The sequence below is a fragment of the Trifolium pratense genome, linkage group LG1 (assembly GCF_020283565.1).
Source record: "Trifolium pratense cultivar HEN17-A07 linkage group LG1, ARS_RC_1.1, whole genome shotgun sequence".
Taxonomy (NCBI): Eukaryota; Viridiplantae; Streptophyta; class Magnoliopsida; order Fabales; family Fabaceae; genus Trifolium; species Trifolium pratense.
In genome coordinates this window covers 38,535,399-38,657,294 of record NC_060059.1, presented here as the reverse complement: position 1 = coordinate 38,657,294, position 121,896 = coordinate 38,535,399, and the positions used below count along the sequence as shown (strand labels likewise).

Genomic DNA, 121,896 nt, shown 5'->3' with positions numbered 1-121,896 from the left:
AATGAGCTGTGTGTTGGTATTCTGAATGGATTATTTGTGTTTATGATTTTTCATAAGTTGTTTTTATTTTGTTTTGTGAGAATATTGTAGCTTGTTTCGAGTAGAACCGTTAATTTTGCTTGAGAAATGATGAATGAAATTTGTTTGAAATGAAAATTTGATACTGTACTTGGTTTGGATTAGTTTCTAATCCGTGGTGATCATTAGCAGAACATGAGTAGCTTGGTTGAGAGGCTTCGTGTAAAACCTGATCGCAAGCGATTTAATACTATAGACGAGTCAGATGATGAAGCTGATTTAATGCCCAGAACAAGACCGAAAACTCAGGAAAATTTCGAGAGGATTGTTAGAATCGATGCAGTAAGTTACATCCTTCCTTTTTGCTTTTACCATTTTGTGCGCGGTTCATTTTATCCGGTGTTATGATGTTTTTATCCTTCTCCAATAGAAAGAGAATTCATGCCAAGCATGTGGAGAGAGCGGAAATCTTCTAAGCTGTGAAACATGCACTTATTCTTTCCACACCGGGTGTTTACTCGCGCCACTTAAAAGGCTCCGTTTGAACAACTGGATGTGTCCCGAATGTGTAAGTCTAATACTTTTAACAAGTTTTCTTCTTAGGAGTAATGTCTTTATCATACTTAGTTACTTACATTCTCTTTGTGAGTGTGCAGGTTAGCCCACTTAATGATATTGATAGGATATTAGATTATGAGATGCGTCCCATTGTAGCTGGCGAAACCGGTGCCATTGTAGCTGGCGAAAGTGATGCAAAAGATTTGGAGTCAAAACAAAGTTTTGTCAAACAATATCTTGTTAAGTGGAAGGGACTATCGTATATGCACTGCAAATGGTAAATTTATTGAGTTTTGTTCCATTTTCACTTTCACAAAGCTTTTTAAGTTTTTATTTGTCGAGTCTTTTTATCGCTGTGGCCTACGGGAATTGTCCATTTACTAGCTATATAAATTTTCTGTTTAGGGTGCTAGAGGAAGAGTTTCTGAAGGCTTTCAAGTATAATCCTGGTTTAAAGACCAAAGTAAACAACTTTCATCGTCAAGTGACAGCAGTCCGAAAATTGAATGAAGATTTTGTTGCTATAAGACCTGAATGGACTACAGTTGATCGAATAATTGCTTGCAGGTTCAGCTATTAGAATTTTATTTTCTCATTGCTTATATGAAAATAAATTTGAGATGATTATTCCATCTTTTCTATGAAAATGTCGTCAAATGCCCAATTCATGGAGTATTTCGTTTAAATGGTACAGAGGCAATGATGATGAGAAGGAATATCTGGTGAAGTGGAAAGAGCTTTCTTATGATGAAAGCAATTGGGAACTTGAGTCAGATATCTCTATGTTTCAGGCAGAAATAGAGAGATTCAATTTATTTCAGTCTAGGTCTAGAAAATTTTCTTATAGCAAGCAAAAAAGAAGTGTTAACAATGATGCTAAATTGATAAAGCAGAAGAAAGAATTTCAACAGTATGAACATAGCCCCGAGTTTCTTTCAGGAGGTATGTGTTTCGACTGATCTATTATTTTGGCAATATCACACACCTTTTGTCTTTGTTTTATTAGATTCGGATGATATTGATTTTATACATGTAAATGAAGGCACACTACATCCGTATCAACTTGAAGGGTTGAACTTTCTACGATTTTCCTGGTCCAAGCAAACTCATGTTATACTTGCCGATGAAATGGGACTTGGTAATTAGTCTTTGGACTTTCCCTCTCCCTAATATTTGTTTTCCCTACTTTTATTCTAAATTTGGAATTTCTAGCTGAAGCGTCACCTTGACGGCTTGGTTTTGTCGTCTTCAGGAAAAACCATACAAAGTATTGCTTTCTTAGCATCCCTTTTCAAAGAGAATGTTTCTCCACATCTGGTGGTTGCTCCACTTTCTACACTACGAAATTGGGAGCGCGAATTTGCAACTTGGGCACCTGAAATGAATGTTGTATGTATACTCGACTTATTAGTTTCATTTTTATTTATGTATTTATGCTTTTAATGTATGTTAATTTCCGTAGATTATGTATGTTGGATCTTCCCAAGCTCGTAGCATTGTTAGAGAATATGAATTTTACTTTCCAGAGAAGAACAAGAAAAGTAAAAGCATCAAGTTCGATGTCCTTTTGACATCGTACGAGATGATAAATGTTGATGCTGCAGCATTGAATCCGATAAAGTGGGAGTGCATGGTAAAATTCTACTCACTGTTCTAGTGCTATTTTCCGTAAAATTCTATATACAATTTTATTACATCTCTTTTGTGTTCAGTGCATTATTCTTTGATGCTAACAACTTAACATCTGTATATACATAACACATGCAGATAGTTGATGAAGGTCATCGTCTCAAAAACAAGGATTCAAAATTGTTTTCTTCGTTGAAGCTTTTCTCTAGCAGACATCGCGTGCTTTTGACAGGAACTCCTCTTCAGGTTTATTTAAAATGAAAATTTAGTAATTAAATTCCTTTTTAATATGATTTATGGATTGAATGAATTTCTTTTGAAATGGATTGTGGATGGATTTGAGTTTTTAATGGATTATAAATGGATAAATTGATTGTTTTAATCCATGCATTTTAATCCAAACAAAATTGTGTCTAATTCATCCATTTTCCAATCTTAGCATTAACACTTTTTTTATAGATACAATATCTTTCTCAACTAGATTATGAAATTAATACAGTATCACACAACAAAAAATTTATTAAGTCAATGTAGAACATCTTTGTTACTCAGGATATTTGAATTCTGTATTAGTTTTGAGTAGCTACTTTTCTTAGCTAAAGTGTATTGCTAGCTCTGTCAAGTAGATGTTACATCTTCTAGCATATATTATTGATTTTTACATCGTGGTGCATGCGTTGAGTTTTATGTTGGAAGTCGGAACCTACTTGACAACATGTCTGATGCATTTCAGAACAATCTGGATGAACTCTTTATGCTTATGCACTTCCTTGATGCTGGGAAGGTTAGTATGAGAACTATATTATAAAAAAAAAAGTATGATTATTATGTTATCTAATATACTCATAAAGGTTTAACATATCTTATGGACTTTCATTTTCCTTCTGGTAGTTTGGAATTTTAGAGGAGTTCCAAGAAGAGTTTAAGGATATCAATCAAGAACAACAGATTTCAAGGCTTCATAAACTGTTGGCTCCACATCTACTGCGAAGTATGCATCTATTTCTTGAATAAGTTACATATTTTTGTCTGATTTTCTTGTTAGCATTTCTGTTTATGCTCAATTTCTTGAATAAGTTACATCTATTTCTTGAATAAGTTACATATTTTTGTCTGATTTTCTTGCTAGCATTTCTGTTTATGCTCAATTTTTTGAATAAGTTACATCTATTTCTTGAATAAGTTACATATTTTTGTCTGATTTTCTTTCTAAAATTTCTGTTTATGCTCAATTTCTTGAATAAGTTACATCTATTTCTTGAATAAGTTACACATTTTTGTCTGGTTTTCTTGTCAGCATTTCTGTTTATGCTCAATTTCTTAAATAAGTTACATCTATTTCTTGAATAAGTTACATATTTTTGTCTGATTTTCTTGCTAGAATTTCTGTTTATGCTCAATTTCTTGAATAAGTTACATCTATTTCTTGAATAAGTTACATATTTTTGTCTGATTTTCTTGTCAGCATTTCTGTTTATGCTCAATTTTTTGAATAAGTTACATCTATTTCTTGAATAAGTTGCATATTTCTGGAATAAGTTACATATTCTGTCAAGATTTGTTTACTAAATAGTTTATGACAAATAGGAATACCATATGCACTATTTTCCATAAGCAAGTTTAAGGCACTCATCAATGAAGAATGGCATTACTAGAGAGCAGCAAGGTGGCCATGTCTCTAAAGAGGATGGAGGGACCCTGGAGGGCTGAGCTGATATCCTCCATCATCTTTAGAAGTTGTTCCTGAGTAGGCATGCTCAGCACTCCTTGCTGCTTTCTAGTAATGCCATTCTTCATTGGTGACTGTTAATTGGCAACGAAAGAACTAAATTAAAAAGTGGCAAAACAATAACGAAAAGGGAAAAAATAAAAGAAATTAGACAGATTCAGAGACCAAACCCTAACTCCTAAATCAGTAAATCAGTAAACTCTTGCATATTATTGATGGAAAATATATAGTGCATATGATCAACTGGTCCGAAAGAAAAACAAAGGGATACTGCCTAGTGCCTACTAATAGTTTATGACATATATACTCAATAGTTTATGACAAATATATCTGAAATGCTGATTCAAATGTTTTATACCCTTGCAGGAGTGAAGAAAGATGTCCTAACTAAGCTACCTCCTAAAAAGGAGCTTATTATACGTGTTGAATTGAGCAGCAAACAAAGAGAATATTATAAGGCGATTTTGACTCGTAATTATAATGTATTAACCGGCCATGGTGGAGCACAAGTAAGATTCTTGCTTTATCAAACTGAGATTTTTGGTGTTCTTAAATGTAGCTTCATATGGAAAGAAGCAAAATTTGTTAACAGTATCTTAAGTGTTTCATATGTTTCATGAATCAGATTTCTCTTATGAATGTTGTTATGGAACTGCGTAAGCTATGTTGTCATCCGTACATGTTGGAAGGAGTTGAACCAGTTCTGACCGAAGAAAAAGAAGCATATAAGTAAGCTTCGATTCCTATTATTTTCAAAAGCTAACAGTGGCGTTGTCCTTGGCAGCCATCCTGCCATAGCTTTTATAGGACGTCCACTACGCACTACTATTCGGGATTGATAACATTGATCGGATCACTATGTTCCGTTTTTATGTTTCTATGTATACAGACAACTGCTGGAATCATCAGGGAAGTTGCAATTGTTGGACAAGCTAATGGTGAAGCTTAAAGAGCAAGGGCATAGAGTCCTTATATATTCCCAATTTCAGAAAATGCTGGACAGGCTTGAAGATTATTGTGTTTACAAGGTATTCAAATCACAATATTCCTCGTTACCGTGGCCTTTTGGTTTTTGCGCATTTGAAGTTTTCTGTATTTTATTGAATTTGCTTTTCTTTTTTAAAAAATACCAGCATTGGCAGTATGAAAGGATAGATGGCAAGGTTGGTGGAGCTGAAAGACAAGTACGGATAGATCGATTTAATGCTAAAGATTCTTCAAAATTTTGTTTTCTTCTTTCTACTAGAGCTGCTGGAGTTGGGATAAACCTCGCAACGGCTGACACAGTTATTTTATATGACAGGTGACCCTTCATATTATGAAACTTCTTATTTATTTAAGGACTCATTTTAGTTTATGTAGTCTAATTTGGTTTATTCTTTTCCACTCGATTTGCTGATCAAACCGTTATTCTATAGTGATTGGAATCCTCATGCTGATCTACAAGCGATGGCAAGAGCTCATCGGCTTGGACAAACTAACAAGGTTGGAGCTTCTTTTCACTAATATGTAGTGGTTTGGTTTTTGTTTGGCGGGAATATCACAGAAGTTCTTGTGTTCTAGGTGTTGATTTATAGGCTTATAACACGAGGAACAATTGAAGAAAGGATGATGGAAATAACAAAGAGAAAAATGGTTTTAGAACACTTAGTTGTAGGTGGCATGAAGGGTCAAAATATTAACCAGGTAATAGTTTGTTGAAAAATTTAAGTTGATGGTAACTTCTGATTATTATCATAGTCATAGTACTCTTGAATATTTAATTTGATGGTAACTTCTGATTATTTATCATGCTTAGGAAGAGTTGGATGATATCATAAGATATGGCTCAAAGGAGTTGTTTGCTGATGATAATGATGCAGTGGGAAAATCTCGTCAAATTCATTACGACGATGCTGCTATAGACAGGTAACAAAGACTGTTATACCTTGAGCATAACATATGATATATTATGCTTGAGAATTTCCTTTCACATATATTTCTTTGTAATAGACTATTGGATCGCGATCAAGTTGGAGATGACGAGGCCACTTTGGATGATGAAGATGAAAATGGACTTCTGAAAGCCTTTAAGGTTGACTCTCATATGATCTATCATATACATTATTGTCACTTTCTTTGTGATTTTGTTCTTTTCACTTACCAGATATTATATATAATATGTTCTAGGTGGCTAATTTTGAATACATAGATGAAGCTGAGGCTGAAGAAAAAATAGAGAATAATTTTTCTGTAAGCAGTTCCGGAGCACAAAATTACTGGGAGGAACTGTTAAAAGGCAGATATGAAAAGAACCAAGTTGAAGAGCTTGATGCCTTGGGCAAAGGGAAGCGAAGCCGCAGAAAGTTGCTGGTATGTCACCACAAGCGTATAATTTTTTTCTACTTTTGATTGTATTTTTGTTGAGGTTGTATACATGGTTCACTGACTTTTCAGATGGTTTCTTTTAAGGTGAGAGGTTTTTCTCATTTAGATGATGTAAGCTCCGACGAAGAAGATGAAGATTACGAAGTGAATCTATCTGCGAAAAGTCATTCGAAAAAGAAAGCTCATAGTAATAGTAAGCATCAATATTTTTTCAATATATAATTGACTTCATTTATGTCTTTGACTGTGACATTAATTTATATATATTAGTTGCAGATAACACAGATCCACTTCCTTTAATGGAAGGCGAAGGAAACTCACTTAAAGTACTTGGTTTTAATCAAAGTCAGAGGAACACTTTCCTTCAAATTTTAATGAGGTTACATTCTAGTTATTGGTTTATGATTAGGCCTAGTCTTTCCCTTAACCCTTATGTATTAAAGAGGGTTTTTTGATAGAAATATTTGCTGTTAATCTCATTTGGTTAATCAATAACAGGTTTGGCGTCGGTGATTTTGATTGGAAGGAGTTTGCTCCACGCATAAAGCAGAAGACTTGGCACGAAATCGAAGCGTAATAATCTGATTTTCCATTAACATGTCACATATTCTAAATCATTATGTGCTAGCAAATTTGATCTATCTATTTTCAACAGGTATGGAAACCTTTTCATGTCTCATATTGCTGAAGATATAAATGATTCCCCTACATTCTCAGGTTATAGATCCCTTATTCTTGTCATATTTCTCATTATCATCTCTCCTATACTTTCAGCTAACTTCTTTTCCCTCTCTGTGAAACGTATCTGTAGATGGTGTTCCGAAAGAAGGACTTCAAATACAAGATGTACTTGTTAGAATTGCGGTTCTGCTATCGATAAGGGAAAAAGTAAGTTCTTGGAAATATATTTCACTGTATATTAGTTGCTTGTTTTTTGTATATTATTGTGTCATTTTGCTTTCTTATGCACCAAGCTATCCTATTTACATTACTTCTTACTGTTATTATTTCCTCTAGTTGATGAATATGTTTCCCTTATCTTTAAATATGGAATGACAGGTGAAGTTTGCATCAGAAAATCCCGGCACTCCACTTTTTTCGGATGACATCTTGTTACGCCATGCAGGAGGCTTCAAAGTAAGAAAGACATGGAAGGAGGAGCATGATTTAGTCTTACTGCGCGCAGTTTTGAAGTATGTCTTTTAATAGATAATTCTCTATCATCATAGCCATAGGCAATTACATTGCATTTCCACAATTTGTGTGTGTGTGCGCGCGCGTCTACTTATGTTATCCTCCATTTATCCTCTAACATAGTTCTTTTCTGTTAAGGCATGGATATGGAAAGTGGGCAGCTATAGTTGATGATAAGGATCTGAATATTCAGACGCTCATCTGTCAGGAGTTAAATATGCCCTTTATAAATTTACCGGTGTGCGGACAAGTTGGCAATCAAGTGAAAAATGGTGCAAATATGACAAATATGGAATCCACAAGCAACCAGTCTACGGAGAATAGCGTCAGTGTCATGGAAGTTAATGGAGAACAAGGTTCTTGTGTTGCTGGTAACCAAGAAAAGTTGGATCAAGAGTCCTCTATGATGATCAGTCAATTTAGAAACATGCATAGGAGACAAAATGAGTTTATAAAAAAGAGAATTCTCCTTTTGGAGAAACTTCTCAGTTTAGAAACATGCACAGAGGACTAGTAATTGTACTCATTTTAACTCAATCAATGAGTAAAGATTTACATTGCTAGTTTCACAATATATTCTCTCAATTCCTCTATATGGTACTCCATGCCAGATGAATATTTTCAGAATTCCGCATTAATCACATTGAGTGTATCTTCATTGGCAAGTTACCCATGCCAGATGATGCAAATTGCCATACTTTCTTCTAGTATTAGAATTTGAGAGACCTATACTCAACCACAAAAGCTAGCTTGAGAGTTGAGGTTTACACTACGCTTATAAAGGCTATCTTTACCATATCTCTAGCCAATGTGGGACTTCTAACAGTATGACCTTAGTCCAAATATTTGTGTGGTCATCAGGTTATTTTCAGCGAATATTCGTCCGACCATGAAAGTTATCCGGCTTTCTAAAGGTAATTTTTCGCAGCTTTGGAGACGCGTGTGTTGATGACTATAATCTTCAGGAAGGAGTCGTTTGTCATCAATATTGGAAAATATGTAACGGGTGCGGTACATCATAATATGCTAGTCCCCAAGTCTTTAATAATTGTACATCTTGAAATGAACTAAGTTGGTTTTTGTCATAAAAAACTTCATTCAACTAATGTAGTCACGAAATAAATTCACATAGGGATTTTTTTTTATTTACAAAATTCACATAGTAAATTTAATAAAGAGAAACAATAGTTTAAAAAATACAATATATATATATATATATATATATATATATATATATATATATATATATATATATATTTTGGTCTAGTAGCCTAATGGCTAGAAATTCCACCTTAAAGGTGAATAAGTGAAGTGTTCGGGTTCGAACCCCGACTTCTGTACATATAGTGGGATGTCCCTATCAACTGAGCAAAACTCACGGGGACTAAATACAATATTTTTTAAATACTATTCTTTTTTACCATTTATAATGACTTTTTATGACTATTTTCGTTTATATTTTAATCTGGGGCCTGGGGGGATGAATCCAAATTTTAAAATTTATGGTAATAACTATTTAAAATTAGGAAAAAAAATCCCTCTGATTCCCTCTTAAAAAATTATAATAAAAAAGAGCAGTTTCTTTTTGTGTTCTCCATTTGACTTATACACAATAAAGAGTTTCATAACTGGTTTAGCCATGACAATGCGACGGGGATAGGTTGTACCACCCTCGTCTTTCTCCACCTCCCTGTACCACCGTCGCCCCCGCACCAAAATCTCGTTGAGGATAACAATTGACCATCCACCCCATGCCCCCATATATAAGTGAAATATAATTTGTTACACCATATTAATTATAACATTTTTAAAAATACCTGTAATCCTGATAAATGAATTCACACGTAAAATAGAAAATTTATTAAAGAGAATAATAATTTTAAAAAATATAATTATGTTTAAAATCATATCAAGAAAAGTTAATTTATTTTAAATATTTTTAAACACTGTTTTTTGGTCTCCATTTTAATAATTTTATTTTTGGGTTACCAAAGTTTGCCTAAACAAACGGCCTCTTCCTAATTTTAATGAATGAGAGTTTAACTTAGTTGATAAAGACATCACACTATATATGTTTAGGCTGAAACTTGAACCATAATAAAAAAAATTAAAAAAAATACAATCATTTTCAAAATCATATGAAGAAACAATCTTTTTTTAAATAATTTTTTAATTTCCGTTTATATTTCAATTAAAGGGTTGAGTACCCCTTGTACTCCTTATAATTTAATTGTAAGGGTTGAGTACCCTTTGTACTCCTTATAATTTAATTTTAATACGTGGTTCCTATTAATTAAGATAAAAATGCACCTCGACTTTCTTTTTCTTTTTTTGGTGAAGAGACTTTCTTTTTCTTTTGTACCAAAAAAATAAAAATCATTTTGAGCAATATAAGCCCAGTTTGTTACAATTTTTTTTTTTAATTCTCTTTTTGTATAACTTATTTAAAAAAATGATTGAAATGAATAATTGATTTATGCCCATTTGAATTGGCTTATGTTAAATTTATGTGGGTTTATTTAGTGATGTAAGTCGTTGTTATATTGGTGTTTGGGTAAATTAGTAAAAAGTGATTATCATAATTTCATAAGTTATTTATGCATTGTTTTAATAAGTTCTCACAATAACTATAAAAAAGGTAAATAAATAAGTTATCACGATATGATTATTATTGGACTTAACAAAAAGCTTATGAAAAAGTATCTCACTTTCAATCCCGTCTGTTCCATTCTACACAATATTAGTATATTTTTAAAAATTTATTTTTTAAGTCAAATCTTAAATTTATCTTCTTATTTTTATATGGTTATATTTTTCTTCTTCACACTTATCTTTTTAGAAGTATCTCACTTATCTTTTTTAAAATTTATAATTGCTTATGTAATGACAGATCTAAATACTTCAATTTATAAAATTTACGTTTTGTGTACATATTCAAAACGTAAAGAGATTATTGAATATAATAGCTTGTCATGTAAACTCTGATGTTATAAGCTCTAATATTATACACATTTATACAAGCTGTTTATCTAAACGGGGCTTTAAATAGTTACTCATAAAAAAATAGAGTATTATTTCTTTTTTTTGCTACAACTTTTTTTAGGTGATAAAAATTCAAAAAATGTTTAAAAAGAGAAGCTATTTTGAGTAGCTTCTCATAAAAATCACTTTTAAGAGTTTTTTTTTTTTCAAACAATGTGATTTTTGTTATGTTAAAATCTTTAGCAATAAATCATCTTTAGAAATATAAAGTTAAAATCACTCTCTTGTATAGTATAGCACACACTTCACGATCCTTGAATAGACCCAATTGAAGCATTGTTGTGAATTAACCCGCATTGGCTGAGTTACTTGATTGACAAGTAATTCATGTGTTAGTTAGTTGATGTTGAGATTAGTTAGATAATTTGTGTTAGGGATCTGCCGCAAATACTTGAACAAGAAGAAGATGAACATGAAGATGAAAATCGCACATATAAATTTCAAAGTGTGTGTCAACACGTTAAGCTTTAACCGGCGAATCCCCTTCAGATACTTTAGAATCCTTAATATGGATTGCATACTCGTATCAAGCATATCAATCAACGATAGTTTACAGAATAGAATTTCTTCAACGACTCTCGTGTACTAGAGAAGTGTTTAGTGTGTTACTCGGTTGAATTACTTGCTTATATAAGTCATCATTCAATGTAAAATTGGTGGTGGTGGGGGGTGGATTCGGTCAACTGGTTTGAGTTAAGTAGTAAAATGACTAGAGTTCAAGTCCGGATGAAGGAGAAAAATACTAATATTAAAAACTCACGAAAGATCAGTAGCACAAACCAATACAACAAAGAGAAGTAGCAATAACACAATAAAAATACTAAGGTCGTGAATGTGCAAGGAGGTGAACAAAGATAACAATAACAGTGGGCACGAAAACGATGAACAAAGGTGATGGAGGCCGGTAATCAAAGAAGTGAGACGAGGGAGAAAGTGCGACGAGGAGAATGTGGAATATGAAAACATCAGAAGCAAAAATATTGACATTCCATAAGCTACCTTGCAACAATTGCTAAAACAAAACAATATAGAAATGATGTTCAATCATAGGCCAATATTTATTTCAATTGTAGCAACTATTAAACTAGCAAGAAAAAAAGTCTACACAAAATAAAAAATTGTATTAAATCCATAAAGTACTATTGAGCAAAGTGAACAACGATGTGTTTTCACAGATTTTAAGAAAAAGCCCTATGCTGAAAACAAATAATTTAAGAAAATCTGCAACCCTTAACTTAAGGACAAAATTTTGGATTCAATTGATGCATATATGTATACTTCAAATCTTGCTGTCACATTGTGCCACCAGATAAATTAGCATATAATTGTTTCTGCATAAAAAGGAATTAACTATCAGCAAGCAATAGAGAAAAAATCTCAGAAAAGAACTTTTTCACATTGTATAAATTTCATTACCTGCTTGATCATGTCACGGACAGCGTCTTCGAGTGAACCAGGATTATTAGAGATTCCACTGTTTTGAAACTTCATCTGGTTGTTCATCATATATGCCTGATGTGGATTGAATGACGACCCTTCTGTTAGCTCCGTGGTACGATCACGCTTCATTTGTAGCGAATCACAATAACTATAATCCAAGTTTTCTTCTGGTTCAACAGCATTGACAGCAGGAATCATGGAGCCTATTGAACTTCCAACCACATGAGAAGAATGGTAACTTGCATCATGATTATTATGGTTATTGTCCCAACCTTGAAATGGCACATTATTGCAGAATTCATGTGCGTCTGTATGAGGCATAGCAGCATTTCTGTTATCCTTATGAGACGCAGAACCATGGCCGAAACCTTCTCTTGGAAGATAAGAGTTTGTTCCAGGTAATTGCATAGTGTTTGACCAAATATCGTTGCACCTTCGGTTTTCAAGTGAAGGAAGATACTGTGAATTCTGAGAGGCTAAGTTTTTGTATCCTTCAGCTACTTGTTTCTCTTGAGGATTCGATTCTAAAATAAAGGCATTGTTTGTGCAACTCATTGTTACTTTTGGTTTATAATAATCTGGAAATTTATTCGTCATGGTTTGAATATTAGTACTAACAGTAATACCTTTACTGTGTAGCAATTGATCAAGTCCTGCAGAAGAAATCGGCATTTTTAGAACATCGTTCAGATTGTCGCGAGTCATTGCCGATTGGAACTTTAGCTGATTATTATGTGTGTGATTCAGCAGAGGAGTTCCAGAAGAAGAGAATCCATGCATATTCACATTAGCAGGAGTGTTGAATATACTACTCATACTACCGTTAGATGCAAAGGATTTGTAATGATTGTTATGAAACTGTGTAGAGCCACCGAGAGAAGTCATTCCTGAATAGGATGTATCCGAAGAACTACCTAACAATGCTGCCATATTAGCTTGTTGGTTTTCCCCTTCACTAATCCTTTTCAGATAGAGTCTATATTTCTACAGAAAATTCAAAAATCAGTAAGTTTTCCCGAATTAAAAGGCATGATTGAATGTGTGTCCGGGGTCCGACACCGACACAACACCAACATGTAGTTACATTCAACTTTTCAAATCATTAGTTGTGTCAATGTGTCAGTCTCATGTCTGGTGTTTGTGTCTATGTCAGTGTTTCATAACTTATAAAGCTAAAGCATTAAAAGGCATGATTGAATGTGTGTCACTGTCCGGTGTCTGACACTGACACAGCACCAACATTTGGTTACATTCAACTTTTCAAATCATTAGTTGTGTTGATGTGTCAGTCTCAAGTCTAGTGTCCGCGTCTATGTCAGTTTTTCGTAACTTATAAAGCTAAAGCATAAGAGATACGAATAAATACCTGAAGATGGCTAGCCACATTCTCCCTTGTAAGCTTTTCAACATTCATCAAGTCAAGAATCTTTTTCGGCACAGCTTCTGGAAGAAATATTATAACAACTATCATTAGAAACACAGTTTCGTTTAGGAAAATTTCATAGCATGACTAAACATATATAATGATCATAGCATGAGAGTTGTTTTTGCATTGAAGAAAGAAGGAAGAACTTACTGTCGATGCCTAATTGATTAACAGCAGCAACAAACTTGCGGTGTAAGGCAGGTGTCCAAACAACACGAGCCTTCTTTTGCGCGGTTGGATCATCATTGTCATGATCATCCTCATTCTCTTCATCATCATCTTCATTCTTTTCCTTCCTTTTTCTAGAACTAGAAGGCCTTTCATTTTGATCAGAACTTCCTGTCACTGCAGAATCTATTCCATTTCCGCTATCAGAATTTGCCGCGTCGTGGTTGCTTCTTTTGCTAGTCTTCTTCTTTCTGATTACATGCTGCCAAATGGTTTGTACCTCTTTCAGTATAACAGGTTTCAGCAGATAATCACAAGCACCATGATTAATTCCTTTAAGCACCATCTTTGGATCATCGTTTGCCGAAAACACTGAAATTAAAACACATTGTAATGTTAATGTCAATTGTTGACGGTTATTGTCGCACTTTATTAGCACATTTCCGCACTTTAGAGGAGACAGATCCGAATAACTTACTTATGACAGGTAAGTCCATCTCAAGTCCAACAAGCTCAAGCAGCTTGAATCCATCCATATCAGGCATATGAACATTGCTGATTACTAAGTCAAAATTGTTCTTGTTTTCTCTCAACAAGTTCAGCGCTGTTATCGCGTTTTGAGCAGTGGTAACTGCAACAAATTATACATTGCAGATAAATCAGAACATAAAATCTATGAAATGTTAAATTAAAATAAAATAAATCTAAATTCTAAAATCATTGGAAATTGGAAAAGAATTATACTACATTGCATCCTATAGCATCTAATGAATTAATCCAATGATTTGGATGTGATCATATCTTTGAAATCAAAAGATTAGACACCCTTAAAGATTTTTTTAAAAAAATTTGAACTTTAAAAACCAAATCATGTCTAATATCTCTAAAAGAATCAAGAATGTTATCAATCAAATATAATTTAGTCAAACCTAAAAAAATACAAGAAAATAAAAAACTAATCTAATTGATTCATACAAGCAATGGCTAGATAATAATCTATAATCTAATCTAACATATATACATAAATATACGTATCTCAAAAACTTAGAACATACCCTATGATCAAGATTTATCACATCAAAAACCAAAATAAATTACATATATACCATGGTATTGACACTTTAGGAGAAGTTTTTCCAAAATCTTGAGACAAGTTCTATCATCATCAACAGCAAGAACACGCATTCCTATCGGAAATTTATCTCTAAGATCATTCATCATGATCTTCCAAAACCCAGAACAGAATCTATAAAAAAAACGATTTTTATGAGAGAAAAAAAAGATTTTGAATGAGAAAGTTTCACAGAATCTTGAACTCTATATGTAGAAAAAAAAGGTAGTGTGAAACAAAGTGTGACACAAGATGGATTTTGGTATTGGTGAGGTGATTATGAACATTCCATATTTGTTAGATAACAATAATCATGAATTCAGAATTTGATGTGATGAAAAAAGAGAGAATTTTTTTTTGATAGTGTGATTGACTGTGGTATTATGATGAGAACAAAATATTAAGAATGTTTTTATGGTTGTTTGAGAAAGAGTATCTTTGTAATTAGTTTCTTGATTGGTTTCTTGATTCTTGCCATAAATGTTTGAAAGCTGTAATTAACAAAGTATTTGTCTTGGTCTAGCCGTAATTCACTCTTTTTTTTTTTTGGCAGCTCATGGAATTTTACTCTTTTTTTTTAAGCACATGGAATTTTTTTTTTACTTAAGCACATGGAATTTCACTCTTAAGTGTTAACATCATCTAAAAATAATATTTATTTTATTTATATATTTATTTATTTTGTCAAGAACAAAAAATAGCGAAATAACGAAAAGAGAAAAAAGACAATAGTATGCGCAACTAAATTTTCGCATAGTTAGTAATGAGAAGGTTCGGTAAATTTGACGGGTATACAAAACCAAATTTTTGCATTGTTAGTAAAGAGAAAGTATGGTAAATTTGGCGGGTTTGCGAAACTAAATTTTCACATAGTTAGTAAAAGTTCGGTAAAGTTGGCAGGTATGTGAAACCAAATTTCCGTATTGTTGGTTTAAAGAAAGTCAGGTAAAGTTGGCGGGTATGCGAAACCAAAATTCCGCATTGTTGGTTTATAGATAGTCTGGTAGAGTTGGCGGGTATGCGAAACCAAATTTTGGCATAGTTGGTAAAGATAAGGTCCGGTCAATGTGGCGGATATGCGAAACCAAATTTTCACATGTTAGTAAAGAGAAGGTTTGGTATATTTGGCGGGTCTGCGAAACCAAATTTCTGCATAGTTAATAAAGAGACAGTCTGATAAATTTGGCGTTTGGTTCGGGATATTCATGTTAGAAGAAACACCAAACTTTGCTAATTAAGAAGTAACACAATTTATTTTTTTAATCGGTCAACACACTTAATTGTATTTTCTTCTTTTAAAAAATTAAAAATAGATAATATGTAAAAATAAATAATAATAAAAAAAAAATTAAAGATGTTTCATCATAGAAATTTTTGATTTATCAGTTTTAAATATTCTATCACCAAAAAAAAAAATCTTTAAATTTGTTTACTTAAGTTTTTTCTAATTTTCCGTCAAAAAAAAAAGTTTTTTCTAATTTATCTTTTGTATTTTTTTTATTAAGTAGCCTAGTGATTAGATTCTCACACATTTAAATGTAGAGAAATGTGAATTTCGGGGTTCGAATCCCGACTACCCCAATAATGTCCTTGGAGATCGAATCTCTTATGCACTTAAAAATTCCACCATCTAAGCTTTGCCTGTATTTGTGTAGTTTTTAGACTGCAAGTGCCAACTACTACTAGTAGCCAATTTTTTATTTTGTTTAGACGATGAAATGCACACACACAGAGAATTTATTTATGGAAATTTTTGTAATTTTTATTATTACTTTGTTACTTACTATATACTCAATGATAATTTTCAATTTTTGTAATATTTCTAACAAAAAAAAACCTTAAATTACGTATTTAATTATTTGAGATAGTAAGGAAATCTATCATCTTGTAGAAGAAAGTAAATATTCTTTTACCTTAATTAAAAGGATTTTCTTTTTTTTTTTTGGTAAAATTAATGCTTTTTTTTTTGTCTACTGGTTATAATTTCTTCACGTGAAAAACACTTTTGTTAACATGAATTGTAAAAAGTCAATTAACAATGACCTGTAGGACATTGAAACGACTTAGAGAAATACACTTAATTAGGGTGATGACAAATAATAAAACAATGAATGACAAGTTGTTAGTGTTTGATTATCCAAACCAAGTAACCAACAACAACTTTTAGTTAACTAATCATCTATTAGTTGAATGTCCATTATACGTTGACTCCTGTCTGTGCCCTTTGGAGTGGAGAAAATTAACTTTATCTTATTGTTGCAAAAGTTTGTATCATGGAGATTTTCATGTTTTCCTTTGTTTATTTAACGTTTCTATTATATTGGCCCAATGGCCAATAATTAATTGGAGGTGCTTAATTAATCCATCTAGAATCCTATTACCTTTAGGGTGCCATCATCCTAGAGAGAACAACTTCAGTTGTATTATGTTTGATTTTAAAATTGTCCTATTAACTTAACTAAGTTAAGCTCACGAGATGAGTTTAGACTTCTTAAATAGGTATATGGAAATTAATCACTATAAGAAGAAAACGAGCTTAATAACTTAAAATTTCTCTTTTTCATACAATATTAATTACTTTTTTTTTTGAAATTGACTTCAAGTTGCAAATTTTGATTCACTTTACCGTTTAAAATAACTTATCATTTGAGATAAAATAAAAGTCAAAGGTACAAAATATAGCAAGTCTCGATGCAAATATCCAAGACAAAAGTCAAACAAAAACAATCTAACAACAAATCAACACAATGTCAACTCCGATACAATAAGTCAAAAAAAAAAAAAACTCCGATACAAATAATGCAAAACACAATTCTAGGATCTCGAGTACATAATAAGACCCGTCCGCCCATTATGTAAATATAATTTGAATATTTAACATTTGATTTGAACCGCACCTCTATGAAATCAATTTAATATATTCTAAAACATTATCCATGAAAAATAGATTATGATGAAAAATATTGACATTTCGAGATTTCTAAATACACCACACGCAAGTCATCTGAAATGCGTGTAATAATTCATTGTATATATTTTACGATTAAAGCATAAACCACCAAATTGAACATGTTCCACCGTGTATTTTAGTCTAATACAACTAATATCGAATCAGGCCAACACTAACTTTCAACGGACCTGAATCTAACGATAAAATAATAAAGGCAGTGTTAAAAGAATCACATTGTAACAATTTCAAAACAACAAATCTTAACACTGAAAGCGGAGCCAAACAGTGGCAGCGCTGCCTCTGGTTTTGGCGATGGTTACATACATCACTGCGGCAGATGGCATCGCTACAATGTTGGCGGCGACCAAATATTACCGGTTAGTCAAACAAGAAGCCACACCCTTTTCTATAAAATGAACTATTATTGTACATGCTTTAGTGTTTAATTTCAATGTTCATATGCAAGTTCCCAAATCAATTAAAAAGATATAGAAAATGAAGGAAAAGACATAATTTTGGGCATTTTTTTTTTGGGTGCTAAATTTATTTTCCAACATTTTGTTATGGTGTATATCTTTTAATAATTAGGCTTTGATCTTTTAAGTTTTAACCGTTAGATTAATTTGAAAGTTCTAATTTAAAGTTGAGAGAGATTGTGGTAAAATTTGATTGAGAGGATACAATCTCAATTTCAACACTTTCCAAAACAATGAACATCCACAAATAATTATTGAAATTATTCAAAGGACCCACATCAACACAATGTAAAACCACATTAGTTCAACGACATGCAATATTATCCATCGTGAGAAGTCTATTTTGCACTAACCCTTTACATATTTCTAATATGGTATCAGAGTCTTCTCCATGATCTACTAGGCCGCATGCTACCATTCATATCTGCGCCCATGTTGAATAAGGCACAACTCTCTATTCTAAAATTTCAACGAAACAATTTTACACATCATACAAAGAATACCTTTTAATGTTAGGATATGCTATCAACATCAAGATGACTATTTGATTGAAAAAATGTAACCAAGAATATTTGTCCGGGTCAACCAAGATATTAGACTCAGGTGATTAATGGGTTCTTCTATAGTATCAATCGTTCGAGAGAACTTAAGTTCCAATTTTAGTAGAAATATTTTTTCGTCAAACATTACTTGCCTCACGTCACGTCTGAATTCTGAATTATCCCCTTTTCTTGAGAATCAATGAGTTAATAAAAAAAGGACAAATGCTAACATGTACCCTAAAAATTTGTCCAAGTCCTCCTATCATTGTGCTTTTCTGTAAAACAAAGTTAATTAACCAATTTATATATCCTCTACATATCTCACACATCAATCTCTCTTAAAATTTCACAAATCACATATTTAGTTGTTTTATACCAACAATATATATATCATCTATGGTCTAATATATATTTTGATTTTATTCAGCTTTATTATAGTCACAAATTTGAATCTAGTCGTAAAACCATGTATAGTATATCCCTACTCTATTTGAGGAATTAATATCTACAATTACATAGAGATACCCACTAGGATATAATAATTTGTACCCAAAAATACATGAGTTTCATAATCTTAATGCATATAATAATTTATCATGACAACATGCTAGGATATTATATTATCTATATTAAAAGGAAAATATTCACTAGTAACACATTATATTTAGCTTACTCTAAATATCTCCATTGCTATTGCTTATTGATATGAAGAATATATTTGAGATTTCCTAGCTGCAATTGGCAAACATATGTTAAAGAAATCAAGACAAAAAAAAAAATTAATTAAATAAAAGATATGAGAAAGTTACTTGGTTGGAATTAGCTCATCAAATCACATGTTGGAAGATCCTCACGCATTGGATATATCCAAACAAAATCCTATGAGCTCATTTATGATTTGTTGTCGCGGATGGCTGGAAACAATTTAACCGGAGGCGTGTGATCACTGAACTAAGGAATTATCCGCAAATATTGCGCAACTCCCCCAGAATACAACCGGTTCTTCTCGACGATAAACATGCCGAGGCTATCAAGACACGAGAATATCAACAAGGTTGGTAACTCAGACACACTTTAGAAAATAACTTATGTGTATATAAGTATGTATTTTTCAAAGAAAAACTTATATCTCCAAAGCAACCACTCTCATGGTAGTTTTTATATCTGCGTCTCTAAAAAAAAACATTACACGAATGACTTATATAGATTTTAATAGCCATGTTGCCTAGAAGCCGTTCCACACTTTATGGCCACATATTTTCATTATAGAAAATAATAATGATTATTGAAGAGAGTTTAAAGGGCGGTTACTACAATAAAGAACATGTTTTAAAAACGTTTCAATACTTAAATAATATGGAATCCCATGTAAAAAGACCAAGTCAATTTAGATCAAAATATTAAGTAAATATAGAAAATGATTATTAAATTTTAATTAAAAAGAATAACAATTAACTTTTGAAATATCCCAAAATTATCCAACAATCCCCCACATATTTCAAAAGTTTAAATTAAAGAATAATAAATTAGAATTGTTTTAAAACATTGTCTGAGTTGCTTTTGAGTGTGATGCATCAAACTGGTGTAGCAAGCTATATGAACCAGTGCTAGGATGATAAACTTAACACACAGTGAAATTGGTGTAGCAAGCTATATGAACCAAAGACACTTGACGTGTGTTAGCGGTCTACCACCCGCATCACACCCCCACAATTCTCGTGTTACGCGGTGTTGCGCATTTAGGCCGTGCGCGTGTCTGGTTTTCATGAGTGCTCTAGAGACCCGCCACAGTCTCATGCAAGCGGCCCCACCTGACACTCATATAGGTGATTCCATCTAGTGTATGCTACAACCATACACCACCCACAAAGGCTTATGGTAATCATTAAAAGCCTTAAGCTTACCCCTCAAATTAATTTTAATTTAACACTTCTCATAGCCATTATCATAACACATAGGAAATGAACAAAATTTTAGTGCTAACATAACTAACAAGTAACTTGTTTTTACCCATATGAACCTTCTTCATGGGATCTCCAATCACAAAGGTTGGGTTCCCATTACTTGTCGTTTTTCAGTGGCATAGTTCATTCCTATCGATTTTCTTCCCAGGGGTTAAGTCAACGGATCCGATCAATTCACTAATATTGACTAAGACGTCTCAAAGTCAATCAATCTCATATTTTCACAAGTTTATAAAATAAACTTGGTTTTCACAATAAGTTTATACTAGTCTACTTAGATGGCTTCTAAGCGACAACTTATTCATCAATAAAATAAATCTACTTATAGGTTTATCTCATTGGCTCATATCCAATTAACATCATCATTGTATTATACAATGGATCATTACTCTAAATAATATCTCACATATTCGTATAACATACTTCAACAAATATGCCTAGATATATTCTAAGCGTACATCTTCTCAAAAGAGAAAGTTATACCCAATTATAAATTTGTTATTCAAGTCTACTTAGAATATTATTATCTAAGCGACACCCCCACATTGGATAAATGTGACTTCATTTGAATAATTTTCAAGTGATAACACTCTCACAGTAGAGAAATAAATCTCAAGTATATATTTTTACACAAATAAATATCATGATACATCATTGTATTGTTCTAATACAATGGCTAATCCACTATATCATTTATGATATATCTCGAATATCTTTACTCAAATAACATTAGGATCACCAGGGATGCTCAATATTTTAATTCCAATATAGTTGAACTTCCTAAAAAATTTCTCAACATATGATATTTATGATAGAATTATATCTGTCGCACATCCTTATAATATTGCGCTACAATTCATACACTTGATCCTCTTATGCTTTAATTCACATCAGTTTGAATATATCTTCTAGCATCATAGGAAATGCTCAACAATTTAGCCTCAAATTTCATACTAAATAATCATAAAATTCTCTTAAAGTTAGCCACTACTGCAACTAAAATCACCAACCAAACTTTTTGAAGATAATAATGTCACACCAATTACATTACCGCAAACGTGACTACAACTGCAATCACTACCATATAGAAGCTACTAGACAAAAGACTATCCAAATTTTAAAACTGAACTAGTATAAAACTTCAAGTGAATATATATTAAAATTATCATCTTTTTCCCAAAATAAAACTGCCATATCTTGTAACAATTCACTGTACTTCTTGAAATTAAAACGAGAGTTAGATTCAATCACTTTTAACATGTCCTTTCTCATCTCAACAAATTCAATTTCATATTAAGATTAATTCTCGTAACACATCTGCTTATATATATATATATATATATATATATATGCACTTTGAGCAACTTTAAATTTCATATGAGCAAATCACTATATAAGGCCCAAATATAACGTATACACGTCAAAGTAAATTCTCACAGCAAAATCTGATTCACACAAACTAAAGTGACCATGCCAATTTAATTTATACTCACAAAATTTTCAGCTTTACTATAGAAGGCATATCTCAATTCTACACATTGAACACAACATTATATTCTTATACAAATTTTAAATTAATCCACACAAAAATTTTCAATTCCTCATTTAATTCACATAGTACAGAAAATCAGTTAAATATATAGATATAGTCGGCAACCGAAAATATTCTAAAATACATGGATAAATTAATTCAATCACTATATCTAATCGCAAAAATATTCCACTACGATAGAACAAATTAGCTTATCATTGTTAAATAAACTACTCATTAATGTTAATTTCTAGACAAGTTCAACACATTCACAGAATCAATATAAAATTCAAAACTTTGAAGGTTAGAATATGTACCTGACCCCTTGTGGATGATTTCAAAGGGAGAAAAATGTTACACTTACATAGAAGGTCTATCACACCATGCTCCCGTTCTTTTATCAGGCTAACCCCCACATTTTGGTGTCATAAAATAATATTAGAGAGACTTACCTGGCTCCTAGCAAGCAAACAAAGACATACCCTCACATTAGCCGATAGTATTCCCTCCCAACATTGGTTCTGAGCGCTTCATCCGAGAGACATGAGAGCGAAATCAGCAACAAGTTCTTTAACCATGAATTGGAGTTGCCGTAGCTACAAAAGAAGTAAAACCATCAACCATGTTGTCATCGTCAGAATCATCAGCCATAATTCCTTAGATTGTTGTCGCGGATGGCTGGAAACAATTTAACCGGAGGCGTGTGATCACTGAACTAAGGAATTATCCGCAAATATTGCGCAACTCCCCCAGAATACAACCGGTTCTTCTCGACGATAAACATGCCGAGGCTATCAAGACACGAGAATATCAACAAGGTTGGTAACTCAGACACACTTTAGAAAATAACTTATGTGTATATAAGTATGTATTTTTCAAAGAAAAACTTATATCTCCAAAGCAACCACTCTCATGGTAGTTTTTATATCTGCGTCTCTAAAAAAAAAACATTACACGAATGACTTATATAGATTTTAATAGCCATGTTGCCTAGAAGCCGTTCCACACTTTATGGCCACATATTTTCATTATAGAAAATAATAATGATTATTGAAGAGAGTTTAAAGGGCGGTTACTACAATAAAGAACATGTTTTAAAAACGTTTCAATACTTAAATAATATGGAATCCCATGTAAAAAGACCAAGTCAATTTAGATCAAAATATTAAGTAAATATAGAAAATGATTATTAAATTTTAATTAAAAAGAATAACAATTAACTTTTGAAATATCCCAAAATTATCCAACATTGGCCCTCCACTAATTTTCAAAGAAGCTTATAACCTCTGGCTTATATGATAAGCATATCTTAAAGATTCATTTTGCCACAAAATCTTCATATTCCTTGCTTTTTGAAGCCACATGACTTCCTCTTTGTCATTTTAATTATTTCATATTAATTATTAAATTATTTTCTTCTTTCCGTTTTTGAAGCCACATGTAGGAAATGTTTATACATGCTCAAGCTTTGTGTTGGCAATACAAAATGGACTCTCAACTTGTAACCATATAAAAGATTAAAAGTTTATGATGTGTATGTGCCATTAGTGTTAAATAAATGAAGAGTTATGCTATATACAGCGAACCAATACCTCGCGAAACACATCACGAATGGCTTATTAAATGTTTTCAATTGTTTGCCTTTTTTCATTTCGCTTCTTACTTTTGGCAAATCATTCACAATTGATAAACTCCATTTATTTAATTGTTTTGCCCAACTACTATGCTAAACTCCAGAAAAAGCAAAATGCATAAATGTTTTTTGTTTGAACATAAATGGTATTATTCCCTTTGATTATTATTATTATTATAAGTAAATTTGATTTTTTTGATACATTTAAAAAATATGTATGTGGTCTATATTATAAACAAAATATCTCATTTTTCTAATACACCAAAAAATCAAATTTGGAGATGAACATTTTAGTGCACATATTATATTATGTGGATATGTACTGGTACACGGCTTATGTGTTTGATTGTGATTGTTCACAAATAATATTTAATATAAAAAAATTAATAAATATTATTTATAAACCCGTCAAAATCATTTACTTCAACAAATATATCGGTGTATATCCATATAACATGTCTACTAAAGAATTCGCCTATAATACTAACCGGAAAGACTAATATTTATTGGAAGAGGATAGGGAAAAGGAAAACAATCACTTCTTGAGATTACACAGGAGAGATGAGACATGTGTTATTTGGAGAGAGGAAGAAAAACCAATTTAAATGCATGTGTTGTTGTATAATGCACTGAAGATTTATTGAAAATACACTCATTCGTGAAAGCTTCGTGAAACCGTCTTTCGCGATATATATCATTTTCCATAAATGAATGATAAAAATTAGAAGAATAATTAAATGATTAAAATTAGGCTTAATTAGTAAAATGGTCCCTTAAAGATAATTTTGGTTTTACATTGGTCCCTTAAAGAAAAAAAGACCGAATAGGTCCCTTAAAGAAAAAAAGGTTCGAATAAGTCCCTTAAAGACATCTCCGTTAATCAGTTTGGTCCCTTAAAGATATCTCCGTTAATCAGTTTGGTCCTCGAAAAAATGGACGGAAAGGACCAAACTGATTAACAGAGATGTCTTTAAGGGACCTATTCATACATTTTTTTTCTTTAAGGGACCTATTCAGACCTTTTTTTTCTTTAAGGGACCGATGTGAAACCAAAAATGTCTTTAAGGGACTATTTTACTAATTAAGCCTTAAAATTATTATTATCTTACCTGACCAGAGTCGACTTTTGTTCGGTGGTGCTCCTCTTCATCCCCGAAAATGGAAAGAATTTTGTACTTGCAAGTGCTCCGACGTTCAAATCATTAAGAGGTGAAGTTAAGATTTTAAGAGTGAGATAAATCTGTATGAGAATAGTATATATAGTCTCGAGCATTGGGCCAAGACTAATGATGAGCGTATCAAAACCATCAATGGCTGAGGAGCCTTGATGAACAGTAAATACACATTATTTTGATGTCGAACGTTAGTGTAACTAAACAATGTAACCGTTGAAGAGGAGACACATTCATGAGCCTACTATGTTTGAGCCGTGCTTGACGGTTGAAGAGGATGATTTCTCCAGCTGTTGGGCTTAAGGCCCAGTCCAAAACAATTGCCAATTTATTTTTGTTTGTAGGTCTTGAACAAGATAAAATGGACTCAAATTCAAAAATAAGAAAGAAAATAAAAACAATATTTTCTTCTTCATTTTATACATGCACCAATGAACAACATTTTGCTATTTAGTAAAAAAAAAATCCTATATTTATGATTTGTATAGTAAATTAATTATAAATTGCTTATTATAATTTCTGTAGTAAATACACCATTAGCAAATCTTTGAACTTAATTCGACTAAGAACTTTTTTTGTCAAGAAAGCAAGAACTTTTTTATTTTGTTGTCTAATAAGAAATACACTATTTTTTTTTTTTGTGTAATAAGTATATCTTCGTAGATTCGAACAAAAATGTCTCATTTTACGAATCAATGGCATTTGATTTTGTTTATAATTTGCATAAAGTATAATTAGTTTATCACAAATTTTCAAGAAAAGGCTCCAACTTATTGTAGTGCTTATATATATGGCCCCCTTAGATATGTTTATTTTCTGACTTATAAAAAATAACTTATGCAAATAAATAAAATTTTATATTAATTTATAAGTTCTCACTAAATCCCACATTAAAAACTAAATCTCACATTAAAGATAAGGTTTGACTATAGTTTATAAAGAGTGTAACGATGAGTTATGTCAAATCTAAAAATCCAATAACACTTTGTTTTTTATAAATTACATTGACAAATTTATAATAATACTACAAAAAAACTTATTTATTTGCATAAGTTGTTTTGCATGCATAAGCTAAAAAATAAGTCAAAAACTTTTTTTTTATCAATACAATTATTTCCTACAAAATATTGTAATCACTATTTTGTATGTATTTTAATTAGGTTCTAAACAAAAATTAAGATTGAACGTCTCATGACAATCAAACCCAACAATTTTTTTTAAGTGTAAGTCTTTCGCATCCTATACTTGATTCAAACACAAAATTTAATTCAATACAAAATAAAAAGAGAGTACGTAATATAATAAAGGCACGATCAAAACCAGTTGTCTAGATCATTATAATTTTTACAGTAATGTCACCCAAACTGTGAAAGCATCATCGTATCTATTGTGTTTTTATGCAAAACAAAGTTAATTACTAACAAATTTATATATGCTCCTCTCCACAAACATATCTCACACACTATGAAGCACGGTCTCCGACACGGACACCGCGACACGACACGGACACGGACACCACGACACCGCTAATGTAAAAAATATAGGACACCGACACCGCTACATATTTATAAAACATATAAATTGAGAATCAAAATATATACATGTAAATCTAATTTGAGCAAGTTATTTTTAAAAAAAAGTTTTAAAACAAGATATGATAGTATTTTACCTTTATTTATCCATCTATGATCGAAGAAACTAAAAATATCGTAATCAAAATGTAATGTCTTCAATCCCTAATTGATCAATATTGTTGTTTCTACACATCTTTAACTCTTGTAGATATGTCTAATACGTGCCTAAGGAGAGTATAAGCAAAGAAAAATAATTTTTTTTGGGACACTTGTCCGACACGTGTCATACGAGTGTCTTACAGGTGTCGGACACCGATCAAAGGAGTGTCAAACTAAAGGAAAAATTGAATTTTTTCCGACACCGATATGAGCTATCCGACACGTGTCGAACGAGTGTCATAAGAGTGTCAGACACCGACACGTGTCGGACACCGCGACACACCTAATCATAGAAGTGTCGGTGCTTCTTAGCTCACACATCAATCTCTTTTTTCTTTTTTTGACAAATCACACATCAATCACATAAAATTAAGGCTTATCGTAGGTTGTTTCTGTTTTTTAGGAGTTGTTAGGTGTTGGCGGGATGTATTTCTGGTACCCTTATTCTGAATTTTCTTTTGTTCTTTCTATTTATTTATCCTTTTCAGCTTAATTATAGATCTCAAATTTGAATCTCTTCGTAAAATCATGTATAAAAAGGAAAATACTGTATTCGCTAGTAACACATTATATTTAGCTTACTCTAAATATCTCCATTGCTATTGCCTATAGATATGAAGAATATACTTGAGAATCAAATCACATGTTGGAAGATCCTCACGCATCGGAATCATCCAAACAAAATCCTATGAGCTCATTTATGATTATGATTATCCTATAAAGCACCATCATTGGCCCTCTATTATGACGGATTCTAGGATGGGAGATCATGATAGGTCTCTCACTAATGCACCACAAGTTTTGTGGATTGGATTGAATGTGTATATGATATTATGGTGTACTATCAGTATTATATTATTGTTATTATTTTTTGGAAAAAAAGTTTTTGATTTTTCCGGAAAAAAGTTTTCGATATTTTCTCGGGAAAAATTTTCGATTTTTTTTTCAGAATAAAAGTTTCCGAATTTTGGGGGGAAAAGTTTTGATTTCAGATAAAAACAATTCCGGAGTTTTTCTGGAAAAAAAAGTTTCCGTTCTTTTTTCGGGAAAAAAGTTTCAGATATTTCCCGGAAAAAGTTTTCGATTTTTTTTATGGTAAAAGTTCCGATGTTTTCTGAAAAAAGTTTCCGATTTTTTTGGGAAAATAGTTTCAAAATGATCACCTGAAAAAATATTGCTGCTACAAAAAAGAGTGAAAAAACATAAAATATTTGAAACTTTTTTCCCGAATAAAATATTGGAACTTTTCCAAAAAAATATTGGAAACTTTTTTTTCCGGAAAATATCCGAAACATTTTTCCGAATAAAATATCGGAACTTTTTTCCCGAAAAAAGAACGGAAGCTTTTTTATTCGGACAAAATCTCCAGAATTGTTTTTATCTAAAATCGAAACGTTTCCCCCAAAAATCGGGAACCTGTTTTCCGATCCGAAAAATTATCGAAAACTTTTTTCCGAAAAAATCGGGAATTTTTTTCAAAATAAATAAATGAAAAATAATATAATACTGACAGCACACAATAATATCAAGTACACATTCAATCTAATCCACAAAACACGTGATGCATTGGTGAGAGACCTATCATGGTCTCCCACCCTAGAATCCGCCCTCTATTATAATATTCAAAGAAGCTTATAAGTTATAACCTCCGGCTTCTATGAAGCTCTGATACGTGACACGATACCGATACGGCAATACGGGAAAATTTTCAAAATTCCCGATACGATACGTCCAGGATACGTTATTTAAAAATTAAATTTAAAATTAAATATATAAATGCACAATATATAAACATAACAAAAATCGATAATGATAAAAATTAACATTCAAATTACTCAATATAAGAAAACAAGTGATAATTATATATATTAAGTTAAGTACTATCCAAAAAGGGAATGAGATGGGTAGCTCAACTTATTAAGCTAGTTGAGTTAAGGGTTAAGGAGTTGGAGGTTCAGAGTTCAAGTCATGACAAGGAGAAAAACTAATAAAGACATAGTTGCATTGGTAATATCATACTCTAACATTCAATACTTAAGAAAAAATATGAATTGTATCAGTCTCATCTCCTACGTTTCCATCATCAAAAAACATTAATTGCCCGATACGCATATCAGAGAAGTATCCGACAAGTATTGGTTATATTTTATTTTAAAAAAATAATATTAGTTGCTGATACTTCTTCGATACGACACTTCAACAAACGAGTGTCGGTATCGAGTACGTATCTGACACGATACTTTGCCATTTTTGGAGTACCGGGGCTTCACAATCTGGCTTATATGATATTCCTCTTTTTCATTCGTGCAGTAATTAGCTTATCACAATTTTTCCAAAAAAGGCTCAACTTATTGTACTGTTTATTTTACACGTTGAATCAATTTTCACTACCAATTGAGGCTTAGGTGATGAAATCGAATGAATTGAACATGTACTTGAACTCATTGTATGTGGTTAGATTCCCACGAAAGATAAAAACTCGACAAAAAAAGAGAGTAAACAAAATATTAAAGTGTAGTATCGGATCGCCTACTATGTAAGAAGAGATGAGACCCAAACTGTTACAACACTACTAATGTATAGAACACCATCCTCCAATAGTCAGGGTTCTCTTGTAGTTGCCTCCGCTGGATGTGGTAACGTATCACTGTCACAATGGTCGCCTCTATGTGTTGACGCTAGTAGTAGTCATCTCAATCCATTTTTTATTTATTTGAAACCGTTTCTATAAATAAATGTTGTCTAAAGTACGCTGTCTATTCCTTATTTGTAGTAGTGATATATCAAAGTCTTTGTTAAAGGTTAAGGAGTTAAAGGTCTAAAGTTCAAGTCTAACAAAGACAAAAACTAACATAACATTGTAATATACTAACAAATATCAAATATCAAATGATGATCACCTAATGGTGAAAACCAAAAGAGAGAACCTCAACAAATATCTTATGTAGTTTTGTATTCACTCCAACTATTGGTTCATGACATTGAGAAGAGTCCTAAACATCATTACATATTTACATTAAACAACCACACGAGTGAAATTAAACATCATATCAATTATAATTTAAATTCAAGAATATGCAACTAATAGTAATACTATTTAAATTCATGAATATGATCATACCTGCATAAATTCAATTATAATTTTATAATAAAGCACTAGAAGACTAGAATTACATGAAACTTTTTATCACAAAAAAGAATTACACGAAATTAAACTCGATATAGCCGTCAGTGTCCCCATGTATTTGAAGCTGCAAAAGTTATGAGTGACATTTCATATCAATAAGCATCATTAAAAAGAGACATGTTTAAGTATTTTATGATCCTTAAAATATGATTTTATGTAATTGGTCCCTATTTGAAAATATTCATTTTAAATTTACTTAATAAATAAATAATATATTTACTTATCAAGAACTATTTTCAAAGTACTCATACTTAATAAATATTCAAATATATTTAAGTTAAGAAAAAAATGCATTTTTATTTGGAGTAAAAATAAAAATTCAAAGTAGAAAAGAGAACAATGTGAAGTACCTTGTCTTGAGATGGTCCAATCCTTGTCCTTCCCAAGAGCCCAAAAGAAATAGCCCTTTAAGCCCAATGACTTAGCAAACCTAACCTTAGTAGTTATAGATGGAACATCATCATACCCAATCCAAGTAGTACCCGCATAAGAATAAAAAGACACAGCAACCTTATCATACACAACATTAGCACCACTATCTTTATTAAACTTCAAGATTTCATTATAATTCATACTACCATCTGTGTCGGTTGCGGGTCCCACCGCATCGGCTCCGACCCGGTGAACACTCGGATCCTTCAGCTCCCACGTCCTCCCGTATAAAGCCAAGCCCATAACCAACTTTTCGGGTCGTACACCTGATTTGATCCATGACCTAATTCCAAAATTTGTACTAATTTCGGACTCTGGGTCATATAAAGCAGCATTAAAGCCTGTATTATTAGCCCACGAGCCGTGATAATCGAAACACATTGGACTGGCCCAATCCAAGTATTTATTGATAGCATGGGCCGGATAAGATCGCGACCCTTTACCAGTCAACCTTATTGTGGAATTATAATAAACCGCAGAAGTCAAAAGCAAACGTGGTTTTCTCCCAACTATAGCTTCGGCAAACAAAGCATTATACCATTCCTCATATAGCAATCCGAGGTTAAACATATCCTTTTCAGTTTGAGGAAATTCCCAATCCAAGTCAACACCATCAAACCCATATTTTCGTGCCACGTGAATTGTCGAATTTATGAAGATTTCTCTGTTTTGTTTTGTGCTAGCGATTTCAGAGAAGAGTGTTGAATTGCTGGTACCACCTCCGATGGAAAAAAGAGTTTTCACCGGCGGATAACGGTGTCTGAGCTCATTGGTGAAATTGTGGGCCCATTTTTGGTCAGATTTTGTGATTATAAGGTTGAACGAAATTGGGTCGGGTTGAATGAAGGCATAGAAAATGTGAGTGAAGTAGTTTGTATTAATTGAAGAAGGTAAAAAATCACCACCTGCAGGCCAATAAGCTGATCTAACACCATGGTTTAAAAATGGATATTGTGAATTCTTTGAAGAGGATGAAGATGATGCATTGAAGAAAATGGTCATTAGAAAAACCAAAATTGGTGTGATTATGATTTTTTGGACGGCCATGGTTGGTGATCATATAAGAGGTGAATGAATTTAAATGTGAATATATATAGTGAACAAGTGGATACTAGTATTTATTAATTTATTATTTGATTGGTGGTGTTGAAAATTAGAATAGTATAATTGAAGTGTTGTGAATTGAACGTTTCAACTATATGATGAGGGATAAGTAATGGAGAGAAAAAACCAAAGACAAAGGAACAAAAGTTGAACAAGGAAACCAATAAAAGAAAAGTCAAAGTGGTCTAGATTCTTAAATTTGATAATGATGCAAACACTTTGAGTTTGAGGTTGTTTGTTTTATGGATGGACTTTTCAAGTGGTGTTAAAGTCGAAGTTGATGTTGTATTCATGGGTTTTTTTTTATTGAAATTATTTTTATTCATGAAACATGATGTTAATTTGACATTTATACAAGAAAATGCCTCCTCCATATGTCAAAAGGGGAAGAACATTATTACGGTTGGTAAATAGTAGTCTCACAATTATTATTAATTAATCCAATGTTGTTTGTAGTTAGTGCATTTGTTATGTGACCACTACACTTACTAGTAGTTCTAGTATACGTTGCAATCAATTAATGGATTCATTAATGGTGTCTAAAATGCACCGCATTTACTTGATCAATAATTTCTAGTACTAGTACATATCACTATGGTCGGCCAATTGAAGTTGCTATATAGATATTAGATACTCATACTCCCTTGTCATTTCTATAAGAGATAATTCGTCGTTATATATTAATTATTCATTATTCAATGAATCTATAAAGATGAATTATCTCTTATAAAAATATTGGCGAAAATATTAATTAATGTTCTTAGCTCTTAATATCAAGTCCATAAAAAAGTCTATGATTGAGATAAGTGAACAATGTTGTGTTTAAGTGACACACCAGACAAATTCTCTTGGTGGGTGGATGTCATTTAAAGCATTGTAATTATTGGTTAATTTTTCCTCAAATTCTAATCAAACTCTAAACTATTAAAGATATTTCTCCGAGCATTTAAATAAGATGATGCGAGTAGTTTTTTCTACCTTAACCAATGTCCTAGGATTTATCTCTAGTTTGGGCATGCAGCAGTGTTAAAATTCTTAGAAAGAGTTTGTCATCCATTTGAGTCCATAAACTCGAGAGATTAATTTTTGTAGTTGCATGCAGACGATATCCAATTTATGAAAAAAATATATATATATTTCTCCTAAAAATCAGAGGGTTCGTTAAAACAAACAAAACAAAAATTTTATTGAATGGAAACAAAAGATTCAAATCGTAGGAAACATATATCTCTAAAAAACTGAGTATGACATAAGAAAATTTACAAAGAGATTGAAACAAACAAGAATCGACAATGGGAAAAACAAAGTAAACAGAAATTAAAATACTCCAATATTACAACATGATAAAGACATGCTACGAAGAAAATATTTGAAAACCTTTGAATATTGATTCTTTTACAGGTTTTTCTGTCAGTATTAGAAATGTCACTAAACATGAGCCGAATCTTTGTGGGCTTAGGTTTCTTTTTTAATACTTTTATCTGTTTTTGTTCACTGGTCCGCTTCTGAAACAAACTTTATTTTTTGTTGAAAAATACAAGGAAACAAAAGTTAAAAGAGCATATTGGACTAATTTTTTTCACATAAAATTGGAAGTTGTGAATAAGAATCATTTGGTCATTGTTGTTCTTTCCATCCCATTGCTTACAAAAAAAAAATGTTATTAGAAGATATTTTCTGATAAGATTTATACTATTAAAAAAATATTTTGATAAGAATTATTGTTGAGGATTGCCTTTGAATTGGATGAAAAAAAAAGCAAGAAAAATAGGTTTTTTGGGGCTGGCCTGCGCTAGGCGCAGCCCTGCTGCTACTTATTCGTTCTACTGTGTTTTGCAGCTGATAGGGAGAGAAAATGTGAGGTTTTTTCGGGTTCTTCATCCAACATCAATCTATGATCAAAAGGGGTTTCTTTTGGGTATATTCTAGGGTTGGGGAAGTGTTTCTAACACCTTGTAATCACTTATCATTTAAATCTCTTGGTCACAGGAAAAGATTTGGGAAAAGGGTAGATTTAGGAAAACTCTAAATCTTGTAACTCTTTGTATTGAATCTTTGTAATCAAGAAGGAAGTTTGATAGTGGATTGGAGAGTCTCTCTCTCCCCTAGACTAGGTTGTTATAACCGAACTGGGTATACAATTTATTCGTGTTATTTTATCGCTTTATGTAGTTTTAGCTTTTGTGATTATTGATGCCTATGCACGCTAATGTTTTATATAAAATAAAAAAAAAGCTTTTGTGATTATTGCTCATCTATTTTGATTTGGTTGCTTCAATTCATTTGTCCCACACATCAAAAGTTTTTTATTAGTGTGATTTTCAGTTCGGATTCGCAATTATATAATCAAAAAATATCTTCCAATAAAATTTGTCTATAAAAAAAATCTTCCGATGAATGGAGAAATTATGAACAATTCATGGAGATAGTTGCAATTAACAAATCATTACATTTGGGCCTGCACATTGGTGGGCTTAAGAAAAATGGTAGCTGAGTTGATACAGGTGTGTATTAGTAACAGTACTATTGAGCTTGATTGAAGAGCTGAATTATTAAATTTTAAAAAAATATTTCTAATCAAACTTTTAAGAATTTTTTGAGTAAATGATCAAACTGATCCCTAAAATTGAATACATTAGTAATTTTAGTTTGTGAATTTTACAAATAGGCAAATATTTCACTGAATTTGTAACATGTTGTCGTGTAAAATTTGGTGTTTAGACGATTACATGTGTGATTAGTTGATTAGTTGTTGCTTGCTCCATTCTTTGTTTGCTTAACTAATAAGATGATATGTAGGTTAATTTGCACTTTAGACAATGATTCCCTTTTAATCAAGCAATTACGATGAGAAAGAGACTTTGTTTCTCAACCGTGGCTTCCGAAACTACTCCATAGAGTGTCTAGTATTGAAGGATGAACCAATGAAATAAAGAAGACATGCGGCTAATTAACAACACTAACCCGCATATTAAATCATATAAACATGCTGCTAATTAACAACACTAATGTAAATAACCACGTGCAAGCCGAGTTATAACTCAAAATCTCCTTTTCTGCTAAGTTATTTCCTTCCATATCAGCTATATCCACGTCATTTACCATCCTATTTACATATAGATCGTCATGCACGTTATGGATTTAATTAACAAATATCTTGCTCACACAGCCGAATTGAGGGTAAAATTGTACTTGCACAACTTATTGCTTGACCGTTGACTATCTATGTTCTCGACATTTTTTCTAAGAGAGTAGATGTTTGACTATGTTTTTTTGTCTTCTAAACCGACCTAAGATGTCATTCTTATCTTCTTTTATCTTTCTGTAACCATTTCATTTATCATGTCAGATATGTAGGATAATAGTTATATAACATTATGACTTAGTCAAATCTATATTGTAGCTTCTTGAGAAGCTCTCATTAAACATTTACACTTTCGAATAAAATTCCCTTCGATTGAGAGACCACTTTCGAATAAACATTTGCTAAAAAACAGGGGACTGGACAGAACAACTTTTGTTGTACTCTGTTTGATTTGAAATTGGTTATGGGACTGGACAAATTAGGTAGCAAGAGACAGGACAAAAACCAGATTTTTTGTCCATCACTAAACCACGGGACAACTTTTTGTCCACAGTACAACTATAAAAAATACGAAAATACCTATTTTATTTTCGAATATAAAAATATTATTGTCATATATCTTTCCGGTACATGTTTGTCCTGTCCTGTATTATCTTGTTCTGTCCTGTACTGTTTTGTCCAGTCCTTATTATTTTACAAATCAAACGTAGCCGTGAAATATAAAAAATGAAAACATTTTGTTTAAGTTTGATTGAAGCAGTTGAACCTATAATTGTGAAAGGGATGGATATATCATAATAAGTTAAATAAAAGCAAGTTGAGTGGCACTGATTGTAATGAAACTGAACTTATATTGTGGTATGTTTGAGGATGCCAAGCCAACACCTTAATTCATGATTGACATCATCAACCAGCAAAACTAACTTGTCGCTTCTAGTTTCCACCAATTAAACTATATCATTTCGCTTTCATATACTCAAAATCAAAGGCTGTGATGTGATCATACCCTTGAAAATGCAATGCAAACAATTAGACGGAAAAAAGTTATAGACTGTTCAGCCAGGGTGTAAATGGTTGTCATGCATGGTCCAAGGTTTTTAGCAATTTATCAATTACTATGATAATAAATAAAAAAATTCAGAAGACTTAGCTCAGCTGAGGATATCAATATTGTTAAGCCGAATATTTTCTCAAATTTTTCTATTTTCTCGAACTCTCTTAAATATATATTTTTTTTTTTATAACTTCTCTTTTGAACCAAACACGCCGTAAAAATATCATCTCCGTCACATGCAACTACAAGCAAAATTGTTAAAAGAGTGAAAATAAAATGTATTTTTTAAAGATGAGTTGGCAAGAAAGCAGGGACGGACATAAGGGGGGGCAAGTAGGGGCTGAGGCCCCCCCTCTTGTCATATTTTTTTTTTCATATATATACTTGTTCTTAATACATACACCCACAACATAATAATTGTAACAATTTACTTCAAATATTTTGATAATATATATTATACACTACTAAAGTCCAAATTCAATTAAGTTAGTTCCGATTGTTTGCTACAAGTGAGATATAAGGTTGAGAAACAAGATTGAAAATGAATTTCAAACTAATTATGTGATTACTTATACCGAGAGAAGAATTGCTGAAAAATTTAATACAGATTCAGTTGTTGATCAATTTTATGATATAGAGCAATGTCGTGTATAATTTAGATAAACAATGTGATGTATTTTTTATTTTTTTTAGTGAGTATATTTAAGTACTATTATAATTATGATTTATTTAATATTTATTATTTAATTATTCTGGCCCCCCGTTTTACAGATTCCTGGATCCGTCCCTGCAAGAAAGGAACCCACACTAAAAATAGGTTAAGTAAAAATAGGTTAAGTAACTAACGACATCTCCAACGCTCTGTTCCAAAAACTAAGGACATGCATAAACTGTTCTTGTTGTTTTAAAGAGTTAGAGAAATTGACGTGTCAACCGTAGAATGGTTGCACAACATAATTCAGTTCGACAGATAAAAATTCGAAAGAGTAAAACTAGAACATTTTCGATGATAATAATTTTTTTTTTCACCGGTGATATATATCCGGCCAACTGGACCATTTAATTTGGTTTGGAAGTCTAACATCAAGTGGTTCTAGTACCTTGCAATTGCGAGAGATTTAATCGGGGTTCTCCATACTAAATTCAATACTAATCACTCTTGGATCAACTAACGATTTGATATTTCAATTAGAAGTACTACCATTTAAAGCCAAAACAAATTTGGTAGAGATGCTCAAATAAGCATCCTCTTTTTCTTTTAGCGGCACACACTTTTTAATATTAAAAAATTGAAATACAATGAAATGGGTTTATTCGATGGAAAGCTGTAAGGTCAGGTATGTTAGAAGATAAGCTAATAAGGTAGCTCTTGAGTTAGCTCAAGTAGCCCGTTATTATGCTAGTCCCCAAGTTTTTAACTATTGTCCACCTTGTATTGAAATTATATTGATGAATGAAATGCACTAGATTTATTCATGTAAAAAAAAAAATGAAATGGGTTTATTGATATGTATAAAATTGTTAGTGAGTCTCATTTCGTAAATTTTTTTAGTTACCGTTTGAGAGATTGAGTTTTTATTAGGTACTATTATTAAAAAATTATAAATAAGTATCATCTACACATATAACTTTAAGTATTTAAAATTGGGTTTCTCCATTGTAAATTCTTTTGGAAGGGAGGGAGGCATATGAAGCACATATAATTGATCCTATATGGATTCCTTGATATAGGAATATTCGAAAATTCAAGATATAATACGATGAAGAAATTTTAATAAGGTGAACACTTTGATTGATGATATGTAACTTAAATTGTCGAATAACTGTATTTTATAAAAAAATAAATAAATTAATATGTGATATTTTTATATTAATTTATAATTAAAAAATGTATATTATAAATGAAGTTTTTCTATGAAATATAGAAGAAAAAAAAAATTCTATGAAATATCCAATAATATAAGTTGGGTACGAAAAAAATTATAAGTTTTTATTTATATATCATTCCTTTGTGTTTTATGACCCGCTATCCTCCTCATCAGATAGCACCTCAACTCTTTTTCCTTTTTTTATTTTTTGTCTTTTCTTTTTGTTGAAGAACACCTCAACTCTTCTAACTTTGATAAAATGAACTTCTCCTTATATTTTAAGCTTTTGTTATTCCATATTTCGCAATTGTTGTTGGTTAGTCAAATGAGTCAATATTAATAAAATGAGTTTTTCTTTTTTTTTTTTACGGAAAAATGAGTTTTTCTTTAATCTTATATTAACTCAACTAAAATGTTGTCCATTTAAATTGAAAAAAAATAATATATATTTGAGTGAATTTCTATCTTAAGATACGCCGCACTAGTATATTTGCCTTTACCATCATGCTTGACTTTTACTAAAACTTGCTTTAGATACATATATATTCATGTGGTCATAAACATAGCACCAACTTACATGCATAAAGCAAACTGGGATATTGGAAAAGACTTTTTGGATTCGTGTGAAAAGAGATAAGAGCATATATGAGATGTACAATGCAAAGAATTAAACAAATTAAGATTTAGAAGGCACCTATATATATTGAAAGAAAAGAAAACGCACAATATGCTTGCAAAGTGAACACACGATGTTATGGTTACAACCAAAAGTTTTTGCTTTTTGAAGAGAGAATTTAGAACATCATGAATTATGAATTTGAATTGCACTCTTTTAGTAATTTCACGCATTCATTTAGTTGATGGTGCATCAATTATTGTTTACTCAGATGATGGGGTGATATCCGAAAACACTCTAATGCTCAAATCAGTTAGAGAGCAAGCAAATAGTGAGAGGTTTGAGGGAAAAAGAAAGTATATCTTTATTTGTTGTGAGAAAGAAGATATTGGTAAGATTTAAAGAGGAGTCATTGGAGAACAATGGAAATTCATTGCGAACAACACCTTTAATGCCTAAGTTCGGAGGATGTTGAGAGGCGTTACAAAGTTAGGAGGTTGGTTGAGTTGGATTGGACCCTCATAATAGTGGGCTTTCAAATAATATAAGAATATGCCTCATGTCGGTGTAAAACACAAACATTGTCTTTGATCGATGGATCAGATTAATGTTAGATTTTATTGATGAAATCTTATCGCTTTCAACAAAAAAACCTCTAAATAAGTAAATAATGTTATTTTTTTTTTCTTGACCCAAAAAAAATTTAGTTTTTTTTTTAATAGAAATTAAAAAGTCTAGAATTTGGCAAAAAATGTCTTGATGATTTTATGAGATTTTGTTGGACTATATTGATTTTGTGAGATTTTAAAGACTTTTTTACAAAGACTTTTTTACAATCAAGATTTTTAACACATGATTTGAATGAATTTTGAGTGATTTTTTCAAAAGACTTTTTTACAATCAAGATTTCATAACACATTATATATTAGGAAACTTTTGTATATTAGGAAAATTTTAAAAGAATCAATAAATATTAATAAAAGAAATTATATTTTTTTGGGAATCCAAAGATTTAAAAAAAAACCTTACATTTTTTTTACGTATATGTTTTTTTTTTTTTTGGTACATTTTTACGTATATGTTTCTAATCATCAATAAAAATGTTAACACCACCACCACCATTGATGGAAAATAGAAGCAGATGAATGGGTGATGAAAAAAATTTGTTTGCCGTTGTAGTTAATCAAAATTTTGTAAAAAAGATGTAGAATTTGTTAAAATATTTTTTTGCAAAAAAATATATTTGATAGGTAAAGAAGAAGAAAAAGAAAACCAGTTAATGATGATGAAAGTAAAAAGTCTTGAAGAGTTTGAAAAATTCTCAAGACTTTTGGGGAGATTGTTGAAAAAGTGAACAAAGAAAAGAAGAAAAAACCGGGTGCAGTGATGATGAACCGTGAAAGTAATGAAGAAGAAGAAGAAATTTTATAGATGAAAGTAAAAAGTCTTTGAGAGTTCAAAAAAGTCTCAAGGCTTTTGGTGAGATTGTTGAAAAAGTCTGTCAAGTGTATTTTCAACTAAAAAGTCTCTCAAAATCCATTCCAAACAAGAATCCATCAAAATCAGTAGACTTTTGAATACCAATGGACATTTTAAAAGTATGAACAAATCTCAATTGAATACCAACAGATTTTGTTGCCCTGAAAAAAAAATCTTATTTGTCTTGATTGAATACCACGAGATTTATTTAACTTTTTTAAAAGTCTTGATTGAATACCTCAAGATTTTTTTGTCATAAAAAAGTCTTTTAAAATCCCATGAAATCTCAATCCAATACACCCCCCTAAAGTAAGTTATAAATTCTTTCCTCAAATATAACCTAATCTTTATATTTAATTTTATTGTGTGGATGATTAGTTAGGGGCCCAGATTTCATGCAGTTGATTTTTCAGTGCAGTCGTGCTATTTATAGCTATTCAATTAAAATTGGATAGTCATGATTTAAAAACTATATTTATTTAAACCGTTCAATCATGATTGAGCGGCTATAAAATGACAGCACCGAAAAGTTTACAAGATTGGAGTGGAAAGGAAAAAGCATTGTAGTTAGTTGTTATCTTTAGAGTACTTGTGGATCTAAGTTAGATATTTTCTTTTATGAGTGAAAGGAATAGGGATGAATTGGAACTTTGTGGTTTCTTTTTTGAGGGGTTTCAAATGTGGACCAATTTAGAAAGACAAGGAAATCTCTTAAAGAGATTTGGTTCTCAATATTGATTAGACAGTTAACAATTTACTAAGATGAAGTGATTGAGTTGTTTTCTCAATGGGATAATCTCTTTAAATTCCTTCCTAAACTCACTCATGTCCTCTTTAAGGTGGGGTTAGGACTTTTGTTAAACAAAGTTGCCAAAAATGACTTGTAAATACGGTAACAATAATTAGTAATATTATATATGCAAATGTCCAAAGTTATATACCTAATCCAATACTTTAACTATAGGATATTACATAATCTTCATTAACTAATATTAATGCAATTTAACACGAAATACACTATATTATCAAGTGCATTAGAGGAACTCCACATCAGCTTCCCCTTTTATGTGTCGGCCATTTGTCTCTTTTGTCATTATGGGACACATCACATATGAATTCTCTTCCTTTTACTTTCTTTTCCCCCTCTTCTAATTAGTTATTAGTACATATGAACAATTTTAATTTAATTTATGCTTCATTAATTGGTTGCAAGAGAACTCATTTATAAAAATAAAATAAAAGATTTTACAATGATGATGAATTTGAAAGAAGGATATGTTCTTTGAATTGTGGCATTTGGTCGCAATCAGCATAAATAATGTCCATAATTGGTACGTAAGGAATACATGCAAACGTACACTCTACTGGAAAATACTTAAGTAACTAAATGTTAACACTTGCAATTGTTAATAAAATTGAACATATAGAAACATAGAGAAAGACCCTTGAACTTAGGGTTTCAATAGAATGAACAAAACTTGAAGAGTAAAGGTTACAATAGAGTATAAATATTAGATACTAGAAAAAGACTAAACTACCCTTACCAATATAATAAAAACATAAATAATTAATATCTAACATCTCCCCTCAAACTCACGATGCATTAACAGGCAGCATCGAGAGTTTGTCAATCAATAAACGAAAACGTTTAGTGGAAAGCGTTTTCGTAAACATGTCAGCAATCTGCAAGGAGGAGGAGACAAATGGTAGAGTAATCGTTCTCTGCTGAAGATGATGACGAGTGAAATGACAATCAATCTCAATATGCTTTGTGCGTTCATGAAATACCGAGTTGTGGGCAATTTGGATGGCACTCTTATTATCACAATACATGGGAGTTGGTTCAGAAAGAGGAATACCCATATCAGAAAGTAACCAACGCAACCAAACTATTTCAGTAGTAGTGGATGCCATAGCACGATACTCAGCTTCTGTAGAGGAGCGAGAGACAATATCTTGTTTCTTACTCTTCCAAGAAATAAGAGAGTCTCCAAGAAAAATACAAAAACCAGTGGTAGACTTACGATCAGTTGGGTCACCAGCCCAATCAGCGTCAGAATAAGCACGTAACTCCAATGCAGAGGATGAGGGAAATAGAATGCTCTGAAACTGTGTCCCTCGAAGATAGCGAAGAATGCGAAGAACAGCGGCCCAATGAACTGTAGTGGGAGAGACAACAAACTGACTAACAACATGAACAGCATAAGCAATATCAGGTCTGGTAATTGTAAGGTACACCAGACTGCCAACCAAAGTACGATACAAAGTGGGATTTGGTAAAGGAACACCATCAGAGGGAGCATATTTCACATTCAACTCAAGAGGACTATCTACTGTTCTTGTATCCGAAAGATGAGCTTGTTCAATAATGTTTGCAATGTACTTGGATTGAGAGAGAAGGTAGCCTCTAGGAGAGTAAGCAACTTCAAGACCCAAGAAGTAACGAAGAGAACCTAAGTCTTTCATTTCAAACTGTTTGGCTAACTGTAATTTCAAATCAACAATCCCATCAACATCATCACCTGTAATAACCATATCATCAACATATAATGAGAGTAAAATACGACCATGAGAAGTGGTTCTAACAAACAAAGCCGAATCATAATCACTAGAGCGGAAGCCAAGAGATGTAATCACAGTGCTAAACTTCTCAAACCAAGCTCGTGGAGCTTGTTTCAAACCATATAGAGCCTTCTTCAACTTACACACTTCCCCCTGATTATGAGAAACACCTGGTGGAGGTACCATATAAACTTCCTCGTGAAGATCACCATTAAGAAATGCATTTTTAACATCCATTTGAGAAATATGCCACTGACGAACAGATGCAACTGCAATAAGAGTACGAATAGTTGTCATCTTGGCTACTGGAGCAAATGTTTCTTCATAATCCATACCATATTGTTGAGAAAATCCCTTAGCAACAAGGCGTGCTTTGTAGCGCTCAACTGACCCATCAGACTTAGTTTTGATTTTGTATATCCAACGAGACCCAATAGCACGTTTTCCAAGAGGAAGAGGTACTAATTCCCAAGTATCTGTCTTGTGCAAAGCAGAAAGTTCTTCTGTCATAGCCTGCTGCCATAGTGGATCAAGTATAGCCTCTTCATAAGAAGATGGCTCAGACAAACTGTGGATAGAGGTTAGAAAAGAAGCAAAAGAAGCAGAGTAAGTGGAATAGACAAAATCAGGTAACTGAGTAGACTTACGATCACGAGAGGGATAACGAGGAGGAGGCGGCGGATCAACAGTCGTAGGAGGTTGTTGGGTAGCCGTGGGGACAAGGGGGATATCAATATCTGGAGTAGCAATAGTACCATCCCTGCAACTCTCAAAATTACAATCACTAGAAACATTATTATCAAGACCAAAAGGATCAATCTTAGTCAGTTCAGACCTACTAGAATCATGTGAATCAGAGGAAAGAGAAAAAAATGGTATGTGCTCAAGAAACACAACATGACGAGATACATACAATTTTTTACTTGAAGGGTCATAACAACGATAACCCTTCTGACCAGCCCCATAACCAAGAAAAACACATATTGTAGAACGAGGAGACAATTTATCACGTTCCACGTGTGGACGAAGAACAAAACAAGTAGAACCAAATACCTTGAAAGAAGAATAATCAGGACTAGAACCATACAATTTTTCAAATGGAGACAAACCTGATGTGACCGATGATGGAATTCTATTAATAGCATGAACGGCAGTTAAAATTGCTTCGCCCCAAAACTCTTTTGGAACAGAAGCAGACAACAAAAGGGAACGAGCAGTCTCCACAATATGACGATGTTTTCTTTCAGCAACACCGTTTTGTTGAGGAGTATCAGTACATGAAGTCTGGTGAATAGTACCATCAAAAGCAAGTAACTCGGAGAATTTATTAGAAGTATATTCACCACCTAAATCACAACGAAAGCACTTTATAACAGCATTGTGTTGAGTCTTAACCATAGCACGAAACATATGATAAATTTCAAAAAACTCAGAACGATTTTTCATAAGATAAACCCAACAATAACGAGTACAATCATCAATAAAAGAAACATAATATCTAGATCCACCTTTGGTAAGAACCGGCGATGGACCCCATACATCAGAGTGAACTAAGTCAAAAGGTGCTTTGGATATAGAAACACTTTTATTAAACGGCAAAGCAGAAAATTTGGCAAGTTTGCAACCACAACAATCAGAAATATCACTAATTTGCAACTTTCCTAAAGCTCCAGTAGAGGCTAAGTATTTTAGTCTAGATGCAGAAACATGACCAAGACGAGAATGCCACAAATAAAATTTAGAAGATGATAAATTCAAACGAAAAGATGATAAATCAATAGTGGAAGTAGAAGTCGAGGCTGCGGTATCTGGAACTTTCAGCTCATCCAAAACATAAAGTCCCCCATGTCTACGACCAGTCCCAATTAACCTCCCAGATTGTGTATCCTGCACATAACAATGAGTGGAAGAAAACATAACCGAATAACCAGAATCACACAATTGACTAACAGAAACAAGACTCAATGTGAGATTAGGAATATAATAAACATCAGAAAGAAACAAATTAGATGTGGATACCGACCCAATTCCTGCTACTGGCATAGGAGTGCCATCAGCAGTCATAACTGACATGGATGATTTAGAATTTAAAGATAAAAAAGACTTATGATCATATGACATATGATGTGATGCTCCAGAATCAAGGATCCATATAGAAGAAGAGATACCTGACAAATTAGACGGGGTTAAACCTTTAATAGACGAGACAGAAGTAGCATGTGGCTGAGTAGCAAGAAACTTTTGGAACTGCGTAGCAAGATCAAATACTCGTGAAGTAGTCTCATATGGATATACACCATCAATACCAGAACTAATAGGGAGAGGAGCAACCAAAGAATGAGTCATAGCCATATCAAATACTCAGATGAATCAACCAACAATAAATCAAACACTAAAATATTTAACCAAATACCCACAAAGCTAAATCCACAACGTCAAATCCAATGAATCACATCAATTTAAATAACTAAAATACTAAATCAACTAACTCCTCCAGTTTCCACCGTCAGAACCACCACCAGTAAAACTTCAAGTGTCCCAAAACTCTTTTGATTCATTAACAAACATGAAATTAAGCAAATACAATGATTCAATACCAATCAAGTACCAAACTTTGAATTGTTGATCAACGAGAAACCCAACAATTTGTTGACGTTGGCGTAAATTCAATTTCCCAATTTTATGTTTTTTTTTTTTCAATTTGCAAAAGCAGCGGCGGAAGCAATACATCAACTTTGCTCTTTATTTTCTTTCTTTTATTACTAATCAACCAAGCTCTTTGATACCATGTTAATAAAATTGAACATATAGAAACATAGAGAAAGACCCTTGAACTTAGGGTTTCAATAGAATGAACAAAACTTGAAGAGTAAAGGTTACAATAGAGTATAAATATTAGATACTAGAAAAAGACTAAACTACCCTTACCAATATAATAAAAACATAAATAATTAATATCTAACATATTCATATTAGGATATGTTCTTTGAATTGTGGCATTTGGTCGCAATCAGCATAAATAATGTCCATAATTGGTACGTAAGGAATACATGCAAACGTACACTCTACTGGAAAATACTTAAGTAACTAAATGTTAACACTTGCAATAAGCTATCCGAATCTATACAAAGAGGGAGAACACAAGAAGAAAGTGTGAAAAGTAAATTTGTTCTTCGAAAAAAAGAGATATGTAAAACTAAAAGGACAATCAATCTCAAAAAGTGGGGACATTGGTGATGGAATTTGAAGTAGTGAACATATATAGGTTAGTTGTTTGTTGTGTGGCTTTGGTCTACACCATGTACAACATTTGGTTTTGTCTCCTACATGATTAATAATTAAGGTAGTATGTACTTTCTTTAGGACGCGCGTGACCATTTTACTCTATTATTTTCTTTTCTTTAGGCTCTTCTAGTTCTATTGCCTTTCCAAACAACATATATTCCAACTCTATCTATGAGAAATACAATGTGTGATGTGTCCATGCATCAACACATCACATGGCCATCTTTTGTTAAAACTACTTTGAGACTGTTTAATCTTAAATATTCGCATATATAGAAATTTAGAGTATATAAATATATATAATCTCCAACAAACACAACAACATATTCAACAAATTAATCATCGATGTATTCATTATCATAAACTCAATTTGTGTTGGGTTATGATGTGAGCCTGAAAGTGAGGTTCATCACATTGTGCTGATTAATAGCAATTACATAAGTAGTTTGAACACTGGCTATATATCTTCTCCCAAAATCTTAAAGATTTGAGTTTATCAATCTCTTCACTTACAACACTCATTTTAATTTAATGTGAGACTTCTCACTCACATTTGATGCTCCAACAATTTCCTCCCTCTAGTGTGAGTAAATACAGCCATTCATAGGGTATGATCTCTCACATATGAAAGTTACTTCATCCATATATACATTAGCGTTGTCGTTGGCTCACATACATCAATGACACACGCTGTACTTTGACCATCATTGTCACTTGTCAGGAATACACTATCGATGCAAGGAGTCAGATAACCATTTATTTAAACTATTGACTTTGATACCGACATTGAATCATAAGGGTAAACATCAAAAAATTGTCACGTTGAGTTGAGAGTAATCTAAAGTGATCATCATATTAATTAGAATTAAATATAATTGAAAAACAATTAAAATTACCTCAAAAATTTAAAGTGGCCATTTATTGAAATAATTCTTTTGCAAATATGATAAATTATTATGAAATGAAAGGTAATAATGTTTTAAAAATATCATGTTGACAATATATTAAAGTATATAGTCCTATCTTGCATTTTAATGTGTGGAAAACAAACAATATTTTACTATTTTGACAGCATAAACACTTTACCTTATAATACTTTCTTCAGTTACTTATTCTATATGTGTAAGTAACTAATAGGAAGAAAACCTTTGTCTGTCCCAAAAATATACTCTAACTTTTTATCCATTTAAGGTGTCAAAGAATCAACAACTCAACAATTTCCTCAAACCTACCAAATAAAGGTTTAAGAAATCATCTTCAAAATGGAAAGACAAAGCAAAGAAAGTACTCCTCCAAGTCCTAGCACACCATTACAATATCAACATGAAAAGAAGAAAGAACAATCTATTGATCATGAAGAAGAAGAGATCACAAAGGTAGATAATTTATTATTTGATCTAAATGAATCTACCAATGAAGATTCTATTCTTGTTTGTAATAATCAAGAAAAAGAACTCAATCTTATAACTTCTTTAGATGTTGGTAATTCATCATTAGAAAACAAAAATACTCTTGAGGTAGAACAAAGAGTTTTCTCTTGTAACTATTGTCATAGAAAGTTTTATAGTTCACAAGCGTTAGGAGGACACCAGAATGCTCATAAAAGAGAGAGATCCATAGCGAAAAGAGGACAAAGATTTGGAACACAAATAATAACTTCATCTTCTTCTTTTGGTTTTGGTTTTCCTATTATGCATAATAAACAAACCTATGCAAACATGGCTTCTTTGCCTCTTTATGGTGCTTTTGGTAATAAACCTTTAGGAATTCAAGCACACTCTATGATCCATAAACCTTCTAATGGATTTGGAAACTCTTATGGACATCATCATCATCATCATGGTTGGTCAAACTCAAGAACATTTATGGATCAACAACCTGGAATAGCGAAACTAGGCGCGGAAAATTTTCATCGAGCGACAACATCGGCAGCGGCATTATCATCATCAAGAGGAGGTGTTGGTAGATTTGAAGTGGTGGATGCAATGATGAATTCTACAGCTAATAAAGAAATGAAGCAAAAACATATTGATTTATCTCTCAAGCTATGAATATTTGGTCAGTGTAGTTAAGATTTTTGTGTGAAATAGGATTTGTGTAAATTTGTTTTATTAGGAGGATTATAATCTCATATAGTTATTTTCTTGTTTTTTGAATTGAAAATTGTTCAACTCCATTGCGGAGTGATTTATTGAGTTGTAACTTTTATGTTTGTTATGTCTTTTTCTACAAGAGTTTTAATTTGTTTATTTTTTGCTTTTTTTGTCCATAGATAAAAGTAAATCTACTCAAGATTTTGATGTTCCATTTTCACAAATCTTATTAACATGCCTTACCAAAATGATACTAAATATTTGAAATTTATCTGTAATATAATTGAATATAATTAATAAGATTAATCATGGCTATCTTAAAAGGTTAATTAAGGATCACAAATACAAGAGGAATATATTATTGACCATGCTTAATTATGTATAGAAACGTGTTCATACTAAATTGTTTCCAAGAACAAATAACTATACACTTTTATAATTTCTATAACTTGATTCATATTGGTTTAGTAGGCTAATTAAAGAAATATGTAGGTGTTCTGCTAAGCTTTTTTAATTAAATTGATTTGATTAAAATTGAATTTAAAGTAAATTTTTCATGTTTCAATGTTTTTACTCTTAAAATAAATCAGTTATTAAACCTGAAATAAATTCTTCAACCAAACACAAAAGTTACTTATTAGTATCAATTTTAGTTTTTTTTTTGACAAACGTATCAATTTTAGTTAAATTAAAAGTTCAATATATATTTGAATTTATTGTAGTACACCATGATTCCATCAACATCAATGAATTCGATAGAATCATGGTATACTACAATAATTTTAATAAAAATTATATTTTAAAATTTCAACAAAACAACGTATCATCATAATTTTATCAAATTCATTGTCAACGAAATACATCTATGATGATCACACATTTCACAATTGGGTAAATAATTCATTAAAAACCAAAACTTAAATATATTTTTTTAATATTAAACTAATGATTCATTTGAGAAAAAAGAAATTGAGGGAACATAAACCAACACAATAAAAGAAAAATACATTCTTTTACTAAATTAAGATTCAGTGTTTTTCCTCTTCTCTCATAAAAATAAGATTATGATATCATGTTAGAACTTAGAAATGTAGGGGCCAATGAGAAACTGAGTATATGAATAAAAAATAGAGAATTTATTTACTCATAATAACAAAGACCAAAACTAGTGGGTTAGGAATTGGATAACATTATAGAAATATAATATCCAATAAAAATATTAAGATTAGATCATTTATTTGTCCACACATGTAGTGTTAGAATAAGACTTGCCTATTATTTTTGGTATCTGCATAGGAAGACTTTTTTGTCCTATTTGAGATTCATGTACTAAGTCACTATCATATTGAGTGGCTTCAAATCTAGGAAAGATTCATGTGTGTTTATATATCAAAGTAAAATAACTAGTCTATACCTAAACACCTCAATTTAATGTAGTAACGACAAAGGCCTTAGGTTTAAACTATAATTTACAAACGTGGGTGACAGTCATGAAAAACATGCCGTCTCATCCAGAACCGTTTAAATTAGATGATTCTGATCTTTTTCGATTTAATTAGAAGTCGTAGATTTGAAATCAATTAAAAAAATATAGCAGTATTAAAAATTTTGAAAATAAGTTCTGCTACTTAGTAAAATTTTACCGGACTTAAATAATTTATCTTTATAGTTGCGTGCGGAGATATTAATTTTACAAATAAGAAAAACATGCCGCCCCATTTGCACAGTTGCAAACAAACTATACTAGTATAACTTACCCGTGCAATTGCACGGGTTAATGTTCAATGAAAAATATAAATTATTAAAATTTTAATATTTTGTGATTTTTTAATTATCTATAATTTTTTTTATTTAATGTAATTTATTTAGATATGAAAAATAATACAAATTTTACATATTTTAAAGGGGAGGGTGTATATTAATCTTCCACTCCCCGTTCCCAACTCACATGTTATTTTTTCTCTCATAGACATCTGCATCAGTTTCTGTAAGGATCTCATCAACATATTAAAAAAATTGAATAAATAAATTTATTCTTCGTCTTTAAATATGTTCTTTAGATCCAATAGAAAAAACATATAGGCCATAGAGATGAGAAATGATAAAAAACTAAATAAGAGAAAAGAATATGTAAAAAAAATAATTCACAAATTGGTTGAAAAACAATCGTAGATGAGGGTGATGAGAAAAAAGAGATGAAAGAAAGCTGAGAGCAAAAATATTTTTAGTCAATTTTGGCAATGTTTCTAAAATTTTGTTTTATCATCAAATCATATTCCTTGAGTGTAGCTATCTTATATACCAAAGTTTGACGTAATGTTTTTGGTGCAATAATTAATTCGTAATTAACACACGATTAATATAAAGACTTCTATAGAAAGCTAGAAATTAATATACAAACTTCTTGAGAAAGTCAAATCTCATAAAATATGAAAATTTCAATAAATTAATGATAGTATTGCAAGACCAAAAATAAATTAATGTATTTTTGTCATAATTATTGATATTTCATTGATATTTCAAGTTGTATCCAACTCATAATTATTGATAAAGCAAGATAAGAAAAAAAGAGACTCCAAGTTTGATCTCAATTCAATCCATTTTGTCAGAATGTGATGCATTTCTTATTGTCTTTCAATGATTTCTGTGTCACAAATAATAAATTGGATTAATAAATAAAAATATAAAGACCAAAAGAAAATAATCTAAATAGTAAAAAAAAACAATATAAGAAAAATCGAACAAAGAAAAAATAATAAAGAAATTTTTAAAAAGTGACAATAGACAAAAAAAATTGTGAGTATTGAGAGAGATGAAATCTATAACAATATATAAAGGGGATAGGGGGTTTGGGTTGACTTTTTCTTTGGTCTATTTTGCCCTTCACTACATATGAGTAATTTTGTCTTTAATGTGAAATTAAATTCATTAAAGTCAAATATATTGATTCCATTTTCAATTTAAAAAACGTATTAGTAAATATATTTGTAAATAAGGCATATTCCATTCCATTATATTATAAATTGATGCACATGAATATAACTCAAATATTCCATTTTTTTTAAGATAATAAAATATGAAGAATTGACTTGTTAAAAAAAATGAAGAATTATATTTTAAAATAAATTTCGAATTTTAATTTTTATTAATAAATTGAATGTGAATAATTTTTTTTTATCAAACTAATGCTTATATTTTAATAAAAATATATTAGTTTTTTAGCATAATTCTTTTTATCACATAATAAGAATTTGTTTTCGTATGTTAAAAAAATTGGGGTCTTGTTTAAAAAAAAAATTGGGGTCTTACTATAAGTTGTTTGATTGCCTCCTAATCTCCTAATAATAATGTATTGAATTCTTACCAAAATAAATAATGTTTTGAATTGTTTCCAAATATAGAATATAAATTGACTACTCATTTATTTTCATATTTTTTGTCCATGTATATAATATAAAAATAATTTGTTGTAAAACTACTCATTTATGTTAAAGGTAATTTAGACAAATGCACTCAAATAATAATACAGTTTTTTTATTAATCAAATAATAATACACTTAAAAAATAAGAATTGAAAATATTGTTGATATTTTTCAAACGAAAAAAAAAACCCAACATCTAATGTTGTTCAAATTAATTTATAAGAATAAGAAATTTCTATATATAGTTATAATTTTTAAATTTGATTTTTTGTGATTAAACCCGATTAATATATCAATAATTGTCTTTCTGATTTTGATTTTTGTGATTTAAACCTGATTAATATAGTAATGGTTGCCTTTTTAAATTAACCAAAGGTCAAATAAATAAAATTAGAGAAATGTTCTAATAAGTCGCCACATAGGAGATTAGTAAATAGTAGAGTGACACCTAATCAAGTGATCAAATAGAGAATGACACATAAGAAAAATACTATGAGAGAGAAGCTCCCTCCGAAAATGAGTTGCACAAATCATATGATAACCCAATTCTCTCATTTATTGCCAAAAATATGGGAGAAAAATGCATTTGGGAACGCCATGTGTACAGAATCCTTCTATCAAACCCTCCCAAATAATAATAATAATAATAATAATAATAATAATAATAATAATAATAATAATAATAATAATAATAATAATAATAATAATAATAGATAGATAGATAGATAGATAGATAGATAGATAATAGATAATGGGGATAGATAATAGGTGCATTAAATACGATTTATAAACAATAATTGAGAAATGATTGAATTTCCAAATTAGCCAAATATTCTAAGTAAAATGATATCATCATGTATTAGAGAAATTGCAAAGGCCTTCATAGTTAGCCACATAGGAATTGGAGAAATATTAGAATGCCACATAAGACATGGATCAAGGAAATGGTGCCACATAGGAATAAGACCATGAGAGAGAAACTCCTAAATATATAAATAATAGATAGTACAAATATATTTTCACATGGTTCATTACCAAGGATTTTTTATTTCTCCAAATCTTTTGTTTGATCTGCTTGCTTCTGTGTCCATATGAAAGCTATCTTTCTGATTTTTCAGTTTGCAATCAAGTCTTTATAGTTCACCTAAACATCCTTAAATTATTATTTTAGGGAATAACTCAATTTGGTTATCACAATTTTCTTTCTGTCTAATCTAATTTCCAATAAAAAAATAATACTCATGTTTATTACCGACACTTTTATACTTGAGACAAATTAATCTCTCTCTGTTATAACGAATTAAGGAATAATTTGTTCTTCATATAAAAGTATTAAAGAATAACGTAATTCGGCTTTTGTGTGTGGGTGGTGGTCGTTCTTGGTATTAGATCAACTATAGAATGCGAGAGGATCTTTATCGTTGGGCGAGCGCATCCGATTAATTCTAAAGTCCTTGTGGGAGACTGTTGAGTTTCATTTGTGAGTGCTTAAGTCTCACATCTATTATCAATGGGAAGAATACTAAATTTATAAGAAATGTGACTCATTAACCTAATAGCTTAAAGTTTTGGATGAAGATGTGGTGTCTCCCTCTCTTATGGTCATGGATCATTTGACATGATATTTCTCTCGAGTTTCTCGGACTCCCCAACAAAATTTTTTTTTACACAACTCCCCCAACAAATATTATTTTGTCAGAAACTAAATTGACCCCAAGTTGACAACAAATTAGCTTTTATATAGCTGATTGTAGTTAGGTAAGCATTAAACTCTAGATAACTTATAAGCAGCTTAGTCCCATGAGTTTAACTCAGTTGGCAGGGACGTTGTATTATATATGCAGGGAGCCAGTGTTTGAACTCCGGTCATCCCACTTATCCACCTTAAAATTGGAATTTCTAGCCACTAGGTTACTTGAAGAAAAAAAAAAACTTAAGCAGCTTATAATTGACTGCAACTTGCAAGTAAGTCAACTGATAACATTTGAGAGCTTATATTAGTCCATGAACTAAAGCTAATGTGTGATTATGGTCCCAAAGTGCTTTTTATGAAAATTGATCTCATTTTTTTCAATTGTTACACCTAATATTTTTTGGACAGAGTTGTTACAATTACGAGATTTATTTACTTTTAATCAAACATCAAGTCATCAACACTGTATATATGTTTATGTGACACAAATCCAACATACATACTAATTCGTATATGATATCAGCAAAGTCAAGTTGAATTTTTCTTCTTCTCGTGTTTGTTTTGTGTACCAGCAAAGTCAAAGTTTGAGTTTTCTGATGATGTATATTTTTTTTAGTACAATCTGATGATGTATATTATCAAAGAGGAATTTAAGTTTATAAATGAATATCAAATGGCCGGTAATAAAAAAAAAATAGTTGTCCACAAATCCTAACTCAACTGGCAGAAATGCCGAAATTGTTAGTGTCGGACATCAGAATCGGGGTTCGAACTCCACTCACTCCATTTGTGTGTGAATTTTCAATGATTTTGTCATTTCGTCTATCAACAAAATAAAATAAAATAAATATTTTTGAGGAGTGGATTCATAACATCAAAATGAAGTAACATTCCTGAGTTTTCCTCTTCTCCAAAATTTCACAGTACCTATGAAGCTTTCTGTTCCAACGGTTAATGATAGGGAGGATTTATTTTGTTACCCTAACAATTTTCTTGCACATCCTACAAAATTACCAAAATATCCCTTGTTCAGTACTTAAATAGCGGATAGAAGTACCGGATTATGTACACTACTTAACTTAAGTAACGGATGTTATAAAAATGAGAAATTTGACAAAAAGACACACTCTTTTACACGTCCACTACATAAGTAGCGGAAGGGTAAAATAGAAAACTAGAAGGGCGTGCGAGAAGTTGGTAGAGTGGCAAAAAAAATCTCTCAATGATAGGAGCCTTCATATGAATCTTTCACGCCAGTTCACAAATGGCGGCCTCATGAAAACTCAAGTTAACCTCGCTATAATTTTACAACTTATGTTCTCATGCTATTTTACAAGCCAGTTTGATGTGTTCCCTCAATGTTTCTCGCGTCCCAATGTGTTGTGACCGTTAATTTTGTAAAGCTACAAACTCAAGCTTTCAAGTAGTTGCGTGTTAGTTGTCTTCTTGACGTGGTTCCAACCGGGCACTACATATAAAAATAACCTAACCTATGTGATGCTGCTCCAAGAGGCAAAAGGTACCATTACCAATAACGCAAATAATTTCCAAGGTAGACATATCCCAATCTGAATTACACAACTATTTCTACAAATAAATCATCATTCATTCGGACAAGTTAACATCCTCCGAAGAAGCTACAGTATCAACACATTATTCCCATATATCACCAAATAAGAAGCAAAAACCTAAAGTTATGTATTCTCATTTCCAGTATCAACACATTATTCCCATATATCACCAAATAAACAATGAAAAATGAAAAGCAAATTACAGACACACAAAATAAATGCAAGGAAATCATAAGTTATTTAGCTAACACAGGCCTTACCCTTTTACTTGTAACATAAGTTAAACAAAAGTTCTGCAGGTGTGGCATCAGTTTAAAGTGCATTTACGGATTTACCTTTACTAGCACTCATGAACCTCGTATTTAGATTTAAGCCTAATTTCAATTTACCACTTCTCAACCTCAAAAACAAATTCATACTTTAATTTGTTAGTTGTTACTAAGTTTTATAATAATTTTCTAAATTCCTTCCACTAAATGCTCCAAAACAAAATAGAACTCCTATTATTCAACATTCTCAAGGTATGCAGTATGCACATGTACCTGATTCACTGAATAATGAAAACAGCGGTGGAAAGACTATAAATCTAATGATTTTTACAGGAAAAGTTAATTTCTACTGCAGAAAAAACTTAGCGGTGGAAAGACTATAAATCTAATGATTTTTACAGGAAAAGTTAATTTCTACTGCAGAAAAAACTTGGAAGTGTCCTAGCTTACCTGTCTATTTCTCAAAGTTTTAAAACAATCCATCCACCGAAAATTTCAACAATTCAATTATGTCCTTGCATATCATTCATTCATCATATAACCATGTAAGAAAACAGTGGGTTCATTATTTACTGTCCTCTCCTCCTAATGCTTATGCTTAACACTCTTAAAGCACATTGCTATCAAATAAATAAATTGATGCTAATACTACAAATTAAATGTGTTTATACTAGAGAAACTAACTCCTCCTACAATGGCAGAACTTGGTGTTTACATCAATTCTTAGTTGCTGAACTTACCAGCCTATTTTTCCACAAACGACTTGAGACGATTCATCCACCTTAGAAGTTCAATTTTATCCTTGTGCATCATATAATGGAATAAGAAATTACAGAGTTCATTATCTACTCCTCGTGTGTCCAAGTACTCACGAAACTTCTCCTGAAGCTTAGGTTTCAGGTTCCTGATACCAACAATTTAAACAGACAAAAATTATTAGCATACCAACTGAATATCTTCAAAACAGCTAGGGTTTTGATACAAGTTTTGTATTGCCAAATTCACTCTTTGCATAGTTGAAATCTAAATCAAAAAACTTTTGGCCAGTGAACAAAGTTGAAATGTTTAGGGCCAGTTCGGCTTTCAATTTCAGTTCATTTTTTTATGTTTTCAATTTTAATTATAAAAATGCCATTGTTTTCACTTTTCACTGTCTTTTCAAAGTTGTGTACAAAAAACAATGAAAACAATCTACATAGAACCTTAAAAACAGTAACCAAAGTGAAAACAATGTGTCCTTTTAGCAATTAAAACTTAAAGCAGAAACTGTTTTCTAAAACCAAACAAATCCTTAAGCTTATATTATCTCCATGACTACGACTATGACTGCAAGGAAAATGTTTTTAATGTATAAGCGACCACAATTGCAGCCACATCAATGGTATTAGACCGCAATCTCCACATATCAAATATCGTAACGTGTTACACGGTTGTATTTGACTACAATTCTCCAGACTCCACTATATCAAACATCAACACATGACTGTTATTGCAATTTAAAACCTTAATCTCCACGACCAACAAATATATAATAGGCACACGAAAAAAGGGGGGGAAAAAACATAATTCAAACCTGAAATCAGGTCCATCAAAAGGCTTAGTCGACCCCCGCTTTAATATGAAAACTTTGTGAACATCCAAACTATCCGGCCATGCCGAGCAGACAAATTCTAATCCATTACCATCTTCCCCTTTCGATATATCGACAATCAAACTGAGATGAAGTTGCACATTTACCCCTGAACTATCATCTCCAAATGCAGGAACATTTGCAAACCCATCAAACATTGTAGCATCAATTTTAATATCTTCATTGTCACCAAATTTCCCTTTCATTGTAACCACTTGCGCACCGGGTCTCTCTTCAACAATAAACGATTTGAATTCGGTCTCAGGCTGGTAAAACAGAAATTAAAAACATAAAGAAATCAGTCTAAATAATTAATAACTAATAAAATGGTTTTTGTTATTTAACAGAATCAAGTTCTTTTGTGTTTGCTTAACATAATAAAAAATACTTTTTTAAAAAATTCATTTATAAAACAAGGATTTTCTAGCTACTAAAAACAACTTCCCAGCTGAAAACTCCTAAATATGATTATTTTGTTTTTTTTTTTAAAAAAGGTGATTTTTATACAAAAACAAGAGTAACAAACGGGCTTATTGTATAATGTATAGTATCAATAAAATTGAAAAGAATGCAAAACCCTAATAACAAAATTGATCAAATTTTGAATTTTGAGAGAACCTGATGAACGTATGGAGCAAGATACTCGATCTCGTTTCGGAGTATTCGCAAAATGTTGGAATCAAATGGTGATTTTGTCACTGATTTTTCAGAGTAAGTTCTGTGACTAAAACCTAATGTTTGAGACAGAACATTACTTAATCTAGGTGAAGGAAAACTGTGTTTTAATCTATGAGCTCTTTGGATTGTTCGAATAAGAATAGACATGTTCAAATTTTTGTATGAATCAGAGTAAGACAGTGATGAATTTTGCAGTTGAATGGAGGAAACTATAGAAGACGACGTCACAATCACAAGAATGATACTTGGGCTTGTTCTTTAATCGGGGCTTTTTAAGAGAGTAGATTGGGCTGTGATCAAAGCCCAATTGTACATACCCCTTATTAGGGTACTGCTTCTCACATGTTTATTCTTTGAACTTTTCTCTCCCGACCCACCTCATATCTTTTCTACCCCCCAAAAATCTCATTTTGTCCTTTGCGGTATGAAAATTTTTTGTCAACAAACTTCGGTTTATATAAACCTAAGTTTTTAAACATGGAAAAAAAATTCGGTTTATATAAACCGAAATAACATATACCCCAAAAAGAAGGAAAATTTATGTGAAAATTCGTGTAGAGCTACTTGTGGTAAAATTAGCATAACTCTCTGAATATGTGCTAACGATGTTTAATCCAATGTAAAGAAGACAAAATTTGATGCAAGATTGACACCTGAATTGTTAAATTTCATTAAGTATAGTATGAGAAACTCTACCTACAAGTTTGAGAAAAGTTTCTGCAAAATGTTGTAGAGATACTTGTGGTCAATTTATCATAGCTCTCTGAATATAAGTCGTATGCTAATGATTTTTAATCCAGTATAAAGAAGACAACATTTAATACAAGATTGACACCGGAATTGTTAAATTTCATTAAGTATAGTATGAAAAAATCTACCTGTAAGAATAAGAAAAGTTTATGCTCTGTTTCTGTACCAGTACCCATTATTTGGTCAAACTGAGCCAATTGGATAGTTAACCCTCAAAATAATAATTATATTTGTATTCTTGACACCCTAAGCTTTTCAACGAGTGGTCATTTACTCAAATCGAACATCTTTTAGTATTTCAAATAAATTGTGGAAGTTGAGGGTCTCATGCAGAATTTATGCAGGAAAGCTGGAAAAAAATTTGGAACACAATATTTCGGTTTATATAAACCAAAATTTTTTAGCATGACAAAAAAATTCGGTTCGTATAAACTGAAGTACCCCCAAGGGCAAAAACGGAAATTCAGGGGGTAGAAAAGAAATGAGTGGGGGTCGGGAGAGAAGAGTTCTTATTCTTTTTGTTGACCATCTGATTCTCAATAGAAATTGGTTTGATGATTCAAATTTTGGCTGCAAGGTAATAAAGTCCGATAAAAAATTAGTATTAAAAATGTTAAACAGTGTCCCGAGGCATTAGTTAAGCAAATCAATATGGAAGTTTGATCTTGAAACTTGTGCAATTAATATCTTAAAACATGAAAAAATATCCAAAATAAAAAAGTCATTCTAAATCGTGTCATAGGCACTAGTTAAGCATATTAAAAAGTTAATGATAGGCATGTCAATGGGGCGGGGCAGGGACGGGTTTTGCCCTCCCCAAATCCATAAAGTTCAGGTTTCCCCAAGCTCATCCCAAATTTGAGTGAGGATAAAAAGTATAACCCCAAACCCATACCCAACGGTGATCGGGTATCCCCAACGGGTTTCGGGTATCCCCTCTACGCCTCTTTACACATGAATTTAAATTGTATTTTAGTATTTTTTTTTTTATTAAAAAAAAAGTTAAATGTCCAAAATTATTTTCTCTCAACAATATTTTTTTAAATAAAGAAAGAAATAGAGAAAATAATTTGTTTAATACTTAAATTAAAAATAAACATATGAATGTAATTTAAGATATTGTTTAAGCGTTTCTAATTTAAAAGATGTGAAATTTAATTTTTAGTATAAACGAGGCGGGTTCGGGGTGGGTATCAATGTACCAATTATCCTCCCCAACCCCAACTTTTGAAATCGGGGAAAATCCAAACCCGAACTCAAACTCAATCAACTCGGATTTTCCCGTCAAAGCGGATATGGTTTGGACGGATATCCGCAGGTATGAGTTTTATTGTCATGTCTAGTTAATGATGAAAGAGAATAATATTTTACTCCATCATTAAAGGATTGAATGCACAATTTAGAGGATACAATTTCCATATTTATATTTTAACTAATGTTGGAACATTGTTTAACATTTTTGAATAAAAAATAATAGTACTATAAACATTTAATATTCATTTGACAGTGCATAAAGGGAAGGATATAATTTGCCTAAAATTCCATTGAAAAAAGCATTTTCCTAAATAAACAAGAATAAAACAAAGCACACACACACTGCACCAAACAAAAGATTCTTCCTTCATCTTCTTTCTTCCGAAACCAAAGGAGAAAGCATCACCATGAATCTTATCTTCTTTTATAATCAATAATAATAATGCGAATCATTCACTCAAATCACACAGAGAATTTCAAGGGTTAACACTTTTCTTCCCATTTTACCCTTGAAATTTCTCTACATTCTCCCTTTAACGTTTTCAACAACAAAAATTCATATTCACAATGCTATGTAAAATCAAACCCTTGTCACGGAAGAAAAAATCCGGTTCGGTTCCGGTTTATATTAACGTCTATGATCTTACCCCAATTAATGGTTATGCTTATTGGTTTGGCCTTGGAGTTTATCATTCTGGTGTTCAAGGTAACCCTAATTTTTTATTTCTTAATAATATTAATTGTTAATTTCAATTTCGATTTTTAATTCAGATCTGTGTGATAAGTTTATTATATGTTTTTGGTAGAAAGCTCAATTCTTATATTACAATTATATGGTCATTTTATAAACTAGGATTTAATTTTAAGCTCCAAAGCTTATGATTTGTTAAATAAATGATAATTGTTTACCTAATTGTTGAAGTTTTTTGTGGGGTGTTGGTGATGTAATTGAATTGGATAGTCTATTTTTTAAATTAAAAAAGCTAAATTTTTTTTTGGTTGTTTGATTACTTTAGCCAACATTTGAATTTGGATTCTTCTAAACGATTTGACCTTAATTGGAGCTAGTTAACCACTATTTTAACCGTTTGGTTATTTGAATTTTAGTTAATATAATGATTGAAATTTTGATTGAGCTGGATAGTCAAATAGGGGAAACACTGAAATGATACTAATGTTGATATAATGTCTGAGTTTGGTTTGCAGACCAAGATTATAGTGGTGTTGTTGGATTTTGCTATTCGTAACTTTATTGTTGTAATTTTTTGTAGTTCATGGTATTGAATATGGATTTGGAGCACATGACCGTGATACTACTGGGATTTTTGAAGTGGAGCCGGGAAAATGTCCAGGATTCACATTTAGAAAATCAATTTACATTGGATCAACGGATATGGGACCAAAGGAGGTTCGGGAGTTTATGGAGAAGCTAGCTGAAGTGTATGCTGGAAATACCTACCATCTTATACAAAAGAATTGCAACCATTTCTGTAATGATGTTTGTGTCAGATTAACAGGAAAGTCAATTCCTCGATGGGTTAATAGACTCGCTAGAATTGGTAAGATATGTTTTAAGTGTTTTGTCATTATATATTATCTTTTGTCCTCTTTGTATGAAATGGGTTTTCATTCAGATGTTTAGAAGATTTGCAAAATGCTATGATATTGTGAAAAGTAAATTTTTTATCATGGTTGTTTCCTGTCTAGAAAAGGGTGTTAGGTATGGGTGTTAATTTGAGGGATCAATGTGCTAGCTCAACACTCGAGTCTAAAATGGCACCACCAACACTCTTTTTCCTCCTTCGACAATTTAGACTCTGTACAAGACGAGCCTAGTGTTGCTTCTTGCATATCCATCACAACTGTTCAATTTATGCAATTATATGAATTTCTCCTCCAAATTAACCAAAATTATATATTTATATGTCTACAAATGCTGAATATTTTGTTTCAGACTTTGTTTTCTGATGCCTTTTTTAAGAAGGATTGTCCTCCTCGATTTGAGGAAGTGATAGTTCGAGGATACAAGAAGCATTTGGTTTCTGGCGTTGAAGTTTTTGTGTTAGGGCAGTGGCGGTCTTAGGTGAATGGGTCCTGTTGTAATGGTCGGAGTTTTTCATATGTGATTAGGCAGTCATAAGTTTAAGATGTGGAATTAACCTCATGCATATGTGGAACCAAGTCCAACAATTGTTCTGATCTTTTTTCCTAGATCTTGCAATTGCAGTAGATTTGTACCACCTTGTTACCGTTTCTTTAGGGTTGGTCCTAGGTGATCGGAGGTGAGCTTATCGTAACATGTAGGTTTAGGCTGCAGTGGTCTCTGGTTGGATGTGGTTGGCCATTGGTGTCTTTATTTATCTCTAATGCTGTTTTTATTTTGTTCTTCATAAATCATAACTAGTAGTTACCCCTCTTCCTCTCTTGATCAATATTTGTCCCTTTTCTGCAACAATTGATACCCTCGTCCTGCTTGTCATGCCTTCAATGACAAATGCTATAGAGATTGAATAGGTATCAAATGTTTCATTTACAATGAAATTGTCATTTATGAATTCTTTTTCTTATTTATGACTTTATCTCCTTGTTTTTCTATGAAAGTTAGAGGCAAAGTTAGCTAGCGAGCATTTCTAAGATGTTTCTGTTTTGTTGCTTATATAACTGTTCTTCTGAGAACAATTTTAAAACATATGAATCATGAAAACCGTTGTTTTAGTTGCTAATGATAAGTTCTGCATCTCAATATGAAGGTTTTCTCTGCAACTGCGTTCTTCCAACTAGCCTAAATGAAACAAAGGTTGGACAAGGTACATTAGACAAGACTCGGGAAGGAGAAACTAAGAAAATGAGAAGTCAGTCCCGCAGGCACGAGGCTTCTTCCAGTCCTTCATTGTCTGCTAGCCAAAGACATTGCCTTCCTCCATCTTCGTGTGTAATTAATACTTCTTCATCCTCAACCTTAGCAGTAAAGTAAAGCTTTGACAGGAGTCAGACATTGAAACATAGGCCGTTAGAATTTTGTCATGTACCAAAAATGGGCAGGAAAGCAACTTTTCATCTGCTCCATCCATCTGTCTGTTCTTCTGTATATCTTTAAATTATGTTGTAATGGTGAAAATGGAAAGGGTTGCTTTGTCTCAGTTCATTTTAATTGTGTGCTTTCTTCATTAAACAAAGAAGTTTCTTTATTTTTTTTAGATTTTTGGGGTAAGCATTTTTTAATCTTACCTCATCTTTATAATTTCTGTAGAATATAGTAATGTATTCATTGTATTTGCTGAAGTGTGAAATAATGCAATGCAGGAAATATTAAACAGATGGTGAGTTGAAGGCATTACAGAGTTAAATTAGCACAAACTAAAGTCAAATTTTATCACCTTCAGCTTTAGATACTGAATCTTTTGTTGACCCTATTATAGAGTCCAAATTAACTGGAAATAATATATGATCATGCTGCTAGCCTTTAACCGAATAGGGTTTGCACGAATATGTAGTGTGTTTGGGTGAACGTTTGTCAAATGTGATTTTAAATGAACTTGATTTTCAAAATTAGTTTGGTTAAAATTGAATTCGAGTTGAAGTTATTTATGTTTGAATCTGATTACTCTACAAACACGTTTGATGTAAAACTTCGTATAAGTTCTTTTAATGTGACCAAAACGATAGTTGTTTTCGATCGCTTTCAGTCAAACTGTGGTCCGTAGACAAAATCAATTATACAAGACAATAATCAGTTAGGTATAATTTGAAAGCTGGAAATTTCAAGGTATTCAAGAAGGATGTATTTGTGTGATCTTGTAAACTTGGTATTAGATTTTGCTTTTGATGTTTAGTGGTTGGTTGCAATTGCAAAGTTATGACAGCCTTGCCCCATACCATACCCTTTTGTTGCTTGGTTGTATTTTAGCTTGTAGTACAAAGGATAACAACGTTATTGTTTGTTTGTTTCCCATACTTTTGAACTTGCATTGCATGATGAAGATGATGAAGATGATGATGATAATACCAACAAACGTAGCGTGAAAGGATAATAATACCAACAAACTTTTTTGTTTTTCATAAATCATCATGTCTAGACATGTCCCCTCTTCTGCATGTTTTTTTAATTAATTCCGTTATCCGTAGTATGGAGCAAGAATCCAAAATGTCGGACTTGGATTTATTGTTGTAGAATTTACACGTAGTTTTACGTTGTAATAGATTTCGCCGGTTGTTTTGAGATCAAACAGTTTAAATTTCAACTCGATTGAAATTTCAACTCGATTGCGTGAAGCAAATAATTCCATTCCAAAATGTAGATGCCTTTTGAATTGTGAATTTAATTTTGGAAGGACCACGTAACTTCTTCATTAAAGAAATTAGGCTTGAGTCTAAAAAATTAGGCTTAGTTACATTTCTTGTTCCTCTAATTTAGATTATATAATTTTGACCTCTCAAGTTTTATTAGTCAATTAACTATTTTTTTTAATCTAAATTTCCTTGAATTTCTTTTGAGTTAAAGAACTTCGAATAGATTAACCGCAAGAATTTGAAAATTTTAAATAAATAAAAAGTAATGGAGCTACTTCATTATAACAATTGAAACGTTCAGGACTAAATAATAAATTTATTCAAAAGAAATATTGGAGAGGATGAACTTCACACATTAGTCATGGTAGAGGGTTAAAAGTAAAATTGAGTCAAAAAGCAAAACATATTGCACTACTTTTTACATTTAAAAAATATTATTAAATTGGGTTTATTAGATAAATATTGGTACGCAGCATATTGAGAGGTGACCATATTCTATATTATGAATTTTCATATTCTCTAAAGTGACTAAACTCTAAAGTGTAAAGCGAGAAATATACGATCTTTATTTAATGCCTATAAATATATATATATATATATATATATATATATATATATATATATATATATATATATATATATATATATATATATATATATATAAGGTGAGATTTTGAATTATCTCCATATTCTTGTCTTTGCTTTCCCTGCCGATAACATGGCGAAATCAATAGTATAGTTTGAGGGCGCTCGCTAGCATGCACAAGGCTCCTAGGTCTCCCACCATGCAAAAGGCACCTTATGTATTGGATTAAACGTAGTACATGATATTATGGTGTACTGTCAGCACTATAGCATTTTTTTTTTTTTTTTTACTTTTTTTTTAATCAGCAATATATATATATATATATGGGAGGGATCAAATTACACCGGTGTAACATTTGAGTAATGTTACACCGCTCAATAACGTTTCAACGAATACAAATTTGACAAAATCCACCGTTGGATTGAAAGCTTATATCGTCTAGATCATCTATGTTAAATTTTATAAAATTCTAAAATCGTTTGATATGTTTTTTAGATAGATCAAAATTAATGGTTTATGCGTTTTTATTGAATACCGTTAATCTTGATCTATCTAAAAAACATATCAAACGATTTTAGAATTTTGTAAAATTTAACATGGATGATCTATACGATATAAGCTTTCAATCTGACGGTCGATTTTGTAAAATTTGTATTCGTTAAAGCGTTATTGAGCGGTGTAACATTACTCAAATGTTACACCGGTGTAATTTGATCCCTCCCCATATCCATATATATATATATTATATATTTTACTTTTTGGTTTTCGAAAGAAGAGTCTTTATGAGACTGTTTGGCAAGACCAATAAAAAAAACTAATTTATAGTTCACTTCTTATATCTTATAAGTTAAAAGATATGTTGTTTGGTAATATTCTTTTTACCATGAGCTTATAACTTATTTTAATAATATTTTCTATATGCAATTTTAAATAGCTTTTGAGCTTATAGGTTATCACGTTTTCTTCAATTTTTACCCTTATTACTTTATCTAAAATCCAATTTTATCCTTTATAGTTATTATTTTTTATAATTGAATATGACATACTTCTACCTACCAGACATTCTATTTTTTTTTATTGTTTTACTTATACTTTTTTTTTCTTTACGAAACGTTATATTTTATTTGGCAAATAATTTTTTTCGACAGGTTTTTTGGTAAACTTTTTTTTTGGTACAGGCAAACGTTTTACTTTTGATCACGTCGACAATTTGAAGAAAATGCAATTTACATCATCCCTCCCATGCATCTCAAAATATTTATTATATTATATGGATAAAAAATTATTATATGATAAATGTAAACACGTTTATTATATTTGTTTATAAACACTTCATTTATTTTATCAACTATAAGTTATCTGTCATCACTCATCAGCTATAAGTTATCAGCTAGCTTATCAGTCATTCGTTATTTTTACCGAACAAAGCGAAGTTATTTTAATAAAGACTCAGCTATTATTTTCCTCGTGGTAAAATTAGTTTTTTTTTTACTAATATGTTATTTTCCCTTATTACTTTTATAAATTAGTTTGTTTATTGGTCTTACCAAACAGTCTCATAAAAACTCTTCCCCCGAAAACTAAAAAGTTATAAAAAAAAATGCCGATTAAAAAAAAAGTAAAAAAAAATTAAAAAAATAATAATATAGTGCTGACAGTACACCATAATATCATGTATTACTTTTAATCCAATGCATAAGGAGCCTTGTGCATGGTGGGAGACCTAGGAGCCTTGTGCATGCTAGCCAGCGCCTAGTTTGAGATCTTCGAAATTAACTAGCTAGACAAGCATAATGCATTTGATAGGTCATAACATATGGTACTTTCTAATGTTCCCCATCTAGGGTATACAAAATTTTGGACACTGTTTATTTTCAATGATCATGTCAATAATGAGTACGTAGTAACGTAGTACTTCTCCATCATGCATGTGTTAGTTGTCCATCATGCGTATTATAGTTTAGAATTATTCATGATGAATTAGTAAGCAGTTCAAGTTCAAAAGTGTGAGGATCAATCCAAATTAAAATATCAGAAAATGAACCCATTTAAAATTGGTTTAGTGGTGTTGGTTTGGGTTCTTGGAGTATGTTTCTCTCAATGTCTCAGATTTCGATTCTCTCTAGTGTCAATTTCGATGTACTACTCCATACAAAAACAAACTCTGGCTATATACTTTTTATTTTTTAAAATATTTTTTATATGCCTCGATTTTCATGCTATGAGTGGTATAAAGAAACAGTTCTATCCGATAGTAATATTTTTCTCACATGAAAGTTGTTCCAATAACATATATATGTGCATATGTACACAGATTTTAGACGTGAAATGATTCCTAGTTTGAAGGGTTTTGTAACGCTTTTATACAGCATGCAATCTTATCGAAGACAGCTTTCAATTTCAACACAATTATTTAGAAACATCAACCATGCCTTAAGATTACAAGGTTGGGTCCTACTTTACAGACTAACAAGGAGCGTGTCCAGAGAGCCAAGAATCCATATACAACGTTTACACTTTTATAGGTATAGATTGATGGATTTGTCAATTAATAAAGTTAAAATTGATGGGGATGGGGATGTATTGTATTAACTTGAAATTGAGTTTTTAATAAGTGAAATACGACTTCTTTTTTTTGAGAAGGTAAAATACAACTTTTAAAGTTGGTTTTATATGATTGAGTTACTATCGGATCCATATTTTAAGATAATATTGGAGTATAAAAAAACTTTGAGTATTTGTCAAAAAAAAAACTTTGAGTATGTTTAAATTGATTTATCAAAATTTATTTACCGATATAAATATACTTGTAATAGTATTTGGGAGAAATATTTTCCGCTTATTTTCATAGGTTTCATAAGAAAGTTTAAGAAACAAATGTAGAACCAAACGCTTATCACTACACCAAAAACAATTGTTATTAGTGAAAGTGCAGCTTCATATATTTATAGTATAGAATTTTTTAAGGGGCCGCGCCTAAGTGCCCTGGATTGGGATATTAAGTGCATTGAATCTTAAAGGTGACGTTGGATTAATTGCAACAATCTCTCCTCCAATGTCAGCCGGGGATTCGAATTCATAGTCTTGCTCATATACCACTTATAGGACCAAATGTTAACCACTACTACGTACACAAAAAGTAATTGTTGTTAGTGAAGACTCAACTTAATATACTTATAGTACAGACTTCTTTAAAGGGTTACGCCTAAGCACCATAAGTTGGAATGTTATACTCATCGAATTAAGGGTGACACTGGATTGTGTTTTGTACCTGTGTGTGTTGAGGTGAAGAAAGAGAGGGATTTTTATAAAAAAAAAAATAGTTGTAAATGAAGAAATAGTGAGGAAAAAAACAGTTGTATAAAGTAACAATACATTATGTGTGTTGTATATTCGGCCTGCGCCTAGAGAAAGGAAACACTTTGATCAAATCTCTTAATTTTGTCATCAGAATATACAAATAGCTCCTCTGTCTCTCACACGTATAAACATCTTAACTCCACTCTCTCAATTTAGTTAGGTCTCTTATCACAGAATTATTCACTCTTATACTCACACCAAATTTTCAAAGAAACAATGGTGTTTTTTCCCATTCACTCGTACATTTAAAAAGTTTATGTTATAGATTAATAATGAAATATTTAATTGTTACGAGATAGAAGGAATGATGATAAAAGGAATGATAAAGAATTATTTTTATAACATTTTATGTTATTTTAATAGACTGTAAATTGTATGTGTGACTGATTATATATTTAATTCTATAATTTATGTTTGTGGTTGATTGTGAATTTGAATATTCTATTGGTTTTTGATAAAAATGATTAATTGGTGTAGTTTTAAAAAAACTTTTAATTTAGTAAAAAAAAACTTTTAATTTTGAATTGATTTGGTAAAAATAGTGATGATTTTAAAAGAAAGTTTGTATATTAAGTGTCAAATATTGGGGGCATTGAATAGTTGTGTATATTAGGTGAATAAGTGGAGTGTCGGAGTTCGAACATTGGCTTCTGCATAATATATGTGATATCCCTACCAACTGAGCTAAGCTCACTGGGACGGGCAATTTGTTTCTAGGTGCCAAATAGGGCGATTAGATTATTATGTCAACTGGGGCGATATCCGGATCATGGTGTAGTTGCTTTTCATGCATTATTAATTTGTATAAATTGTTTTCTTTTTTTGAGAAAAAATGTATAAATTGTTATTAAAAAGAGTTTTTTCCATCGATTTTATTTTATTACTTTTTACGACCAAGTATTTTATTATTATTTTATGACATTTATCTTCCGTTCGACATTCAATTTAGATAAGGAAATTGACCTTATGATTGTAGGTATCAAAGATTAAATATGAAGTTGACGTGTTACTATTATAAAAAAAATAAAAAATTGATGTGTTGCTTGTACCTGCGCAAGAGTAAACAAATATGAGTTTTGTTAATTTTTAATTTAAATGAAACATTTTGGTCATGATACAAATATTATAGTTATCTCAAATAGCGTAGTTATTATTATAGTCACATTTTTACCAAAATCTGGAGTGACTATTTACATTTATCTTTTTGCCACATTTGAAGTGAAACATTTTCTGTATCCATTAAAAAAAGTATTGTTAATATATCATCCTCGGTCCATTTGATTGATGTAGCTTTGCATATGTGAACTCACTTAATATAGAGCCTACAAACTTGCTAGAGCCTACAAACTTGTTCCGTTGTGATGAGAATCTAAGTTATGTTTCTCTTTTGATGCTCGTCGTAAGTAAGGTTGTTAAAATTTCATTTTATATCGTAAGCTTTATCAATTTTATATTATTAGATATACTTTCATCTAAAATCGAATTTAAAATAATTTTTAGTAAAATCACGTATCAAAATGAATTTACATGATTTAACTCTGTAAAATTCGTAAAATCATTTAAACTCACATGTTTTTTATCTATGTGAACGATTCAAAATCTTAAATTATTTTTTATCAATTCAAAAGCTCAATCTTATCATTTGAAAATAAATATTTTTTTTACAAAGAGTATAAATCTTTTTAAAAATACATATAATATCATATTAGTAATAAATATAATATGATATGTCTAATATTTAGAAACACACTTAATTTTTAGTACGTGTTAATAATTGGAGAGGTAATAATTTTTTTACACTCGTGAGTATTTTAATAAGGTTCAATATTTGGTCTATCTTATAGATCAAATGCATCAATTAATCTAAAAGTTAATTTTTACTTAGCGGTCTAGCATGTATATTAAAGAATAGATGAAAATATATGAGGGGGATGAAATGTTTAAGTAATTATATTTTGATAAATTATTTAATAAATAATAGATTCATAAAAATAAAATAACACGGTTTTAAATTTACAATATAATCCCTTTATATTTAAACCATAATATAATATTCCTTTTCACAACATGTATGATTAAAAAATTCATATTTAATACATGAAAAAAAAAATGAGCGTGATATTATTCTTTACAAGATATATTATGGGCATATAGTTGTTGGTGCTATTTGTTGGAAAAATTAGGACTTTTCGACATGTATATTTTAAACCAACACCAATAGTATTTGTTATTGAAATGCATGACTATATTCATATTTGATTCATAAGAATGAGAGAAAATCAATTAAGTGTGAAATATTTAATATTTAAAATTGATTTTTGAATTTAAAATTAATAATATATTAGTTTTTTATACTTTTTATAATTAATATTCATAACACTTAAATTTCTATTTGTTAGATTAAAAATCAATTGTTTTTTTTGAGCAAAGATTAAAAAAATTATTAATTTCAAATTGAGTTAAAAATTAAATAAGTCATATATATATATATATATATATAATACAAAGTAAACTCCGTGACTTTACGTTTCAATTCCACTAAGATTAAATAAGTTGACATAAAACTCAATTTTGAGAACCTTGGTTATAAGATTAACATTTCTATCATCATATAAGATTAACATTTCCTTTTCTTTAAAAATTCCTTCATAGTCATAGTTTGACACTTTGGCTCTTTCCCACTTGTACATTTGAGGATCACTCTACATAGGAGAAGTGCATATGTTCTGACAGTTCTGTTCTAGAAAGATATATTCAGTCTTGCCAAAAAAAAAAACACGAAAGATATATTCAGTATGCAGCCAAGTAAATCACGCCCAGGTTTTTTTTTTTTGAACACCCAGGTTGAAAGCAGTAAACCAAATAAATTGAAGAAACATCATTATCTAACTACTAAGTAAGATATATTAAGTATATACTTTGGTTCTGCGGCGATAAAAATTGATACTGACATAATTGTGTTTGAAAGAATAATGTTTTGATTAAAAGTGAGTTGAATAGAATTTATTTACGTTTGAATATATTAATTTGAATCAAAATTGCTACTAGATGATGGTTAATTACAAAATTGGTTTTTAAGTAATGTATAAACAGACAAAAATTTGATCGCTAACTCAACCCAACCCGACATTAAAAATAAAACTCTTAGTGAAAAAAGAATGATAGAAAGCTACGACATCAGTTCAATATCCATTTCTACTAATTTCTTCTTTCTCCTACGACCATCTCTCTTATCTAAAAACTATTCTTCACCATTTTCCCTCAACACATAAACCCCATCACCAACATTTCGGCATTATTGGGAAGACAAATGGGTTGTGGATTTTTTATGATAGTGATCAAGGGCAACGAAGGAATAAATTGAAAATAATAGGAGTAAAGTTGCAAGTACACAACAGAAGCTAGGATTTCTTGCTTCTCCTAGAATCGATATTACAAAATAGAATCAATTTTACGAGAGAAAACCAAACATGTGTGTAGAAGAAAAATTGCATTCACAGGTTGAAATGTGCATTTGAGGGGCATAGATGCACAACCAAATATACAGTAAGAAGAATAAAGATAACATTTGTTATAATTTAAAAATTTAGCAAAAAACACAATGTAAACCAACCATGTTAAATGGCAAATCAATACTTGCAATCAAGCAGTAATATTCCAAAACTACACTGTCTGGCTTTTGTGGTGCAAATGGAAAAATAAGTTCTAGTTCGAATAATGGACGCTTCATTGTTGTGAAAAACAAGTTGCAACGTAAGTAACATAGAGCTCAGACACAATAGAGGCAACATGAGACACTCCAAAGTTGTTTATTGAAAACAATTCAGAAAAAATTGTTCAAAAATAAAAGATGACACAAAGAATAGGAAAATTTATAGGCTAGTTATAAAACTTATTATAAAACTAAGAATGTCGATGCCTTGGTATGTCAACTTTTGGATAATTGATGGTGTTACAGTTTTCAAGCAGTCACTACCAACCTAGAATAGCACTATAAGTTTTTATCAAGAGAGTATTGTGCCTATAATATAACTCTTGTTTAGTTTATCAAATAAAAAATCTGTCAAGTGATGCAGTCTAGGATTATTCTACAAGGGTACGCGGGGATAATATAAGGCGACTAACTCACTTTCTAATGTGGACGGTAAGCAATATAGATTTCATAAGAGCATACCCATTTCAAACTTTCAAACAAGAAAAGCATACCAAAACAGAAAAACAGATATGTTAACCATAACTAGCATTTTTGTGTTAAGAGGAGAAAACAATAACATCGACTCAGACAAGTGGACAGGGGAAGAATACAATGGTTAAACAGAATCAGAAGCACACAATTTCTACTATGAAGAAATATACGAACAAACATAGTCTCTGTTTGAATTGACTTATTTGGGTTTATCTACTATAACATATGCACTTGGCACACTGTTTGGGGGATTATGTAAACTGTTGTCAGCATATTTCTATAAGTTCACTAGAATAAATTATGAAAACAGCTTATAGATTATATGAAAATATTTCACCTTCATTGTATCATCTTGTGTTGCCAAAATAGATAACTCATAAACACTTATATTAATTAGCACTTATGCTATAAGATGCAAAATAAGCGCTTTAACGAAACAAGCCCTTATATCAACTCAAATGGAACATCATTTCACAATAAACATTCAAACACCAACAGAAACAGATAAAGAAGGTAAAAAACATTCAATTTGGGCCAGCAACAGAACAAAATTGAAATCATGAGTCAAATCATCAAAGTCACTTAATAAGATAAAATGTGGTTTCAAAACCACAATCACTTCCTTACATAATAATAACACTGATCTCAATCTCAATAGACAATAATCAAAACATTAAAAACTCCAAAACAAAAATCATTGTCTTTTTGAAAACAATAACTAAACCATATAACCACAAAACCTCAGAATCCAAGCTTGGTACGACGCCAGTGACGACGCTTAGCATTATACCTAAAAAAAATCAAAACCAAAATCAAAATAACATACATATGAAACAAACCAAACAATTTACATTTTTACAATACAACGTTGTTGTTGTTGTTGCTAAGAATGATTCTTTACCTGATGGTGTTGTCGGTTCTCATGCGAATCCAATAAGGGATGGGTCTGTTTTGTCTCATCTTCTTCGCGAGCTTCTTCTTGATGACGAATGTCTTGTGTGAAGGCTGTAATTAGATTAATCAAAAAAGCTGAATCAGAAATTGAAACGCAAATTGAAGAATAAGAAGTGAGAATTAGAGGGATAAGTGATTAACCATTTTGGCAGCTTCTTCTTCTTCGACCGCGTTTGGTGTTGAAAGGGTTACCCAACGGCGATGAGAAAACCCTAATTGTTCACTCAAGCTCCTTTTATACCTTTTATAACTTTTATATGTTATCAACTATCAAGCATGTTGATACTTACTTAATCTTGCTGTTGTTCTTTTCCTCTGCTAGTTTCTTTAATGTGGAACTCACAAACACATCCTTCCTCCAATTCACATAAAACTTAGGGGGGTGTATTGGATTGGGATTTCATGAGACAATTTTGACAAAAAAAAGTCTTGATGATTTTATGAGATTTTGTTGGACTATATTGATTTTGTGAGATTTTAAAGACTTTTTTACAGAGACTTTTTTACAATCAAGATTTTTAACACATGATTTCAATGGATTTTGAGAGATTTTTTTCAAAAAACTTTTTACAATCAAGATTTCATAATACTTTATATATTAAGGAACTTTTGTATATTAGGCAAATTTTAAAAGAATCAATAAATTTTAATAAAAGAAATTATATTTTTTTGGGAATCCAAATTTTTAAACAAAAAAAAAGCCTTACATTTTTTTCACGTATATGTTTCTAATCACAAATAAAAACCATTATCACCATTGATGGGAAAAGAAGCAGATGAAGGTAACGAAAAAAAATTTGCCGTAAAAAGTTGTATTGAATCAAAAGTTTGTAAAAAAGATGTAGAATTTGTTAAAATATTTTTTTGCAAAAAAACATATTTGATAGAAGAAGAAGAAGAAGAAGAAGAAGAAGAAGAACTGATATAATGATGATGAAAGTAAAAAATCTTGGAGAGTTTGAAAAAGTCTCAAGTCTTTTGGTGAGATTCTTGAACAAGTGAACAAAGAAAAGAAGAAGGAGTGCAGTGATGATGAACTATGAAAAAATAAAGAAAAAAAAATTTGATACAGTGATGATGAAAATAAAAAGTCTTGGAGATTTCAAAAAAGTCTCAAGGCTTTTGGTGAGATTGTTGAAAAAGTCTATCAAGTGTATTTTCAACTAAAAAGTCTTTCAAAATCCATTCCATAGAAGAATCCATCAAAATCGGTAGACTTTTGAATACCAGTAGACATTTTAAAAGTAGTACCAAATCTCAATTGAATACCAACGGATTTTATTGCCCTGAAAAAAAAATCATGTTTGTCTTAATTGAATACCACAAGATTTATTTAACTTTTGTAAAAGTCTTGATTGAATACCTCAAGATTTTTTTGTCATAAAAAAGTCTTTTAAAATCCCATGAAATCTGAATCCAATACACCCTCCTTAATCTTATATAAACACCGGATGGAAAAAAAACCTAAACCCAAGAGATCCATCCGAACCCAAACCAAAGTCAACGGGCGAAGTCCGATTTGACTGGGTTTGGGTTTGGGTTTGGGCGACACCCGATAATATGGGTGTGGGTTTAGTATCAGTCAAACCCACACCCAAAACTCATACACCCACCCGAAATATTTTATAATTATCTAATTACCCCTATAGTCTCCCTCAATTTCCTTGAAAGACCTTAAATTTTAGTTGTAATTTAATTTCTTGAAAGTCTATGTTGTAATTTCTTGAAAGTCTATGTTTGAATTTCCTTGGAAGACCTTAATTTTAGTTGTAATTTAATTCAAAGTCTATGTTGGAATTTAATTTCTTAAATTTGCAAATTATTTTCAAATGTGATGCGGGTTTGAGTTTGGGTGGAAAAAACCCGAACCCAATGGGTGTGGGCGTGGGTGTTGTTTTGCCACCCGAACACCATATGGGTTTGGGTGATGATTTCGGGTGTGGGTTTGATGAGTGTCAAACCCGCACCCATGGGTGCCCGTTGCCATCCCTAAACACTGATTTGATTCAATTCGACACAACCTTTTTAGAATAATTGCCATTATATTATGCTCTTCTAATTCTAATTTTAGTTACTCGTTTATTATTCTTCTACCCTCTCAATCACGCACTTCAACCTCCTCTCAATGAACCACTATATTCGTTATGTTTTAGTTTTTATTCAGTCTCATTCGTAGATAGAGATAGATAATAATTAACTAAATAATTATTCTTAACCTTCACTACTACAAAAAATGAGTCTTCATAGTGCTTATTTTTGTAAAAAAAACAACTATTAAAACACATTAATATGAATTATTCTAAGAAAAGAAGAAAAAAAAACTATTGAAAAGCTATTTAAAACGTTTGTAGTATTCATTATTAATATGAATTATTCTAAGAAAAGAAGAAAAATAATAAATGAAATGAACATTTTTTACACTTTGAAAAGAAAATGTAAACTACGTTTAATTTATGATTAACAAGAAAAAATATTTTGGTTTTATAATAACGCTTTTATGAAATGCGCTATTAAAGCCTTCAACCAGTGAAGACTATAATAACGTTTTGTTAAAAAAAACCGCTATTAAATCTCAAAACGCAAAGTATTATGACAGTGCTTTTAAAAGAATGCTATTAAAACATATACACGCGCTGGAAATTAATTAAAAAGGATGGTGGTGGGTGTCGAACCCTTGACCCCTTAACTTTTTTTTATGATTAAAAATAAAATAAAAATAAAACAGAGAACAAAATCTCACGATCTTCAAATCCCTAATATCCAAAGGAAATGAAATCGCTGTGACATCTTCGAACTTCTTCCTACAATCAAATTCCTTCAAACTTTAAGGAATTGAAATAACAGCGCTTTCAAAATAAAGCGCTATAAAAACATGTTTCCATAGTCCTCTTTGGTCGCGCGAGTTAATTTTTTACAGCGCTTTTTGCAGAAAACACTATTAAAGCAACATATTTGACAGCGTTTCGAAAACGCTATTATAGGCATTATGATTTATAATAGCTGTATCAATAATAGCGCTTTAAAATTCTATCAACTAATAGTACTATAAGTAGTGTTTTTGAAATATAAGGGTCAAATCATCAAACGTTTTTATTTCTCTTATTTTACTTATCTTTTCTTTATGTTTTCTTTGTGTTATCAAGCAGATATAAGCACAGACCTCTGGTTCTGATTTTGTTTCGTGGAAAATAGATTTTCTCGTATAAGTACAAGAACAAAACTTAACCTACTAAACATAAGACAAACATATTTGTTTCGTTGAAAACATAAATGTTCTCGTTTAACATAAGAACAAAATAGATTTGTTTAGTGTTATTAATGTTGCATTTCCAACCAATAGCTTAAAAGAATAAACCTAGACTTATATGTTAGGAAACATGTTGTTACTTACTTAATCTTGTTGATACAAACACCAATTCGATTCAATTGGACACAACCTTTTTAGAATCATTGCCATCATATTCCGCTCTTCTAACTCCAATTTTAGTTACTCGTTTATTCTTCTTCTACCCTCTTAATTACGACAACCTCCTCTCACCGAACCACTATCTTCGTTATGTTTTAGTTTTTATTCAGTCTCATTCACAAAGATAGATTATAATTATTAAATAATTATAATTATTCTTAACCTTTGGGTCTTGTAGGTCTATTTAAATTATTAATTCAACTAGTAAGTAGTGTTTTTGAAATATAAGGTATGAATCAAACGTTTTTTTTTATACATGAATCAAATGTTCTTATTTCTCTTATTTTACTTGTCTTTTCTTTATGTTTTCTTTATATTTTTATTAGTGTAGTTTTAGTTGTAACAATTTATATTTTAATTCTGACATTAAACGTTGTTACGACATTCTACCATAACATATTTGAACCATTCAATTTCAAATTATCAATTGAAGTTTTTTATTATATTAAATTGTATTTATAATTTGAATTTTCTGGTCTCAGATAAACAACTAAGATTCGTCAAAGAAAAAATCTCCATCAAATATTTGTCATAGAAAATCCAAGTTGGGTAATATGAGCAACAAAATAAGCAAATCCACACACCATTGACATGACATCACAATATATATCATATGATATCCTAAGTCTACGACCTCTTCTTGCCGCATATACTGTACTTTGATGGAGATTGTATTGTTAACTAATAATAAATCACATGTCATTAGATTGTAATTGGGTTGCTTAAAAGAATAAAAAAAAGATTGTAATCGACTTCAGGACTATATTACAAAGTGAAAAAAAAATACCAATTTGCATATTTAAAAAATAGATGTTCATGTTGAAAAGTCTTTCACTTGATACACATCGACTTATTAAACTATTTTTAAAAAGGAGTAAGAACCCAAAGGCTAAATAAAAAAATAATTCAGTTTATAGCAAAGCATGCAATTTGAGATATCTAAGTTCTAACCAACACTTCTGCATGACAAAGCTATATTTTGACGTTTTCTACATCACTTAAGTTGAAGAAAAATCTTTGGTCAATTTTCTCTTAAAAAAAACTTTGGTCGTTTATTTCTTCAATTCCTTTTAAAACTCAGCTTATACCAACTTTCTATTTTGTGCTCAATATGTATAAAAAGAAGAACATGTGATGTAATACAAATAAAGTGGTTTAGTTTATGTGGAAAAATAGCTCTTTTTTATTTCTATGGTAGGAAAGCTTTATTTTTGCTTTATTTTACATGTTTACATCAATTGGTTGTTATAGCTAACTAGGAGGAGCAATTCTTTAAAAATAGTAAGTAGTGTTTTTGAAATATAAGGTATGAATCAAACGTTTTTTTTTATACATGAATCAAATGTTCTTATTTCTCTTATTTTACTTGTCTTTTCTTTATGTTTTCTTTATATTTTTATTAGTGTAGTTTTAGTTGTAACAATTTATATTTTAATTCTGACATTAAACGTTGTTACGACATTCTACCATAACATATTTGAACCATTCAATTTCAAATTATCAATTGAAGTTTTTTATTATATTAAATTGTATTTATAATTTGAATTTTCTGGTCTCAGATAAACAACTAAGATTCGTCAAAGAAAAAATCTCCATCAAATATTTGTCATAGAAAATCCAAGTTGGGTAATATGAGCAACAAAATAAGCAAATCCACACACCATTGACATGACATCACAATATATATCATATGATATCCTAAGTCTACGACCTCTTCTTGCCGCATATACTGTACTTTGATGGAGATTGTATTGTTAACTAATAATAAATCACATGTCATTAGATTGTAATTGGGTTGCTTAAAAGAATAAAAAAAAGATTGTAATCGACTTCAGGACTATATTACAAAGTGAAAAAAAAATACCAATTTGCATATTTAAAAAATAGATGTTCATGTTGAAAAGTCTTTCACTTGATACACATCGACTTATTAAACTATTTTTAAAAAGGAGTAAGAACCCAAAGGCTAAATAAAAAAATAATTCAGTTTATAGCAAAGCATGCAATTTGAGATATCTAAGTTCTAACCAACACTTCTGCATGACAAAGCTATATTTTGACGTTTTCTACATCACTTAAGTTGAAGAAAAATCTTTGGTCAATTTTCGCTTAAAAAAAACTTTGGTCGTTTATTTCTTCAATTCCTTTTAAAACTCAGCTTATACCAACTTTCTATTTTGTGCTCAATATGTATAAAAAGAAGAACATGTGATGTAATACAAATAAAGTGGTTTAGTTTATGTGGAAAAATAGCTCTTTTTTATTTCTATGGTAGGAAAGCTTTATTTTTGCTTTATTTTACATGTTTACATCAATTGGTTGTTATAGCTAACTAGGAGGAGCAATTCTTTAAAAATAGTATGATGTAAGATCTCCAAATATGCTTTTTGAGAAACCTAAATTCCCAACATCGGTTTTAAACAATCTAACCCATTGATTTAAATCGAACAATCCGAGATTAATTATCCTTTTTGAGATTAATAATCGGATTTTTTTAGGTAGTAATAGATTTTTACAAATATTTCCCCCCCTTTATCAAACAAAAAGAGATAAAAATTTCAAATATAAATTTTGACATAAAATGTCTATATAATGAGAAAAAAAATCCAGTGGATTTCAAATTTATGCAAAATGTTTGTAGATTTGTAAAATGTTTAATATATTTTTGAACTACTTTAGAGCTTATTATTGCATGTCTCACTCTTATATGTTTCTTCCCTAATCTCATATTTGATTTTAGGAATCCGAATCATCTGATTTTCTCATGTTATATATTTTGTATTTTATTTCATAAAGTTTTTAATTAACCTATGATTAAGAATTATGTTAAATTATTTTTTTGTCAATTAATAATTAAATTAAATTCAATGACTGAGAATTGCACTAGAGATAAAACTCAAGAAGAAGGATGTGAAAAGATCCTAATAATTTCAGAATTTAAAGACCGTCAGTGTAAATTAATTTTACGTTGACAATCAATAAGAATGAATCATTCTTCCACGACCGTCAGTGTAAATTAATTTTACGTTGACAATCAATAAGAATGAATCATTCTTCCACATTATATTAAGAAAATGAGGTTTAGTGGGATGATGTGGTGGAAAACATGATTGACATTGGTTGATAGTGTAAAATTATTTTATACTGTCAATGCATATTCTTTTTTCTCATAATTTTAACACTCAATAGTGTGTATAAATAACACAAGTTGCGTTATTATTTACTCTTTTTTTTAATCGTATTATTATTATTATTATTTATATTTATTTTTACAAAATTATTTACTTTTTTTAAAAACGAGAAATTTGAGATTCGAACAATCGAACTTGGATCCCTCTAATAATATCTCTTGTACCTATCAATTGAGTACATGACTATATTAACTTCAAAAAAAAAAAAAAAGAGTACATGACTATATTATTATTTACTTCTTTTTTAATTATTTTTTTATAAATTACTTTAATATTAAAAAATCATTTATTTATTATTCCTCTAAATATAAGATAAAATAAAATTTTAAATTCATTGAAAATATGATATATCTGATTCATAATATCCTTGATTAATCTAAAAATTAAACTTTCTTTTATATTTTCTTCTAAGAGAAAATATTAAAAAGTGATCATCATATCATATCATAAAATAAAACATTGTGGTCGATAAAATCACAGTTTGGTACTTGTTGTCATAAGCCCATTGTTTCATTCTTTCGCTTTCACTTGATCTCATCGTTATTACATTTCTGTCTCTGCTTTCTCTTGCGTTGTTTTTTCCTCTGCACAAAAACAAAAATGGGTTCTTCTTCAGTCTTCTCTGTAGCTTCTGCTTCACTTTCGTTGCACGATACCAACATCAAGGTACCTATACCTCTTTCCCATTCATTCAATTGTTACCCTTTTATCATTTACTAATAATTAACCTTTTTGTTTTCAACAGAAAAACCTCAATTTTGGAACCAACGCTTTCAGATTTAACAACGATGGAACCAACACTTTCTCCAATTTTAAGGTCTGTATAGTTATTATCACCTCACTTCACTTTTTAATTTTTTTAAGATATTATTATTCTATGATCAATTGGGTAGGATTATTATTCACAATTTAACACAATTCATGTAACTTATACTAGTTTACTAATGTTCTTCATTAACTACTTTTTATTGTTATTTGTTAATTTATTAATGTTTTTTATTCAGCTTTACTTTAGATTACAAGTGTAAGACTATTTGGTTGGACTCAATTGGTTAATGAATTTTAGTTATAATTGGATTGATCTGGAATACTAGAGTTCGAATCGAACCCTGACTGGAACAATACTTGATTAGACTTTAACTACTTTTTAGTCGAACTCCGGATTACAAGGGCTGTTAATTTTTGTAAAAAAAAAAAAACTACCGTCCGGTCGAACTCCGGATTACCAGGGCTGTTTTCCTCTGAGAATTGGAGGGTTAAGACTAAAAATGAACAGTTTTGAAGTGTGATTCAATTCCCGCTGTCGTTAATTATGTTCTTATTTATGTGTTAATAATCGGTTGAAGTACAGTTTTGAACTGCAATTGAAAATGGTTAATTAGGATTTAGGAGTATGACAGTTGCTACTACCCTGATCAATTTCATTGTGTGTGTGTTTTAAGACAGAAAAAGAAGATTGGAAGTGTGATCCAATTCCAGCTGTCATTAATTATGTTCTTATTTATGTGTTAATAATCGATTGAAGAACAGTTTTGAAATTGCAATTAAAAATGGTTGGTTAATTAGGATTTAGGAGGATGACAGTTGCTTGCTACTACCCTGATCAATTTTCATTCTGTGTGTGTTCTAAGCTTAATTCTTATGTCTGTTGATTTTGTTTATGCAGTCTTCTAGACGGATCTCTATGGCTGTTGCGGTTAATGTTTCTCGGTTTGAGGGTATACCAATGGCTCCTCCTGATCCAATTCTTGGTGTTTCTGAAGCATTTAAAGCAGACACGAACGCTGTCAAGCTCAATCTTGGAGTTGGGGCTTACAGAACGGAAGAACTACAGCCATATGTGCTTAATGTCGTTAAGAAGGTGTTTGATGCTTTTTTTTTTTTCTTTTTTTTTTTTTTTTTTTCAGTTTGCACATTTCCCATGTCATGTATTCATTTCTAATTTTACTTGTTAAAAAACCCGGTACTATTTTTTCAATTGAGTCAATATTGATTTTGATGAAATTCTTGGTTTTTAGGCGGAGAATCTTATGCTGGAGAGAGGGGAAAACAAAGAGGTAATTTTCTTAGCTCGTATGAGATTATTTGTAGCACGAAACTGTTGGCTTTAGATTATTAACTATGATTTATCTTGGAATTGCAGTATCTCCCTATTGAGGGTTTGGCCGCATTTAATAAGGCAACTGCTGAGTTGTTACTCGGAGCAGACAATCCAGCAATCAAACAACAAAGAGTATGTAGTGAATTTAGAAAATATAATTGTTTAGAAGTATATAACATTTAATGGCTTTGAGCATAGGAATAAATCAATTTTTTTATTTACTCGCATTATTCGATTGGCACCCAGGTTGCCACTGTCCAAGGTCTTTCTGGAACTGGTTCTTTGCGACTAGGTGCAGCTCTGATACAACGGTATTTTCCCGGGGCAAAAGTTTTGATATCAAATCCTACATGGGGTGTGCATTTATTCCCTTTCTCTGTTTAATTTTGTCATGGTTTTTGTTTTGAGGGAGTTCATACATCCTGGTTAATGTTGTTGCCTTTCAGGTAATCACAAGAATATTTTCAATGATGCTGGAGTACCATGGTCCGAGTACCGATACTATGACCCCAAAACAGTTGGGTTGGATTTTGAAGGCATGATCGAAGATATAAAGGTTACATCCTGAATAAGATATTCATTCGATTTTAAATAAAATGGAGCTCTATCTAATTGTACCTGTTTACATTTTTATAGTCAGCTCCTGAAGGAACTTTTGTGCTACTTCATGGATGTGCTCATAACCCGACTGGTATTGATCCAACACCACAACAGTGGGAAAAGATAGCTGATTTAATTCAACAAAAGAACCACATTCCATTTTTTGATGTTGCTTACCAGGTACACAATCTTTGGATAAATGAGATATTGTTTTTATAAATTTCTGGACAGCATCTTCAAGCATCATTAACATATTTGAAACTATGGCAAATAAACCTCACAATGAATGATGTGGAAACAACTTGAAACTGGTAGATATCGTGCAGTAACCTTGAATATATTTCACGATGTACTAAACTGCTTATTAAAAAATTTAGGGTTTTGCTAGTGGAAGCCTTGATGAAGATGCGGCATCTGTGAGATTATTTGTGGCACGTGGCATGGAGGTTCTTGTAGCTCAGTCATACAGTAAAAATCTTGGTCTTTATGCTGAAAGGGTTGGAGCTATCAATGTCATTTCCTCTTCACCAGAATCTGCAACAAGGTATTGTAAATTACGTATGCCATGCTTTCTCATATTTGAAATTCAATGCATGTCTTAGAAGAGATTGAATTTGTCTATTTGTCTATTTTTCTCTTTTTATTCATTTTGATTTCTTTTTCTAGAAAGGTGAAGTGTTCATTCTTTCAATCAAAAGTCATTCTGAATGAACTTTACAATAATCATTTGTGGGAACAAAAAAGTTGAAATAATCTTTTAATCACTACGAGTCTTTTCATTAATTCAAACATTCGGCCTTGGTCAACAATTTGATAACTATGTATTTCAGGGTAAAGAGCCAATTGAAAAGGCTTGCTCGACCAATGTACTCTAATCCACCTGTTCACGGGGCTAGGATTGTTGCTAATATTGTTGGGGATCCAGTGCTCTTCGGTGAATGGAAAGCAGAAATGGAAATGATGGCTGGAAGGATAAAAACCGTTAGACAGGAGTTATATGATAGTATTTCTTCAAAAGACAAGAGTGGAAAGGATTGGTCGTTCATACTTAAGCAGATAGGCATGTTCTCATTCACCGGCTTGAACAAGAACCAGGTTATTCTCTCCCCTTTTGACTTCTTTCATAACTTATGGCTTTTTTAGACATTATCTTTTGTCCTATTTCTTCGACTTCATCCACATAATATGAATATGTGATTTGTATTTAATGTATTGTGTTATTGACTTTGTTGTATCTTTCGTCTGATCAGAGTGACAATATGACGAATAAGTGGCATATATACATGACAAAGGATGGAAGGATTTCCCTGGCAGGATTGTCGCTGGCCAAATGTGAATACCTTGCAGATGCTATTATTGATTCGTATCACAATGTCAGCTGAAACGCGGTGAAACGTGCTTTTGAAGCAAGCATATATTTTTGGTGAGTATTATACAAACCATAGTGATTAGCACACATGGAAATAATTCTATTTTGTATGCATCGATTGTCATACATATGTACCTGAAAGCCCTTTGGGAATACTGTTGTAACCTTGAATAAGTTGAACCAAATTGTTGATGTATAACAAATGAGTCTCTTTTTCAGACCTGATAAATGATAATGTTGAGCCTAAATATTGATTAGCGTATGTTTCTTATTGTTGTAAGCCTACCATAGTCAATCATTTTACATTATTGGTTCTTCTAAATCACCAAAACAATAGATTACATGAGACAAACACTTTTATATCAAATAAATGATTCGCTCGCATTCAAAGGGATTCAGATCCCTACCATCAAAATATGCATTAATTGTAATCATTAGACAGATCAGATAACCCACTATCCAAGTTTTTGTTTTAAATTCAATGTACCATACTTAAAATGCGTCGTTCAATCTTCATTTAATGGTTCCAACTTCCAAGTCTTTCGACTCACTGACTACATGAATGCGTGTTTTTTGTGACTGGATAGAATCAGGGGTACTGGTTTCATGATATGTTATGTCTAAACTCTGGATAAGTTACTGTGTTGGAATTCCCTTTTAAAGCACTTCCTTATGTTATTATATGTGGGCAGGATAAATAAGCGCGCTTGCAAAGAAAACAGAATAAGCGATCTTAGCAGAATAATTGTTTCTCTATGAATTATTTGTAACCCGATTTATTGAATTACAAACAGTCAAAAGAGGTAATGAATGACAATCAGAATCAGATCCTCTCTGACCAGTACATTATTCCACGAAATCACTGCACTATACACAAATATTTTCACAAAATCAAAATTAAAATCTTTGCATTTATCATTAACAATCCCAAGCTCTTCACTCTTTTAGGCCTACCCTATTTCCTTATGAACCAGTCTATGTTTCATGGTCAAACTCCAAGACCACATGTATTATTACATGAACAATGTGGTTATGAATCTGTCTGCAATTCCGAACATTGATAAAGAATAACTGGTTTGGCAGCATCATGAAACCATGTCTTGGATTTTCAATGCGAGAATGTCTTCTGAAATTGTTGATGACTATGTTAACTAGAATTTGTAGGTTGCTGCGTCACTTGTGAAACTCTGAGAGTTCCTCCTAGCTCAACAGGTACAAGAGGGATGAGGGAGTGTAGAACATCTGCAATCAGAGGGCGGTAACATGGCTCTGGTTGCACACATAACACTGCCACAGCAGCAACCTGAAAAGTACACAGTTCAGGTTATAGTTAAGCAGAATAACACACTGCAAAAACATTGTAGAGGCAGAGTGAACATAATTCCAACAGGAACCTAGTTTTAGGAATGAGTTTATTTGGATTAGTTTCTTAAAAAAAGCTAACAATTTTCTTTTTAAAAAAATCTTGTATATGTTAAACAACAGATTCTCATAAAAGTTGAAATTAGCCTCTTAATCTCAATTTTTAAGAAGTTTTCTCGGCTAACTTCTACATAAATTCTGTATTTAGACTACTGGATTCTCAAACCTGGAATAAGTGCTTAGGATCCATTGTATTCTTAATCACATTATCCACAATGTTTGGAAGCTTTGATCTGTCTGTGAGCTGTGGCATGGCCTGCAATCACCAGAAAAAAAAAGAAGCTTATTGTCATTCATTTCCCAATCAACCATATCTAATATGTTTGGTTTGGCGTTCATCTCATCTATACTCTTTCTTGCGTTCCAAGTCAGTTCCACCTTGAATATTGAGAAGCTACAAATTGTTGCTTCAAGGTGGACGGACGCGCATTAAGTGAAATTCCACCGTCAAAATAAACGTATACTAATTTTGATCAAACAAGCCATACCCATGTGACAATAGATTGGCATTGAGATGGGTTCAGTTTTTCCACAGGCTTCCTTCCTAATAGAAGCTCAAGAAGCACAACTCCAAAAGCATATACATCACTTTTATCAGTCAATTTACCTGTAATATATAATTTGAATGCAATATCCTCATTAGATAATTCAAGTTTTCCTAATAAATGAATTTCACATAAGATCTCATTTAACTTTTGAAACTAAGATCATTGCAGATGTGATTCATTTCATCTATATCTCATGTTAAAATATCCACTATAATTCACACAAAATCTATTAAAAATTAAAAATCAAATGAATAATAGAATACTTATGTCTTTGATCTGAAAAAAAAACTTCCAATGTTTCCCATCTTACAGACAAGAATCAATTCCAACTCACTTGAATTATATAATAGAATGCTTGCTGACACAGTAGTTGTGAACAAATTTTAGTTCCTACTAGGATATTATTTATTTTCTTCATTATTGTATTAATATGTTGTTATCTTATCACTGACAAGAAACACCTAGAGCAAACTATATATATAATATGATAGTGATGTGTAACTGACATGTTAATTTGATAACCTATATGATTTGTTTTGTCAGTTAGGTAGGTATATGCCCCATATGGGCATAAGGTGCACAGTTCAAACCTTTTAAACGGATCTGGATTACATGCAGTTAGAATACTATGCATTTACACCATCAGTACATCAATGACCATTGCATAAAAGATCGAATAGTCTATACTCGATGACCAATAGAGTAAAATCGAAAATGACTTGTATTTTAGGTTTTAAAAAAGTAATTAAAAATATGCATGTTTTCTAGACTGTACGATCTTGATCAAACGAGTAATGTGCTGACCATGTGAATATGCATACTGCATGCAATTCATTTCCCTTTCAAACCCACCCTATACTCCACACACAATTAATGCATCAATCAAAGGTATTAAAGAAAGCAACATCTTGGATCTGGTCTGTTGAAAATTTAATTATAAAGTACTAGTATTAATTAAACATTCATGGATGATGGATCAACTTGTGTGACCAATGCATATGCATTGAAATTGTACTAAGTTGAGCTGGCATACCATCTAAAAGATACTCTGGGGCTACATACCCCAATGTGCCTGAAAGCTTGATGTTATTCTTGTTTTGGGACCCATCAGTTATTGCAAGACCAAAATCAGAAACCTGAATCCACCAATAGGTCATAGGGGCACACACAAAATAAGTAAAATTTAGCTAACACAATAAATTTATAGCAATATAAGGAAAATAGTTTATGCATCAATTTCAACATGGTATTTCTTTTTTTTACCTTGGCATTGAAGTTTGCATCTAAAAGAATATTAGAAGATTTCAGATCTCTATGGATCACTGAAGGGTAACAGTGCTCATGCAGATATTTTAAAGCTCTGATTAACATTAAAATGATTAATCAATACTAGCATATTAATAAAAAAGAAAATGGAAGAAATAGGAAAAAATATGTAATTGATTAATTAAGGTCACCTTGCTGTGTCAAGAGCAATTTTCATTCTCATATGCCAAGTCAATGCTGAGCCATGAGATGGACCTTCACATAATCAATTTTTGGTAAATAAAGTGATTAGTATTTATTATTGTTTATGTACTAAAAAACAGATTATTTTATGATTTATAATTGACCTCATTATCTTTTGATTTGAGTCTTCTATTGGATAATAATGTTAAAGGTTCCAACTTCTCTAAATTGAATCACTTTAGAGCATAAAGTTATGTCAATTGTTAATGAATAATAAATCATGAGCATATCAGAATACTACCTTCTACCTTATGTCCTTTTTATAAAAAACGGTTAGGTTTATTAAATAACTGATGTATCCGGTTTATATTATAGGTCAGATACATCAGTTATTTATCGAATTTAAAAAGTGAGTTGTTTCTTATAAAAATGACCGGAGGAAGTATTAACCAATGGTGGAATGTTTTAATATTTATTATAACCACCCATTTTAATCAAAAGTGACAAATCCAATAAGGCAAAACATTATAAACAATACCATGTAATTGAGTTTCCAATGATCCATTTTGCATCAATTCATAGACAATAAACCTTGAATCCTCATTACTGCCACAACCAAGCAGAGAAATTACATTTGGATGTTGAATTTTACTTAACAATTCCACCTCATTCTGCAAATTCATCAAAAACTATTTCAACACAAATTTTACAACAAAAATAAATAAAATCAACAAAATGAATGATCATAAATTATCACCTCAAATTCTCTTTCAGCATATTGACATTCACAGTTCAACCTCTTGATAGCAACATCTAAATTATCATCCAACCTGGCCTTATAAACACATCCAAAACCACCTTCACCCAAGATGTTACTTTCCTTGAAATTTCCAGTGGCTTTTTCTATTTGCTTATAGTCAATGATTGGAACACACCCTTTCTTACCAACCATTTTCACAGAACTAAATTTACTCAAAAATGGAGCTAAACCAATCCCTTTCTCACCATCTAGACATTCAAAAAACAGAACAAGTAAAAAAAGGATTAAATATATTCTTACTCCCTACAAAATTTACATTTTTGCTTTTCCGTTCCTGCAAATTATGAAACTACGCGTCTTGAAATTTGCAGTAACGGAAAAGTGAATACATAGACTTAAAACAAAATTTGATATAACTACGGGACTAAAAACATATTTAACACGAAAATATATACAGAAGTTTCTTGATATAACTATTGGACATAAATCCATATTAGCTTTAAAAATTGATGTTAAATCATTAATAAATTAATAAATATAAGATAATTACACATGAATGAAAGAAAAAATACCCGAGCTTTGAAACTTTTTCTTGTTGGATTTCGATGAATACTTGATGTAATAAATCCAGAAGCTTAACATACACAAAATGATGACACCAAGTGCAGTGCTAGCTACAACAAAAGTCATTATCTTTTTCTTGTGTGAATCCATTTTTTGCTGTTCATCCCCCACATGAATACCTGATCAAAATCAAACACATTGTAAATAAAAATTAAATCTTTTTCAAATTTGAAATCATTAATAGCAATTTAAGAGAGTTTAATAAAAAGGGTAGGATCTAATTATCCAAATAATGAGAATAATCAAAAAAACACTAGAAATTACTAAAAAAAATCAAAATAAATAATTTCCATTAATTTCAAGTAATGATTTTTAAAAATTAAAATTAGAAATAATTGCGAGATAGAGAGAGAATGTGCCTGGAGAGGAAGCAGAAACAGTGATTGATGTGAGAATTGGAGAAAAGGGTGAAATTTGAGGTGAGGGAACAAGAGGGTCTATATCAGAAGCAAGAATCCAAATTGGTTTGTGAAGAATAAGGATGAACATGAGAATCATGTGAAGAAACTTCATTTTCATTGTTTGTGTGTGTCTATGAAAACATGAAGATAGAATGAATGAAAGACATATACTACAAATGTATGACTTGTGTGTGTGTGTGTGTGTGTGTGTGGATGAAGCGTGAAAAGGAACACACACAGAGACACAGCTAAGAGTTTATGAGCCACTGAAAGTGAATGTGTTTTTTGTATCTTTGATTTTAGACTTTGACACACCCTTTATTTTCTTTTTTAGCTTCAAAACAATAATACTCACCTTTTTAATTGATTTTTTTTTCTTTTTTGTTTATGGCACATGATTGATTAACATATAAGCCACATTTGATAAATGTTTACGGTATATTCGTATTATAAAATCTACCATTTAATTGAAAATTATTATTATATTGATTATGTCTAAAATTTAACATTGATATAAGTTATTAGGTTTGGTGTAATTGTAAGAGATTCGAGTAGTATGCTTGAAATCATTTGACACATATGAGTTGATATGATAGTGAAAGTTTAAGACTTTGAAGTGCGTTCCTCTCAAGGTTTTAAGTTTGAATCATTTCGATGTCATTTATGTGTTGAATCAATCCCTACGAAGCAAAGATATGATTTTAAATGAGTTATTATTAATATATAATGGAATTAGTGCATCTCAGACAAGTCGGTCATTAATTGGACTTGAGACGAGTCATAAAAAAATCTTATAAACTTTTACCAAACGAGTCAATTAAGAAAAATATTATCATATAAAATTGTTCTATTTAAAAATTGAATTCAATTTCTCTCAAATAATTCATATTTAAGGATAAATTGAAAGACTAAAAGAATAACTGAAATAAAAGAAGGGAAAAAGTCAAAGGATCAACTCGTCAAGTTTTACTACAATTCACGGAAAATACGTTTGGATAACATACTTTTACAATTGGTTGACGTGACGAAATGATTTTTCTTTCTCTATCAAGTAAGTCAATATGGGGATCTTCTCGATTGAAAGATCCCCAAATATCAATTTATCGCGAATTGCCGAATAGATAGATCAGATCCGGACGCGATTGTTGCTCCACCACGATACGGACACGACTGGATTTAATCATTTTAACTTTAATCACTTATTATTACATTCTAAAATATCTTTTACTCTAATAGATATATAAAATATTATTTATTGTTATTATTCACCTAATGTCAACTTTTTGTGGTAATGTATTATTTTTTTAATTGAAGTGATTGAAAAGAATGCAAAAAAGGCATAGTAATTTAAATCCCTTTTAAGCCTACTTTTGTGCACCGTGTCTTGTTGTCTTTGTCTTTTTTCACATTTTTGTTCCAAATTATTTAAGTCTTTTTTTCTCTCGTTTTCTCAGCTTATACGAAAAGAGGGACCGTGACAACAATTGACAATTCAAATTTAATTTTCTTGAGGGGCAACGGCAAGAAAATGATGTTCACTGAATCATTTGAACCATGATTTCTTAGTATTATTTATTTCTCTTATTCTATAATTGTCTTTGAGAATATTTGAACAATGTATTTTGAAATTACAAGACTAGACTTGTTACTAGTAACTAGTAATAGCATCTAACAATCCAATAAAAATGGTCTTTCATGATATTGAGCTACAAGATGGATCCAATAGTTGGAGTTGAATTGCCTCTAAGATTGTTGATAGAATAAGGGTTAAGAGAGCCAGGAAACTTTGTTGCACAAATAAAGGAAAATAATTTAAGAATAAATTCTAAAGTATGCCTCATAAATTTCAAAAATAGCTCACTATACCTTTTCTAATTAAAAAATTAATGATATGATTATTTTTGTGATGACAAAGTTTGGACGTCCCCTTGAGCTTAGCTCAATTGGTAGGGACATTGCACTATATATGCAGGAGTCTGAGTTCGAACTTCGAACACTCTACTTATTCACCTTTAAGGTGGATTTTCTAGCCACTAGACTACATGGAAAAAAAAAGGACAAAGTTTGGACATTTTCTTCCTTAAAAAGTTTTTCAATTAAAAGCAAATAGTACAAAAGGTGCGTGCTATAAGTCGGATCCAACAATTAAGATTTGACTAAACAAGTTAAATTGCTGATAAGATCATTGATAGAAAAAGAGAGACAGCCAAGAAACATTGTTACAAGGGAAAAAAAAATTGAAGAATAAAGTGTCTCATAAATTTCTGAAATTGTTATAGTTTCTTAGAAAAAGTGTGAGTCAAGAAACATTATTGCACGAAGAAAAAGGAATTTTTTTGAAGAGATTCCAAATGTGGCTCATAAATGTCAGAAGTAGCTCACTATACCTCTTAGAATTGGGAATTATTAGGTCTAATTCAACCATACAAAACCGACATGTAAGATAAAGATTGTCTCTAGTTTATAAACACATATTTAGATCATCTCGCAATTGATGTGAGACTTCTTAACACACCTTATTGTGCCCAGTGTTATTAGGCTTGGGACGCGGATATAAACAAGGTTATATTAAATAGTTTATAAATGAGGTTAACAATACCTTCTTAGAATTTGAAAAAGAAAAATAAATAGAAACTAACTATAACAAATGAGGTTATATTGAATAGTTTATAAACTAATTTATAGCTTATAGTGGTTAAGTTATTTCGTTGAGTTTATAGTATTCGATAAAATTAGTGGATAATTAACATATAAAAATTTTTAAAATAAAATGACATAGGTAAAATTGAGGGAGAAAAATGATGAGTTATATATTAATAAAAATAAATTATAAACTCGTGAGAGAAAAATATTATCAAACAAGTCTTTTTTATCATAAGATATATAAATTCAAAATTGAATATTGCAAAACAGAGATAATTCGGATTTTTTTTTTTGTATGATAAAATGTAGAGAGTAGAATTGAAGTAGAAAATTGTTATAAAAATAATTAAAATATTGGAGTAGAAAATTTTAGCCATTTGTATATAATGACATATATCACAAGAAAATAATGATGAAAAGAATACGTTGGATCTATTTATATAATATATCCATGCATGTAAGTCAATTGCGTGATACTCTTGCTACATTATTTTCCTCTTGTATTTAGTAGGATAAGAAGCTTTGATACTCAAACATCAATATCACATATCAAATATTAGCATAAACCAACAAAATGTATTAAAAGCAAAATGCTAAGTACATCACAACATTTCATATTGTTAATTGTTAGAAAGATAATTGGTAGTTAAAAAATGACTTGCAAATTAATTTCCTAAAAGACAAAATTTTCATCATAAGAAGTAGTTAAAGAAACCAAGCAAAGGATAAATTGATCCATATATAATCACTACTAGGGCTTGTAAGAAATTAATCATAAATTGAATAATGTTAAAAAGTCCTATAAAAAGTACGTAAAAGACTTATTGATAATTATTCATCCTACTATTTTATTTTATAGTGATATATCATTCAAATTTATAAATAATTATATAATGCACCTTTATAGGTCAAAATCATTTAAAATTTAATATAGTGACCATAAATATTACTCATGTATTATTCAACATTTGGCTTGAAATTGAATAATGTCATATATTTTACATAATTTATTAAAAAAAAAAGTATATATATAGTAGCAACGTCAATTGAGATTGTATATAATACAAGGGCAGTTGTTGTAGTAGACATGAATTTAAAGAAGCATGTGATTTGAATGTGTCATTCATATGACTATTGGAAAAATTAACATCTTCACGTGTTAGGTCGATTATAGGTTTGAATTCTTATAGTGGAGCTCAATAGTCCAATAATTATATAATTAAATTGTTATATAAGATTATATCATAAATTTTTTGTTTGTTAATAATAAAATAAAATGAATTATTAATAATAATGTGTTTAGGAGAAGCTTTCATGAATGTCATAAAAGATTAGATACGTAAGCAAATTCTTAATTGGAAAGTTACTTGTGCAAATTGGCACATGGTGAGTGATATCGATGGGATTGAAGTGGAACTTAGCTGAATTTTAATTTGATCTCTACATATAATATTTTCTTAAAAATATTTCCATTTTTCCTACAAAATTCACTCCCTTGATAAAGATAAGATTAACACTTTACAAGTGTGTTTGATCTGCTAAAAAATAAATGATTGGACATGATAATTTCAATTATATTATGTTTAATTTTAAAACTGATCTAGGACCGAACAACAATATGATGAAATTCGTGATAGTTGTAATACTAATGCATGACAACTAAGTATAACTTTTTTTGTTGTTACAATGGAGTCAGAGAAGATCGAACCTAAGACCTCCTGCATATTACCTAAACCCCTCAACACTACACCTATATTTTTTTTTACTAAAATAAAATATTCATTCATTCAAATTGATATATACATCAGATACAAGTACAAATTCAATGTCGCTAAAAACGTAAAGGATGAATCTGCGAACAAATTCACAACATCCAAGTTAATAGCATAAAACGACATGCTTAAGCCTACAAATAATGTGACAAAATAAAAGTAACTGAAATACCCATGTCTTCGGATCTTCATCGTTAATGACCTTGTCATTGATTGAATCAGTAGTTGATCAAAGTTGATCTGTCAATCTGAACCAAACGAACATCGCAAAAAACAGGAAAGTAAACAAGCACCGCACGAAGACGGGACGCACTGAGACAAAGAAATCACAAAATAAAATAGAAAAACTTTAATCTATGTGAAATTTCACTTATTTAAATAAAAGGAACTATAAAACGATCAAGAGAAGTGATTTTGGATCAAAATTGATCATAAATCACCCCTCCTTAAAAGATAAACAAGAAGAGAAGGCAAGAAGAATATCTGTCTGGGCCAGCTAGACTACACCCATATATGAAACAAGACATTAACTGAAACTAAATAAATTAAATGTCACATTAATTGATATTGAAAGTCTAGCTTTTTGCATGTTAACTGTGATTTGATTCTAAGCAGATTTGCCTCCATTTCTTTAATAAGTGGCCACAACATAGAATGTAAAAGCTAGCAAGAACAATAGAATGTAAACATTTCGATAAACAGTTTCAGCTTATATGAAAGCAGTTTAACTTTAATTTGATCTTTTGTTAACGTATACATAACTCATAAGCACTTATATGATAAGCGTGCATACTTTTTTTTTTTTGAAAAGTTAAAGTATACACATTTATATGATAAGCGTATATATTTTAAGCACTTAATTAAGTTGTTTATCTAAATAGGGCCGAATTTACTAACATGAGTGAAGTAAACCTAAAATCAAAAGGCATTGCTCTTTGAATCATTATATAATTGATAATCATCATCGATCAAACTAAAAAAAAAAAAACTCACTTTAGGGCATGGTTTGAGAATTGTTTGAAGATTTGTAAGCTTCAGAGTCCAACATGAGAGTGTGATTTCACAAACGCCGGTACCCTATGTAGTAAAGGTTTTTGGTGTTGCTGATTTTCATGTGTAAGGTGGACTTTATGAACCCAACTTGAAGTCTCACATTGGAAGTCATGAATCCGATATGAGGGTTTATATCGGATTGGACAATCCTCCCCTATGAACCATAGTTTTGAGGTGGAGTTAGATTCAATATGGATAAATGTCCAACTTACACATGGAAATTGGTGCCACATTTGTTTGAATGAGTTTAATGGAAACAAATATGATAATATAATCTTAAAAAACAATGTCTTTAAATTATTTTCTACTTAAAATTTTTAATTTACCATTATCACTAGGTTAATTTACCGATCGTTAGTTGGTCCTCTAGTGATTGGTGCTGGACTTGGTAGGGAGGATCACGGTTCAATCTCCCGCAACTGCGATAGAAAGGGGCTGAAACCACTTGATGCTAGAACTGATCCCCAAAGCAGATTAAATTATTTCATATGTTGTTGAATCTAAAGTTAACCCAAATATAAGGCTACTAAAGTTCTTATCAGCAAAATTACTTTCAATTAAATGTTATAACTAAAAGGGTCTTTCTAACCGATGTCTTTGGGGAATTTTTTAAACATTTCATTTAAGAAAAAAAAAATTATTCAAAGGGTTAAATACTACAATTTTCAATGCGTTGACTTTATAAATTTTCATAAAAATTCTATAAAAGTTTACTATTTAACATCTTAAAGAATGTTCCGGAGCACATGTTAGCATCTACCAAACTAATAAACCTCATATGTAGACGAACCTGACCGATGCTCAGTCCTAGGCTACATATAATAAGAATAGCTTTATACCAGACTTATTATTAAAATTTATACCTCACTTATTATTAAAATTATTGGGTCGAGTCAGATTGAATTTGAAAGTTAATTACTAGTTATTCGACTAATGGCTCTCAACAATGATTATCTATTTTTTTTAAGCATGCACTTACGCTAGCACAAAATATATGTCCCTGTGTAACCAAAAAAAAATATATGTCCCTTAATTGTAGGTTCATTGACTTCTCCAAAGAGTGTTAAGTATAAATTGTTGGATTTTTCAGAACTATTAAAAATATAGATAAATAAAAGGAATAAATTACAAGTAAAATGATAGTTCAATTGATTATGTGTTGAAATTATTTTTTACAATGGACATTTATAGGTGTGTTTTTGTAACTGTTGTTGATCACTCAAGTATGAAGTATTATTCAAGCTAGAGATTAAACTTAAATACTTTTATTTTATTAAGTGTTATAAATTTTAATTAAGGAAATGATCAAAACATAAATAATATATTTTGATGTTTAAATTAATAAAAAAATTAATATTAGATAAATAATATACCATTGGTTTTTCCTTATTCTCATGTGTTAAATTTGACTATAGGAATCATGTATATGATATCAATCACTAAGAATACCACCAACCAACTACCAACAATATATTATGAAGTTTAGATTTTAAATACCTAACATATGCAATATTGCACATAAGCAACCAAAATGAATAACTTTTTATTGAAAAACAACAATTATTTATTAAAAAAATTTATATTTAATATAAAATGCTCAAGTTTCAATACAAACTTACTAATAAATCATATAAAATGCTCAAGTTTTTAACATGTGCAAATTTGCACATGATAGAAAAACTCATTAATAAATCATACAAAATTAATTTTTCCACATTCTCGTGACATTTAAAATCATACATATCAATCATCAAGAACACCGTCAACAAACTACATATAAAAAAAAATATCACAAATATATTTTAAAGAGAATTCACTCTCCTTAGTTTTCATCTATTAAATTATTCTTGTTGTCATGCATATCATGTGATAATTAATATGATATACGTTAGAAATAGATAATAACCCGCTTTACCAAAAAAAAAAAAAAGAAGAAATAGATAATAACCGAGAATTCTAACCTTTACATTTTTTACTCCCTATGTCTCTATTCATAAGCCTTTTTTTCATTTTTTTTCTTCTTCATTTCTTAATATAATATCCTTTATAAAATTCCACACACATTATTGATTTCTTTACAAAAAATTTCTATTTAATTTACCATTGAAAAATATAAATAGATGTTTTCTTTTATGATATTAATAATTGTAAAGGTAAACATCTAAAACTAACACTTAGACAAATTTATTACTCCAAATAATTTTAATATATAATAGCTTAGTTGTAGTTATGTAATAGGTTAGCTATAGATTGTTATTTTCTATTATTATTATTATTATTATTATTATTTTAGAAATATTATTATTACTTAGATGTAAGTAGTTCTATTATAATTTATGTTATTGCCTTAGTCGTAAGTAGTTACACTCTGTTACAACTTATCCTACACTAGATTAGCTAACTTAAGCCGTAGGTGAAGGTTAAGCTAAATCTACAAAAATGTTATATTCCAATACATTTTGATCGATTAATCAAAATTAGAAAAAACAAGCCGAAACGTTGAAGGAAACCTTTATTTCAAAGATTATATTATGCCTACCACAATAGAAGAGAAAATTAAGGAAAATTAGAAAAGACAAAACTTTCGAGAAAATCTTTATTTAAAATAGTTTGCCAAAAGAGAAAATTAAAACATAATTGATGTACCACCGCCAACTCCAATTCAAAAGATTACGCATCCAACTATCGACTCTAATTTCCTCCAAAGATTATGTCGGCGACTGTAACAACCCGAGTCTCTTTTTTTAGGCGATTCTAGCTATTGGCTCAATTGGTTGTGAGAATGGATTGAACTCGTACTTGAACTCCAGGGTATGTGGTTCAATTCTCACAGAAGACGAAAACTCTACTAGAGAGAGTAGAGAAGAGAAGATCGTGAGGTGACCGAGATCGCCTAAAAAGAGGGGTTTGAGCTGTTACAGCGACCATACCCATTCAAGCCAGAAGAGTCAGAGGAGAAATGAGCCACGCCGAAGTCATAGCACTTGCGGTAATATGATTGCTCAAACTGAGATAGTGTAATAAGCTTCAAGGTTATCACAGTTTTTTTGGCACGTTGTTGTTAAAATTCTGAAGTTCCTACTTTCAATGAAAGATTGCTAAACTTTTGAAACCTTGGTTAAGTGCCAGAATATATCTACAAAGTAAAAGCACATATTAAAAACACTTTTTAAGTATAAACAAAAAACTCTGATTTTTTAAGTATAACAAAAAACCCTGATACAAGAAAACTTTTTAGGTAAAATTTAGCATGGGACACTGCAATCTTTTCCATCATGGTCCAGTTGGATCTTTACCATTGGATCATGTGAAACTAGACATTCTATCATAGTGTGTCTACATTGTATCTTTTCTCACAACATCTTCATTCTTCATTCAACATCACAATTCTCTCCCAAACAACACAAAAAAAAAATTAATTTTTCTAAACTCAGAAAACTCTCGGCAAGTTTACTTAAATTGTTTTGTCCCAAACAACACAATTTTAGATTTAAAAGAAAGTTAACAAATTGAAAAAGTTCAAACAGCCCATGAATAGTTGCCAAATGTGAATTATTAATCTAACAGAGAGGGTATGTGATTCGATTCTGACGGAAAATAAAAACTCTACTAGAGAGGAAGTAAAGAAAATCGTGAAGTGACAATGTTGGGATTGCTTAAAAAGAGGGGTTCGAGCTGTTACATCGACGATACCCATTCAAGCCAGAAGAGGCAGAGGAGAGATGAGCCACACCGAAGTCGAAGCACTTGCAGTAATGTGGTTGCTCAAACTGAAATAGTGTACTCAACTTATTTTTATTAAATAATATTTTGTACTACAAATCCAAATAAACTAATATAATTTCATTTTCTTGATAGAACAATATCTATTTTCATAAGTTATTATACCACGAACTATATTATTTCATCTTTTTTTTTATAAAGGGAAAAATAAAAAGACAACGACACAAACTAACGAGGACGCTGCCTCAAGACACTCGTTGCATCCGCAACCAGCACATGCGCTATTTGCGGAGGCGGAGAAGTCCATAACTTAATATTAACATCTGACTGAGCACCATATTTAGCCAACCCTTGGATTAAAAAAAATGAGAGAAAATCGGAGAGATCCAAATCCCGTAAAGAGGATGCGCACGGATCCTCGGCAACAAGTGTGTGTGCAGCAATCTCTGCCGCATGAAGTAAACCGTTGGATTGACTATATATAACTATAACCGTTGATAGAAGTCTCAGTAGCGTTTTTTCATTCTCTTTGGTAGTCCATATGCAATAAATTTACTTAACAAAGTACTCAAACAAAACTCTACTTTAAAAAATTAAGCGTCAGTAAATATAAAAAAGTTTGATTTTAGTTCATAATTTTTTTTTTTGGATAATTTCATTCTTCTAATTTTTTTTGTTTCATTTTTATTTATTAGTGATCAAATTATATTCATGTTAACGTTAGAATTATGAACTTTTTATTAGAGCTGGATATATGGGGCAATGTCAGCGAGCTCACTCGTTTAACCCGCAATTCTTCCACACTTGAGAAATAATTAAAGAATTGGAGCCTGTTATACCAAAATAAGAATAAAAAGGAAAAAAAAAAAAAAAAATGGAGCCTAGGTTATGGAAATTTTACGAAAAAGAAAATAAGAGCCGAAGCTGTCTAGAAATTCTTTTTAAATTTTCATGATCCAACGAAAATTGTCTGGCAGTAGAGAATAGAGATAGCAGCATCTTAATCCGTAAAGGATAGCTCACACAAACTATAAAACTTCATCAATTAGAGGTCAGATTAATCCATCGACTAAGCCAACTACAACAACCTTCTCTTGTAAATACTACTTTTCACCAAGGTAATTGCTCTTCTCATTTACCGAAAGATATGTTTCGGTTCTACCAGAATATATCTTCGAATAGTGTATTCTTCTGAATAATGGGGCGAGAAGAGCAATCACCTTTCACAAAACCAACATCTTATAAGAATATCGATAAAGTATAAATATTGTACAACCAAAGGCATGGTAGGAAACAGTCTCCACAAGAATAAAAGAAAATAACATTACAGAATCACACAAGTCCATAGAAGTACATTCTATATCTCCAATTGGACACAAAGCAATTCTCACATCAAAACCACTGTAAAGAATGAGCTGCAAAACAAAAATCACCATTTCACGTCGGATATAAGGTGAAATGCCCATTCTTACATTCAGTGAAAAGAGGTAGGTTAATTTTGAGATCAGTCTTTCCACATATCTGCAAACTCGTCAGGCTCTAGATGATTGTTAATCTCATGCATTTTCCTTCTTGTCTTTGCTTTGACCTTCTTAGCAAACGTTCCAGCTTTTTTCTTCTTCTGCAAAGCTCGAATCTACAACCACCAACATAAAAGGGTTACAAACACAACCAAGATGATGCAGTTGTTTTCGGTAGAAAACTAGAGAAATTATGAGTATATGTTGAGAACACGGTAGTCAATACCTGGTTTGGCGACACATAGAATGGATTCTCATATAAAGTCGGGCCTCCAAAACTGCCACCAAATATTTTAATTGGGTTCAAGCAGAACCGTGGACCAACCTAAACAAGTAACTTCCCCACATAAGTTAAAGGAATTATAGGAATTGACAAATCTATAAATCGATAAGCCAATTTGCATACCTCAATCAATGTCATTTTATCAAGGCCTCCTCGTGGCAGTTTGTCGGACTCATTATGAGGAACAGAGATCTGCATAGGAAAAATTTAATGGACATTTTAGTCGTTGATAGTATAATAATAGGTTTTGCTTTGATTTTATATCAAATTTAGACTCTTATCATAATATCATTATTTTCTAGGATTTGCTTTTATTTAATAGAGACTGAAGCTAATTGTTAAGGAAACTAAGGCTAATCCATTAAAAATTAAACGTTTAGAAAACAACATACGAACTGATTTTAAACTCTAAACTAACGGAAATTTGAAAAGGATGGTATGGCAATTATTTAGATATTGTGCATGCAAACACAAACCTGGTAATTTCGGAACCATATATGGTCGTCAACTATTGAGAAGACAAAAACGTGGTCATGAAAAGGCTTAGCCTTTCTATGGTCCTTTGGAGTTTCAAATATCTGAACCAACAAAAGAAATAGTATGTTAGCAATAATCAAAATTGTGTATGCTTCTATTATATAATTCTCTAATAACCCCAAAATCGTGCGTGCACACACACAGTATATAGAAGAGTAATTAACCAAATACCTGTAACAGCATTTCTTTCAACAGTTTCCAGTGTGCATCTTTTTCAAAATTTGATGAAAATGTCAAAAGAGGGCGGGAACCTTTTAGATGATTCCCAGTTAGCTTCAATTCCTCCATTGTGTGCACTGGAAAGCAGTGAGGGTGAAAGAGAAACTCGTAAAATGGCCTCAGAAAGAGGGTTAATCATAATTCAAAGAGAAGAATGAAGAGCTAGAATACTGATGACATGAGAATTAGTTTCTGCAGTAATCTTGTGATAACGGTCAGATGAGAATATTACCGGCACTAACTAGAAATTTTACAGACGGGCCATTAGGGCATTTTGCCATCCAGAGATAAAGATCTTTTGCCTTCCTGCACTGAAATTCATATATACAAACCGGAAAGATAAGAAAGTTATCCTAATGTCACAAGTTGACAAGACTTTGTCAAGATTAAGAATAAGAACTAGAACCCAAACTCAAGATTCAGTATAAAATGTTGTCTCAATCATCAGATTTCAAATTATATAAACTGATACATAAAAAAAAGCAAATTTGGAAGGGGAAACAAAGGAATGCAGTTATGCTATACTTTGAAACTAACCAACAACAATGTATTACATCTAAATAAAACATATAAACATCAACATTTGTACAACAACATAGCTGATAAACATGATCCGTAGTTCGCACTAAAAAACCTTGTGACATGAAAAAACTAAAAAGAATACCTCAAAAAACAAACAAGACGAACAGTTTTTCAGCTCAACAAGCTCGTTCAGAGTGGCGCCTTTAGTTTCTTTTGATTCAACCTTGTTATCCTTCTTGCAATGAGGCAGAAGCGATACCAAGTTCAACATCAAATGTCGGTACCTATAACAAGTTTATGAAAAAACACTCCACCCCATCAATATACCAAATTAAAAAACTAACCCCACATATAAAACCAATACTTTCGTTCTGCTTAATTTCACACACACAAACAAGAGCATTGTGATTATATCCTTCCAATGCACACAAAATAAACAATGATCGGTTTGAATTAACTTATTTGAACTTATCTACTGACTTAAACACTAGCGAGACTATTTGGAAGCTTATGTAAACAGCTTATGACATGCCCATAAGTTGTTTTCAGCTTATTTTCATAAGCTCTCCGTAATAGTAGCTTATGAAAATATCTTATATATCTTATATGAAAGCAGTTTAACTTTATTTAGACCCTATTTGGATAAACAACTTATTTGCAGCTTGCGCTTATGTACAAGCTTATATAAGCTATTTCTATATAGTAAGAGATAAATTAAAGTTAAGTTGTTTTAGCATATGCTATAAGCTTTTTTCATAAGCTATATTGGAGAACTTATGTAAATAAGCTAAAAAAACTAATGAAACATAACTTATATCAATACATAAGCTCATACAAGCTAATTCAAACATACCCTTTATCTTTCATTACAAAAACAGCTTATGCATAAGATTTAATATTCTTTTTTTTTTTTGGTACATCAAGCTTTAATATTCTATAAGTGCTTAATTAAGTTGTTTATCCAAACATGGCCCAAAATCCAAACTTAAAATAATCAAAAACAGCTTAACTACAACAAAATCCATTTGAGTTGTGTGGTTTATACCTGTAAACAATACGTCTAGAACAAGTAACCAAAACTTTCTCTTTGTTTCTGAATACAGGTGAACGAGTTTCATTATCCATAACCTCAACTTCATTTTCAATTTGATTCTTATCCTTCCATCCCAAAAGGGTCCTAACTGGTCTCTCTGGAGCCGATTCTTCCTTTTTAGGAACTGCTACAGCTTCAGCCTTTTCACTACGCTTTCTCTTCTTCCCCGCGTTCTTCCCCATGTTCTTCTGCTACAAATCTGTCACATAATATACATTGAAAAGATCAATTAATCACAAAACAAAGCATTGTATATAGAAGATGAATATGGAAACGTTTCTCACTGTTTCTGAATGTCGGCGAGTAACTCCGGTTAAGTTTCTGTTTTCCGGCGAGTTGAGTTCTGTGCTACTCGATGGAGCTGCTGAGTTTTGTTGTTTTAGGGTTTAAGGTTTTACTTGTACCAATATTGTTGAAACAAATTTTTTATTATTTTTTTTGTCTTTACTGAACGGTGATGGGCCTCTTGATGTCTATATACACCCCCCCCAATATACCTCATTTTCTTTGAAAGAAAAAAAAAACTACTTATTTTCTTTTCTTAAATATTTGGTACCGGTAAAATTTACGCGGTTTTGTCTAAGAAATGGTTCAAGTGGTGCATAGTTCACAAATCATAAATAATGTGAATATGAATTTTACAAAATCGACAGTAGAATTGAAAGTTTATATCATATAGATCATTCATATTTTTTTTTTAAAGAAATTGAAAATTATTTGATATGTTATTGAGACTCATCAAGATTAACGGTTTATGAGTTTTTTTTTATTTCGTTAATCTTGACGTGTCCCAATAACATATCAAATGATTTTCAATTTTATGGACATCGATTAAGCTTTTTGTTTCGGTGCATTCTCACTTATTCTTGTGGTTCTTTCACACACCTTGTGCTTCCAATGGCTCCCCATTAATATATTTCATTTTTACTGTTCAAAGAAAACCTTTTAAAAAAATTATGTATTTTTGCCTTATTTAAATTTAAAAATTAGTTTACTTCACAAAAAAAAATAGTTTACTACAGTAATTTAATTAATATGTGTAAGAAAAAAATAGTTGATCACTTTCACATGAGAGGCATTTCAGTCATTCTACATTATTTTCGCGAGATCTTGTTAATAGTATAACTGGTAAACAAAAACAACACAACACAGCGATCATTGAAAACGGAGAACGTAACTAACCACCGCGCTACGGTGCATAACCACCACAATGGAACCCGAAGTAAGCATCGAAGGATCATCAACGATCCAAATCGCCGTCATTCCAATCGGAACAGTCCCTCCCAACGTCCTCCGTGACTACTACTCAATGCTCCTCCCTGTCCACACAATCCCTCTCTCTGCAATCAGTTCCTTCTACACTGAACACCAAAAATCACCTTTCGCAAATCAACCTTGGGATTCCGGTTCAATCCGGTTCAAATTCGTCCTCGGAGGTTCTACTCCAAGTCCATGGGAAGATTTTCAATCTCACCGTAAAACCCTCGCTGTTGTTGGCATTGTTCATTGTCCTTCTTCGCCGGATCTTGACGCTGTTATCGATCAATTCTCAAATTCTTGTAAATCTTATCCTTCTTCACTTGTTGATCGTTGCTTCGCTTTTTACCCTAACGATTCTCAGGTACTACTTCATTTGCATTTTCTCTATTTTTGGTAATTTCCCTAAGAAATGGATCAGAAAAAGGAAACATTGTTATAGTTAATTTATTTTAGTTAGTATTTTAATTTTAACTTTTTTTGGAAATTTGGGTTAGAAATGGTTAGAAAAAGAATGATTTTTATAGTTTTCTGTTGCAGCTTGATGATGGAAGTAAGAGAGATGGAAATTTGAGATTGTTTCCGCCTGCGGATCGGTCCACATTAGAGTTTCATTTGAATACTATGATGCAAGAAGTAGCTGCTTCGTTGTTAATGGAGTTTGAGAAGTGGGTGCTTCAAGCGGAATCTTCTGGAACTATTCTCAAGACACCTTTGGATTCACAAGCTAGTCTCAGCTCAGAGGAGGTGTTCATGTTTTAGGTGTCATGAATCATGATTATTATTGTTATTGCTAGTTTATTATTTTGGTCGTGTTATGACGTGGAGTTTGATTTTTGGTTTAGTATTTTTTGGTGTTGTTTGGATAATCAGCTTAATTAAGAGCTTATAACAGTCATTTATCATATACAAGTACTTATGTATAAGCTATTTCTATAAGAAAAGATAAAAGAATGTCAAATTGTTTTCATATAAGTCAAAAGCTATTTTTCCCAAGCCATTTTGGGGAGGTTATAAAAATAAGCTGAAAAAACTTATGGCCATGTCATAAGCTGTTTCTATAAAGCTATTCCAAACAGTCTCACAAATTCTTATGTTGTTAAGTTCAGCTCAAATAAGCCAATCCAAACAAGCCTTGTTGTTATGAAGTTTGATTTGATTGATCTTTTGAGTGTTTCTGTGGAATGCAGGTTATCAAGGCCAAAAAACGGAGACTTGGGCGTGCTCAGAAGACGATTGGTGATTACTGCTTGCTAGCAGGTTCTCCTGTTGATGCTAATGCTCATTATTCCACTGCATTAGAACTTAGCAGGTTGACTGGGGATTTCTTTTGGTATGCTGGAGCATTGGAGGGTAGTGTTTGTGCCTTGCTGGTATATATGTTTTCTCATTTTCTTTTCATCCTTTCATTTTCGGTTTGATTTAAAATTGAATAGTATTTTTTTGGTTTAATTGCACCTCCGGTTCCCCTATTTTATCACACACCTTTTGCATGAAATTAGAAATTTACACTTAAGTTTCATTTCAAACTTGTTTTTTTAGTAAATGCATTTTAGCATAAATCACTGCACTTTAAACTCAAATTTGACTAAATCAATATTACAAATATGTTCACTCTAGACCCTGATTGTCAAATACTTACCCAAATATATACTAAATATTGTTTTTGTTTGGTGAAAATGGAATGGATCAAGACTTGCAGTTGTAATGGTTTTTTATGTGTCTACTTAAGTTAACTGCATGTTGAAGTGCTTAATGGTTTTCCTACTTGCACACAATGTATGAACAAGTACTTATTTCATATATAATTTCTTCAGAAAGCATGAACTAGTAGGTTAGAGTACCAGGAACTCAAGGCTCCAATCTCCGAAATATTTCTCCCCTAATTTGTGCTCCAATTAAGTAAGATCTCAGTTCTTAAAAGGGAAAGATTATATGTTCATATGTCTAATTGCTTTAGACCGAACAGTTTTCTGGCAGTGCATGGTATCTGCAGTATACAGTTTTTATGAGTGGCAGTGCATGCCACATGGCATTGGAGTATATATATGAGTCATATACGACCATGATTGTCCTGAACTCCAGTATAAATTTTTTAGTAGCAGCGCATACCACATGGCATTGGAGTATAGATATGAGTCCTATGACGACCATGATTGTCCTGAAAAATGAACATTGACTCTTGTCTTCATTCACATCCTTATTTATTTTCATTTTAATGGTTTCAGATCGACCGTATGGGCCAGAAAGATTCAGGCGTGGAGGAGGAAGTTAGATATCGTTATAATAGTGTCATCTTGCATTACAAGAAGTCACAAGATAATACTCAGCGGTAAGAAGTCATCCTTCAAGCCTTCATTAACCAATCTCTCTGATGTCTATTGTTTAACTGTGCTTTCCCTAGTTATATTACTCACTTGTTTATACACCTCATGCTGATTACTCCAATTTCTATTTGTTAATTGTAAGTGTTTTTATTTCTTTTGTGCAGAGTTTCTCCCATAACTTTTGAACTTGAAGCTACTTTGAAATTAGCAAGGTTCCTCTGCAGGTACATTCTTTTGCTGTGCTCTACAATGTGATAAATCATGAATATGCTACGTTGATGCTCATTATGAATATGTAATTAAATCAACTTAGTATTTTGATAAGCATCTAAGCACTTGGGGACCCTCCCTTAAAAGCTAGCTGTTAAAGGGGAAGAACCAAGTTACTTAAATACTCTACTGAGCATCCCACACTACTGGATGCGGGACTTGGGTACCCCGTAATACCTAAGTCTCTATCATATTCTTGAATGTAGAGCCATTATGAATTTTGCATTTCAAGTTCAATTGTTTAGCTTCTTCAAGTTAGACCAGCATTTCAATTGAATGATACTTCATGAATTTTTCAATTTCATGCTCCTAATTACCCAAAACAACTGTACATATGAGATTTGGAATACCTGTTCACTTTCTATTATTTTTACAATGTTTTTGACTGAATTATCTCAATCAACAGGAGAGAGCTGGCCAAGGAGGTAGTGGAGTTATTAACCACAGCTGCAGATGGGGCTAAATCTTTAATTGATGCAAGTGATCGACTCATATTATACATTGAAATAGCTCGTTTGTATGGCAGTCTTGGATACCAGAGAAAAGCGGCTTTCTTTTCAAGGCAGGTTGCTCAGTTATATTTGCAGCAAGAAAATAGGCTGGCTGCAATTAGTGCTATGCAAGTTTTGGCAATGACCACTAAAGCTTATCATGTTCAAAGTAGATCATCAATCTCCGATCATTCTATTATTCATAATGTAAGACTACATGCACCACCCATTGAAACACCTTATCTCTTTGGATACTAGAAACACATGTGGCCTTGCTTTTGTTACTTGAAAATATAATAATTTTTTGCATTGGATAGAAAATTTTGATTGATTTGTCAAATTGATTTGAAACTAGAAGTTATTAGTTCAGTTGCTATGATAGTAAACTGTTGCTGTTTATCTCTTTTTTTTCTTTGCTTTGCTTTAACTTTACCAGTTTTAAGAATATAATTTAAGCTGTTGCTTCTTCACAGAAGGGAATTGGATCAGATAAAGCTGATGCTGGGAAAATACATCACCAATCAGTTGTCTCATTGTTTGAGTCTCAATGGAGTACCATCCAGATGGTTGTATTAAGAGAAATTCTGCTCTCTGCAGTTCGTGCCGGAGATCCTCTTACTGCATGGAGTGCAGCGGCACGACTACTTAGGTCCTACTATCCTCTAATAACTCCTGCTGGGCAAAATGGTCTTGCTAATGCACTTTTGAATTCGTCTGAGAGGCTACCACCAGGGACTCGTTGTGCTGATCCCGCTTTACCTTTTATAAGGTATTTTCTAGGTCAAATCATTTTTTTCCCGCAACTCATCCTGACCAAGTCATATTCCTTTATCTTTCCTTTTGGGGTCAAGTTTTTCAAATGCTAATTTGTCAATTACATTAATTTTGGAGAGCTGATACAAGAGCAATTTTTTTTATTTTTTTTTATCACAATACAAGAGCAATTTAATTATTAAATTTCAGGGTGCATTCCTTTCCTGTCCACCCAACACAAATGGACATTGTAAAACGTAATCCTGCTAGAGAAGACTGGTGGGCGGGTGCTGCTCCCTCAGGCCCTTTCATTTACACTCCATTCAGTAAAGGAGATACAAATAATATCAAGAAGCAAGAGCTTATTTGGATTGTCGGAGAGCCGATCCAGGTTTTAGTGGAATTGGCAAACCCATGTGGCTTTGATTTAAGAGTCGATAGCATCTATCTGTCTGTGCATTCAGGAAATTTTGATGCTTTTCCTGTGAGCATAAGCCTTTTACCAAATTCTTCAAAAGTGATTACCTTATCTGGTATTCCAACATCAGCGGGGCCAGTTACAATTCCTGGGTGCATTGTTCATTGTTTTGGTGTTATTACTGAACACTTGTTTAGAGAGGTTGACAATCTGCTTCTTGGGGCTGCACAAGGGCTTGTCCTTTCTGACCCTTTTCGATGCTGTGGATCTCCAAAGTTGAAAAATGTATCTGTTCCAAGTATTTCTGTAGTACCGCCCCTTCCATTGCTGATATCACATGTTGTTGGAGGTGATGGGGCCATTATTTTGTACGAAGGAGAAATTCGTGATGTGTGGATAAGTCTGGCTAATGCAGGCACAGTTCCAATTGAGCAGGCACATATTTCACTGTCAGGGAAAAATCAAGATTCTGTAATTTCATATTCTTCTGAAACATTAAAATCCAGCCTCCCTCTAAAACCTGGAGCAGAAGTGACATTCCCAGTGACTTTGCGAGCCTGGCAGATTGGTGTGGCAGATGCTGATAATACGAGACATTCCAAAGATGGAAGTTGCCCATCGCTATTGATCCACTACGCTGGTACTGTCTTCAAGACATTAGTATTTTCTTGCTTTTAGGATGAATTTAGAAGTTCAGTCTGCCGGCCTTACATTGGAATACATTCAGATCAAACCTTTTTTGGATTCTAATATTTTATTCATTTACCTTGTACAGCATGATTTGCCCCTTTTCGATTTCTCCATGCCTTCCTCTTCTTTTGCTAGATGGTGTCATTGTTCTCTTGCATTTAATTCCGTCCCATCTTAAATAGTTGAAATATGTCTATTTGATAAGGTTCATTATATTATGGTACACTTGCATTCTCCATATTCGCAATAGCATGCAATAATAGATTTCTGTGCCATTGTCATTTGGTGGTTTCATGTGCTGCTGAGGATCAATAATAGCTTGTGCTGGTCCTTTTATATCTGGTCCTAAGGCTCTTTCCACTTTCATTTCAGGTCCACTTAGAACCTCTGAAGATCCAAATGCTGTATCCCCCGGTAGACGCCTTGTTGTTCCCCTGCAGATTTGTGTTATGCAGGGTTTGTCTTTTGTGAAGGCTCAACTGCTTTCAATGGAATTTCCTGCTCATGTTAGTGAAAATCTTCCCAAGTTAGATGATGTAAATAATAATTCTACCGGAGAACATGTTAACTCTGAGTCAAAAATGGACAGATTGGTGAAAATAGATCCTTTCAGAGGAAGCTGGGGACTGCGGTTTCTAGAACTTGAGCTGTCGAATCCAACTGATGTTGTGTTTGAAATCAATGTCTCTGTCAAACTGGAAAACAGCAATAATAATGAGGACAACCATTTAGCTGATCAGGGTGCTACAGAATATGGTTATCCTAAAACAAGAATTGATAGAGATTGCTCAGCAAGAGTTCTTGTGCCGCTTGAGCATTTTAAATTACCTGTTCTTGATGATTCCTTTTTATCGAAGGACACTCAGACAGATGGGACTGGTGGTGGAAGAAACGCGTCATTCTCTGAAAAGAACAGCAAAGCCGAACTCAATGCTTGTATCAAGAACCTTGTATCTAGGATTAAGGTTCAGTGGCATTCGGGACGCAATAGCTCTGGAGAGTTAAATATCAAGGATGCTATCCAGGCTGCTCTACAGACATCAGTCATGGACGTGTTGCTGCCAGATCCACTGACATTTGGCTTCAGGCTTCTTAGAGAGGGTTTTCAATCAGATAGTGCTGACCCCATGAAAGAATCTGATTTACCTGAATCCCCGGCTTCAAAAAGTTCTGTTCTTGCACATGAAATGACACCAATGGTAGTTGTGGTCCGTAATAACACAAAGGATATGATCAAAATTAATCTTAATATTACATGCAGAGATGTATCTGGGGAGAACTGTGTAGATGGTACCAAATCAACTGTTCTATGGACTGGTAATATTCTATTTTTGTTTGCTTTCTGTAATTGGAAGACATTCATATGGGTCTCTAACATTGTGTATTGTCTTGCCAAAATCAATTTTTTTTCCAGGTGTTCTGAGTGAAATTACCATTGAAATTCCCCCGCTTCAACAAATCACACATTCTTTCTGCTTGCATTTCCTTGTCCCAGGAGAGTATACCCTACTCGCTGCAGCAGTGATCGATGATGCGAATGATATCCTTCGGGCTCGTGCTAAGGCAACTTCAGCTGCTGAGCCTATTTTTTGCCGTGGACCACCATATCACCTTCGTGTCCTTGGGAATGCATGACAATTTTTATCCTCAAATGTTATGTAAACGATGTATGCTAAAATGTGTAGATTTCATTGGATTATTTTAGAGTGTTGCAGTTAAGTTACACGCGGGAATACTCCTTCGGCTCTTGTTGAAACTTGGAAGTTTACTTCCCAATTTAAGAATTCAACAGAGGAAATAACTTTTGAGGGTTGTCTGTAAATCATGTGGATTGTACTTTCATTGTACCAAATTAAACCATTCAATTTTATGTGCCAATTTTTTTGCTACAGCTAGAATAGTTCTTGGCAAATTTGTTTTGTTTTGTTTTGTTGCATAATTTTTCTAAACATTCATGTTAGCTAGGATAGAAATACTTACGCTTAGAAAGTCTCAAAACTATAACCTGCAGTATTAATTTCTTGAACTTGTCATTTGGCGGTCAACCGAATATTTTAGTCGCTCCGCCACTAAACAATATGGGGGCAAACAACCACCAATCCAACCAACACAACGACAATACGAGCTCATGCGGGCTCAAACTTACAATTTTGCGAGCTCAACCAATGTTGACCTTGATCACTTATCATTCAATGAAAGCGAAGATATGAACTCGTCTTCTGTAGTATCAATATGTCATACCTACTGAAAATCAAGTAAACAAACAAGAACAAGAATCGGTTCCTCAAATGGCTAGAGCTTGATTGCGAGGGTACCTAACATGTGGTACCGAGGGACATATATAGATAGAAAGATGACTCGTGCGAATGCACGGGTCTTTAAACTAGTAGTCTTTTAAAATCTCAATCTAATACACCCCCTCAAAAAAAACGTAAATAAATTTGCATAAGCTAACCTATAAATAATTGGATTTGTTCAAAATTTAAAACAGGTTAGGGTTAATTGTTATAACTTCTCAACCGGTACATTGTTCACCGTAGCTGAAAAATTGATACCTAAAACTTGATATCTGGTTGCCCCTTACTTGAAAAATTGCGATTGATAAATTTTGAGGGCTTCGCTCAAATTAATATTCACGCACCAAATCTCAAGTTATGTCGTGAATTTGAGGGAATTAACTTTGACAACACTTTCCAATTAGTTCATGCATACTTAGATTCAAGTTTGGACTCTAAAATCGGCTAAGTCTAACATGAACAAGTGGTTCATGTGGTGCACCATGCATAAGTTTCGAATAACGTTATAATGAATACGCATTTTATAAAATCGACCGTTGGATTGAAAGATTATATCATATAGATCATTCATGGAAACTTTTAGAAAAATTGAAAATGATTTGATATGTTATTGAGACCCATCAAAATTAACGGTATTTAATAAAACTCATAATTCATTTTTACTTTGGTTGTATATTCCATTTCCATTTCAATTTTTTGATCTCATCCTTTCTTAGTTTTTTAGTTTTTTTTTTTTTTTGACTAAAACAATTGCTTTCTTAGTTGTTGGTCATTACTTGGAAGAAATATAATTATCATTGTGTTTTGAGCTTGACCCCGGAGATGTTCTTATAGGCGGCACAGTTTAAGCCGTAAGGTGAAGGCAAAATTTATTACTAAGCAAAATTAAAAGCAAAAATTAGATATGCTTTCCATTTCAATGTGTACATGTGAGACAAGTTTATGTTCTTTGTGCTTTGAAATTACAAACTCAATTCAGTCTCCAACATCACTCACCAAACAATTTCAAGTTTATATTTTAAGACACAACTAATACCACCAAAGCTCGCCATATAAAAAATATTGTTATTTAAATTAGTAATATATATATATATATATATATATATATATAGGGGGCTGCTAACTTAGACCCAGTTGGGTCTAAGTTAGCAAGGTGCACCTTTTCAGTTGGACAAAAATACCCATTCTTTTTAATTAATTAACCAAATTACCATCAATGGACGCGGATCCAGTGTCGCGCGCGTACCGCAGGACCATGGTTACAAACCGTTGATTTCCATCAGACAGCCAAGATCTGATCTCATCAAGACTGTCTGATCAATCAGACAGCCCAGATCATCCGAATCCATCAGATTCCAGCGCGTGCACCACACTGGATTACACCCTGGAGAGAAGAATCTACTTTTTAAAAGCAGGACACGTGTCGCTGTCTGATCGGCTGGGCGTGATTTTTTTCCATTTAATACTTTGAACTCAATTATTTCGTTGTAAATTAATTTTATTTTTTTTTTTTTATACCAAAATTCATAATTTTTTTTTCTCTACAAATAGAGACTTGGTTCGTTTGATTTGGACACAGAAAAAAAAACCCAATTTTTCACTACATTAATCTCATTTTTCACTACCTTACATGAACTCACTGAAACCATTCTACCAGCAAAATGGTTTCAGATTACAACTCTCTGAAACCATTGTACCAGATAAATGGTTTCAGAAGCAAACACAATTAATAAATTACTCACTGAAACCATTCTACCAGTAAAATGGTTTCAGAATACAACTATGTGCAACCATTCTACAAGCTAAATGGTTTCAGAAGCAAATAACTAATAATCAACTTACTGAAACCATTCTACCAGCAAAATGGTTTCAGATTACAACTCTCTGAAACCATTGTACCAGATAAATGGTTTCAGAAGCAAACACAATTAATAAATTACTCATTGAAACCATTCTACCAGTAAAATGGTTTCAGAATACAACTATGTGCAACCATTCTACCAGTAAAATGGTTTCAGAAGCAAACACTAGTTTTTAATTACCGTTTTATCTCATTTAATTAACTAAAAATAGTTTCAGGTCTCCAAAAATTTCATAAAATATACCAAAAGTTCCAGAATATTATCTACTATTTTCCTGGTATAATGGTTTCAGTGAGTTGGTTGAGTGGTGCGTGTTAAATTACAACACACAAGTAACGTATTTAGTAGACAAAAAATGAGATTAAGGTAGTGAAAAATTGCATTTTTTTTTCGGTGTCCAAATCAAACGAACCAAGTCTCTATTTGTAGAAAAAAAAAATTATGAATTTTGGTATAAAAAAAATAAAATAAAAAATTAATTTACAACGAAATAATTGAGTTCAAAGTATTAAATGAACAAAAATCACGTCCAGCCAACCATTGTGTGACACGTGTCCTACTTTTAAAAAGCAAATTTTTCTCTCTCCAGGGTGTAATCCAGTGTGGCGCACGCGCTGGAATCTGATGGATCAGGATGATCTGGGCTGTCGGATTGATCAGACAGTCTTGATGAGATCAGATCTTGGCTGTCTGATGGAAATCAACGGTCTGTAACCATGGTCCTTCGGTACGCGCGCGACACTGGATCCGCGTCCATTGATGGGTATTTTGGTTAATTAATTAAAAAGAATGGGTATTTTGGTCCAATTGAAAAGGTGCACCTTGCTAACTTAGACCTAACTAGGGTCTAAGTTAGAAAACCCCATATATATATATATATATATATATATATATATATATATATATATATATATATATATATATATATATACCCCATATATATATATATATATATATATATATATATATATATATATATATATATATATATATATATATTACTTATTGTTATATTATATTTTTTATTAAAACTACATAACAATTCTACTGTTTATATTTTGTTAGCTAGCTACAGCTACAACTTATAGTTTTTCACTTTTACCTAATCTTGTGAGATTTTTAATAAGGGGGTGGATGAGCGAATATGGGCCTTGAATGGTTTCAGCCCAATGGAAAGGCAAAAGAACATGATTAAAAACTGAGGTAAAAAAACTACTAAAAAGCTAAATACAAAGGAAAATAAAAAGAATAAGAAACTTACTGCATTATCTAATTTAAATTTCTGTTTTTAGTTTTTTGAGTTAAAAATTATGCATTTTATTGGTTTAAAAAAGTTTATAAATCTCAATAGTTGAGTTTTAAAGACTCAACAAGGTCATAAAATGTGTTAAGACTTAAAAAAATATTTACATATTATCCACTAATAAATTCTCAAATCAACACTGATTTTCAAATTCACCAATTTTCGAAGGATTAATTTTACTATATAAAAGGTCTAACGGCGCAGCTTATTACTCGTCTACCTTTCACATTTAAAAAATAAATTACATATACATTAAGTCACATTGAAGATCAACCATTTGCACCATATATAATCTTTACATATTAAGGATTATATATATTAATAAATCTTTGTTGTTTAAAAAAAAGTCTATCATCTAATAATAAATTTCTTTTTGTAGTATTTTATATGATTTTTAACATCTACATGCATGTGATGTTAATTGTCGGTTAGTGAAATAAGAAGACATTGGTTTGGTTAGAGGGCGCAACTAGGGGTAGATGGCATACGAAATTAGGTCACCACTTCAGCACCCTCTTTTGGTGTTAAGGTTGGGAGAAGTGAAACCAAGTATTTATTTATTTATTTTGTTAGGAAATAATAAATATAGTACTACACTGAGGCAAACAATTGAAAATTAATGTGTATTTGTCCAATTGACCCAAGCTATGCATGCATGGCTAGTAAATAAATAGTATAGCATGATTCCTCAACTATTATAGCACTTTCCTCAACAGTCAATTTCTGTCCTATTCTATTTTCTATCTTCTTTTATATAAAGGTTAAAACTTTCATATATTAAAATATATAGTAACTTTAATTATTTTTTAGATCTTTAACTATTTGATTTTGAACTATATCTCTTTAGAGAAATTTAATTATATTGTTTTACTCTCATTTTTAATTAAAAATTCCTCTAAATTAAAATGCCACGTGTGTCTGTTTCACCTGATAATCCCTTTCCCATTAACCAAATTCTTTCACATGGATACTATTAATAGCAAAAAAAAAAATCAAAATTTTGAAAATTGAAACTAACTAATTTGCCACAAGAGTGATTGAAAAGCCATAATTATGGTTGAAACCAGTTACATTCATACACTACTATTTCTTACAGTATTCATTACACAAATATTAAATATATCGATGAAAAGTCATCAAGATAGAATCTTATATATTTTTGTTATTATGTTTCTTTAAAAATAAAAAATAAAAAACAAGCCAATATATTTTCCTTGTCGTATTGTAAAAAACAAGAACCAGGTTTCATCAAATAACAAGGAAAGATGTACAAAGAATATGGAAGTGACATGCCAATGTTTTCTATTTTTTTGATTCATGACATGCAAATGTTCTTTCACGGCATTGAATTGTCAACTTTATGCTTACTCACAATTGATTTGCAAATGCATAGTGATCTACCAAAAGCCATTTAATTTCAATAATTAATGTTAACTTTCTTTCATAGTAAAAAATAATTTAATACTAGTTGGAATGAGCTTCATATAAGTCAATGGTAAGAAAGGTTGAGTTCAAATTTCACTCTCTGATGTCTAATAAATCTAACAATTTAATAACATTTGCTTTACAATTTGAGTTCATGAATTTGGAACTAAAGCATAAGTTAAAAATATTAACGGCATCTATGAAGTTGATAGTTCTCTACAATCTTGTAAATATGTATGATCAGAGAATCATGAATGATTTTCTAATCATATATATTTATGGACAAATGGATCGTTTAAACTTCATTCAAAAACTACAATCAACCGATTATGATTAAAATGTGTTTTTTTTTAAATAAAAGATCAAAATGGTATGAAAATGACAACTAATACATTTCAACTATGTTGACACTTCAAAGATGTCACTTAAGAAGTACCATAATGAAACATACGATTAAAATGTGATTATTTTTTCTTTATTTCAACAAATTCAAATCCCCATATTAGCCTTTCAATATCATGCATGTGTATTTTATCAAATCTAGAAAAAGCAAATTTTTAAAACTTATCCAATTCTTCATATTAGCTAACATTCATTGTATTTGATTCTCTGACTTCTAATTTCCATAATCAATTATGATCATCAACCAACCAAACAAATGTATATAAAAAGAGAAGCATATTATATTGGTGTGACAATACATAAAAGAACACATATAGAACATTAAAATGACTGTATAATTTCTTAACAACCAAAACAGTAAAAAGTTAATTCTTAAAGAGAGAAAAAAATAAAAGAGAGAACCATGAACCATACATATCTATGATACATAAGCATGCCTTGTCCTAAAATTTCAAACTATATGCTGTTTTTTCCCTCATATATCATGTCACCTACATTGCCTTGGTGGGGGCACATGTCCCTTTAACTTATTCTAGTTTAATAATTTGTTGCTGTTTATATAGTGAATGGCATTTGGGAGTGTTTCACCAATTTAGTTTGTAATTTTTTTTTAAAATTTAATTTATGAAATTAATTATACATCTAATGACTAAATACCAAAATGAACTAATAGGTTTGGTCTAGTGGTGGGGAGTTTGTTTAGTACGTTATAGGTTCTGAGTTCGATTTTCAGTTCATTGTGTCCTAGACTAATGTAATTAAGAATTTTAAATTTAAGACTTTTTTAATTTCATAAAATTAAATTGACAAAGTCTTATAATTTCATAGACTTGTAATGTATTCCAACATTGTTCCTAAGTTGGGTATGAAAAAGCTTTGATATCCATTATTGCATATGGCAGCACCTTATATGTGAATAAAATGAGGAAGAGTAGAAAGTTGAAAACTAGGGGTGAGGTCACAAGATATATAGTAGAGTTAAGTGGTTAAGTGGTCCAGGGAAAGGGTGGTCGAAAATAAGTGCTTTTGTGGTCCTGGAGTTGTGGAAAGCCTAATTTGGAGGCAACTGAAAATTATTAGGAGGGATGTGGTGGGGAGAGAAAGAAGGGGAAATGGGTTTTGTTGATTTTGATTTTTCAGCCTCTATCTTTAAACCAAAATATTAATTATTTTGTTGACATCAAATGATATGTTATGAATATGACTTTTTAGTTTTTACTCTTCAAAAAAAATCATTAGAGTGACGATTTTTTTTGTTTTGGACTATCTGCATATCAATAATCGAGGGGATCATCTTCTATATGTCGAACTCGGCCCAAATCAATCGAAGGTCCAAAAGCGCCTTCCTTTGTGTCTTAATGGTCAACGAAGTTTCATCTTCCGTAACGGCCGACATCGGATTGGCATTTACTATCAATGAAGATTATCCAGCCGTTTTTCGACAGCCAATAATGGCGAGGGTGTTCTTTAATTATTGGCTTTGGCTCCGCGTTGAGGGCTATAAAAAGTTTTCTCATGCAGAAGGCACAAGTACATTATTTTCTAACTCTTAAAATCTAAGTTTCGCACTCTTGCTAACTTGAGCGTCGGAGCACCTGCATGTACAAAATCCCCCTTCACTCATTGGAGCTGATTGAGAATCACCACCGAACAAGGTCGACTATGATCAAGGTAAGATCAGTGGTGTTGTCCAATAACCGAGGAGATCCACCTTCTATATGTCGAACTCGGTCTAAATCACTTGAAGGCCCAAAAGTGCCTTGTCATGCTCAACGATCAAGGAAGTCTCGCATTCCATAACAGCCGACATCAAAATGATTGATATTTACTGTCAATCAAGACTATCCATTTGTTTTCCGACAACTAATAATAATAAGATGCCCTCTCATTATTGGCCTTGACTCAACGCCGGGAGCTATAAAAGATTTATTAAAATAAATATCAACAATATTTCTCTAGGTTGAATCGATGGTGTCATTTTGAATATTATTTTGACTTTTTAAATATATAAATAAATCTTAGTCAATAAATAAACAAATCTATTATTTATATGTTTAGGAGTTTCTCTCTCATAGTCTTATTCCTATGTGGCACCATTTCATTGATCCATGTCTTATGTGGCATTCTAATATTTCTCCAATTCCTATGTGGCTAACTATGAAGGCCTTTGCAATTTCTCTAATACATGATGATATCATTTTACTTAGAATCTTTGGCTAATTTGAAAATTCAATCATTTCTCAATTATTGTTTATAAATCGTATTTAATGCACCTATTAAAAATAATTTTAAAAGGAAATAACTCAAATTCAAATATAAATAATTATATCTCATTAATATATATATATATATATTAATATAATACATAACATGAATTTTTTTTTTTGTGAAAGTATTATATATGAAATTTTATATATACCAAATAATGGAGTTTTTTTACGTAATATTTTTTTTTATATATCCCACAAGAGTTTTTTCTCAAGGAATTAATTGAATTATGAATCACTATGGGCCCGTTTGGTGCACAGGATAAAAGACATGATAGGATAACTATATCATATCCTGCCGCAATCCAGTGTTTGGTGATACAGCAGGATATGATAAGTTAATCCTGAAGCTTATCCTATCTTGTCTCTCTAGTTATAATTCTTATTCTGAATTTGAGCTGGGTTACCAGCAGGATAGGATAAGAAAAAAAAATTTAATTTATTTTATAAAATATATTTTAAAATACATAAAATAAAATTACTAAAATATAAATAATAAAACAATTAATTTTTAAATATATATGTGATTTTCTCACAGGGGTAATTTTGTAATTTATATATTCTAAAAAATCAAAATTTTACTAAAATTACAATATTTTAAAGTAAAACGATTATTAAAAAATTGACAAATAGGGATATTAATTTAAATTTTATAAAAAATTAAATATAATTCTTTTGCAATAGTAGTTTTATTATTTACGTATGAGATATATCATATATTTATTTGGCTTATCTAACATGTATATATTATTGAGTTATTTATTTGATCATGATTCATATAAAAAATTAAACTTGATTATTTTCTCATGATTTTTATTTTAAATTATATAAAGTTATTTGTTTACTTATTTATATTTTTTATTTATAAAATTCAAAGTATTACAAAATAATTTTAAAAAAATAAAAATTGTTTTACAAGAGTAATTTTGTCAATTAAATATGTTATATATCTTATCATATTATTATGAGCAAGTATGTATTAAAAATAAAATATAATAGTTATCATGTTTGTTATCCTGTGTGCACCAAACACAGGATATGATAACTGAGTATAACTGTTATCCTGTTGTTATCATATCTTATCATTACCCTGTTTTATATCATATCCTGTCACTATGTTATCATGTGCACCAAACGAGCCCTATATGTATTTCATAATGTGAATTATCATAACCCGTGAGATTCTTCCAGAAAAACAATTTATTTATTTTATCCACTAATATATATATATTTCTATTGCTATTGTTGGTTATTTCTTATTTATTTGTTCAATATAATTTTTGTTGCTCTCAAGTAGAATGAAATCTAAATTTTATTTGTTTTTCTTTGCAGGTATTTTGTTTACTTGTGTTAGGCTACAATAAGAGGATTCAACATAAAAAAGAGAAATCATTTTCTTCTCTAAAGTCAATAATATTTTGTAAACTTTTTTTTTTTTGTAGAAATTGTAAACTTCTTTTTAAGAAGCCAAAATATTATTCATCTATCTTTGTAACTTTTATTTACTATTTGGATTCTTGCAGAGACTGATGAAGATGACTACGAGGGATAAATAACATCTGGATTGGGAACAGAGGAGTGGATAAAATATTCAAGTTTAATTCTACAATCAGAAAATTGTACTAATTTTGAGTTATAAATCTTTATTTGCAGGTCCATATACGGAAGAACAACATTGTTTGTTATTCAAATTAGGATTAAGTATTATCAATTGATGTTAGAGTTTTAAGTATTTATTTATATTTTTTATATTTTATTGTCATTTTTTTTAATCATATGTTAGAGTTTTAAGTATTTATTTATATTTTTTATATTTTATTGTCATTTTTTTTAATCATATGTTTACTTAATAAAAAAGAATTGTTGTTCATATTATTTTTTATTGGATTTAAATCATGCTTATAAATGTTTTTTACTATTATTTATAAATAAATGTTGTACTCTATTTTTTTACTCATTATTTTTTATTTGTCTAATTTTTCATGTGATATTTAACAAATACACTGATAAAATAATAGAAACTCCTCGAATGACTATACTATAGAATGAATTGGAAAACTGTGGAATTGAGAAATTGATATGCTTAAAAAAAATTATTCTTAAACTTCATACTTATCAAGTAGAGAAAAATGTGTCATTGTCTGAAATATAAAAGGAATGAAGTAATTGACTTCATAGATTATTTTTCTATTTCATTTTATTATTCTATTAATTATGGTTTATCTTAACGTGGTTTTTCTAATAAAAAAAATACATAGTGATTTGTACCAAACAAAAAATTAAAAATACGGGGGTATTGATAAAAAAAAACCTACATGGAGGTATTAAGCAAAAAATAACTTACACGAGGTGAGACATACATTTGTAGATTTTATTATATAAAAAATACGATATCAATTGAAAGCAGGGAAAGTAACAACAATTTTATATATATAAAAAAAGAATTAAAAGCAATAATATCATGTATTACTTTATTTTTATTCTCCATACATCACTGTAAAATAAACAAATAAAAATAAAAATAAATAGATACATTTTTTAAAATTTGCACATTAACAAATGAGATATGCTTAAAAAAATTATATAATTTTTTTTTGTGTCAAGCAAATGACAAACAATTCTACTGTTCATTACTTTTAAGTAAATAATATTAAAATTAAAATTGCCCCATTTTGCTTCTCAAATGTGAAATTTTTTCACACGGGGACATGAGATAAAATACTCCTGAAGAAAACAAATGTCTAAAGGAGAGAGATGACGATTAAGAACAAATATATTAACCGTTAGATTAGTTTTTGCATAATGACATTTTTTTTTATGAAAATAAAATAATAAATATATGAACATGTGAGTTGGGAACGGGAGTGGAGTATCACTCTCCATTATGTCATTTCTCCTTAAAATCTTCAAAATTTGGATCTTTTATCATATTTAAATAAACTATTACATTAAATATAAAATTAATTTTACAAATAATTAAAAAAATCACAATATTAAAATTTTAATAATCCATATTTTTCATGTGTGAAAAAAAATGATCTATATTTTTCATAGAACATTAACCCGGACGATAGTACGGGTAAGTTATACTAGTAAATCAAACACGGGCAAAGTTAGATTCCACGGTTTTCATTATACACACACATATTTTATTTACGTAGGGGTTAACTTCAGGAAGTATGTTAACATTTTTTAAAATGAAAAACTAAAATGAGAGAATGGATTTTGAAAGGTCAAAAGTAAAAATTATCATCAAATAAACAAAATAGACCAAATTACTCCAAGAAAAAGTTTACGTAACTCTACTAATAACTTCAAATACATCCTGTCACGAAATTTGAAATTTAAACGCTGACTACTCCAATATATATATATAAACAAAATATAAACATTTCAAGTTACTCTCCATGCAAGTGCACACGAATACGCAACGCATACATAAGAAGAATTTTGATTTAAATTGGGATTATCGTGCCTTCCTTAGAGTCTGTTTACTTTATGAAACTTTTTTTTTTTTATTACTTAAAATTTGTGTCGGTTAATAAGAAGTTAGACTTTTAAAGTGAGTGTTATAATTGAGAGTAAATAAATTATTTTTTTTGTTGTGAAATTGTGAGTTAAGTCTTTGAGAATGAAAGAAATATATATTGCCGGAACAATAGTAACTTTTCCGGCGTCATTCTCAATGTTAACGGAAGTTGCTTCGGATCGCCTGTTAGAGTTGTATATGGAGGAGTTATCATAAATAACTCAGGCTACTATTTATCAGGTTTCTTGGATTTCAGGTCCTCAAACATATTATTCGCATAGTTATTTGTCATATACCAATGTCTCATTTTGACAAAAAATATGGTTATTGATGAATTGATTTTATTGCCACGTCAACCTTAATAAAGGGCTAGAATATCAAATTTCATGTCTATGTCATGTTGATATAAGACATCAAAGAGTTGATTTCTCAAAACAACATTATTATTTGCCACACGAAACCATTGTACAAATTTTGTAGCCAAACTTAGAGCCTCTTCAGATTTTGACCTCACATTTTGACCTCACGATTCACGGCATGTCCCCCGAAAGAATTCTTTGATCACCTCAAGAGCGACGCGGTTAGAACTTTCTTCATTAGAGAATAATTTTCTTTTCTTTCTCTTGTCTTTATTTATTTTATTGTATTTTTGATAAATTGTCTTTATTTATTTTCATTAGAGAAAGAAATATATATTGAGAAAGATTTGCAATCTCATAATACAAATTCAACTCCAATAAGAACAACATAAATTCAACTCCCATAATACTTACTTTTCTAAAAAAAAAACTTGTATCCGGCCTTATGACCGACTAATCCAAGCGGATTAATCTCACCGCCCACTTACGGAGGCCCCATTTAAAGCCAACGCCCACTTACGGAGGCCTCATTTAAAGCCAAAGTTTTTTTTTTGCTCTGTATGGACTTATCCCACCGAAATTGGCATCGGGAAGAATCGAACCTAAGACCTTGAGACGAACATACTCCAAAGACCCAAACCAACGCCACTAAACCAACCTCAACCTCAACCTCAAGTGGGTTTCCAATAATACTACTTGATCATTCATTATAAGAATTAAGAACAAACATATATACACATCAACATTATTTGCCGAATTCCTCGCTCCATAATTGTTGTTCTATACAGATAACACCATTTTGCTTTTGATCTGAACAATCATTTTCAGAGACAAAGTGAAAGAAACTTCATAAAGCATA

General features: G+C 31.2%; 11 protein-coding genes across 13 annotated transcripts; 5 read left to right on the top strand and 6 right to left on the bottom strand.

Annotated features, from left to right (window-relative positions):
* Positions 1–213: 213 nt before the first annotated feature.
* Positions 214–8,009, top strand: LOC123893872 (CHD3-type chromatin-remodeling factor PICKLE-like). Its single transcript, XM_045943705.1, has 27 exons — positions 214–360; positions 449–586; positions 675–853; positions 982–1,143; positions 1,271–1,518; positions 1,619–1,714; positions 1,829–1,965; positions 2,039–2,209; positions 2,344–2,451; positions 2,939–2,989; positions 3,097–3,196; positions 4,301–4,443; positions 4,560–4,663; positions 4,824–4,962; positions 5,068–5,237; positions 5,353–5,419; positions 5,498–5,620; positions 5,733–5,842; positions 5,927–6,008; positions 6,104–6,302; positions 6,393–6,494; positions 6,572–6,680; positions 6,800–6,874; positions 6,957–7,018; positions 7,113–7,189; positions 7,361–7,494; positions 7,634–8,009. Exons 1-27 carry the CDS (start codon positions 214–216, stop codon positions 8,007–8,009), a joined length of 3,609 nt encoding a protein of 1,202 aa, XP_045799661.1.
* Positions 8,010–11,485: 3,476 nt separating this feature from the next.
* On the bottom strand, positions 11,486–15,164 carry LOC123915626 (two-component response regulator ARR12). Of its 2 annotated transcripts, XM_045966824.1 has the most exons (7): positions 14,678–15,143; positions 14,050–14,202; positions 13,554–13,943; positions 13,344–13,420; positions 12,604–12,961; positions 11,954–12,501; positions 11,506–11,868 (listed from the first exon to the last, which is right to left on the bottom strand). In XM_045966824.1, exons 1-7 carry the CDS (start codon positions 14,790–14,792, stop codon positions 11,830–11,832), a joined length of 1,680 nt encoding a protein of 559 aa, XP_045822780.1. In that variant the 5' UTR covers positions 14,793–15,143; the 3' UTR covers positions 11,506–11,829. The 2 variants fall into 2 exon arrangements, with proteins under 2 accessions (XP_045822773.1, XP_045822780.1); XM_045966817.1 differs by having other exon boundaries at positions 11,486–11,868; positions 11,954–12,961; positions 14,678–15,164.
* A 14,500-nt stretch (positions 15,165–29,664) lies between these two features.
* On the bottom strand, positions 29,665–31,762 carry LOC123915616 (class V chitinase CHIT5a-like). The gene is made up of 2 exons (XM_045966807.1): positions 30,221–31,762; positions 29,665–29,934 (listed from the first exon to the last, which is right to left on the bottom strand). Exons 1-2 carry the CDS (start codon positions 31,347–31,349, stop codon positions 29,912–29,914), a joined length of 1,152 nt encoding a protein of 383 aa, XP_045822763.1. The 5' UTR covers positions 31,350–31,762; the 3' UTR covers positions 29,665–29,911.
* A 14,635-nt stretch (positions 31,763–46,397) lies between these two features.
* On the top strand, positions 46,398–47,599 carry LOC123915603 (zinc finger protein 3). The gene has a single exon (XM_045966786.1). It carries the CDS (start codon positions 46,618–46,620, stop codon positions 47,404–47,406), a length of 789 nt encoding a protein of 262 aa, XP_045822742.1. The 5' UTR covers positions 46,398–46,617; the 3' UTR covers positions 47,407–47,599.
* A 7,297-nt stretch (positions 47,600–54,896) lies between these two features.
* LOC123915593 (uncharacterized protein At2g39795, mitochondrial) lies at positions 54,897–56,952 on the bottom strand. The gene is made up of 3 exons (XM_045966773.1): positions 56,652–56,952; positions 55,977–56,299; positions 54,897–55,307 (listed from the first exon to the last, which is right to left on the bottom strand). The coding sequence occupies exons 1-3, from the start codon at positions 56,856–56,858 to the stop codon at positions 55,148–55,150; spliced, it is 690 nt and encodes a 229-aa protein (XP_045822729.1). The 5' UTR covers positions 56,859–56,952; the 3' UTR covers positions 54,897–55,147.
* Positions 56,953–58,913: 1,961 nt separating this feature from the next.
* LOC123915588 (deSI-like protein At4g17486) lies at positions 58,914–62,031 on the top strand. Its single transcript, XM_045966761.1, has 3 exons — positions 58,914–59,421; positions 59,987–60,274; positions 61,466–62,031. Exons 1-3 carry the CDS (start codon positions 59,283–59,285, stop codon positions 61,687–61,689), a joined length of 651 nt encoding a protein of 216 aa, XP_045822717.1. The 5' UTR covers positions 58,914–59,282; the 3' UTR covers positions 61,690–62,031.
* Positions 62,032–71,694: 9,663 nt separating this feature from the next.
* Positions 71,695–72,449, bottom strand: LOC123915581 (60S ribosomal protein L39-3). Its single transcript, XM_045966751.1, has 3 exons — positions 72,233–72,449; positions 72,039–72,142; positions 71,695–71,927 (listed from the first exon to the last, which is right to left on the bottom strand). Exons 1-3 carry the CDS (start codon positions 72,233–72,235, stop codon positions 71,879–71,881), a joined length of 156 nt encoding a protein of 51 aa, XP_045822707.1. The 5' UTR covers positions 72,236–72,449; the 3' UTR covers positions 71,695–71,878.
* Positions 72,450–79,205: 6,756 nt separating this feature from the next.
* LOC123915562 (aspartate aminotransferase P2, mitochondrial) lies at positions 79,206–83,047 on the top strand. The gene is made up of 11 exons (XM_045966726.1): positions 79,206–79,414; positions 79,494–79,565; positions 80,415–80,609; positions 80,767–80,805; positions 80,892–80,981; positions 81,096–81,204; positions 81,296–81,405; positions 81,486–81,629; positions 81,827–81,993; positions 82,280–82,544; positions 82,700–83,047. Exons 1-11 carry the CDS (start codon positions 79,349–79,351, stop codon positions 82,829–82,831), a joined length of 1,389 nt encoding a protein of 462 aa, XP_045822682.1. The 5' UTR covers positions 79,206–79,348; the 3' UTR covers positions 82,832–83,047.
* A 504-nt stretch (positions 83,048–83,551) lies between these two features.
* On the bottom strand, positions 83,552–88,333 carry LOC123915572 (probable receptor-like protein kinase At1g80640). Its single transcript, XM_045966738.1, has 10 exons — positions 87,981–88,333; positions 87,570–87,740; positions 86,995–87,245; positions 86,776–86,908; positions 86,246–86,309; positions 86,052–86,148; positions 85,822–85,924; positions 84,729–84,847; positions 84,407–84,496; positions 83,552–84,121 (listed from the first exon to the last, which is right to left on the bottom strand). The coding sequence occupies exons 1-10, from the start codon at positions 88,138–88,140 to the stop codon at positions 83,966–83,968; spliced, it is 1,344 nt and encodes a 447-aa protein (XP_045822694.1). The 5' UTR covers positions 88,141–88,333; the 3' UTR covers positions 83,552–83,965.
* Positions 88,334–98,216: 9,883 nt separating this feature from the next.
* LOC123915545 (ribosome biogenesis protein BRX1 homolog 2-like) lies at positions 98,217–101,836 on the bottom strand. Of its 2 annotated transcripts, none has more exons than XM_045966708.1 (9): positions 101,672–101,836; positions 101,340–101,586; positions 100,437–100,578; positions 100,005–100,083; positions 99,725–99,849; positions 99,493–99,594; positions 99,140–99,208; positions 98,960–99,058; positions 98,217–98,849 (listed from the first exon to the last, which is right to left on the bottom strand). In XM_045966708.1, exons 2-9 carry the CDS (start codon positions 101,567–101,569, stop codon positions 98,718–98,720), a joined length of 978 nt encoding a protein of 325 aa, XP_045822664.1. In that variant the 5' UTR covers positions 101,570–101,586; positions 101,672–101,836; the 3' UTR covers positions 98,217–98,717. The 2 variants fall into 2 exon arrangements, with proteins under 2 accessions (XP_045822664.1, XP_045822671.1); XM_045966715.1 differs by having other exon boundaries at positions 101,340–101,575; positions 101,672–101,795.
* A 610-nt stretch (positions 101,837–102,446) lies between these two features.
* Positions 102,447–109,491, top strand: LOC123915538 (trafficking protein particle complex II-specific subunit 120 homolog). Its single transcript, XM_045966696.1, has 10 exons — positions 102,447–103,008; positions 103,185–103,391; positions 103,835–104,017; positions 104,873–104,976; positions 105,136–105,195; positions 105,648–105,939; positions 106,206–106,501; positions 106,696–107,543; positions 107,966–108,910; positions 109,008–109,491. Exons 1-10 carry the CDS (start codon positions 102,598–102,600, stop codon positions 109,226–109,228), a joined length of 3,567 nt encoding a protein of 1,188 aa, XP_045822652.1. The 5' UTR covers positions 102,447–102,597; the 3' UTR covers positions 109,229–109,491.
* Positions 109,492–121,896: the final 12,405 nt, after the last annotated feature.

Coding starts and splice junctions, on each gene's coding strand:
- LOC123893872 (XM_045943705.1), top strand. CDS start 214: ATGAGTAGCTTGGTTGAGAGGCTTCGTGTAAAACCTGATCGCAAGCGA. Junction 5,621..5,732: donor AGGGTCAAAATATTAACCAG/GTAATAGTTTGT, acceptor TATCATGCTTAG/GAAGAGTTGGATGATATCAT. Junction 7,190..7,360: donor TGCTATCGATAAGGGAAAAA/GTAAGTTCTTGG, acceptor ATGGAATGACAG/GTGAAGTTTGCATCAGAAAA.
- LOC123915626 (XM_045966817.1), bottom strand. CDS start 14,792: ATGATGAATGATCTTAGAGATAAATTTCCGATAGGAATGCGTGTTCTT. Junction 13,421..13,553: donor TAATCAATTAGGCATCGACA/GTAAGTTCTTCC, acceptor TATTTCTTCCAG/AAGCTGTGCCGAAAAAGATT. Junction 12,962..13,343: donor ATGTGGCTAGCCATCTTCAG/GTATTTATTCGT, acceptor AATTTTCTGTAG/AAATATAGACTCTATCTGAA.
- LOC123915616 (XM_045966807.1), bottom strand. CDS start 31,349: ATGGCCGTCCAAAAAATCATAATCACACCAATTTTGGTTTTTCTAATG. Junction 29,935..30,220: donor TTGGACCATCTCAAGACAAG/GTACTTCACATT, acceptor TAACTTTTGCAG/CTTCAAATACATGGGGACAC.
- LOC123915603 (XM_045966786.1), top strand. CDS start 46,618: ATGGAAAGACAAAGCAAAGAAAGTACTCCTCCAAGTCCTAGCACACCA.
- LOC123915593 (XM_045966773.1), bottom strand. CDS start 56,858: ATGTCTATTCTTATTCGAACAATCCAAAGAGCTCATAGATTAAAACAC. Junction 56,300..56,651: donor TTGCTCCATACGTTCATCAG/GTTCTCTCAAAA, acceptor CTGTTTTACCAG/CCTGAGACCGAATTCAAATC. Junction 55,308..55,976: donor TTTGATGGACCTGATTTCAG/GTTTGAATTATG, acceptor TGTTGGTATCAG/GAACCTGAAACCTAAGCTTC.
- LOC123915588 (XM_045966761.1), top strand. CDS start 59,283: ATGCTATGTAAAATCAAACCCTTGTCACGGAAGAAAAAATCCGGTTCG. Junction 59,422..59,986: donor TTATCATTCTGGTGTTCAAG/GTAACCCTAATT, acceptor AATTTTTTGTAG/TTCATGGTATTGAATATGGA. Junction 60,275..61,465: donor TAATAGACTCGCTAGAATTG/GTAAGATATGTT, acceptor CTCAATATGAAG/GTTTTCTCTGCAACTGCGTT.
- LOC123915581 (XM_045966751.1), bottom strand. Junction 71,928..72,038: donor AGAACCGACAACACCATCAG/GTAAAGAATCAT, acceptor GATTTTTTTTAG/GTATAATGCTAAGCGTCGTC.
- LOC123915562 (XM_045966726.1), top strand. CDS start 79,349: ATGGGTTCTTCTTCAGTCTTCTCTGTAGCTTCTGCTTCACTTTCGTTG. Junction 81,205..81,295: donor GATATCAAATCCTACATGGG/GTGTGCATTTAT, acceptor GTTGCCTTTCAG/GTAATCACAAGAATATTTTC. Junction 82,545..82,699: donor CCGGCTTGAACAAGAACCAG/GTTATTCTCTCC, acceptor TCGTCTGATCAG/AGTGACAATATGACGAATAA.
- LOC123915572 (XM_045966738.1), bottom strand. CDS start 88,140: ATGAAAATGAAGTTTCTTCACATGATTCTCATGTTCATCCTTATTCTT. Junction 87,741..87,980: donor TGTTTCTGCTTCCTCTCCAG/GCACATTCTCTC, acceptor GATTTTGATCAG/GTATTCATGTGGGGGATGAA. Junction 87,246..87,569: donor GAAAAAGTTTCAAAGCTCGG/GTATTTTTTCTT, acceptor TTGAATGTCTAG/ATGGTGAGAAAGGGATTGGT.
- LOC123915545 (XM_045966708.1), bottom strand. CDS start 101,569: ATGGGGAAGAACGCGGGGAAGAAGAGAAAGCGTAGTGAAAAGGCTGAA. Junction 99,595..99,724: donor TGAAAGAAATGCTGTTACAG/GTATTTGGTTAA, acceptor TTGTTGGTTCAG/ATATTTGAAACTCCAAAGGA. Junction 99,059..99,139: donor ATAAAATGACATTGATTGAG/GTATGCAAATTG, acceptor TTACTTGTTTAG/GTTGGTCCACGGTTCTGCTT.
- LOC123915538 (XM_045966696.1), top strand. CDS start 102,598: ATGGAACCCGAAGTAAGCATCGAAGGATCATCAACGATCCAAATCGCC. Junction 105,940..106,205: donor ATCATTCTATTATTCATAAT/GTAAGACTACAT, acceptor GCTTCTTCACAG/AAGGGAATTGGATCAGATAA. Junction 107,544..107,965: donor GCTATTGATCCACTACGCTG/GTACTGTCTTCA, acceptor CTTTCATTTCAG/GTCCACTTAGAACCTCTGAA.